Below are 135,917 nucleotides of genomic sequence, written 5' to 3' on the forward strand. Positions count from 1 at the left end.
AAAAACACCATATTTCTCAGTAACTTCCAAAGAATAAAAGAATACGTCCTAACTTGTGCTATGAGGGCAGCAGAACTCTGATACCAAAGCCCAAGACCTTACAAGAAAACAATAGATCAATATCCCTTAAATTCTCAATAAAATACTAGTGAATAGATTGTAGTGGCAAATTTTTCTTGGAGTGCAAGATGATTCAACATAAGAACACCAATCAGTTTAATACACCACACTAACCCGATGAAGGGGGGAAACATTATCCATTGTCTTCTAAATTAATGACAAATTTTGCATTCACAAAACGAAAAAAAAAGGAATAAAATGCTTGTTAACAAACATAGCCAGGGAGGCATTAGATTTGTATGCTGAAAACCACAAAGGAGTGCTGCAATGAAGGAGAAGCAAATGAACGGATGTCGTGCGCACAAGGAGTGGAAGAGTTAACGCTGTTAAAATGTCAGTGCTACCTTATGGGACCAGTGGACTCAGCACGGACCCTGATAAAATCCCACCAGTGTTTGTTGTTGCTGTTTGCGGAAATAGGGATCTCCATCTTTTTTTTTTTTAAGATTTATTTATTTTTGTTGGAAAGGCAGATACACACAGAGGAGGAGAGACAGAGGAAGATCTTCCGTCCGATAATTCACTCCCCAAGTGACTGCAGTGGCTGGTGCTGAGCTGATCCGAAGCCAGGAGCCAGGAACTTCCTCCAGGTCTCCCACGCAGGTGCAGGGTCCCAAGGCTTTGGGCCATCCTCGACTGCTTTCCCAGGCCACAAGCAGGGAGCTGGATGGGAAGTGGAGCTGCCAGGATTAGAACTGGTGCCCATATGGGATCCCAGTGCGTTCAAGGAAAGGACTTTGGTTACTAGGCCACCACGCCAGGACCAAGACCTCCATCTTAAAATTCAAATGGAATTTCAGAGGACCTCAAACAGCAAAGAAGCAAAAAACGAAAACCTGAAAAAGGAGAACAGAGTTGGCCACTCACATTTCCTGATTTCAAAACTTACTGTAAAAGTGTGGTTGGTTATCAAAATAATGTGATCAGGACCAATATAGCGGAACAGAGGGCCCAGGAACAAGGAGACAGTTGTAGAATATGGTGAGCAAACACCTGCTTAAATTCCTGCTATTGATGCCTTTTTGTGAATATCTGAACATTATTATATATATGCATATGATATGGCAGTTACATATACTATATCACATACATGCCCTGTGGTAATTCTGCCTAACCTTTTGAGGAGCTGCCATTTTACTCAGTGACCATCAGTTTTTACTTCCACCAGCAATGTACACGGTCACCATTTCTCCAAGTCATCACTCACACATGTGATTTTGTGATTTTTCCTTGTTTGCTTCTTTTTTATATAATTTAATTTTTTTTATTAATTACATTGCAATATGTGGCACATTTTTATATGCACTGGGATTCCCCCCGCCCCTCCCCAAACCCTCCCCCCACGGTGGATTGCTCCACCTTGTTGCATTTCCATAGTTCAAATTCAGTTGAGATTCTTTCATTGGAGGTATTTACCAAGCATATAGTCCAGCATCTTATTGTTCTGGTAAGTTCAATAGTTTCTTGGTGAGTCCATCTCTGGTCTGAAGGTAGAGCCAGCAGAGTATCATCCCAATCAATTAAAAGCCCCAACTTAATATTTACAACCAATTACAACATTATGGCATTAATTGACATGGTATTGATTAACCAATACGTTAATAGGAAAATGCAAGTTCTCAACCACAACCTGTGACTTCTTCATAGACATTTCCATTTTGGTTTATATTCAACCGTGTTCTATACACCCTAATAGGTTGTGGTACCTCGGTGTGGTTTTGAGTTGTGTTTCCTTAATGACCAGGGATGTCAAACATCTTTCCATTTGCTGATGGGTCATCTGTACGTCTTGCTTGGATAAATGTCTATGCAAATCCTCCAGCCATTTAAACAAATTGTTGTTTAGATATAGATGTTATCTTTGAATATTGTGGCTATCGGTCTCTTACCAGATATATGAAAATATATTCTCCCATTCTGTGTGTTGCCTTTCACTCTGCTAACAGTGTCTTTTGATATACAAAAGTTTTTAAATTGTTATGAAGTTTAATTTGCCTATGTCTCTCTTATCGTTTATCATATAAGCCATTACATGCAAGGAATCATTGCCAAAACCAATGTCATGAAGTTTTTCCTCTGTGTTTTCTTCGAAGGGTTATGTAGTTTTAGCTCTTATGTCCAGGCATTTGACCCATTTCTATTTCTGATGTAACGTAAGACTTCAGTCTCGTTTTTCTGCATGTGGACATCTTATTTCCCAGACCGCATTTGTTGAAAGCTGTCCCTTCACTGTTGTGTGACCTGGACACTCTGGTGGAAAACTATTTAACCATATTTATGGTCAACAGATAAACTGATGAACAAAGTGTGATATTCCATGCAGTGGAATAGTATTCAGCCTTTAAAAGGAAGAAAATTCTTACATATGCTTTAACATGTCAGAAGACATTATGCAAAGTAAAATAAACCAAACACAAAAGGAAAAATCTTATATAATGCCACTTATATAAGACACCTGTCATCATGAAATTCATAGGGACAGAAAGTAGACTGATGGTCTGATTAACTGATTAACATAGAGACCAGGCCTAAAGAGCAGCACACATAACCAGGGAGGCCTCGTGCGTAACCCTGATCTTGTTTGATTTACAAACATAAGTGAACTCAACTAGAGCTGTTTCTTGTAAACGCTGACATGAAAGAAAAACAACTTAAGCTCAACCAATCAGAAGCAGTCAGCTGACTTCTGCAGTAAAGAACTTTCCAGTGGGTTAGGACAAATAAGGCAACAGTGTAACTGCAACCAGTGAAACGTTCACTTTGCCTTACTTCTGTGTCTCCACTATAAAAGCCTTCCCCAGGGGCAGGATTGTTTGGACACCATACACTATCTCCCATCTCAGAGTGGCTGGGTTCAAGTCCTGGCTCTACTTCAGAATCCAGACAGCTGCCAGTGGGTAGCCTGGGAGCCAGCAGGTGATGGTGGCTGCAGTCGCTGGGTCTCTGCCAACACATGGGAGACCAGGGTTGAGTTCCCAGCTTCTGGCCTTGGCCTGCTCTTGCTTCAGCTGCTGTGGGCATTTGGGGAAAGGAACAACAAAGGGGAGTTCTGACTCTCCCCCTTTCAAATGAATACAGCAGCAACTAAAAATTTTTTTTAAAAAGATTTATTTATTTTTATTGGAAAGTCAGATACACAGTAAAGGAGAGAAAGATCTTCCACCCGCTGGTTCACTCTCAAGTAGCCACAACAGCCAGAGCTGACCTGATCCAAAGCTAGGAGCCAGGAGCTTTTTCTAGATCTTCCACATGGATGCAGGGTCCTAAGGTTTTGGACCAACCACTGTTGTTTTCCCAGGCCACAGGCAGGGAGCTGGATGGGAAGTGGAGAAGCCGGAACATGAGCTGGTTGCCCATATGGAATGCTGGTGATTGCAAAGTGGAGGATTAGCCAATCAAGCCATGGTACCGAGACTGGGAAGTTGTTTTTATTGCGAACAGAGTTTCATTGTGAGTAAATGAAATGCTCTAGAGAAGAATGGTGAGAATGGTTGCACAAGGTGAAGCTATCTAATGCTGCTATCTGACTCCTTAGAAATGGCTGAAATGGTGGCCAGAGTTGTGTCACAGTTAAACTTCTGCCTGAGATGTTGGCATTCTTTATGGGTGCCAGTTCGGGGGTCCTGGCTGCTCCACTTCTGATACAGCCCCTTGTTAATGCAAATGGGAAAGTGGCCAAAGACGGTCCAAGTGCTTGGGCTCCTGTCACCCACATGGAAGACCCAATGGAGTTCTTGGATTTGACCTGGCCCCAGTCACTGTGGGGAAATGAACCAATGGATGGAAGATCTCTTTTTCTGCCTGCTTCTCTGCAATTTTGTCTTTCAAATAAATAAATCTCTTCAAAAACGGCTAAAATGGAGACTGGCGCTGTGGTGCTGTAATCAGGCTGCCACTTGGGATGCTGGCATCCTACAGCAGAAAGCTGGCTGGAGTCCCAGCTATCCTGCTTCCTATCCAGCTTCCTGTTCATGTGCTGAAAAAAAGTGAAAGACGGCTCAAGGCCTTGTGCCCTAGCCAGCCATGTGGGAGAACAAGACGGAGTTCCTGGCTGCCGGCTTCAGCCTGCCCTGGACCTGGCCGCTGAGGCCATTTGGAGAGTGAGCCAGTTGATGGAAGATCTCTTTATTTCTTACTCTCTGTCTTTCAAACTAACTTACTGAATCTTTTATTTAAAAAAAATAGCTAAAATGGGGCTGGTGTTGAGGCAAACATGTTAAGCTACTGTTTGGGACAGTGGCATCCTGTATTTTGTGGTGGTGGTTTGAGTTTCAGTTATTCTGCTTTCAAACCTACTTCCTGTCAAAGTGCCTGGGAATGTAGAACGGTCCTCTCCTGTCTATGTGGGAGGCCCAGTTGGAGCGCCAAACTCTTAGCTTTGGTCCCGGTCAGCCTTAGCTGTTGTACATCATTTGAAGAGTGAAGCAGCAGATTCTCTCTCTCTCTCTTTTAATATATAAGAAAATCCTTTTTTAAAGCAGTGTCTAAATTAGTGAATTTTATGTTACGTATGTTTTGTCCATTGGTTCACTCCTCAAATAACCACAGTGACTGGGGCCAGGTCAAATCCAAGAACTCCATTGGGTCTTCCATGTGGGTGACAGGAGCCCAAGCACTTGGACCGTCTTTGGCCACTTTCCCATTTGCATTAACAAGGGGCTGTATCAGAAGTGGAGCAGCCAGGACCCCTGAACCGGCACCCATAAAGAATGCCAACATCTCAGGCAGAAGCTTAACTGGCCGCAGCATAAACACTGGCCTCCATTTCAGCCATTTCTTTCTCTTTTTTTTTAAGATTTATTTATTTTTATTGGAAAGGCAGATACACACAGAGGAGGAGAGACAGAGAGGAATATCTTCTGTCCGATGAGTCGCTCCCCAAGCAGCTGCAATGGCTGGAGCAGAGCCAATCCAGAGCCAGGAGCCAGGAGCTTCCTCTGGGTCTTCCACGCAGGTGCAGGGTTCTAAAGCTTCGGGCCGTCCTCAACTGCAATCCCAGGCCTCAGGCAGGGAGCTGGATGGGAAATGGGGCTGCCAGGATTAGAACCAGTGCCCATATGGGATTCCAGCACATTCAAGGCGAGGACTTTAGCCACTATGCTATCACCCTGGGCCCATTTCAGCCATTTCTAATAGAAACATATAAACAGCAAGTGACTTAGTTAGCCATGCCTTGAAAAAAGCTCGATTCAGAACTCTAGGCAAAGTGCTCGAAAAGGGGAGGGTTCCGTGTATGAGCATGCCTGTGTGCTTGGCATATTTCTGCAAGGAGACCACAGACACAGCAGCCCAACACTGATGTCACTGAAGTGGATATGGGGGCCTGTGGGTCTCCAAGTGGGAGGGAGACAGCCTTGCCGCTGCCTCCCTTCTTGCTGCTCCCCTTTCAGGCACCAATCCCATTGCTATCCTGCTGCGTCCCCTTCCCTTCATGGCCGCTCTCGGGGTTCCTGTGTCCCTGATACACTGCCAGGGCCCTGCTTGCTGGGAGTGTGCTTTGGAGCTCCTCTTTCACCTGTCTGCCGAACCACAGGCTGTTGTTTTGCCACCCTCCATGGCAGCAAATCCTTCGGGGTGGAACTGAATTTTGGAAGCAAGCCCAAGCCGTTTGGAGCCAAGTCTAGTACTGGCTGGTTCTGACTATAGAATTGGTGGTGTGACCTACGTATTTGTTTGCTGTCTCATATCCCCCAAGGAATGGAGGCCCAGGGCTGGTCTCTGAGTCCATTTCCTAGGGTGGCATGCAAGAGGAGCCTCTGCCATGTAGCCTAAGTAGCATCATAGCAACGGGTCTCCATGGGGCTAGAGTTATGGCACAGCAATTAAGCTGCCACCTATGAAGTCAGCATCCCACATCTAGTGCCAGTTCAAGTCCTTGCTCTTCCCTTTCTGATTCAGCTTGCGATTGGTGCACCTAGGAAGGCAGTGGGTGATGGCCTCAACACATGGGTCCACGGGAGATCAGGATGCAGCTCCTGGATTGGCCCAGACCTGGATGTGCAATCAACTGGAGAAGTGAACCAAAAGATGGAAGTTCTATCTCTATCTGTATTATTTCCCTCCTAGAAATTTAAATAATTCAAAAGAAAGAGGCAGAGAGAGAAAAAGAGGAGAGAAAAAAAGAGACAGAGAGAAAGAGAAAGAATGAAAGAAAGAAAAGATGAAAGAAACAAAGAGGGAAAGAAAGAAAGAAAGAAAGAAAGAAAGAAAGAAAGAAAGAAAGAAAGAAAGAAAGAAAGAAAGAAAGAAAGAAAAGAAAAGAAAAGAAAAGAGGAAGAAAAGGTTTCAAGTTTCTTGTGGTAGATCAGTCAGGTTGTTTGAGCTGTAAGTGACCAGAGCCAACACCAAATGGCTTCAGTGACAACTGACACCAAAGCTTATTGGCTCAAAACCCAGAAGGCCAGTGGGGAGTTCACAAAGCTAGAGCGGCTGGGGACTGGGTCTGGGCTGGGCTGGCTAGGCTGGGCTGGGCTGGGCTGGGCTGGGCTTGGGGCTGCCTGCCCTGGCCCGTATCCCCTCTCCTACCTGCATCTTCAGTGTATTGACCTGAATCTCTTCTATTGGGTCACCAAAGTTCAGTAACCCCAGCTCAGTTTACAAACTCTCAGTGGGTGCATAAATGTCTGTGGCTACCACCAATGCCCATCCTTTAAGCCAATAAATGGAGCCAAGGGGTGCTAGAGTAAGACTGGCTGGGATTGGAATCTCACCTGTAGTCTGGGGGTTTGAGGGCAAGGAGGAGGTGCTGCATCTATCATCAGAAGTCGCTCTTAGGCGGCTTTGAATGACAGCGACCATGCAGCTGCACCAGGGGTGTGTTATGATACCACAGGACCACCCACATCCACCCGGAACTACACAAGGTGCTTCCCAGAGCTCACGGGAGGTGCAATTAAAAGTAAGTTTATTTTGGTGCAAAATAAAATTGAAATGCTTGCATGCTCATATGGTCCAGTTAGGGAGCTGAAACACAAAATCACCATGACACAACAGCTTGCACTGACTCAAAGGCTGGATAAGAATACCTGCAACACTCAATCCGCTGTGAAAGCTTGACTCCTGAGTAAAAATTAGCTTTGATGATACAGCAGTAACGAAGCTCCGTGTAGTTTACCTGGCACATTCACACCTTCCTGACCTGGGCCAAAGCCTGGCCCTACAATTGGACGACCTCAGTTTGCTGAGCTGTAAAATGGGAATAATGGTAAACCCTGCTGCTAGGACAGTTAGAGAATTGGGGGTCCTATGAGGTAAGTGTTCAGCAGATGGACACTAGGTGGCCGATGCCCAGAAGACATTGTTATTGCTATTGTTACTACCATGGCCGCTGAGGCTGCCTCAGCCCTGGCAGAGGTACCCATGCAAGGCTGAGCAACTCCATGGGCTAGCTGAGGCCTTTGGAACTAAGAGGTGATGGATACCTATGCTAGCAAATGCTACTGTTGCTGATGGCAGGACCTAGCAGGGCCAGTGCTTTATTTCCAGGGTTCAAATTCTGAAAGGGGGGTTGCTAAGACAAGCTTGTGGCATGATGGGTAGAGGTGTCACACTGACATAGTGGACGCTCATGGAGAAGTGTCCTTAAGTGCCTTGGGTTGAGGAGGGAGCTGTGAAGGGTCGGCCCTCTGTGCAGCTCTGGGACAGGCTGTCCTGGCTAGGCCCGGAGCACTGTGGGTCTGGAGAGCAACTGGGGGTATGTGTGTGGCTGTCACCACCATCCGATGCCTGGGACTCCTCAGGTACTCCCTCCCCCCACTCCCCACCCCACACCTCTCCTGGGCCTTGTTTCCCCGGGCCCAACTCTTCTCTATAAATACCAGCTCTGGTATTTTGGGCTGGCAGCTGCTGCCTGGAGATGGCTGGGTTGACACTCGGCTCCTGACAAAACACAAAGCCCGGGTGTGAGTGGGTGTGGGGGGCTGGAGGCAGGTGGGGGTGGGAAGCATGGGTGTTGGGAGCCAGAAGAGTGGGTGGGTGTGTGGGTGTGACCACACAGAGCCACTGGACCCAGGGTACATCAATCTCAGAAATCAGCTTACAGTTTATAAACTAAAGGACTGCCTTCACTGCTAGTGGGGGTGGGAGGGAGAATACCAACATGACCCAGAGGGAAACTGAGGCTGAGAGTAAGACCCTTATGCCAGAGGACATACGTGGGCAGGTGGGCTCCAGCCCACACCACTGCCCACCAGCTGTCTCCCCCTTCCCCCATCTACCTGGCGATCCCACCCAAATCAACCAATGCACTTGCCAGACAATCTTAGAAGTGAGGTGTCTTAGGACCTTCTTGGGACCAGGTCTTGGTCGCTTTCAAAGAAGCCCAGATGTCTTCTTGGGCCAAAAAAAAAAAGGCACCCTCACACTTGCCATCGCAAAATCCCCTAGCCGCTCCCTTCTCTGATTGCTGCCCCCATCCCCACCCTCTGAAAGTCAGGCAGGCATCCAAAGTTAAAAGGGACCCCCACATCTACCACCCGAGGGGGCTCCCACCACAGTGCTGACTGGCTCTGCGATGGCAGTTGGCAGACCGGCCTGTGTTTGGCCTTCCCGAGGCCGTCAGCCCCCTCGCAGGCCCCCTGTCCGCCCACCCACCTGCCCCGCCCCCGCGGCCCGGCAGTCCTTTCCTGGCAGGACAGCAGGATCCTGCAGCTGTCGGAGGAGGGGCCGCGGGGGCTGATGTCAGGAGCCCTACAAATAGTGCCGCCGGCCGGGGGCCCGGGCAGTCTCCTTCGTCGTCTCCACCACTCCAGCCGGCCGCCCGCGCGCCCGCCGCCTCCTCCGTGCGCCCACCCAGCCTCGCCCGTGTCGCCGTCGCCGCCGCCACCATGAGCCAGGCCTACTCGTCCAGCCAGCGCGTGTCCTCCTACCGCCGCACCTTCGGCGGGGCTCCGGGCTTCTCGCTGGGCTCCCCGCTCAGCTCACCCGTGTTCCCGCGCGCGGGCTTCGGTTCCAAGGGCTCTTCGAGCTCGGTGACGTCGCGTGTGTACCAAGTGTCGCGCACGTCGGGCGGGGCTGGGGGCCTGGGGTCGCTGCGGGCCAGCCGGCTGGGAACCACGAGGGCGCCCTCGTACGGCGCAGGCGAGCTGCTGGACTTCTCGCTGGCCGACGCCGTGAACCAGGAGTTCCTGGCCACCCGTACCAACGAGAAGGTAGAACTACAGGAGCTCAATGACCGCTTTGCCAACTACATCGAGAAGGTGCGCTTCCTGGAGCAGCAGAACGCGGCGCTCGCTGCCGAGGTGAACCGGCTCAAGGGCCGGGAGCCCACGCGTGTCGCCGAGCTGTACGAGGAGGAGCTGCGTGAGTTGCGGCGCCAGGTGGAGGTGCTCACCAACCAGCGGGCACGCGTCGACGTGGAGCGTGACAACCTCCTCGACGACCTGCAACGGCTCAAGGCCAAGTGAGGCGTGCGGGGCCGGATCCCCTCCTTACCAGTCCCCCTTCTATTAACACCCTCCTTCTGCTCCAGGCCCAGGGCCCCTCTAGGCCCTGAGAGGCTCGTTCACTGGGCTCTCCCGCCACAGGGAGATCCGCGTAGGTCTCTCCCTTGTGTCCCCAGCCTACACGGGAGTTTGGGGGCCCTACATTGGGAATGGAAATGGGAAACCCCCTTGCTAAGATGCTGGGGTGATCGTAAGGTAGATCAGAGAAGCAGGTACACGCAGGCCAGGCCAGGAGGGACAGGGCCAGCAGGCTAAGCCACAGTTGGCTGGTGAGGCTCTAGAAAGAGGGGTACACAGGGGGACTATGGCCCATGGACAGAGCCCAGGCTGCTGTTTCACAAGGCAGATCTGGCAGCTGGAGGAAAGGGGACAATGTTGGGAAGGGCTGTGACCTCAGGAAGCTGGAGAGCCCCGCGGCAGCCTGAGAGGGCAGGCAGGCTCTGCTTCAGATGGCCCAAGCGACTAGGGTCACCCTTCTGCCACCAAAAGTCACAAACATGAACCAAGCAACCCTGTGGGCCAGGCTAGGGCTGAGGTCTGGGAGCACAGAGTGGACTAAATAGACACGAGTCCTGACCCTGTGGAGGTCACAGGCTCGTGGGCACAGAGATTTGGGAGAGGGTAGCTTCAGAGTAGTGATTGGGCCACTTCCTGTCCCCTCCCTGCCTGGGCGGGGCCTCTGCCACTCCCTCTCTGGGCCTCCTGACTCCACACAGGAAGCCAGGCCTCCTCCCCCTGCTGCCCACTTTATCCCTCCCGCCCACAAGGCTCTGTCCATCTCTCTGTCCCAACCAGGCTGCAGGAGGAGATCCAGCTGAAAGAAGAGGCTGAGAACAACCTGGCTGCCTTCCGAGCGGTGAGCCCTCTTCCATAGCTGTATTAGCTGCCTTCCTTCCCCCTGGTTTCCCATGCCCCTGCATGGCCCCTGGGCCCCCAGTCCTTCGCCTGGACGGCCAGTGATGCCCTACTTCTCGCTTGTCCTCGGCCAGGATGTAGACGCAGCCACACTAGCTCGCATTGACCTGGAGCGCAGAATCGAATCCCTCAACGAGGAGATCGCGTTCCTTAAGAAAGTACACGAGGAGGTACGCCTGGGTCCCTGAGCCTCAGGGCGGTGAAAAGCAGCTGGAAAGTAGGGGGAGGTGTGGGACCCAGGGATGGGCGTGGGAGGGTGCTGTGGTGGGCAGGGACTGGGTTTGGGCGGGAACTGAAGCCCAGCCACACCACACAGGAGATCCGCGAGTTGCAGGCCCAGCTTCAGGAACAGCAGGTGCAGGTGGAGATGGACATGTCCAAGCCGGACCTCACAGCTGCCCTCAGAGATATCCGGGCTCAGTACGAGAGCATCGCGGCTAAGAACATTTCTGAAGCCGAGGAGTGGTACAAGTCCAAGGTGAGTGATCCGGCCCAGGGACTGCGGCCCCTCTATCCTCATTAGCCCCGATCTGCAGGTACTGCCTTTGGGGGTAGGGAGAAAGGGGAAGCCTGACGCCTCCCTGCTCCTCTGCCTGCCTGTACTCTGCTCTTCCCTTTGCCCAGGGTATATCCCCCCTTCGCTCTCTGCTCTTAGGTGTCCGACCTGACCCAGGCTGCCAACAAGAACAACGACGCCCTGCGCCAGGCCAAGCAGGAGATGATGGAGTACCGGCACCAGATCCAGTCCTACACCTGCGAGATCGATGCCCTTAAGGGCACTGTGAGTCTCCACTCCAGCCACTTCTGCCTGCAGCCCATGCCCTCACCCTGTGACCTTGGGCCCATCACAGTCCCTGCGCCTCCAGTAGGGGGTCTCACTAGGGAATCAAAGGTCTCCCCAGATGGGTGTGGGGAGGCTGACTATAGGGGCTGTCTATATCTGTCCACAGAAGGCTTCCTTTTTGTTCAGTTTTCCCTAGCTAAGAGGTCTTAGGCAGCCCCTTGGACCACCTTCCCCACCTGAGGCTGTGTGTGTCTCTCTGTTTCCCAGTGCCCCCAGTGGCCTCCTGTCGGCACACTGGTCTTTATTTCTGGGCTCCTCCACCCTGTTTTTTGCAGAACGACTCCCTGATGCGGCAGATGCGGGAGATGGAGGACCGCTTTGCCAGCGAGGCCAGCGGCTACCAGGACAACATCGCTCGCCTGGAGGAGGAGATCCGGCACCTCAAGGATGAGATGGCTCGCCACCTGCGCGAGTACCAGGACCTGCTCAATGTCAAGATGGCCCTGGATGTGGAGATTGCAACCTACAGGAAGCTGCTGGAGGGCGAGGAGAGCCGGTGAGGGGCAGGGCAGAGCTGGGGCGGGGAGAGGAGGATGTTGAGCAGCCCAGTTCTGCTCTGGCAGGGGTGGGGGCAGAGAGAGGGCAGCAGGCTCAAGACCAACTCAACCAAACCTGGAAAACAGAAGCCACCTCTGTTCTCTTTGCAAACAATGAACCAAGGCCACCTGGCTTAAAAAAAAAATGACTTAATGAGCAGCTTTTATAACATGAGAAAATTAAGTATTCTCCTATTCACTTTTAGAATGAAATATGCAACAAGCAGCCATAAAAGAAAGCTGCCAGTTAGGGGAGGCATGGGAGCAGAGTGGGCAATGATGAGGAAGGAAAGGGAAGGACAGAGACGGGGAGTGACAGGGAGCCCCACCTGTGGAAGGGCTTAGAGTAGGTGAACAGAAACCTGCACACACACACACGCACACACACACAACCACACACCTAAAGAGAGAAACTCAGAAAGGCCAAGCTACCCACCTGCAAACACAGAAAACCACCCGCAACTGGAGTGGACAAGAGAGCACCTGCTGGGATGATGATGGTGTGCTGTTTCCTAGTTTGTTACCTGGAAGTAGACATTGACCAAAGACCCAAACTGCACTCTGAAGATGTGTGCATTGCACCAAATGTAAATTTAACCTCAATTTAAAACGGGTCAATTTCTGCCCCTGCCAGTAGTATCTATGGCATGCAAATGTGAATATCTGAGGTTTCAGGAAAGCAGCAGACGTGTTTAGATGTGGACTTAGGCATGCACAGTTCAAGTTGTACAGAAGGCTACCTGACAGCTTTATAAAGGCACTGCAGTCACATTGCATTTCATCCACACTACACGGTACTGGCCTGGCTGGAAGACGGGCATGCAGACCATGGGTGGCACTGTGGCTGCCAGTGTTCCTGACCTCTGGCAGTGTCAGGAACACAGGGGACGTCCTGGTGAAAGGGAGAATTTGTGGGGTTGGGCATCTTAGTACCACCCAACGGGGTCAGGGATCCTTCCAGAAGGGACAATGCCTGGGATAGTTAAGTTGCCCTTGAACCGCATTCCCTGGGCAGTCGAGGGCAGCGGGAGTTTTGGGGTGAGCAGATCAGGACAGCTCAGGATGGTGTTTGAGGAGGACCAGGGCACGCCTTGATGATGCTGAGGGAGTCACAGGGAGAGATGGGAGGGTCCTTAACCTTCTGGGGCTTACACTGTCCCCTTTCAGGATCAACCTTCCCATTCAGACGTACTCTGCTCTCAACTTCCGAGGTGAGTGTGTTCTGGGGGTAGAGATGGGGGGAAGGCAGGGATCCCCTCGAGTAGGGGATGGAACAGGGGAGCAGGGACAGGCCTGAGGGCTGCAGGCTGCTGAGAGTGTGAGGGCCTGTTTAGGTAGAAGCAGGTGAGTCCAGTTCTAAAGGCTGGAATTTCAGATTTGCATTTCATATTTCCCATATCTCCTGTACTGTCTGGACGAGCCAGACACTCAGGAAATAGCCTCTGGCCTGCACTCCCAATGCTGAAAGCACCAGGGATGTCGTGGGGGGCCTGGCAGCAGGGGCATCTTCTCTCTGAGCTGGACGGCAGCCCCCACCCCCACCCCTGTTAACAATCCGTTCAGCCAAGCACCCCAGCCCCACGGCTGCTTTTCCAGCACCTCCAATAGCTGGGACAAGTTGCTGGCTGGGAAGTTGAAAAAAAAAAATCCAGATCTCAGCAAAGCCAAGCAATGGAAAGGAGCTCTTAGGGCATTGTGCCATTAATAATATGCAGATCAAGTGGCTTTCCAACCCAGGATTGCAGCAAAACACGCTCTAATGATGCATTAGGAAGGCGAGTCCGAGTTCTTGGCAGCCTCACCTTTCCTAGATCAAACCTTTTACGTCGTTGATGTGCGTTTCCATCAGGAGAAAATACACGCTGTGCTGCGCCAAGCCACGGCGTTCATCACACACTAGCTGCTTGCTAAGGAGATTCAGGAATGCCACACTCATAACGCCAGGGACCTTGACTTGACCCTCCCTCTAAAACCAAAGCGCTCTTTTCCATTAGTTGTTTAGAAGGACACCCCATGTGAACCTTGCGTTGAAAACTGCTTAATGTGTTTGCAGATCAATAGTCCTGTGGCCATAATAGGGCCAGCATTGCTGTGACCTGTTCACAGTGAGGGAATTGAGGAATGGCAGGGCAGGTGAATCAGGGCCTGACGCCGGCTCCGTCTCACCCCCATGAAGATATCAGGTGGTTCATCCAAGCCTCAAAGACGGCCAGGTTCTATGAGATCCTTCAGCACATGTGTAGCACTTAACTTTGTGATTCTCATGATCTGGGAGGAGGGGAGTCCCAGAAACACACGCACACAGGGCTCTCCCAGGGTCCAGGGGTGGAAAGCAAGTATGGGGGTGTAATAGTGAATGCTGGGAAGCCTGGGTGTGCTGCACAGCCCATTTGAGGGGCAGATATGTAGGCTCCCTGAGTCCATTTCAGGCCCAAGGCTGCCCCCCACAACAAGCCTGCAGAGCCACTTGCTGGGCACTGGGCTCAGGGATGAGCTGCAGAAGGCTTGAAGAAGTTAACAAGTCTGCCTCAGGGGGGCGCGCACGTGCCAAAGCTCAGGCCTGAGGTGCTCGCTGTGGAGTCCCAGTCCCCAGTGCAGCCCCGGCCTGCCTAGGCTGGATACGCTGAACATGCCACACATCTGTCACAGAAACTAGCCCGGAGCAAAGAGGCTCTGAGATCCATACCAAGAAGACTGTGATGATCAAGACCATTGAGACCCGGGATGGAGAGGTGAGCCCTCTGATGTCCTTCCCTGGCATGGGGCTGTGGGCGTGTCTGCAGTTGCCTCTCCCCAGGTGGGCTGGTTCAGGCCTTTGGTTGGGCGCGGGGCAGGAGGAGGCCTGCTGTCCCCAGGGGTAGGGGGTGTCACAGGGCTGAGGCCCCCTTCTCAGGTGAGCACTCATTGGACTGGGCTTCTCTTACTCCCCAGGTTGTTAGCGAGGCCACACAGCAGCAGCACGAGGTGCTGTAAAGCCAGAGAGCCCCGGAGACCGTCCTCGCCCCTGTCCTCACTGCCTCCCGAAGCCTGCCTCCTTCTATCCAGGACACCGCACCCGAGCCACCTGTCCCCATCACAGCCCCTGACCCTGCCTCACCAACCCTCCCTCGTGATTCCCCAACAGGGAACATGGCATGGCTCTGTCCAGCCTACAGGGGGCATCCCAGACACCTGCCTCGAGTCCTGGCTGTTAAAAGTGGATGAACGTGACCTGGGGCCGTGACCCTGCCTCTCTCGCCTCCTAAAGTGCAGGCTCCAGTCTGTGGCTTTGGAGAGAAGCCCCAGAGTGCAGTATTGAGACCCAGCAGGGTCAGGGTGGAGCCCTGGGGCTCTCACCATCCTTGAGCCTGGGCTGGAGAGCATGAGGACAGCCTTGGGCAGGTGGCAAGGGGACTGGCCCCCTGTTGGAGACAAGGGGGGACTGTCAAACACAGTCCCCTTCCCTTCCTCTCCCCAGCTCAGGGAGGACATAGAAAGCAGGGGCTGCAAGAGGGAACCCCCGCAGGTGCCGCATGTGGGAGCAGGAGATTCCGAAGGAGAGAGGGTGGGTGAGATGCTGCAGAGGAGAGAGGCAGAGAGTGGTCTCAGGCCGGCGCCCGGGGTGCCCACCTCCCCCCATGCCCGCCCCTCTCGCTGCAGGGCGACGGACAGAAACAATAAAGACATAAGCACAAACTGCACCTGTTTGGACTGCTGGCTCTCCGAGGGGTGGGGACCCCTGGGCCCTGTCACCTCACCATGACCCCGAGATGCACTGTGTCCTGCTCCTACCCAGCCACATGGGCAAGGAGGGCTGGCCAAGGGGAGCCACAAATGCTTCCCGCTAGACTCCAATCCCCTGGACAGCCGCTTTTGGCCCCCTCTTCACTCTGGGGTCCATGCAGAGACACTTGGCACTTCCCCCAGATACCTCGGAAGAAGACCCATCTCTATCCCTCCCCCAAAGAAGCCTGGGTTCCTTTCATGAACCCTGCTAGACATGTCTTCTGCACAGGAGCCCAGCCCACCAAAATGCCAGAGTTCAGAAAAGAAGCCTAAGATTGCTCCTGTATTTGGCTCCAGACACTCAACCATCCCCACCATTACTGACCCCAAAACAATTACAGAGTGTCGTTACCTGAGGGGAAGCTGGGGAAGAGGGGAGTGGCAGGGAGGTGAGGGAGGACATGAAAAAGGGACTGGGGTGTCATAGAACCCAACAGGAGAATACATGGGGAGGTTCTGGCAAGTATGGCAGATTTGGATACGAACAAGAAGTGCGCAAATATTAACAAAATAAGGCAAAGCGCTTAGGAAATGATCCCAAGTACGCACAGTATTCTAGCGAGAGTTTGGTGGGCATTTTTCCCATCTGGGGACGCCTTGATTAATTCAACACAGGGCCGGGGGGAAGCTGGGAGCCCCAAGTGGAAGAGGGGTGTTGAAGAAGTGTGGAAATGAAAGCTGCTTTTCTTTTTATTTTATTTTTTTCCCATTTTTTGTTACAGTTTTGATAATCGTTACATAGTTATAAAGGTTCAAGAGCTACAGGAAAAGGGGTAAGACTATTATTTCTACATTGCTTCCTTCATGTGTCTGGGGCAAAGGGGGCTAATTAAGGAAGAAGCCCCACCCAGTCTCCCACCCACCCCAGGTCCCTAATGTGAGGCATGCTCCAAGGGCCCTGCTCAAGTGACTTTGATAGATCAACAGTCATGAATTGCTGCCAATCTCGCCACTCCAAGTACGATGAGGTCATTGAAGAACCCACTGATTGACACAGTCCATCATAGAGTCTCCATTTGCCCAGTTTTTCACTGCCAACATATGGCTGAGGTGATTGATTGACTTGTTCTGTCCTCCGTCTTTTCATGGTTAGGGTTCTGAGTCCAGCAGTTTGATTGGGGACATCTCAAAAGAAATTTTGTCTGAGGTGTTCCCAGTCCAGATTCTTGTCTGTACTAGCAAGTACAGGGCCCGGCACAGTCCATTGCCCTGATCAGCTGGTGGTTGCAATTGCTGGGTTGGTTCTGTTTTCAGCCCTGTCTTCCACTGAAACCAATGGGTGTTGCAGTCCAGCCTGGTTCTACCCAGCACATACTCGGCCCTCACATAAACCAGTGGGAGTTGCAGCCTAGTTGGAGCGACCCACAATAACCCCCACCAGGCCCGCCCCCTATCCTGTTTCCCATGCTTGCCATTATGTGCAGCAGACTAGTCCAGTCTGTCCCACCTCCCATTCAGTGCTCATAAACCCCAGCCCCTGTCCGAATTTTTGTGCTCTCCCATGGTAGTGGTAACCCAAGAGGGAGGAGCCCACTATTTCCCTCCCAGGTCTCTCTCACTCCCAAATTATGCACTCTCCAGGTGGTTCTGTGGTTTAACTTGACAGAATTAGACCCCAGTGCCAGCTTCTGCCAGCTGACGCTGCAGCCAAGCCCAAACAATCCTCACCCATTCTAATTTTTGTTTGCACCAGTAGGAACAATCAGCCCAGCCTGGCTTTTCCCTGATCTAGGCCACATGAGGCGCACAGGTGTTGTAGCCCTGCTTAATCTGGTCTGCCCCCCTCCCAGCTCACGCTCTCCAGTGGGAGTAGCTGTCTAGCAGGGGAGCACCCCCATATTCTCCCTGCCAGCTCCACCCACTCCGTTCCTGGTTCTCACATGTGCTGCTTGGGCGCAGCGGTCACATCCGGTACAGGTAATCTCACCTTGGCATTCCATAATGTGCACTGGTTTTTGTCGCGACTGAATCTGGCTCGACCCACACTCTGTTCTGGTGCTCAGATTCACCAGTGGGTGATGTGACCTGGTTCAGCCTGGTCTGCCCCCGACCCATGCCAAATGTATGCCAGTGAGAAACTTTCCATGGCCTATTCTGGGCTGTTTCCCATGATGCTTCTTGCGCTTACCTGCCGGGTCTGTGTCCTGCCAGAGGAGTTGTCCAGACTTCTCCATCAGAACCTCTCCCAATGCAAAAATTCACGCATACCAGGGGTCCATGAGCCAGCCCTACTCAGTTCACCTCCTGTCCTAGCAGAAACAGTGGCTTTTCCTGATTGGCCTTCAACCCAATCTGGTTCTCACTGTTGAATGTTTCAGTCCAGCCACAGCTTGTCCTTACCCACATACAGCTCACACATGGCTCAGTAGGGGCAGAGACCTAGCCTAGTCCGTCCCACATTTACCCTCGAGAACACCAGATGATGTTGGAGTCTAGCCCGGCTTGGTGCATCCAATCCCAGTCCACACTTGTGCTAAGTGAGACTACAACTGTATCCTGATCAGAACGCAGCCCCCATTCCAGCCCCGTGCTCCTTGGTGGGAACCTCAACCCAGCTAGGGTGTCTCCTTAGCTCCCCAACCGGGCCTGTTCCCAGAGCCATAGATCGCACACATGCCAGTGGTTGCTCTGACTAAGCTTGGCATAGCCCCTTACCTGTCCTGGCCTCTGCCTTAGACACTGTGGCTTAGTGTCCCTGGCCACACAGACCAGTAGATGCAAGAGCCTAGCTCGGCATGACCTGTGCTCCATCCTGGTTTCTAATTTTGCTTGTGGGCTAAGGTTTGCTCAGTCCTGCTCCATCCACCCTGTTCCATTACCAAGTCACACATTAGCCAGCCATTGGAGCTACTTTGCCCAGTTTGTCTGACCCCTAGGTCTGGACCATGTGTTCACCAGCGGAAGCTAAGATTCTCCAGAGGAGTTTCCAAAGTTCCTCCACTTGACCCACTCCAAGACCCAGTTCTTATACATGCTATTGGGTTTTAGGCCAGTGCCCAGCATAGTCTGGCCTTCCATTTGACTTTGTATGAGCTGGTGAACGTTGCAGCCCAGCCCACCCCACACATTATTCAGGATGCACATTCGGGTGCTGCTGCCTTTACCAGTCCAGACTGTTAGTCCCTTTACCTGTGAGTGATGGCAGGCTCCTTGGTCACACCTAGCTTAGTCCATCACCACCTCAACTCTGGAGCTAACCAGTGGAACTAGTATTTCCACGGGGCTTGGCCCATCCATCCCCCACAGAATCTAGCCCCCAGAAAGCTGTTTTTCTTTGAATGCTTCTGAAAAATAGATTCCAGGTGGGTCCAAGACTTGGGAGATCTGAGGAGTCTGTGTGTGCCCCAGTCTTCATGCTAATCACAAGAACAGTAACACAGTGGGCCCAGTGTGATAGCCTAGTGGCTAACTTTTTGCCTTGTATCCATCAGGATCCCATATGGGCGCCAGTTCATGTCCTAACTTCTCCTCTTCCCATCCATTTCCTTGCTTGTAGCCTGGGAAAGCAGTAGAGAATGGCCCAGAGCCTTGGGACCCTGTACCTGCATGGGAGACCCAGAACCTCCTGGCTCCTGGCTTCAGCTCAGCTCAGCTCTGGGCCTTGTAGCTATTGGGGAGTGGGCCAGCAGATGGAAGATTTTTATCTCTCCTTCTCTCTGTAAATCTGCCTTTCCAATAAAAATAATTTAAAAATCATTAAAAATACAGTGGAAGGCAAAATCTAATAAGGTTTAGTCTTAAGGCTCTTAACTGGCTTTTCCAGAAACTTCCAGAAGTCTTTCCAGCTCTTCTTTCTCCATCTCCTTAGTGTAGCCCTGGCTCACAGGTCTCCCCTTCTCCTGAGAAGGCTGCTGTTCCACGGCGCTCTTTTAATGTTTGTTTATTTTTATTTGAAAGGCAGTTATTGAGAAAAAGAGAGAGCTTACATTCACTGATTCCCTTGCCATACAGTCACAATGGCTGGAGTTGGGCCAATCCAAAGCTGGGAGCCAGGAGCTTCTTCCTGTGTCTCCCCATGGCTGGGTACCCCTGTAGCTGGGTCCCAAAGATTTGGGCCATCCTCCATATTAATGTGGAGCTATATGGAAAGTGGAGCAGCTAGGAACTGAACCAGCACCCACATAGGATTCCAGCGTTTTCCATTGAGCCGTTGCACTGGGCTCCCCATGGTACTGTTCTTGACACTTGCCGTAGGAGGGTCCCACATACCCTCCTTCTGTCCCCACCCCCGCCATGGCCTATGGTCATTTCCTTTCCCCTGGTGTGCTAACAGACCTCTGAACCACATCAGTGAACCTGCAGTATAGAGAAGCCCCCACGACTCTCACAGCAGTGAAACCAGGAGTAACTTCTAGAATCTTCTCAACAAAGGGCGTCTTCTCCCTAAGCCTGCTGTGGACCTGAAAAGTAGAGTTACAGAACAGGGGAGGCAGAGAGAGAGAGAGAGAGAGAGAGATCTATTTGCTGGTTCACTCTCCAAATGACTGAAACAGCCAGAGCTAGACTGAAGCTGGGAGCCAGAGGGCTCCGTCCAGATTTCCCATGTGGCTGAAGGGGCCCAAGCATGTGGGTCACCTTCCACTGCTTTCCCAGGCACATTAGTAAGGAGTTGGATCAGAAGCGAAGCAGCTACTCTCTGTGTATCTGCCTTTCCAATAAAAAATAAATAAATCTTAACAAAAATAATAATTAAAAAATAAAGAAGTGAAGTAGCTGGGACTCAAACCAGTGCCCAAATGATACGATGGTGCCACAGACAGCAGTTTAACCCTTAGTCCACAGCACTGGTCCCAATGGGCCCTTTCTTGTCTGATGTATCCACTGTGGCTACACTCCCACCTGGGATCCCTGAGATCCTTCAGGTTCTAAATGATCACCCCCTCCCTCTCAACATGAACATGCCCAGGATATACACACATGCACCAAGATCTTGGATTTAATACCCAAAATGTCAGCTACCCAAGGGGAGATGCTTCTTTCATTTATTCACTGCACACTTGGAAGCATGCTTAGTGCATAGTAGGCACTCACTTGATACTTACATGTTTGTTGAATAAGCACCTACTGAGCACGACCACTTAATTTTTTCTGAATTAACTATTCACCAGGAAAGGCTGATACCCCTTTGCTCAAATTCATTCACTTATCCAACGGACATTCACAAAGATTTTTTCCCAGGTCAGGTCCATGGTTCCTCCTTCTGATACAGAGAAAATGCAGAGAAGTGGGGTGACCTAGTAGGTCACATACTGATAGATAGCAAAGGACAATCAAGCCGCCAGCTCCTTGGCCTCTGGAGCCAGGATCCCTTTCCATGACATCACAGGCTTGTGATGGAATTGCAGGGTAGACTGGCAGTGTGGCGCCAGGCTGCAGGGCACTATGGGGCCGCCAGTCCAGTACCCTAGGGGGAAACGGACCTGGTGCGGAAGCCTGACAGCTCCTAGCTGCCACAGCTAGCGCCCGCTCCTCCACTAGAGGGCCCCAGCAACGCGCGCCCTTCCCACCGCAGACCCCTGAATGGAAATCAATGGGTGACAAAGGCAGGCAAGAGGCAAGCTGGGCTCCAGGCTCCGTGCCAGGCCCTTCTAAATAGTTCATGTTCACTTTAATATTTAATGTCATAATTTAATGCCACCACAACAACCAAAGTCAGATGGAATAATTATTCCTCTCAGAATCAAGAGAAGGCTTGCTGTTCTACCCAGAAGTGCTGGGGCCTGCGCCATGCCAGACCATCTGCCAGCCCCTGCCCCACAAAGCTGTCAGATCTGTTTCCCTCCACTCTCTCTCTCATTCTTCCCATCTTGCTGGGCTTCTGGCTCTTCTCCAAGCCCACTAGGAGCGCATTTCCACCTCTACCTTGAGCACGCTTCCTTCAACATTGGCAAAACCCCTTCGAGAGACTGAGACCACTGCCAATGCTCCCACCAAGGCCACCTTCAATCTCTCAGTGAGAAAGTCCAGTTCTGGGGGCCGGCGCTGTAGTGTGGCTGGCAAAGCTGCCACATCCCATATGGACACCTGCTTGAGTCCCAGCTGCTCTGCTCCCCGTCCAGCTCCCTGCTAATATGCCTGGGAAAACAGCAGAAGACGGCTCAAGTGCTTGGGCGCCTACATCCATGTGGGAGATCCAGAGGAAGGTCCAGACTCCAGGCTTCATATCGGTCCAACTCTGGCTGTTGTGTTCATTCAGGAAGTGAACCAGCACATGGAAGATCTTTCTCTGTGACTCAGTCTTTCAAGTTGTCAAATAAACAACTCAATATTTGTTTTTTATTCTTTTTCTTCTTTTTTTTAGTCCATTCCCCACCACACTCACACCACCCCCTGTGAAGCTTTCCTGCAGTATCCATCTCCCCTAATAAACTTTGTCTTTTCTTTAGGCTCATGTAAAAATCACACAGAGGCAGGAATCCTTGTTTCTTTTCTTCACTGTCATAGCCTTGTGCTCCAAAAGAGGGCACGACCCATAGAAGAAACTTAAACTTGCTTTTGAGTGAATGAATACATGGAACTGAGTTGGGCTACCCCCATTTGATTAAAAAAAAAAAAGATTTACTTTAATTGAAAGCTACAGTAAGAAAGTGAAAGAGATTTTGCATTTTGGATTCATTCCCCCAGATGACTACAAAGGTTGTGACTGGTCCAAACCAGGAATGTGGAGTTCCACCCATGGCTTGCATTTAGGTGGCAGGGGCCCTGGGGACCATCCTTCACTGCTTTTTCCCAGCTGCATTAGCAGTTAGCTGATGCAGCCCACTTCTTGCTCCTATGCTTGTGGGCAGGTACTGCAGCCTAGCCCAGCCAAGCATGCTCCTAGTCCCAGCTTTCACATGTCTGCAGGCAGCAGGTGATCCTACTCAGCCTAATTCAGGTCTTCCATGTGAGTAATGCTTTAGCCTCACCTAGGCATGTGCTCTGGTTTCCCCCCTCTAAGCCATCCCATCTCAGCTCCCTTGCCTAGCTGCAAGTGCAGTGGTTCGTGGAAACCTCCAGAAGTCACTCCTCACCTGTCAAACATTTCCTTAGCAAACCCCAGCCTAACATGTCCACAGACCCCCTTCCCTGAGCAATCTGCAGCTCCCTGCCCTCAACAGTTGTGCAGTCATTCTGGGGACCCAAGCAGTGTGTCTTGGCTCAGCGTTTCTGCATTCCCCACATGCCTTAAAAAAAAAAAAAAAAAAAAAAAAAAAAGATAAAACAGAATAGGCAAGTTTGCTGGCACACTGGTATAGTTAACACAAATTTGACACTAACCAGACCCGGAATACCCACCAGGTATTAGCTAGTTTTCTCCCAGCAGTGTAACATTTGCCTAGGTACAAGGCAACTTAGGCAGTTGCCTACAGCTGGGGTAAATTGCTTCTTTGGGGCTGATGCTGTGGTATAGCCAAATAAGCCTCTGCCTGTGGTGCCTATAGCCCATATGGGCACCAGTTCAGGTCCCTGAAGTTCCACTTCCAATCCAGCCCCTGCTAATGACCTGGAAAAGTGGCAGAAGCTGGCTCAGATGCCAGACCATGAAACGAAACTTTTAAAAGCCAGATCCATCTTAGTAAATAACTAACTAGGGCCCGGAGTGATAGCTTAATGGCTGAATTCTCACTTTGCAAACACCACAATCCCAAATGGAGGGCCGGTTCATGTCCAAGCTGCTCCACTTCCCTTTCAGCTCCCTGTTTATCACCTGAGAAGACAGCAGAGGCTGGCGCAAAGCCTTGCTTCTCTGCACCCATGTGGGAGATCTAGAAGAAGCTCCTGGTTTCTGGCTTCAGATCGGCTCATCTCTGATTGTTGTGGCCATTTGGGGAGTGAGCCAGTGGATCTTTCTCTTTGTCTCTGTAAATCTTATCTGCCTTTCCACTAAAAATAAATTAAAATCTTTTCCTTTTTACACATTTTCTTTTTCTTCCTGTATATGGGGGAGAGGGGGATACAAGAGGAGAAGCTATATCCAGCCTCCCAATCTCTGCATTACCTGGGGGATGGGGAACTGCCACCCAATACCATCCCAAGTTCCCCATGATGGAGCATTTTCTGAGGGTTCTGCTCATGTGTTTTTGATAGTTCTGAGATGCTACCAATAGCGCTGCTCCACAGATGAGGAAATCCTTGCAAGGCGATTGGCTGTCATAGTCCACATTTGAGTTTCATTGGCCCAGAAATTTGCCATCAAGCTTCACTGGGGGTTGACCAATTTGTTCTACCCTCCATCTTCAGCAAACCAATGGGTGCTGTGGCCCAGCCCAGCCCTGCCTAACACACACTTGACCCCCACGTACCACAGGGGGAAATGCAGCCCAGTCAGAGAGACCTCCAATAACCCCCACTGAACTGATTCCGCAGCTCTGGTTCCTGTTCCTGTCAGCATGTGCAGTGGACTGGTTTGGTCTGCCCCATATCCCATTGAAATCTTATACACATCATTGGGCACTGAAGGCTAACTCCACCCAATTGACTCTACCTTCCAGCACACACTCATGCCAGCCGATGCCAGTGCCTGTCCATCCAGGCCCATCCTCAGTCCTGGTTCTTATGCTCACCAGTGGGAGTTCAGCCCATCAGAGAGGAACCCACAACTTCTCCATTGGACCCACTTCCTACCCCAGATCTCACACTCTCCAGGTGGTTCTTCAGCCTAGTTTGGCAGGACTTGCCCCCAGCAAAGCCCCACCTACCTACCGTTATTCTGGTTCATGCCTATACCAGTAGATACAATCCCCAGTTTGGCTCTCCCTCTAACGTAGTTCACATGTAGGCCAACAGGTGTTATAGCCCTGCCAACCCTGGTCTGCTCTCAGTTCCAGCTCTCATGTACACCAGCATGAGTTGTAGCCTAGCAGTGGAGTTCCCCCTACTGGCCTAGTAGGCTCACCCCCTGTCCTGGTATTATGCATGCTGGTGGCATGCTGTGGCCCAGTCTGGTATGACCCATCTTACCTTGACATTTGCTGGCAGGTGCTCTAGCCTGTCTGGGCCCAGTCTGCCCTGGTTACAGCTCACATTGGCTGGAGCTGCCACCCAACCCAGCACAGTTAGCCCCTAGTCCTGGCTTTAACGTGAACTGGCTGGTGATGTGGCCAGACCCAACCTGTCTTGTAGCCAATTCTGATTCTCAGATCTGCCAGTGGGTGCTATGAACTGGTGCAGCCTGATTCGCGTCCATACCTGAGCCACATGTGTGCTGGCAGGTACTGTAACCTGGTCTGCTCTGGGTTGCTCCTTCTTTGGTTCTTGTGCTTACCTGCAGGAACTGTACCCTGACAAAGAACTTCCCCAAGCTTCTCTATGGGGTCTCCTTTCAGTGGCAGATCTTGCACACACCAGTGGGTCCTTGGTCCGGACTGACTTGGTCCACTTCCTGTCCTGGTAGGAACAGTAGCCTTGCCCAACTGGCCCATACCTAATCCAGTTCTTACTGTTGAGGGTTACAGCCCAGCCACATCTAGTCCACTCCCTGATATAGCTCTTATGTGGCCCAATGGGAGCCAAAACATAGCCCAGCCCATTCTACACTCAGTCTGTCTCTCATGAGCACCAGTGAGTGGTATGTATGTAGGTATGCACTTTTAGTCCTGTGCAATTTTACTATTTGGGTCTGTGCCTGTGATCACCACCATACTCAAGACATAGAACTGGTTTATCACTAAGTCCTCATTTGCACTTTAAAAACTGGTCCTGGCACCATTCCCACTGGAAAGCGTGAGCTGGGATGGGGACAGACCAGACCGGGCAAGGCTACAACACCTGTAGGCCTCATGTAAGCTGGACCAGGGAAAATCCAGGCTGGGTTGACTGTTCCTACTGGTGCAATCTTAGGTCAGATTGGGTGTGGGTTGGTTGGGCTCTGCCGCAGTATCAGCTAGCAGATGCTGGTATGGGGGTTAATTCTGTCAAGTTAAACTGCAGAACCATCTGGAGAGTGCATGATCAGGGAATGGGAGTGAGCCCAGGAAGGAAACAGTGGGCACCTCCCTCCTGGGATCCCACTCTGTCTGGTGAGCATGAGAACCAGGACTCAGGCAGGCATGGCTAGACAGAGAGTAGCACCCATTGGCAGGTGAGTGGGCAGGATAGTGGGGCTGGTTGGGATGAACTAGGCTTCAATGCCCATCGACAAGTGTGAGAGTTGAATGGGATGTGGGACAGACTGGACCAATCTACTGTACATACTGGCAAGCATGGGAACCAGGGTGGGGGCGGGTCTGGTGAGGACTATTGGGAGTCACCCCATCTAGGCTGCAGTTCCCACTGGTTTACATGATCAAGTGTATGGCGGGCAGGATTGGGATGGACTCCAACACCCATTGGTTTGTGTAGAAGATGGGGCTGAAGGCAGAACTGACCCAGCAATTGCAACAACCAGAATATGTATAGGCTGATAGAGACTGTATGGGACACTGTACTGGCAAGCACACCCAAGAATCTGGTCTGAGATCACTTCAGATGAAGTTTCTTTGGGGATCTCCCCCAATCGAACGGCCGGAATCAGGTCCCCAACCATAAAGTGAAGTGCAGGTTCCATGGTCTGACCGTGGAGTGCTTGTGTCAGAGCTGAGCCTCCTCTGTGACTCAGACAGAGGGCAATGGACAGCATATCCAGGTGCACATGGAGGATATGGCAGTACATCGGAGCCTGCATAGGACACCTGGTACCACAACAGGAGACAGAACAAATTGATCAAGTAGCCCAGCCAAGGGTTGGCAGTGAAAACCTGGGCAAGTGGAGATGCTAAGGTGGACTATGTCAGCCAGTAGATTCTGAAGAGATTTCATCATGCTTGGAATGGCGAGATCAGCCTCAATTTAGAACAACTGAACTATCGAAAACACTTGAGCAATGCCCTCGGAGTATGCCCCACATTGGGGACCCTGGGATGGTTGGGAGGGTGGGTGTGGTTTCTCCCTTTGTCTCTCCCCATCCCCCAGATACAGGAAGAAAAAAAAGAGAATGTGAAAACAATGGTTTGATCCACTTTCCTGTAGCCTTTGACCCTTCTCACCCTAATAAACTATATAAAGATCATATATATAAACAGGTCCTGGGCCTAGTGCAGTAGCCTAATGGCTAAAGTCCTTGCTTTGCCTGCACTGGGATCCCATCCAGGCTCTGGTTCATATCCCAGCATCTTTATTTCCCTTTCAGCTCCCTGCTTGTGGCCTGGGAAAGCAGTAAAGGACGGCCCCAAAGCCTTGTGACACTGCACCTGCGTGGGTGACCTGGAAAAGCTCCTATCTCCTGGCTTCAGATTGGCTCAGCCCTGGCCATTGCAGCCATTTAGGGAGTAAACCAGTGGATGGAAGCTCTTTCTCTGTGTTTCTCCTTCTCTTTGTAAATCTGACTTTCAAATAAAAATAAATAAATCTGGTCCTGGGGACCAGGGATAGTGTAACAACAGTGAGTTAAGCCAGCAACACAGCATTCCCTATTGGAGAAACAGTTGAAATCTCAGCTGCTCAGCTTCTGACCCACATCCCTGCTGATGTGCCTGGGAAGACAGCAGAAAATGGCCCATGTCCTTGAACCCCTGCTATCAAGGTGGGAGACTCAAGTGAAATTCCTGGTTCCTGGCTTTGGCCTGGCCCAGCCCTCATCATTATGGCCATGCAAGAGGAATGAATTAGGGTATGCAAGGTCTCTACCTCCGTCTCTCCCTTTCTCTTTGCCACTCTGCCTCTTAAGTAAAATAAATGAAATAAAACAAATCTTTCTTAAGAAATAGCTAAAACACAGTAGGCACAAGTGCTTGATACAGCAGTGAGCCACTCCTTGGAATGCCCACATCTCATTCATAGGACCTGGGTTTGAGTCCCAGCTCTGCTCTTCATCCCAGCTTCCTGTGAATACACACCCTAGCAGTCAGCAAGGGATGGCTCCAGGAGCTGTGTCCTTGCCATCCACGTGAGAGATGCAGAGTTCCAGCCTTCTGGTTTTGGTCCATTCCAGCCTTTACTGGTGTGGGTGTCTGAACTGAGCTAGTAGATGGGAGGTTCTCCCCATATTTCAGGTAGTGATATAGATATAGACATAGACATAGACATAGTGATAGTGATATAGTGACAGTGATATATAGATACAGATATCCAATGTCATTGCTTCTCAAAGTGCCACCTTGGACACCTGGGTCACTTATTAAATAAGCAGATTCCTGGCTCCTCCCCAGTCATTTCCTTCAAGCATCTCTGGGGGTGGGGCTTGCAAATCTGTACTTCAAGAGGCAGGCCCTGTGCTTTGAGAAGCACCCCTCTGGCCCACCTCCCACCTCTGGTCCACCCCTCACACAGGTGATGAAGGGAAATAGAACCCCTCTCCATTACCGCTTAAAGCACCCCCTGCCCACAGGATAGAGATTTCAGCACCAGCGCTTCCTCCTTCAGCCCCACTTCTCTTTCCTTCCTCATCCACCCACCTGCCTTCATCCCCTGCGCACCTCTTCTGGCTCCCAGCACTTTCTCCACTTGCGTCAGGTTCTTGTTTTGTCCTGCTGGTAATATCCTCCCCTTTCTTTTCTTGCCTAATGCTATCGTTGGAGGTTGAGAGAGCAAGTGGGGGTGGACCAACTGGAAGCTTGAATCCACCTGCCAAGCTCCTGGTCTTACTACTCACGCGCTGTCATGGAGGTGCCAGGCCAGTCCCGGGCCTCTCTTGCCGGTTCTCTGATCTCCACATGGGCCAGCTCACACCTCGCTCCTCTTCCTCTACCCCAGTCCACGGAGACTGGGGACCCGGGCCCAAGGGGAGGGGGCAAAGGAGGCACTTGGGATTGAGCCAGGGTAACCCGACTCCCTCCTATGCAATGCAAATGGGGGCGGAGTGGGCTGGGGGTACAGGCACACCATCGGGGAGGGGGACCTGGAATCAGGCCTCAGGGACTTCTGTAGTCGGGCTGACGATGGGGGCGAAAGAAGGAGCCGAGTGAAGGCTAAGTCCCCTCCTCGGCTGCCCCCTCCCTGCACAGCTCCCTCGCAACCTGAGCCGGGGGGCCTAAAAATAGCCCCCGAGGCGCAACGGGCAGCCGCCCCGGTGACCTTCTGGTCTCACAGGCCGAAGGCGGGCGGGCAGCAGGAAGGCCAGCCGCCGGCCCCCCACCACGGTCTCCCTGGGCACCAGCCCCTGCGTGCCCGTGGCCGCCCCCTTCCAGCGTCCCCATCCCCCACCACCACCAACAGCAGCAGAGGCCATGCAAAGAGCCCGGGGCGCGCGAAGCGAGGACGCGGGTACGAGGGCACCCCCCAGCCCCGGGGTGCCCCCGAAGAGGGCCAAGGTGGGAGCTGGCGGAGGGGCCGGGGCGCCGGTCTTCCTGCGGCCCCTTCGGAACGCGGCCGTGTGTGCGGGAAGCGACGTGCGGCTGCGGGTGGTGGTGAGCGGGACGCCCCAGCCCAGCCTCAGCTGGTTCCGGGACGGGCAGCTCCTGCCGGTGCCGGCCCCGGAGCCCAGCTGCCTGTGGCTGCGGAGCTGCGGGGTGCAGGACGCTGGCGTGTACAGTTGCAGGGCCCAGAACGAGCGCGGCCGGGCCTCCTGCGAAGCTGTGCTCACCGTACTGGAGGTAGCAGGTAATTCCGGACTGGGGAGGGGCCACCACTGGCCAGGGTGGTCAAAGGTTGCCAGAATCAGGCTGGGAAGCACCCTTTTCCTCTTCCCTCTTTCCAGCTTCCCTTGCGGGCCAGCATCTCAGGCCTCCAATTGCACATCAGAAAAGTGCAGGGAACTGGGTACTGGGAGGAGAGAGGCTCCCTAGGGCCAGAACAGAGGTCAAGGGTCGGCAGGTGAACAGCCAAGCCTGAGACACTCCTGAGTCTCTTGGGGAACTCTTGCCCCTCTCCTGCCCGGGTGGGAGGGCAGTCAATGGAGTTTGTCAGTGATCCCATAATCAGCCTGGGCCCCCTGTGTGGTACAAATCTAAAGTAGGGGGAAGCTACGTTGGTCCAAGCTGCACAGCTGACAGGATGGCTGGACCCCTGGCAGGCCATTGTAGCAGCACAGTGGGCGTGGGCTAAGCACTGGGCAGGATAAAAGAGGCCAGTGGGTGAACATATAGGAAGAGGGCCCAGAATGACAGGAGCTGGAGTGACGGCTAGGGCCCTGTGGACATGACATAGGTGTGTACATGAGAATTCACATACATGTGTGATTGTGTGTACATGTGCTTGTGTACACACATGTGTGTATATGTGTGCCTGTGCATGCATGTATATGTCCGTACATGTGTGTATGCAGGCAAACTGTGGGGTCTCTGGACTCCCGGTGTATGTGTGTGTGTGTGGGCAAACACAAGCAGGATACTGAGCAGTGTGTACCTGAGGATCCAGGTGTGGTCAGAAGTTGTGGAAAGGGGGACCCTCCAAGCCAAAGCTTGGGCCCTGCCCCAGACCTGGAGTCTGGGGGGATGGAGTGAAGCAGAAGGAAGGTTCTAGAACCCAGGCTGTATGCTCATGGTCCGGTAGGACTGCGGGGTGGTGGTTCAGCCAGGCCAGGCAAGGCCAGGTTCTCCTGGGTTCAATTCTGGGGCTTCCTTTTTGGTTTCCCTAGTCCTTGACTTGGTCAAATGGTTCTCATCTTGGCCAAGGTGTGCCTGTTCGGCAGACATGCCTCGGAATGAGTAGGCTCTGGCTGGCATGCTGGCAGGGAGGTAGGGTGGAGGGAGGAGTAGTCCCGGGCATCTGCCAAAGGCACCTGTCCTCCAGGGACGTGTGGTGGGCAGAAGTGAACCTTTAGGACCTAGGGAGCAGACATGAGCATGCTGGTCCTCAACAGCAAAAAGGCTGGCAACAGAGCAGGGCTGGCCCCTCCGCCCAGCCCCACCATGTCCACCCTGCTCCACTCTCCAGCCACTGGCTCTCTACTGGCTGTGGAGTCATAGCAAACCCACTGAAGGTCAAGGTTGGTTTCCGCCGGTTCCCCCAGCACCTGGCCAGGGGCAGCCTGAGGTGCTGGTGGAACGCCGAGATGGAAAATGGACAGACTCCTTGTTTATCTTAGACCACCAGGACATAAGACTCAGCATGAGAAAGCACCAGGGGTGAGATGTTAGGGAAGAAAAGGGAAGCCCTGAGAAGGAGTGTGGTGGATGTACCTGTTCACAGTTGGGAAGGAGCACAGTGGGTCAGAAGGAGGGGAAGAGGGGACCCTGTGACTCAGAAGGGAGGCAGCGAGTGCTGCCTTGGACATGCAGCCAGTCATGGTTATCTGAGAACATACCCTGGTCTTCCTGATTTGGGCTCCTGGGGGGCTTGTTACTACTTAAGAGTTTCTAGAGAAGAGAGAGAGCGAGTGAGGCACTGCCCAGTGTTTGGGGAGGGGCTGCTGCAGGGTGAGTCCAAGCCTGGCATCTCTAAAGCTGGGAGCTACCTGGACTGACCCGGGCCCTCATGCCTGTCGGAAGAGTGCACTCCATGGGGGCTGTCTCCTTCACCCTTCTGCAGTCTGGGTCTGTTCTGGTGGGTAAAGCTGAGTGTACCCAGGACAAGAGCAACAAGGGCCAGTGTCTAGCCTGGGCTGCTCTTGGCTGGCACGCTTGAGGGGCATAGGATTAGGTTGTGGTGGAAGGGCTTTTGCCATGTGTCTTAGAGCAGGAAAACAGGAAAGTGATTGGGCTGCAGTGAGTCTTTTTCTTTTTCTTTTTCTTTTTTCTTTCTTTCTTTCTTTTTTAATTGGAAAGGCAGATTTACAGAGAAAGAGAGACTCTCCAATTGGATGTAATGGCCAGAGCTGAGCTGATCTGAAGCCAGGAGCTTCTTCCAAGTCTCCCACACAGGTGCAGGATCCCAAAGCTTTTGGTGATCCTCTACTGCCTCCCCAGGCCATAAGCAGAGAGCTGGATGGGAAATGGAGTAGCTGAGACATGAACTGGTGCCCATTTGGGATGCTGGTGCTTAAAGGTAGAGGATTAATCAATTGAGGCATCGCATTGGGTCCTACAGCCAGCCCTGTTTGCCAGTTCGTCCTGCCTGCACAGATAGGATGTGGCGGGACAGGCTTCCCACAGACAACTTGCCCCAGTACAAAACCTTCTCCCAGAATTGTGAGGTCCTTCCCATGTGATCTGGGACAAGGGCACAGCTTTGGTAGCATTAGGGATAGACTATGTGGGTCTGTCTTCCTCTCTTTTCTTTCACCCCCTGCCCAGGGGCAGCTCCTGGCCCAGAGCAGCTCAGTATGGTACACACTCACTCATGGTACATGTGCTTGGTTGGAAGAGGCAGCAGCAGGACTTTAGGGCACTCGAGGAAGCCAAACAAGGACCTGGCTCCAGAGGGGAAACAAGCCATTTCCTGGCTGGAATGGCTCCCTGGCTCAGTGAGACAGAGCAATGCTGAGGTTCCTGGCACACCTACAGCCCGAGATGCCAGCTCAAGGATGGAGGGCTGTTGGCCTGGCCCAGAAGGGCTGGGCCTCGAGCACATAGGCAGGAGGATGGGTGACTGGAGTAGGGGAGCTTGGGGATATAGAGGAAAGACTAGGGCATGAAAGAGATGAAGATGACAGGTACAGGGTACCTATAGAAGCCTTAACATGTGTTAGGTTACTACTAGGACTGTGTTTGAGCATCCTGGGGTCCAGAGCAGGAACTCTGCCCAAGGCCATGTGACTGGTGAGGTGACAGGACTGGGTCTGCAGTCTGGGTCTCCGGGCTTAGGTCTACATTACCTTTCCTAGGAGAATATGAAGGATTTCTCATCACCAGCCATCTTTCTCCCATCCATGGCCACAAATCCACCTGTGGCTTAGTCTCTGTGAGAGGATGGGCAGGTGTTTTCCTCTTTCCAAACTTCAGGTTCCCCTACCTGCACAGTCAAGGAGCCATGTGCAAATCAGCTGAGCAGAGCCAAGCACTTCACTCTTAGCTTGGGTCACATGAGGCGGGAAAAGGAGGCCTGCACTGGTGCACAGGGAATAAGAAGCAGAGGGCGCAGCCAGCGGGAGGGGCAGGCGAGCTGAAGATGCTCCCAGGGGATGTGAGATGGGACTTGATGGCCAGGGTTTGGTGTCAGTCAGAGGGGCCAAAGACCAACAGACAACAGTGAACCATCCTGGGGATTTGAAAGCATGGAAAGGAACAGTTAGAGATACTGGAAGAGAAGGTAAATGCGGATGAGGGAGGGAAAGGTGGCAGAGGTACCAGTTCTCACCTGGATCCTGGCATGTTTGGATGAAGGATCTCTACAGCAAGGGTGAGGTCTTGAGAGTGTAGCTGTCCCTTCATGTGTAGTGCCAATCATGGGGAGAAGAGGAAGCACCCAAGTGGGAGCAGAAAAGCCAGAGGAATCTGCCCATGTTCTGCAGGAGACTTTGCAGACACAGGGCAGGGCCTCCCGGGCAGATCCTGGGCAGAACGGGACATGCTTGTTCCACCAGCTGCCTCTTGGGGAAGGGTGTGGGTCAGGGCAGAAAAGAGGGGAGGACAGGGTGAAGGGAACTATCCCAGGAAGATTTAGTGCTTGCATGTCCACTATTCTGGCTTTCTGGGGCAGGGGAGACAAGCATAGAAAAGAAGCCAGTACTACAGGATGTCAGATATGCAGAAGAAAACAAGAGAGAAACTGAGGCAGGAAAGAGAGGTGACTAAGGGAAGAGGAAGAGATAGGGTATGGCATGGGGATTGGAGCACATCTGGCTGAGGGGAAATGTCAGCAGGGCAAGCAGGAAATTGGGGTTTGGGAAAGTGATGGGGGAACACAACAATGACCAGGGGATGGGAGGGTGCAGGCAGCTGCAAAGGCCCACCCTGAGAGTGTGTGCCAGTCAGGCCAGACCAGTCCTCTAGGGCTAAGCAACACAGGCCCAGGGCAGGAACACAGAATCCTGCTGGCCCCTCCTGGGCCCAGCTGTCCCGTCACTCACGCCTGCTGCCCATTGGTTATTTTTGCTACGGAATGTGCCAGTCCCTCGGATTCTCCTGGAGAAGAGAGGCTCAAGTTACTCCCTCCTCCTCTTCACACATGGCTCCCCTCTCTGTGAGTGGGTGTCTTTGAGGGTGGACAGGGAGAGTGCCTGCAGGTAGCTGGTTCCCTCTGGCTGGAATGGGGTGGGCACACACATGTACTCAATGCACATGCCTTTGGATGTGTTAACTTGGCCTCTGGCATCTGGAAAACAAGAACATCCATGTGTGTCCAGAAAGTGCAAAACACAACTTTAAACTCTGCAACAAAGGGATCACAGAGTCGTATCACTTTTGGAGTTGAGCAGAAACCCAATGAGAGAGAGAGAGGCAGAAGCTGTTGTGGGTGACTGAACTTGAGCTTGCTGGCCCCACCCCAAACATGATACAGCTGAACACAACACATTGGTCTGTCCCTGTATTTTTTTTTTTTTTTTTTTTTTTTTTTTTAGACACAGGCTTTAAAGAAACAAGGTTAAGGGACTCATTACCAATCAGCACTTGAAGCTTTATGATGGAGTGATCAATAATCCAATCATAGAATCTGGATCCCTCAATTTACTGGCTGTGTGACCTTGGGCAAATTATACTCTGTGCCTGTCTCCCACCTTGCTGTGAGGTTTAGAAGAGTTTATGCTTACAAAGTGCTTAGCACCCCCCCCCCAAAAAAAAAACCTTAGCCCAATGGTACATCCCAAGTATGACAAGTGTTCATCATAGCTCCGGACTGTGGTCACAGCTCAGAGGGCAGTGCCTGTGTGTGCAGGGATGGGCATTCTGGTCTCGGATCCAGGTGAAATCTTGGAACTTGTGGGACTCTGGCTCCAGGAAAGTACTCCTCTGGCCTCGGCTGTTTGTCATGTTCAATGGGCATGGGCGTGCTGCCATGCATTTCAAGCATTCAGGGTTGTTGCAAATGAGGTTCTATTTGTAAGGTACCTGGCACTCAGTAAATGTTAAAGAAACCTAGAAATAATGATGACTAGTGGGGGAAGGGGGCTTGCATATGCAAGGCACGCATGACGCTGCAAGAGGCGCAGGCGGAGTGGTGTGGGGAGGAACACAAATCTGATGACAGTGGCCATCTGTGTGCGAGGACGTGGCTCACTAGGGGCACCTGGGGGCACTTGACCTGGGGGCACTTTAGCTTGTGCACCTGTGTGTGCTCATGGAGGCTGGAAACTGGCTAACAGGTAAAAGCCCTCTTCTGGCCTTCCTGGGGATCATGGGAGGGCTTTTGTAGGCTGCTTCCACGTCAGTACTCAGCCCCAACCCTTAGGGGTCCTGCTTACCCTTGCGCATATGACCTAGGCGTCTCCATCCGGCGCGGTTCCCGCAGCCGGCTCAGTCCTGCCTGGCACACAGGCCCTGTGCGCATGTTTGTGGAGTGAGCAAGTGGAGATGCTGTGCGCTGACCTTCCAGAGAGGCCTCGCGGAAGGAGAAAAGGGGGGTAGGGTGAGGAGACATGGCGAAGAGGCCGCATGGCATTGGGCTGCCAAGGAGAGCGGCCTGGGGGAGAGACCACTGCACCCCTTTATGTGCCTCAGTTTCCCCGCGTGCCCATGGCTCGGGAGGCAAATGCAGAGTGGGAGTGCTCCGGAAGGGACCGGGTGCTTGGGGTGGGAGGCAGGTGAAGGACACCAGGACTGTGGGCAAGAGAGGGAAGGGGTGCCGGCGGGGGTGCAGGCTGGCGGGGGAGGGGCTCTGCTGCCGCCGCCGTCTTTGCCGCCGCCTCCTTTACCCCCACCCGGGCTGCCGAGGCCCCGCGCGTCCTCCCGCCACCAGCGCCGCTCCCGCCCGCTCCCCGCCTCGCCCCCGGCCCCGCCTCCGACTCCGCCCCGCCCCCGGCCGTCCCCTCCTCGCCCGGCCGCCGGCCCGGCCCCCTCCCCCGCCATGAAGAAGCTGTGGGTGAAGAAGCGTTTCCAGGTGAGGGCTCCGGGGGCGGGCGGCGCCGGGAGGGGCCGGGAGGGCAGGGCGCCCCGGAGGGAGGGCGGCTCGCCGCGGCTGGCCCCGGGGAAGGGGCGCGAGCGCTGCACCTGCCCCACCCCGGCTCCGCGATCCCCGGGAGGCGGGAGGACGCCCCGGCCTGCGGGCGGGGTGCGCGGGCCCCTCCCTGCGCTGAAGGACAGACCTCCCTCCAAGAACCACCCCCCACACCGCACACACACAGCCCCATATGCCCGCGACCACCGGGGCAGGCCCCCCGCCCCGCTGCAGCGTGCGGTGCGGGGCGCCCTCTTGCTGCTTCGCCAGCCTCTGTCCCACCCTTTGGATCCCCGCCTGGCTTTCCTCGGCGTCCCCACCACCATCACCACCCAGCCCGGAGCCTTCCATCTTCCGGAGCTCCTGAGAGCTCCACTGAATAAATCTCCACACCCTGTCCCTGTCCCTGTCGCCTGCGTACTGGGGCCTCCTGCCTGCGTCCCTGGAGCCCTGGCCCTTGGGAGACCTATGTCCTCCATCAGCTTCTCCACCCCTCTCCCCGCCTGCTTGACACCTAGCCCAGGTGTCTGTCCTCTCCCCAGTGGCCAGGATCTCCATCCTCCCGGTTACCACAGCGCCCCTCCCCCACCAGCCTCCCTCCGGGTCATCCCGACTACTGGCCCCCGGGCCTCCTGTTTTGGAGTCCTTGCTGGGTCCTGGTCCAGCAAGAAGGTACCCAAGTCCAGCCTTGCTGCCTTCCCTCTCCTTCCTCCACTTCCAGCACCTCCCCCTCCTCCCAACCCCAACCGCCCCTCCCCAAACACAAGACACACTGGCTGGGCCCTGGAATCAGCTGGGCCTGGGCAAGCAGGTATAACTGAGAGGTGCAGGGGGACTTCAGGAGCCAGCTGTGCCCCCCTCAGCAACTCATTCTGGCTTTTGTCTTTCAGAAAACCGGCCATTCCCGCCGGGCCTTTGGCCGCCTCACCCATGGTGCGTGGACTAGGGCGTGCTGACTTTAGCTGCATGTCTGTGCTCTCACTGGGCTGTGTCCCCTCGGGAGGCATCAAGGCCTGGAAGACAGCCAAGTGATTTGCCCCTCTCCACCCCCACACTCACTTCTGTCCATGCAAGAAGGTTCCCTCCTCCTCACTGTGCTTTGCAGCTCAGAGAGGGACCTGGCCAGCAGGGAGGTGATTCCTAGCGTACCCCACTGCCACCACCCCCTGGGACTCTGTTCACCTATGGAGCCAAGCGAATGTCATAGATCCATAGCTTCTGCCTGTCGTGGTACCCAGAGGAAAACTGAGGCACAGAACCTGCTGGAGTCTGGGGATATAGAAAATAAGCCCAGGAACCCCCTTTGTTTTCTCATCTCCCCCCTCATTTAACTGCTGGGTGTTAGACCAAGAGAAGACCATTTGAGGAAGGTGTCTGTCACATCAGGGTGTAGACAAGTGAAGAGGGTTGGTGTGGGAGCCAGGAGGGGGCAAATGCATTGCAAATATTGTCACAGAGGGCTGGCAAGACCCATAATGAGAGGCCAGGCGTGTGGCTGAGTTGAGCACTAGCAGGGATATGTGTGTGTGTGTGTGTGTGTGTGTGGTCCGTGGGCGCACCAAGCAATGCCAAGGGGACCAGAATCTTGGAGGAACGTGGGATTACCAATCAACAGAGCTGGCAGAGATGTGCCCAGAGCTGGGCACATCTGAGCTGTCTCTCCCAGGCCATCCCCACAGGGCATCGCTGGGCACCGGGCACCCTCACGCCCCTCCGTGCCCCCTGCCCTCTACGCCCTGTCCCACAAACGCTCTGATAACAGTCTGTCCATGTCTCTCTCCTGCTGCTCCTATGGAAGCGAAGTTTTCCGCTCCTGCAGAAAGCAAAGTTACGGTAGGAAACTGGCTCCTGCCCTAGCCCCACAACCCCGGCTTCCCCTTGATTTGGTCCTGGCCTCTCCTCACCTTGCCTCAGCTGACCCTCGAGGCCTTCCGGCTGGTTTGGGGTGGAGGACAGGCTGGCCCTGCGGTGGGCTGAGTGCCCTGCAATGCAGCTCAGAGGTGACGCCCCTTTGTTCCTGGGGGCCTCTAGAATCCTGACTTGAGAGCCTCAGAAGCTAGGGTCTATTGGCTTTAGGGGGAGGCACACTGCACGGGACTGAACTCTCACTGGTAAGGGAAGGGGAGGGATGAGAGCCTCTGAGAGGGAGGGGGAGGAAAGTTTTGAGGGCCCCATGGAGCAGAGGGTGAGTAACCAGGGGTCCGGAGGTGGCATGGGAGGGGTTACCCTGAGAGGCATGGGCTAGGCAAGGAAGGAGACATGGGGTGCAGAAGAGGGAAGAAGGCTAGGTGCTAGGAGCCCGTGGAGCCTGCTCTGGGGGAGGCAGAGGGAGGCGGGCCCCACCCACACAGACCCCTTCTGCAGACTCGGAGACGGCTGACGATGACATCAGTGATACACAAGGGACCCAGCGCCTGGAGTTGCAGGATGACGGGGCCCTCAGCACACCCACGGGTGAGACCCCTGGGTGCTCCCAGAGCTGGCAGGGGGTGGGAGAGGCGGGCTTCCCATCACAATGTGGGTATTGGAGGAGTGGGTTCCATCTCATTGCGTTCCTTTCTCTAGGGGGCTCTGACACCCTGGTGGGCACCTCCTTGGACACACCCCCGACCTCCGTGACAGGCACCTCAGAGGAGCAAGTGAGCTGGTGGGGCAGCGGGCAGACGGTCGTGGAGCAGGAAGCGGGCAGCGGGGGTGGCATCTGCCATCTCCCAGGCAGCCCAAGGCAAGCACAGGCAACCGGGGCCGGGCCACGGCACCTGGGGGTGGAGCCGCTGGTGCGGGCGTCTCGAGCTAATCTGGTGGGCGCAAGCTGGGGGTCAGAGGATAGCCTTTCGGTGGCCAGTGACCTGTACGGCAGCGCGTTCAGCCTGTACAGAGGACGAGCGCTCTCAATCCACGTGTAAGTAATGGCCTCGCCTGGGCCTGTCCTGCCCCATCTCACCATGGCTGTTTCATGCTGCTCCCTCACTGCTCCATCCACCCCTATGCCACCTCCCCGGGTCCCATCCATCTCAGTTTTTTGCACTTCATTCCCAGCACTGCTTCCAACGTTGGCCCGGCTCCCCATTCTCTCTCCTCCCACCTGCTCCAGCACCATCACCGCCCACATCCTCTTGCGCCCACCTGGCCTGGCTCAGCGTGCCATCTCCATGGTCTTGTGGACCCCTCTGTCCCTTCCTCTTCTTCTCCAGCAGCTCCAGCTCCTCCTCCGGGGCCCTCTCCTGCCTCGCCCATTCCAGTCCCAGTTGTCCCCAGGATTCTCCTCCCTCCCTCTCCCCCAACCCGGGCCCCCTCCGTGCCTGCTGTCTCAGCAGCTGCTGCCTTTTCGTCTCCCTGCACATTCCTGATCCCATGTGGGCCTTTTTCTGGGAGGAACAGAACCTTTCCACACGGCAGCTCCCTGGAGAGTGGGAGAGAGAGACCAGGGGAGCGAGCAAGCGAGCAAGCAACCCGGAGAGAGAAGAAAGTGAGGTGGTCAGGGGCAGATGGGCGCGTGGCCTGGGAAGCAGGATGTGGGCTGTGCGGGGAGGCTGGGGCTGGGAGAGGGAGGGGCTGAGGTGGAGAGCTGAGAGTGACAGCCACAGGGGGCTCCTGATGATGTTGCGGGGAACGCCCTGAGGGTGGGGCTCAGGGGTGTCCTGGGAGGGGGTGGCCCAGAGTGGAGGAGGTGTTCGATTGAGATGCATGGGAGCCATGTTTGGAAATTTGGGGGCTAGCAGATACAGAGAGCAGAAGAGGGGAGTGGCTGCTGATGGAGGTATGGGGGCATTTGGGGAGTAGAGAGGGGCCTGGCTGGTGATAGATAAGGCTGGGGTGGCAGCATCATGAAGAACAGAGAAGGGGCTCTGATGCGGGGATGGGATGCTTATTTTGAGCATGCTTTGTAGTGACCAGAGGTGGGCATGGGGAGAGGGCTAGGTCCCAGACAGGAGCAGGCAAAGGCTCCCAGACTGATCTTGTTGGCATCACTGGGCACTCCTGTGCCCTGGACTCGCCTCTCCTTCCCCGCCTGTTTCTCACCAGGCCCCAGCAGCCAGAGCCTGGGGTTGCTATGGTAACTTCGGAGGAACCTATTTCCTTAGTGATGGCTACGGTACAGAGTCTGGCCTGGAGCTGAGGCTGGCAGCATGGGCAGCAGGAGGCCTCCAGGGCTGTCCCCAGGTTCTTGGCAGGCCTCAGGCCATTTCTCTGTGTCACCTGCCCTACCCAAGTAGGAGGTGGGTGGAGCTAAGGCTCTTTACCACCCTGAGGCAACTCTGGATGCCCATGGAGGTCCCATTCTCCCTGCCAGAGGTGATTGGGGTAGGTTAGGACATCTTCACTCAGACACCCCTGGAACTTAAGTTCCTGGCTAGTACCTCATCTTTCTCCTCCCTTCGGTGTCCATTGGGCACTCTGGGGAACAAGGGCTTGGCTTGCACTACCTGGCATCAGCTATTTCCTAGCTGTAGGACGCTGAAGCTCCTTAAAACCTGTTTTCTCTGCCTGTAAATGGGGGTGCTTCAGCCCCCATCTGGAGGGACTGCATCGAGAATTGAGTGACTTAGTGCCTTTTAAGTGCTGGGTACACGCCCGGCACACAGCCTCTAATGAGCCCTTTCATACATTTTTATTAAATTCCTTTTGACAGATTTCCCCCTTCCTACTGATTTTTATATTTGGTATCCACCCCCACAAGGGTCCAGAAGGGGTAAACTGAGGCCCACTTCTTGGGACTCACAGCTTTGCTACTGACAGGGGTACTGGGGTACTGGCTGACTCCATCCTCCTTCCTCTTCTTCCACACCCCCTTGTTCAGGCCCACTTGCGAGTTATTTCGGAGCAGAGTTATTTCTGAACAGATCCTTCGGGTGGCGTGTGCGGGGGTGGCTGGGGTTCTGTGCGTTTCCTAAGGGTTCTCAAGGACTTCAGATCCCATTTCCCAGGGGGCAGAACAAAGCCTAAGGTGGAGCCAGGGAGTGCGAACCTCCTCAGTGTCCGTTATCTAGGACCCCTTAGCTGTCACCTTCAGTGCCAACAGTGGGGACTTTGTGCCTGGCAAGGAGGCACTGGAAAGGGGGTGTGTCCTGTCGAGGATGAACAGGAGCCTGCTGGGGCAGGAATGAGTGGCAGGTCACTGTCCCAAGAGGGCCCCCTTCCCATCCTACCCTCCTGCCTGCCCACACCATTCCATCCTTTGAGTTCTCTAAGCTTTATTCTTTTTCTCTCCCTCATGCTCAGTTTTGCTGTTTCCCAGCTTCTGGAGGGCTGGGGGGAGGGGGCTGGCCAGAGCCCCTTGGGCTGAGTCTGCACTTGGACCCCAGCCACCGGCCCCAGTCTCCTGGTGCCTGAGCCGCTGGCCTCTCCCCAGCACCTGTTCTGGCTGTGCCCTCCTCTTGGGGGGATGTGGGCGGGGCCAGGAGGGTCTGACCCATGTCACTCCCAAGCCTGCACAGCATGATCCACCGCCCAATTGTTGTCCTAAGCTGAGACCTTGGAAGGGAGGCTCCCTGAACCTTCTGCCCCTCTTGGTCCCCCAGCAGCGTTCCTCAGAGCGGATTACACAGGGACGAACCTGACCTTCAGCCGCAGCCGGCCAGCGAAGTCCCACGTCCTCGCCCGACCCCTCCGCCCCCATCCAAATCAGCGCTGCTCCCCCCGCCGTCCCCGCGGGTGGGTAAGCGGTCTCCAACGGGACCCAGCGCCCAACCCCCGGCCACTCCTACATCTCCCCACCGGCGCACCCAGGAGCCCGCACCACCGGAGGAAGCCTCCGCCTCCGAAGAGAAGCGAGGGAAAAAATATAAATCGTCAGGATCCTCCCTTGCGGGGACGGCAGAATCAAGGCCTCAGACGCCCCTGAGCGAGACCTCGGGCCGCCTGTCGGCGCTGGGCCGCTCGCCCAGGCTGGTGCGCGCTGGCTCCCGCATCCTGGACAAGCTGCAGTTCTTTGAGGAGCGACGGCGCAGCCTGGAGCGCAGCGATTCGCCGCCGGCGCCCCTGCGGCCCTGGGTGCCTCTACGCAAGGCCCGCTCGCTGGATCAACCCAAGTCCGAGGGCGACGCACAGTGGGGCACGCCCGGGGCCTCGCAGGAGGAGTTGCGTGGGCCCCGGGGCAGCGTGGCGGAGCGGCGCCGCTTGTTCCAGCAAAAGGCCGCCTCATTGGACGAGCGCACGCGGCAGCGCAGCCCGGCCACTGACCTCGAGCTGCGCTTCGCCCAGGAGCTGGGCCGCATCCGTCGCTCCACGTCGCGTGAGGAGCTGGTGCGCTCGCATGAGTCTTTGCGCGCCACGTTGCAACGCGCGCCATCCCCTAGAGAACCCGGCGAGCCCCCACTCTTCTCCCGGCCCTCCACCCCCAAGACCCCACGGGCCGTGAGCCCAGTAGCTGCACAGTCGCCCCCTCCTCCGAGCGCCACGGCAAAGCCCGGGGATGAGCCAGAGAAGACACGGAGCCGAGGGCCGGTGGGCAGGACGGAGCCGGGGGAAGGCCGGCAACAGGAAGTGAGACGGCGGGACCAGTTCCCGCTGACCCGAAGCAGAGCCATCCAGGAGTGCAGGAGCCCCGTGCCTCCCCCTACCATCGACACGCCGGAAATCAGGACGAAAGTGTCTGGGGGTCGGAAGCGAGAACCCCCGGCGCAGGCTGTGCGCTTCCTGCCCTGGGCCACGCCAGGCCAGGAGGGCGCTGCGGTGCCCCAGACTCTAGAGAAGAACAGGGTAGGGCCCGAGGCTGAGAAGAGACTGCGCCGAGGGCCGGAGGAGGACGGGCCATGGGGACCCTGGGACCGCAGAGGGGTCCGCAGCCAAGGCAAAGGCCGCCGTGCCCGGCCTATGTCCCCTGAACTCGGTAAGACTTAATGGGTGGGTGCCCGGGCCCCAGGGGGTGGGGTTTGGGGAGAACAAAATGCCAGCAGCTTGGGGCTGCTAGATGGCTCTAACGCTGCAATCTACTAAAGGAGACAGCTCCAGGCAGGTGCAGGACCCATGGGGGTCCTTGTCTAGAACTGCTGAAGGTGAGGCAGAGTGTTTTCATGAGGATGGTTGGATGGAAGGTATGAGCAGAGACTGGTACCCAGATGCCTTAGGTCCCCTGGACTTTGGTCACCCCTAAGCTGGTGGCCCACTACATAACAAGGTCAAAGAGCGATTGTGAGACTGGGCTGCAGGGGGCAGGGGCGGGTGGGTAGACAGGTGGGAGCCCAGGGAGCCCTTTGGCCTCTCCATCCCTCTGGGAGGGACCGGCAATAGCTAGTCCTGTCGCTGTCACAGGCAAACTTTGGCCAACTCTTCTTGCACTTTACATGCCAGCAGGGAATCCTGACCCCTCTGTGGCCAGAATGCTCTGCCTCAGCCTCCTCTCTCCATCCTCGGATTCTGGCACAGCAAAGGGCCCATGGGGCTACACATGCCAGCCTGTGTCATCTCCTGACCTAACAGGAGAATGCCCCATCCCTGGCAAGTTCACTTCTAGGAAGGTGGAGGAATCCACGCCCATGGGCTGGATGTCTCTCTAAGCCAGGACTGCTGATAGGCCCTGTCATTGCCCTTACCACACTATGATGTTCTTCTCACAGTCAGTTTGTGTCTCAGTCTTGCTCCCTCAAGGTCTTAAGCATAGATCAGATCCCCCTCCTAACCACCGTTACTGCATCCCCCCAACCGTGTACCGATACCCTCTCATTTCTGTCTGCATGCTGCTCTGCCAGGTGCTGGCTGTTCTCTCCTTCATCTTACAGGCAGCACATGGGAGGCTAAGTGTTTGCCAGGGTTATGTAGCTAGAAAACAACAGAATTGGGACTCCTGTGGTTTCTTTGGATGTTGCCCTGTGCTTAGCTCATGTGAGGATATTAGAAAAGAAAGAGAGAAAGAAAAGAAAAGAAAAAACAAAAGAAAAGAAAGGTTGGTTCCTGGATACAACATTCTGAAATAGTTTATTAGGTACAAAATTTTTGAAAACCAGGAGTGTGAGGGGTCTTCAAAAAGCTCATGCAGCAGCAGGTGTTGTGGCATAGCAAGTCATAGCAGGGTAAGCTGCCACGTGCAATGCTGGGAGCCCTGATAGGAATGCTGGATTGAGTCTCATTTGCTTTCAGTCCAGCTCCCTGCTAATGTGCCTGGGACAGCAGAGGACGATGACCCAAGTACTAGGCCACTGCCACCCAAGTGGGAGTGCCCTCCATGTAGTTTCTGGCTCCTGGTTTTGTCCTGGAAGTCCTGGCCATTATGGGGAGTGGATGAAGATCTCTTTTCTCATTCTCTCTCTTTGTTCCTCCCTATCTCTTTTTCATGCTGCCTTTTTAAATAAGTAAATAAGCTCATGAGGGATATATATTATGAAAGAATCTCCTGATTTAAAAAAAAATGATACCAAAGTAAGCTTTTCAAATAAACCCTTTGTTCAGGATGTTGGGGGAGAATTCTCCCATCTTCTGGTTCACTCTCCAAATGCCCTCAGCGACCAGAGCTGGGCAGGGGCTGAAGGCAGGAGTTGGGGACTCATCCCAGGTTTCCCATGGGAGTGGCAGGCACCCAGTCACTTGAACAATGCCTACCACCTCCCAGGTTATGAATTAGTTGGGAGTTGTAATCAGGAATTAGAATCCAAACCCAACGTAAGATACAAATGTCCTAAGCAGTATCTTAACCACCAAACCAAATTCCTGCCCCAGAAGTTATCTGTATAGGAAAAAAGGGCAGAGTTACAGAGAGTGAGAGAGAGAGAGAGAGATCAGTCTCCCATCAGCTGGTTCACTCCCCAAGTGGCTGCAGTGGTGGGGACTGGGCCAGGCCAAAGCAAGAGCCTGGAACTCCCTTTGGGTCTCTCTTGTGGGTGGCAGGAGCTCAAGCACTTGGGCTGTCTTCTGCTGCTTTCCCAGACCATGAAACGGTGGTTGGACAGAAGTGAAGTAGCTAGAACTTGAACCATCATTATGCTACAACACTGGCCCCTCAAATTAGAACATACCCAGAGAGATCCACAATGGAATCATGTTAGCCCTTTATGTAGAGGAGCTTCCTGTGTGTGTGGCCCATGTCCAATTTCCTGTGTGTTCCTGATGTCCATAGAAGTGTCCAGGGGGTAGAAAGCACAGTGTGACTGTTTAGTGAATGGACAGAATCGATACTGGTCTTCCTAGGCCCTGCAGACCCCCCGTGCTGCTCTCTATTTTGAGTCAGACAGTAACAAGTTGCCACAGGTTACTGTGACACCATTGTTAATTGCTCTGGGTTTGGGTTACCATTCACTTGTTCTGTGTCCATTTGGAGACTTGTGCAGTCATCCAAGGTCTTCCAAGAGCTGTGCATAGCGATGCTGCTGCTGTGTGAGAAGACACACATACACAGTCCCTGCTTCTCTGGCCGCTAACCATGGCCGTGGCTGGAGCAGACTAGCTACGGGGTTGCCCTGGTTGTCCTGTCCTGTTGAAGCACCCCATCCCTGCCTTCCAGGAGTACCTTCCTAGGCTGCAGTGTTAGCAATGTCCTCATACCTGTCCCCCAAACCAAGTTGCCCCCATGGGAGTCCCCCACTATTCACCATGTTGTGTAAGCAGAGTCTTCAGATGATTCCTATGTGTCTGCCGGAGAAGAGCCGCTGGAGGCCCCGCTGTTTGAGATCCCCCTGCAGGACGCGGTGGTGGCCCCGGGGGTGGACGTGCTGCTCAAGTGCATTGTCACAGCCAACCCCCCACCCCAAGGTAAGCTGTGGCAGTTTGATTGGGGTGGGGGCGCAGAGAACTTGAGCCTGCAGTCCAGGTGTGGAAAACCAGCTGGAAGGGGTCCCCCAGAGTCACTCACTGCATGGCCGGGGTAGGGGGCACCTTGACTCTTGTGAGAGATTTCCTGGGACACCCTGGGGCCAAGAGGGATGGGTAGAGCGTGGGGTACGGTTTCCCAGATGGCCAGTTTTTTGCTGTCTCCCACAACGCAACAGTGTCCTGGCACAAGGATGGGTTGGCACTGCGCAGCGAGGGCCGCTTTCTCATCCGGGCCGAAGGCGAGCGGCACACGCTCCTGCTCAGGGAAGCCCGAGCTGCTGACGCCGGGAGCTACACAGCCACCGCCACCAACGAGCTGGGCCAGGCCACCTGTGCAGCCGCACTGGCCGTGAGACCTGGTAGGGAGCCTGCTGGGGCTGGGGCTGGGCAGAGGAGAGGAGAGCAGCAGTGCAAGCTGTGACCTCCCCCTCCCACCGGGAGCTCTGAGACCGAGGGCCAAGGTTTCTGCTGCAGCTCAGAAAGCATGTGAAATGCCCTTAGCCGCCGAGAAGGGGCCTGGTTCCCAGAACCCAGAGCAGGCTGACCGGTCGGTCCACACCGTTGGTGGAATCTGTGTTTAGACATCATGTGGATGCCACCCGCCACGGTGTGTCTGTGAAAGCTCCCATGTGAAAAAGCAAATTGTCCCTGAGTCTCTGGAGAATCAGAATCTACCAGCTCCAGGGGGCTCAGAGCTGCCAGGAGCCCATCGCCCCTCCCTGCTTCCTCCAGAGGCCAACCCCAGCCCCCACGGTCCTGGCCTGCACTCCAGGCCTCCATAGGCTCCCGTCTGAGAGCACTGATGGGGTCGATGGGATTGGGAGCAGGCAGCGCCCCAGCCGCCCTGCCTTGTGTTTCTGCGCATGCCCTTACTTGGTGTCGCGCTCCTTCCCTTGGGTTGGTGCCCAGCTGCCTTCTGGTCAGTGTGCCCAGCCAGCTCAGCTCATTCAGGAAAGCTAGACCCTGATGCTGTGCTGCTGCCAGCCACTGGGGCAGGGTGGTTGCTGGGTTTGGGGGCTGGGACATCTTACAGAAGGCAAAGACACAGCCTCAGCCCTTCAGGGGGTTTACCACTGGGTGGCCACAGCAGCACAGAGCCTGGAAGAGTTGGAAGCAGCTGCTCAGTGCTCTGGGATGCACATGCTGTGGGGGTAGGGGTGGGAGCTGAAAGAGCCTGGGGCTGAGACAGGCTGAGGAGGGGGCGGGCCAGGCCAGATCTGGGAGGGGCATCTGCTCTCGTGCCCCCTTTCTTCCCCTGGCCCTGAGAGAGATCTTGTTAGTGTCTGTCCTGGGTTTCGCATCTACCCTCCCCATACTCGAGAGCCCACATTTGGGGCCTTCTCCCTTTCCTACCCATCTGTCCCCACTGGGTCCTACCCCTCCCCTCTGCTGCATGTTTGCCCTCTTCCATCACCCTCTGGGGTCTGACTCAGCTCCCAGTTCCCTTTCCAGGGGCCCAAGCCTGCCTCCAGGACTTTGGTCAATACCTGGCTGGTACCGAGATTTGGCAAGGGCCTGAGTGGGGTTGCTGTGGTCACTCCTGGCTCACAGAGCCTTTGGGTAGACTACGAGGGTGGCTGGGGGCAAAGCCACTGCTCATCCTGGACTGGGAGGCCTGCCTGCCATGGGGAACACCTGTAGGTGCCTCAGCTTCCTCATTTGTAAAGCAGAGATGATGATACCACAAGCTTTCTCTCGCACGCTCAGAATGGGAACGGACAGACGTGTGAACGAGCTTTATGGGCTGTGAAGCTGTAGACAAATGTTAGTTGTTAGCGGGTGGGGGCAGTGTATGCGTGCACAGGAGCTCAGCTTGGCAAGGGCTGCCTTTCCCCTCTTTTGCCCTCCCTCCAGACTGTGCCTGGTAGGGGGCTAAGGAAGGGCCCCCCACCCGGCTCCTGCACTTATGAGGCCACAGCCCCCCAAGGCCCTCCTTGTTTCCCAGCTCCCCCATCCACAGCCCTTCTGAGAGCTGCCATCTGTAGTTGCAGGCATTACAGCAAGAGAGTCAGACAGGCTCCAGCACCCCAGGGCCCCAAGGGGGCAGGCCCAGGCCCGGCACTGGCTGTCTGGCTGTTGGGAAGTAAGCTGACTTTCTTACCCTACAAGGCACTGTTTGGTCCAGAATGGCTGGACAGGGGCCAGTGGACCCAGAGAGCAGCCTGAGTAGGCGGAACAGGAACAAGAGCGTGACACAGACCTTTGGCAAGGGTGGGGTTCCAGTAAAGACCTGGTGACATACCTGCGTCGGGTTGTGCGCAGCAGGTGGAGGGAGGGAGTGGGTAGTGGCTTACGGGAAGAGACCTGCATGGCACCCTCACCCCATTTCTGGTTCCTCCTCCCGTGTCCGATGCCATGGGAACCACCCATGTTTTCTTGGGTGCCCACCCCAGCAAGACTAGCTTTTGAGAACTGTGGATCTTGCTTCCTAGTTGGGAACTGTTATTGCCAAGGAATGGTGGCAGAACCAGGTTCCTATAGTCCCATCTAGGTCCAGGTCCCTCCCACCCTGCTGAGTAACTGCTGAACCCACAGCCCTGTTCCCAGGGGTTGGTCAGACAGTGAGAGAAGCAAGCCTTCTCCAGGGAAGCTCTCCGGCTGCTGCCTGCCTCCACCCCACAGATGTGTACCAAGCTCACACCTGCTGCCAAGTGCCGCATCTCAAGCACTTTCTTCTGCTTGCAGCTGCCATGTACTTTCCTACACCCTTACACAGCTCTGCCCTTGAACTAAGTTAGTTACATTATGTTTAGCCCTCCAGGGGACTAATGACAGGGAGTGATATACCTATCTGTCTTTTTATTATTTTTTTTGAAAGAGCTACAGAGGGAGATATGTAGAGGCAAACAGAGAGAGAGAGAGAGAGAGAGAGAGAGAGAGAAAGAGAGATGGCTACAATGGCCAGGACTGTGCCAGGCTGAAAGCAGGAGCCCACAACTTCATTCTGGTCTCTACATGAGTATAAGACTTGGGCTATCTTCTATTTTCCCAGGCACATTAGCAGGGAGCTGGGTCAAAAGTGGACTCAAACCAATGCCCATGAGGGATGTCAGCATTGCAGGTGACAGCCTTACCCGCTACACCACAGTACTAGCTCCAAGATTTTCATTTGTTTTTATTTTATATATATATCTTTTTAATTTTTTTATTGGAAAGTCAGATATACAGAGAGGAGGAGAGACAGGTTCACTTCCCAAGTGACTGCAGCGGCCAGAGCTGTGCTGATCTGAAGCCAGGAGCCCAGAACCTCTTCTGGATCTCCCATGCGGGTACAGGGTCCCAAGGCATTGGGCTGTCCTCAGCTGCTTTCCCAGGCCACAAGCAGGGAACTGGATGGGAAGCGGGGCCACCGGGATTAGAACTGGCACCCAGGATACCTGCACGTGTGAGGCCAGGAGTTTAACCACTAGGCTACTGTCCCAGGCCTAATTTTTATTTCTTTCTAAAGGCAGAGCAATAGTGAGGGAGAAAAACACAGAGGAAGAGATCTACCCTCTCTGGTTTACTCCCTAAAGGGCCACAATGATGATGGCTCAGGTCAGATCCAGGAGCTGAGAACTCCATCTGCTGTCTTACATCAGGGTCACAGGCTGTCTTTCTCTGCTTTCCTAGGTTTATCAGCAGGAAGCTGGATGAGAGCAGAGCAACCAGGACTCGATCTGGTGCTCCAACATGAGAGCCCAGTGCTATATCATAACACTGCTCCACAAAAATGGGAAAGGGCCAAGCATGATGGCTCAATTGGCTAATCCTCCCCTTGCAAGCACCAGGTTCCCATATGGGTGCCAGTTTGCATCCTGGCTACTCCACTTCCCTTGCTGCTTTTGGCCTGGGAAAGCCTTGGAACCCTCCACCCCTGTGGGAGACCTAGAAGAAGCTCCTGGCTCCTGGGTTCAGATTGGCTCGGCTCATCTCCGGCCTTTGTAGCCATTTGAGGAGTGAACCAGCAGCTGGAAGATTTTTCTATCTCTCCTTCTGTCTATAAATCTTCCTTTCCATAAGTAAATAAATAAAGTGCAAGAAAATAGTGACATTGAGCTGGCATCAGGCCAGCAGCCTTACTACCCACCTGTGTGGTCTGCCTAGGAATGTTATCTACAAAGATCACAACTTACCCTTGAAGCATGGGTAACAGATAAAGACAGTGCTACTAATTTAGTCTTTACCAAGTGCTTTGCCTGCACTCAGCCTGGTGTGGAGGATCACATTGCCCCTGGCCATATGAGGTTGGTCCGTTTCACAGATGAGCAAACTGAGCCTGGGAAAGCCCCCACCAGGTTCTGTAGAGCAGCATTGTTCTCTAGAAGTTTCTACAATTAGTGGAAATATCCTAGAAGACCCCACCTGAAATGTGGCCACAGTAACTTTGAGGAACTGAATTTTGCATCCTGTGCCATTCTGGTTCCTGTGCCTGTCTGTTGCCTCAGACAGCTGAGGAGGGGAGAGGGGCTCCCCTGGAAGGGATGCTCCACTCTTGGAGGTTAGGCAAACCTGGTTGAGGCTGGCTGGAGGCAGGATCTGAAGTCCTGGGTCAGGCCTCCCTGACCTGGGCTCTAACCACTGCACTGCCTGGCTTGTTTCCAGCTATTCTGAAAAGGTGCAAGTCTCAGGCGTGGCTGTGATCAGGAGCATATGGGAAAGGCTGTGCAGATGCCCTTGGGGCAGGTTTATAGGGGCAGGGTCTCCCCTTCCTCTGTGATCCTATCTGCATCCTTGACTGGCTGTTGTGCACACACTTGGTTCCCCCACTGCTGCAGGTTCTGCTGGAGTCCCTCTGAATGTTGGTCATGAGACGGTGATGGGTGTGGGAAAGTGTGGGGAGGTTCCAGCCTTAGGCCTCCCCCACTAAACACAAGTGTCATATCCTGAAGTCTAAGATTCTAGCACTTTCCAGCCACTTTATTGAACCTTAGCTGTCTATAATTTTCTTGTCTGTAGGATGATGGTTGTCATTACTTCTGGACTACTGACCCTGTAGGACTTGTGCAACTCTGTAGAATATGAGCTGGTGGAAGATATTTGAGCCCAAGGTCGTGGCTCATGTGAGCTTGTTCTGGTCCCACTCACTTGATCAGCAGTGTCATAACAGAACAGAGATTGCTATTGGGTGGTTCTGTGTTTGAAAGGGGTGTGAGAAAATTGTGGCTACCACAGACAGCCACGTGGGCCCTCTCTTGGCTTGCCCCTGGTGTCCAGCCCACTGGTGTAGTTACAGGAACAACCGCCAGAGGGCACCTGGGAATGCCACCATCAGGCCCTTGGAGGCCATCTATGCAACATCAGCCCTCCCAGGGGCTGCCTGCAGTTAGCAGCTCTGTCCCATGGGTCATCTCCCCCAGGTGGTTCCCTAGAATGGTTGTGATGGGGTTGCTGTAATGGGAGGACGGAGATCACTAGCAGCTAGCAGAAGAATGGAAACCTAACTTACTTTTGGTGCAAGCAGCTTTATTTAACCTGGAGCGCTGCAATGTAATCCTACCGTAAGAGATTGAGCACTTGAGTGGCTAGGTCAAGCTGACCCTGTTTGTGAGTATCTCTCTGACGCCTCATGCATTTTCAATCAAATCAAAAACATTCCCAGCACAGGACTTCTCCTTGTCCGAGGGCAGCAATTTGCGTCAGCATGTTGTGGAAATTCCAGCTCTGGGGGGTGGGGCAGGGTATCCTCTCTCCCACTAAGGTAGGATTGTTGTGGGGGGCATCCTTGCTGAGGTGCTGTGTAGCTGTCAGCATGTGCCTCCCCTCCTCAGTAGTCAGGAATCCCCGCACACACATACACACACTGACCCCATGCCTTTACAGTAAAGGCCACATGCCTTCACTGGCCTCTGTGGACGCACATCTTCACCCAGCACTGCACCCAGAGGGTTGACCTGTGCACCTGCTTTTTTGCCCCTGAACTTCAGCCACGCCTGGAACGCTTCCCCCCTTTATCCTGCTTAGGCATGATTCTAATTGCAACACCTCCTCTGGTTCCCCAAACCGAAAGTCATCTGCTTTCAGTACGCTGCTGGCCCTCATCGCTCATGGTTTTATTTTGTTTGTTTGCTACCTGAACACTCCGGCTGGCTCTTACAGACATCTGCATCCAGTGTTAATGGACAGGGCCATTAACACTCTCAACCCTCACCTCTGTCAGTGGAGACTCTCCTGGACATGCAGAGGGCTGTGTGGACCACAGGATAGTGTGTGGACCACAGGATAGTGTGTGGACCACAGGATAGTGTGAGTATGTGGGCGGTGGAGGCAAACCGTTCCAGATCATTAGCCCTCTCACAGTGCCCTTCGTCACAGTGCCACCTCTTAAAGTGGTTCTCCTCCCACAGGGATGTCCACTGGTTGCATCAAACTACCATATGCTCAAGAATCACTGTTTATGATGGGGGCTTCTGGAAACGGTTGTTTCCTAACCTCCTGTTTCAGGAACTCTGGTTTCACAGGCCAGGGTCAGGGTTCAGAAGCTGTCTTGGAAGTAAGTGCCCTTGAAGTCCCGGGGCAGATGCCTCAGGGCTGGCCGTGATACCTCCTGTGTAGTGGACACTTATGGTGCTGGCTGTAGGTGCACCTGCCTTGTCAAACATTTGGAGGCATTAAAACCTCTTGGGCCTTGGGCCAGTCTGGATGGGGGGAAGTGTAGCTTCCTTAAAGCCAGTCCTTATGAAGTGCCTTGGACCTGAGTGGGTGCACACAGACAGACGTAAGGACAGGGCTTGTTCAGGGCTGGGGAGGGTCTCTCTTGCTGATGGGTTGCCTTCTGTCTTGCTGGTGGATGTGAGTGCAACAGGACTGGTTGCAAAGGTGTTGAAGGCCAGGGGCCAGTGAAATGCAGTAAATGTAAAGGTAGCCCCAGGCCCTGGTGTGGAGTGCTGACAATCCCTGACACGCTTCCTTGGCCTTGAGATTATGGGGGCGACAGGAGGGAGACGTTGTCTCGACTGCAAGATGCCAGATTCCACCCTTCTGAAGCCTGAAACCACCCCCTACCCCCCACCCCCGCCCCTTTTCTCCAGGGCTTGAGACCCTGGGCTTGGTGAATGCCTGGATGCCCTAGGGTGCTATCCCGGAAGCCACCACTTGGGGTCTCTGAGCTTGCCTGTGTGCCCACATGAATCATAGCTGAACACTGAACCTGGAGGTGAACCTGGAGGTGAACCTGGAGCCAGGACAGGCTAGCTAGGCTCCAGGGATGTGGGTGGGGGTTGAGCACAGACCAGGCCTTTGATCCCAGCATTTGCTGGGGCCAGGTTTCCAGCCCGAAATGTCCATTTGCCTCCCTGTCCGCCCTCTAACCTCCAGACAGCTGGCCTGAATGGGGGAGGGGGACCCTCATCATTGGCAATGCTGGGAAACACAGGTCATAGCTTGGGAATGTGGCCTTGGGCAGAGGTGAAGGGACCCAGAGCCGAGAGAAAGACATGTGACCCTACTCAGCACCCCCTCCCCTCTCACCGTATTTCCAAGCCCCTGCCCTAACTCGGGTACAGATGGATGTGATGTGGGGAGTGGCCCAGGGAAAGCAGCTTCAGTTGGACTCAGTGCTGACCCTGGTAAGAGCAATGGGTAGGTTAGAGGCCAGCTGCTGGTGGATGCCTTGGCAGGGCCCCTGAGAGGGTGGGGAGCAGGCCTCAGGCCCTGCCTGGCCTGGCCGCTAGGACTGCTAGGGGGAGGCAAAAGTGGACCTTGGGGCTCCTCTGCTTCTGGGCATTAGGCGAGGCAGGGGTGGCCTTGGTTGGCACGTTCCCTGCACTGGGGATGATGGTGACTGGGTCGGGGCCACAAATAGCACAGGAGTTGTGGTCCACCGACTGCGAGGAATGGGGCCGGGGAGAGTGTCACACGGTGTAGTATCCTTCCACCCCAGATTCCTCTGGGGACTGAAGCTCTTGCAGCCAGAGAGCAGGCGCCACAGAGGGGCCTGTGTGCCTTTGAGGGCCCTGAAGCTGTGAGGAGAGGAGAAGCAGATCTGGCTGCCTGGGAATGGGCAGGGTGGCTAAATTCAGCCAGTCTCTGCCCCTCCCCTCTCCTCCCCCTCCACTCCAGGCCTGGCTTCCCGTGGTTTCACAGCCACCTCCTTCCCAGCCAGCTGCCCGCCTGCCTCCCTGCCCTCCTGCCTGCTACCCAGCCCCTGGCTGCCTCCCCCTCCCTCTCTCCTTCCCCCCTTAATTCCCAGCCTCCCCACCCCACCTTACCCTCCCCCTGCTGCTGGGTTGCCAGTGCGGGGCCTCCACTGGGTCAGCTCAGTGAGTGGGGCTGGGCTAGCTGGGTTCTCATTCCCTGGGGAACCAAGGTGGGTGGGCAGTGGGGACAAGTGACAGGCGAGCCTGGGCCAGGGCAGAGCAAGGTGCAGGCTTGGGTCCGTGTGCAGAGAGCCTTGGGGTGAGTTGGGGTGCATCCCTGTGCCTGGGGGGCGGGGGCTTGGGGTGCGGGAACCAGGAAACCAGGAGGAGGGGCCGGGGGCTGTGGCAGATTCGTGTCTGTATTTGGCAGTCGGATAGGAGCCAGCTCAGCAAGGCTGGGCCCCTAGCCAGTGGCGAGGGAGGGTGACGGGGCCCTGGGGATGCCCCAAGTCCCGAGGCTGACTCTGGCACCCCTCCCCTTCTTCCCCAGGGTGAGGTGCCCTTTACTTTGCAGTTCAACACTGTCTTCTGGGCCCCAGAGAGTTTAGGGGTCCCTGCCCTAGGGCTGGAGCCAACAGGTGTCCCTCGGGCTTCTGGGCCAGGAAGCTGAGAAGAGGGAGGGCAGGCTGGACACGCTGCCTCATTGGCTTTGGATTGAGGTCAGGACAGGACTTGTCTGTGGTGCCTATTTGTTTTTGGCTATACCAGGCCCTGCTCGTTCAAGAAACAGGTGTCTTGGCTCTGCTATTCTGGAGTCCCCGAAATGTATAACCCCCCACTTTGGGAGCCTGTGGCTGGCAGTTCAGGTTCCCACTTCAGTAGGAATGTGGGAGCAGCCACCTGCTGCCTGTGTGCTTAGCCCCGGGATGTTCCTTAGGGAGTTCGCCTACCTCTACCCGCCTCCATTCCTAGGCCAGCCAGCAGGGTCAGTGTTGACAGGGGCTGTGTCAGAGGGGGCTCCACCCAGGCATTCTGGGACCTCAGGTACCTGGGCAAGGACACAACATGCCAGTCCCAGAAGTGTAGTCAGGGAGGCCTGCCTGCAGGAGGATCCTCTCTTGCTGCCCCGTCTCCCCAGTGTATCTCTGTCTCTCCTCCAGGTGGGTCCTCCTCCCCTTTCAGCAGCCCCATCACTTCCGATGAGGAGTACCTGAGTCCCCCTGAGGAGTTCCCAGAGCCTGGGGAGACCTGGCCACGTACCCCCACCATGAAGCTCAGCCCCAGTCAGAACCGCAGATCTTCGGACGCCTGCTCCAAGGCACCGCCCACCTTCAAGGTCAGACCCTCCCTGCTCTGTTCCCCACGTGTGTGCCCACCCTCCTCACCTTGTACAGGAACCGATGTGCTGCTCTGACACTTTGGGGTGTCCCCCCTACTTCAGGTCTCGCTCATGGACCAGTCAGTGAGAGAAGGCCAGGACGTCATCATGAGCATCCGTGTGCAGGGTGAACCCAAGCCCGTGGTGTCCTGGTGAGTAGCAGCCACTTAGCCATTCACCACCCTGCACATGCACGTGCCGAATGGGGGGGGCACCAAGGAGGAAAGCAGTGGACCTGGCCTGGAGGCTGTATCCTGCAGAACACTCCCTCTGCCCCTTGCCCTGTGCCCACTCTGGGTATACGGGTAATAAACAACTTGGTGCCGGTCCCCTTGGGGTGACTGGCCAGGGAGACTGTCACCCTGGGAGGACCCCCAATTGTTGATGGGGAGACTTGGAAGGTCCACTGTGTATCCAACAGTGAAGAGTAATTTGTCTGTCTTGCTCAGTCCCAGATGCCCGGATATGCTCAGCTTGCAATGCTTTTGTTGGTTTCAGTTCTGTTTTTCATGTTTAATGATTCGTCTGGTCCCCGCTGAGATTTTTGTCAGCTTTGTGAGCTCTCATGTCCCTTTGGGGAAGAGGCAAAACTATGTGTCTGTGAGAAATAAAACCAGCACACGGGGACATTTCAGAATGGTTAGCAGCCTGAGAAGGCGCAGTCCAGGTGTGCAGGGGTGAGGCAGGAGCAGGCCTTGGGTCCCAGGCTTGCCTCCACCTGGGCGGGGTGGGGGTGCAGATTTGGGGGCAAGAGAGGCCTGACTGATCCTGCAGCCCTACCCTGGGCCCTGGTGACTGAATCCTTGGCCGTCCCTCACAGGCTGAGAAACCGCCAGCCCGTGCGCCCAGACCAGCGGCGCTTTGCTGAGGAGGCCGAAGGTGGGCTGTGTCGGCTGCGGATCCTGGCCGCTGAGCGCGGCGACGCCGGCTTCTATACCTGCAAAGCCGTCAATGAGTATGGCGCCCGGCAGTGTGAAGCCCGCCTGGAGGTTCGAGGTGAGTTACTCTACGTTCTCTTCCTGTAGCCTCCTTCACTCCGGCCGCCCCTCCCTGCCCTGCCCTGCTGACAGTTCTCACACACCTCACAGACAGGCTGTCACGGCTAGAGGGGCTGCTTTTGTCATTGAATAAACCAGAGAGGGCAAGCGACTTACCTCAGGCCACACAGCAGGTGGTTCTGTGCTCAGAACACATTCCCCTCTCCCCTGTGTTTAATCGCCAAGCTTCAGGTAACATCGGCCAGAAATCCTGCTTCCTGCCACCCAGCCATCTTGCCCCCACACTTTTCCAAGCCTTTGTCACCCTGACCTGCCCAGACCCCTCCCTCACACCCATTTCTTCCTTCCCTCTTATCCACACACACACACACCCAACCCATCGCATCCTATAGTTGGGCAAGAATTGCTGTGGGGGGAGTCTGGTGCCTGGACCCGTTCGGAGGGACCCACGGGGTGACTTGGGCATGGAGCATGACAGATATTCCAGGCATGGAAAGAGACCTGACGTGTAGAGGGGGTGGATGCCTGGAGTACGGGACAGAAGGGCAGTGCGGTTGACAGGACCTGGGGGACTACCCCTGGGAGGGCTGGTGGGCTTTTCCAGGAGACCTGGCCTCCCAGGGTTGGCAAGGACTCTGCTGCCCACTCAGCCATCAACATGAGCCTCAGCACAGAGGCCAGCTATGGGGACTTCCTAAGGCCCCGCCAGGGGTACCTGCTGGTACCTGGACCCCTAGCAGTTATGGTTGCCCTTGTGAGCCCCACGGGCCTCTATCTCCCTTCCCTGAAGTTGTCCCTGGGTCTCTGAACTTGAAAACCCATCTCTGGCCTGCTCTTTCTCCTCCAGGGTCTGGCTAGGCTTTGCTTCTCTGTATTAACCCATGTCTTAGTGCTTCTTTTTTTGGGATTTCGCCCAGCAAACCCCCGCCTGGGAGTGTTTCTAATGCCTGTGAAGGCCTCTCCCCTGACTGCTGGGCAACCTGGGGGAGCTGGAATGGGCAGTGCAGCCCTGCTGGATAGCTAGCCCTCCAAGTAGAAAGGGCCCTAGCCAGGTCTGGGTGATGCCTGTGTGTGCGTGTGCACATGTGTGTGCGTGCGTGCGGGCGTGTGCTGCACTAACCTGCCGCTTGCTGACTGCGGTTTTTGTCTGTACACAGGCGAGTGAGCTCAGGGGGCCACCCGTGCTCCCCCTGCTGCCCTCCGAGCCACGCCCCTGTCTCAGGCACTTCTCGGACCTCGCTGTGTTTCACTGCCTCGTGCCCACAGACCCAGCCGGCCTGCCGGCCCGGACCCATCCCAGCCTCCCCACCCCTGCCAGGCAGCACCCTGGGATAGCCCCCTGGGGCTCCTGTGGACCCTGCTCCCCAAGTGGACATGTGACTGTGCAGGCCGGAAACCTGCCCAGATGAACTGGGTGCTTGGAAGGGGTGGCCATGAGAGGTCCCATACCTATCAGTTTCTCCTTGCACCGGGTGGGGGCAGAGGGTGGGGCAGGTGCCATGCACACACATGGGCTGCTGCTGTTGCTTCTGCTGCTGATCACTGTCTGTCCATCTGTTTGTCTGTCTGTGTGTCTGCGACAGTCAGGGAACTCAGCTGGGGCAGTGAAAGACAGAGTGGGAGAGGGTCTTGGCATCAGTAGGATGGGGCCACCGTGAGTGGTGCAGGCCTGGGGCTGGTAGGGTGGGGCAGGGCACATGGACCAGTCTGGAAATGAACTTCAAATGACACAATACTTCCTATTCCACAGAGACTAAGAGCCAGAGGCCTTGGCATGAGCCGTGGCAGGGTTTAGGGTCCAGTTTTGGGGCTCCTGTCCTCCCAGGTCAGGGATGAGGGTACCTTGGATAGGATGAGGGAGTCGGCCAGACTTGGCACAGGAGCAGAAGTGGGGGCCTTTGGAAGCACCTGTTTTCCTAGCACAAATAAAGTCCAATTTGTACCCAGCTGGTGTGCTGCGTTTTCTTTTCTGCCGCGGTCAAGGCCTCTGCAGGGTCCACGCCATTCCTGTTCTCTTAGTTCCCTCTTCATCTCGCGTGGGTTCCCCCTCCCTGGGCCGGCATGGCCAGGGTCAGGAGCTCCTTGCCATCCTGGCCGGGTGGGTGGGCTTTCCCTGCATCCAGAGGAACCAAATGCATCTCTCTCTCTGTGTCTGTCTCTCTGTGTGTGCGTGTGTGTATGTGTGTCTCCCTTGCCCTGTGTGTCTCTGCTCCTTGCGTGCTCCCCACCCCCCCCGTGGCTGCCTCCCCCCACACCCCATCCCCAGCACACCCTGAAAGCCGGTCCCTGGCCGTGCTGGCACCCCTGCAGGACGTGGACGTGGGGGCTGGCGAGATGGCGCTGTTTGAGTGCCTGGTGGCGGGTCCCACCGACGTCGAGGTAGACTGGCTGTGCCGGGGCCGCCTGCTGCAGCCCGCACTCCTCAAATGCAAGATGCACTTCGACGGCCGCAAGTGCAAGCTGCTGCTCACCTCCGTGCATGAGGATGACAGCGGTGTGTATACCTGCAAACTCAGCACAGCCAAAGGTGAGTCCAGGGGCTGTAGGAGGCGGGGGCTAGAGAGAGAAGAACTGAACAGCCATCCACAAGAGGGGACTCCATCTGCTGGGGAGACCGCACCGTACAGGACCCCTGCCTCAATATGGTGGGTGTTTAGCAAGCAGTGCCTGGCTCAAGGGCACTGTAGTTATGGGTTAGCTGGTCTTTGAAGGGATCGAGCGTGCCCAGGGCAGCCAGCAAAGTTGGTTGGACTTCCCACTACCGCATGACTTTGGACAAGTCACAGAGCGGCAGACTGTCCACAGGGCATTAGGTTGGAGATGGGGTGGTGCCTAGTAGGATGAAGGAATCAGTGAAGCACCATACCTGCTGAGGAGTGGTCCATGCCAGCCGTTCTCCTCATGAATGACACCTCCAACCTCATGTGACAAACAAGAGAGGGTAGCATCTGCCTGGCCAGGTGGTGTGGGTTTTGAGCCTGGACTTAGCGGCAAGAAGGTTCAAGTAAGCGTGTGTATCAGCAGGCTTCTCTGGAAGAGTCTTCCGTGGTGGATGACGGGGTTCAAGGGGGCATCCACTCGGGTCAGGGACAGAGTAGGTAGGGTGAGGAAGGGGGTCTTGATCACCACTTGACCTTTTGTTTAAGATCAGGTGTGGAAAGGGGTCTTCTTGGCTTTACTGTCTTGCAGAGATGAGGAGGAGAGAGCTGGGCTATGGCCCTGGGCTTTATCAGAGCCTGCCTCAACCCTGCCCATGTCCACCCTCCTAAGAAGGTCCCATCCTTGGGGCTTTGCCCATTGCCTGGCAAGGCTGTGCCCAGACTCCTGCTCTCTGCCGTGGGGTAGGGATGCCAGGGCCTCCACAGCTTTCTCTGCCCCAAAACTGTGCCCTCCCCACAGATGAGCTGACCTGCAGTGCCCGGCTGACTGTGCAGCCCTCCCTTGCGCCCCTGTTCACACGGCTGTTGGAAGACATGGAGGTGCTGGAGGGCCGTGCTGCCCGCTTCGACTGCAAGGTTAGCGGCACCCCGCCACCTGCCGTGACCTGGACTCACTTCGGTAAGGCTGCTCAGTAGAGCCAAGACTGGGGCCAGGCGAGCAGGGGTGCAGCACCCACCCACCCACCCTGTATTCCTGATTGCAGGCCGCCCTGTGGAGGAGAGTGAGAACCTACGACTCCACCAAGACGGGGGCCTGCACTCACTGCACATTGCCCACGTGGGCACCGAGGACGAGGGATTGTATGCAGTCAGTGCTACCAATACCCACGGCCAGGCCCACTGCTCGGCCCAGCTCTATGTGGAGGAGCCTCGGACCCCTGCCTCAGGCCCCAGGTAGGCTCAGAACCTCCCTGCTCTGACCCTGAGGTGGTGGGGTGGGGGTGTCGGATGCAGTGCAGGTGCAGGGGTGCGATGGAGCTACCTCTGAGCTGCTGTGGGCTTCTTGCAGTTCAAAGCTGGAAAAGATGCCTTCCATCCCAGAGGAGCCAGAGCAGGGCGAGCTGGAGCGGCTGTCCATTCCCGACTTCCTGCGGCCACTGCAGGACCTGGAGGTGGGGCTGGCCAAGGAGGCCGTCTTGGAGTGCCAAGTGACGGGCCTGCCCTACCCCACCATCAGCTGGTTCCACAATGGCCACCGCATCCAGAGCTGTGACGACCGGCGCATGACACAGTGTATGCGTCCCGGAGGGTCCCCAGCGACATCCCCTGCAGCCCCTCTTGCTCACTCTGCCCTCCTGACTCCCCGGCCTCCCTTCCCTTCTCTGGTCTGGTCAGGGCTGTGTTGCCCCATCCCCCATCTCCAGGGTAAAAGAAGGGTGGCCTAGCTTCTCAGCCTATATAGTATTGGTCATCTGGGTCCCTCCATCATGGCTGTTAGCACTTGGGCAGCACGCTGCTTTCTGAGCAGCATCAGGGGTGGGAGCAGGTTCTAGAAGCACCCCCCTCCCTGGGCCTCTGTGTCTGCTTCTAGAATTGGGTTGTTGTGAAGTTGGCATCCCATGTGACGTGCTTAGAGCAGGGCCCCCCAACAAACAGCAAGTGGTTGGGTTATATATGCTCTATGTTACTGTTGCTGTTGCCTTGGCATGCTGATGAAATAATGAGGAGGCCAGGGTGGCAGTGTCCCACAGAGAAAAGCTGCCCAGCCCAGGGCTGTGTCAGGAGGGGCCAGCCATAGAAGGGACTGTGTTTGGGTTGACGTTCTCGTGGGAGCATTTCTGAGCTGTGCTGAAGGAGTCCGGTCTGATGTGATAGGACAGGGCACCTCCCAGGAGAACTTTTTTTTTTTGAAAAGGCGGAGTTGCAGAGAGAGAAAAAGCGACAGAGAAGGATTTTCTTTCTTTTTTAAGATTTATTTATTTTATTACAAAGTCAGATACACAGAGTGGAGGAGAGACAGAGAGGAAGATCTTCCGTCCTGTTTCACTCCCCAAGTGAGTGCAACAGCCGGTGCTGTGCTGATCCGAAGCTGGGAACCAGAAACCTCTTCCAGGTCTGCCACATGGGTGCAGGGTCCCAAGGCTTTGGGCCATCCTCAACTGCTTTCCTAGGCCACAAGCAGGGAGCTGGATGGGAAGTGGAGCTGCTGGGATCAGAACCGGCGCCCATATGGGATCCCGGGGCGTTCAAGGCAAGAATTTTAGCCGCTAGGCCATGCTGCTGGGCCCAGAGAAGGATTTTCTATCTGCCGGTTTGCTCCCTAGATGGCTACAGTGGCTAGAGCTGAACCCATGCAATTTGAAGCCAGAAGCCAGGAGATTTTTCCAGGTCTTCCAGATAGGTGCAGGGTCCAAGGCTTTGGGCCATCCTCTACTGCTTTCCCAGGCCACAAGTAGGGTGCTGGATCAGAAGTGGAGCATCCAGGACTCAAACCGGTGACCACATGGGAAGCTGGTGCCTCAGGCAGAGGCTTAGCATACTATGCCACAGTGCCAACCCCACAAAGTCATCTTTAATAAGTGTCCTCAGAGTACTGAAGGCCAGATGTGCACACTCTTACTTTACTGCCAAACCTGAAGTGCAGGCACTGTTAGCGCTGCATACAGACAGGCATACTGAGGCTCAGACAGATAGAGGGACTTCCCCAAAGACGAGTCAGGTCCATCTGATTTTGGTGCCCAGCTCCTGACCTGGGTGCTGCCTGCCACCCATGTCACATTCTTCCTCCCTCTACCCTAGCCTGCTCCAGCACTACCTGCAGGGCTCTGACCCCTGCCCCGTCCAGGGGCCCCAGATGGGCATCTGTCCCTGCTGGTGCCTGTGTTCTGTCCATGGCTGGGGTTGTCAGCCGCTCCTGGCTTCTCTTCCTTATAAAGCGCATTGGCAGAGATAAATGTATGAGTGACTGTCACGCATGCAGATAACCACTGGGAGAAGGCAGAGGTGTTGGGGGACAAGCCCTGATGGGAGAAAGGACAGAGCAGATGCCTTCCACTTCCTGTCCTCTCCAAGGACGGGCTTCCTTGTCTGTAGGGAAGCAGGCTTTTCAAAAAGGGAGCTTTGGAGCAACCTGGAGCTCAGTGCAGCCTGCCTTCTTTATTTAGTAGCTGTGTGATCTTGGACAAGTCCCTAAATGCCTCTGACCTTCCTGGTAATGTAGAAGTAATTGTGTAGGGTGGTTGAAAGGAGCAGGAGGTGGGAACAAGTGGGCCCTGTGCCCGTGCAGGCAGGGCCCAGAGCTGACAGCTCATCATAGACCTTAGGGTACCTGGTACTTCATGCATCCTAGCATCGGGTTCTGGGGCTGCTGGGGACAGACCTGGACAGAGGCAGCTAGGTTTTTGAGGATATCTCAGGCCAGGTCAGGAGCTACAATTTCTACTGATGAAGAGAAAAGACCCTGCCCCACAATACACACACCTGGCCAAGGAGAAGAAGGAGCCTGGTACCCAGGGACTCAGGAAAGGTGGAGTGGGCCCAAGGATGGAAATGGGGAAGTTTCCCAGTGCTGTCCATTCATGAACTGGTGAGCCATGGGAGGAGAACATTCCAGAAAAGAGGGTTTTTAGGATCAGGCCCTGGAGATAGAACCCAAGCAGCTGCTTGGGAGAGCTGGTGATTAGCCTGGTCAGGCTGAAAGGTAGTACAGCAGGTATGACTGGAAGGGTACCTGGGCTGTGGGCTGTGACTGGCTTTATGAAGGGGTTCTGCTGCTGGAGACCAGGGGATGGAGGGCAGGCAGCTGTCTTGGGGATGCAGGGCTGGAGGTGAGGGACCTAGGGACAGGGTTGGAGGTGCCTGAAGAACAAAGACTTACCAGAACGTTCTGTAGAGACCATGAGCCTGTATGGAACTGAGGGGACACTCAACAGGACTGTGGACCTCAGAGGTGATGCAGTATGGATGGAAGCTGCCAAATGGCTGGGCCTGCCATGTGACTCTGGCCCTAGGGTGACTGCAGAGTGGACCCATTCATAGTTTGCTGCCTGTCCCATCCTTTCGTCTTCACCTCCTCCTTGGCTGAGGGAGTGGTGAGGCATCAGGCCTGGGGTGGCAAGGGTCTGCTACCCCTCTCATAGCTTCTTAGCTCAGCCCCACTATCACTGTCACCCCCATTCTACCCCCAGACAGGGATGTGCATCGCTTGGTATTCCCTGCTGTGGGGCCGCAGCACGCTGGTGTCTATAAGAGCGTCATTGCCAACAAGCTGGGCAAAGCTGCTTGCTATGCCCACCTCTATGTCACAGGTGAGCAGGCACCTACCTGGGCAGTCTGTCTCTGCTCCTGCTCAGGGGCTGGGCAAGGGAGGGGCTGCCACACCAACTTCCTTTCCCTCCATCCCCTGGGGACCATGTTGGCCCTTGTCCCTGCATTTGAGCCCGTGGTCCCCAGCCTCTGCTCCCAAGGTAGCTGGCTCCCTGGGGAGCTGGTGGGGCCCTGAAAGACTCATGGACCCCAAACCCACACCTTTCAGATGTGGTTCCAGGCCCTCCAGATGGTGCCCCGCAGGTGGTGGCTGTGACCGGGAGGATGATTACGCTTGCGTGGAACCCGCCCAGGAGTCTGGACCTGGCCATCGGTGGGTCAGGGCCATGCAGGGCTAGGGGTGGGGATAGGATATGACCAGGACAGCTGCAGCCAGGGGTCCCAAAGGAGCATTATCCCAGAATTTGTGGTATGTATGAGGGGAGGGCGGTGGCAATAAGGGTGAATGAAGCAGAGAGGGTGTGGCCAGGAACAGCTGTGGACAAGGCTGTGGAGTTCCTTGTCCAGCATCTATTCCTATGCTAGGCCTTAGCTTCCCCTCCACAAGGAGCAAACAGTTGTAATACACGTGCTCTGGCTCCCTCCAGCCTGTACCTGGGACACGGTTGGGCTCTGAGACTGGCCAATGGTGGCTTGGCCAGAACAGATGCAGGGAGGCAGAGAGCAATGGGAGGGGCAGACCAGCGAGTCCTGGGATCCTGAGCCAACTGGATGTAGTTGGTGGGGGGCCAGAGGGAGGTTACTCCACATATCAGCTTCTAACAGGTGCCTCTCCTCTCTCCTCCCATCTCCTGGCCAGACCCGGACTCCCTGACGTACACGGTGCAGCACCAGGTGCTGGGCTCTGACCAGTGGACAGCACTAGCCATGGGCCTGCGGGAGCCGGGCTGGGCAGCCACAGGGCTGCGGAAAGGACTGCAGCACGTCTTCCGGGTTCTCAGCACTGCTGGCAAGAGCAGTAGCAAACCGTCCCCACCCTCTGAGCCTGTGCAATTACTTGAGCGAGGTGAGCCTGGGCCACCCCCCGCCCCAGGGAGGCGGGGCACTGGGAGCTGCTGCTGGGCCAGGATCAGGCCCAGGCCTTGCAGTGGAGGCTCAGACGCCCAGCTAAAGCTTTGGAGTCAGACAGGCTTGGTTGCAACTCTGGCTGCTGCTTCCTGGCTGTGTTGCCTAGACCAACGGCTAACCCTCTCTGAGCCCCAGCATCCTCACTTATAAAAATGAGCCTCAGGTGGTGGCTGGGTGTGTTGGAGGAGCAGTAGGTGTGCAGCCCAGCACAGAGCCTACAATTTCCTCTTTCCAGGCCCGCCCCTGGAGGAGGCCCCTGCCGTGGTGGACAGACCAGACACTGTGTATGTGGTAGAAGGCCAGCCAGCTAGGGTTACGGTCACTTTCAACCATGTGGAGGCCCAGGTCGTCTGGAGGAGGTAGGGACGCCCTGCCCACCCTGCTCCCTGATGCGGGGTAGCCCAGCCATGCATGACCTATCCTAGCCACACCTCTCTGGAGGGGTGACCTCCCTTTGACATGTCCCCAGCTGCCGAGGGGCCCTCCTGGAAGCAAGGGCCGGTGTGTATGAGCTAAGCCAGCCGGATGACGACCAGTACTGCCTTCGGATCTGCCGTGTGAGCCGCCGGGACCTGGGGCCACTCACCTGCACCGCCCGCAACCGCCATGGCACACAGGCCTGCTCTGTCACCCTAGAGCTGGCAGGTGAGTGACAATGGGTCAGCAGGGGCCTCCATCCCTAACTGCACACAGCCACCTGCCACTGCTGGGAAGGCAGTCCTGTGCTGTCTCTCAGCCGACCCGTGAGATGCAATGGTGATACTAGTGAACATAACCCTGCTAATCAAATACCGCGTACCTAGAGTGGTACAGCTTCAAGGCTAGGCACCTTTTAGGTTTGCATTAACTTTGCAAGATGGGGGTTGATCATTATCTCCATTTTATGAATGGGGAAAGTGAGGCTCCTAGAGCATACCAAGTAACCAGCCCTAGGTCACATAGCAGCAAGTTTCAATTCTGGATGTCTAGCTCCAAAGCCACTGAGTGCTTGCCGCTTCTGTGCCAGACACAACAGGGAGGAGCCTCTGAAATGCAGCCAGCTGAGGAAGGTCAAGTTGATGTAGAAATCTTGAGAGCTCATGAGGGCATCATGTTGCCAGGCTCCAAGATCCTGGCTGCCTTGTTGAACCAGCCACTTTGACACAGGCCCCCTCTTTGGAACCCCTCCTCTGGCACAGGGCTCTCCCTGTAGCAGGCAGTCAGTACTAATTGTTTTGTTTGCCTGCTTGTTAATTAACTCTAGACACGTGTACCTGCCACTCAGAACGAAAGATCCACATGAGCTGAACAGCAGTACCTGCTGAGTCGGTACAAGTCCAATGAAAAGCAGAAAATGTGACATTTTAGTTAGTAAAAGCGAAGGGGCATTTTCTGGGACTTGAAAAAAAAAATCATTGAAGTTCATGCACTTGAAGCCTTCTGGAGCTTGAGTATAGAGACCAGATTCCCAGAGGAGAGGGAAGAGGGGAGGCAGCTGAGAGTGGGAGGAAGGGCCGCTGGAGGGTGGGCCTCTGCTCTGCCTTTTATTGTCTGCCTCTTGCCCCTGGCCCTGTCCCACCCCATCACTTCCTACCTAGTCAGTGCCTAGCTCTGACAGTGCCACTTGCAAGATGGCCATTTTCCCAGGTGTAGGAAGAGCTTGGGGACTTGGGGCAGCCCTGGCCCCAAGAGTCCTGTAACCCAGCCTGGCTGGGTAAGGAAGGCTGTGTCCCAAGCAGTCGGCTTGCCCAAGCTAAAATGAGCTGAGCACTTGCACGGCTGGCCACGGCCTTCTGCCAGACCCTGTTCCCTCACTCCCCAGGCAGGGAAAGCTGGACCATGGTGCCCACGCCTCCATATTGGCCCCATCGAGGTGTCTCCCCCCACTCCAAGGTGGTACTGTGCAGGGTCACAGTCTGGGCAGCCTGCAGGGGCCACTCATTCATGAGCCCCCAGAAGTGCAGGCTGGGACTGTGGGCAGGGTGGCACCGTCGAGTCGCTCTGCATCTGCCAGTTGGTTCAGGCAGGGATAGAAGCGGCACAGAATGGCAGGTCCTGATTTTTCAGAAGCGGCAGGAAATCCAGATTTCTTTTGTGCATAGAAATCTGCTCATTTCAAAGCTGGCAAGCGAACAATGAGGGTCAAACCCAGCAAGCCTGTGCCTTGCAGCAGTTTCTCTGAAATTCACAGAACATCACATTGGGATTACAAGGAGGGCCTTGGTCCAGGCAGGGACTTGCATGTTCTGAAGGGGGCTGGGAGCAGCGGAGTCCAGCTTTCAGATGAGGGATTTGGAGAGGGGCTGGGGAGAGGCGGGCCCTGGGAACTTTGACAAACAGCCATGTTTCCCCATGCCTGTGTGTTGCAGAGGCGCCTCGCTTTGAGTCCATCATGGAGGATGTGGAGGTGGCAGCCGGGGAAACGGCACGCTTCGCAGTGGTGGTTGATGGGAAGCCCCTGCCGGATATCATGTGGTACAAGGTCAGAGGTTGACCTTGTAGGCTGTACCAGGGTGTACCAGGGGGTCTGGGGATGTCTCAGGATGTGGGAACAGGTGCAGAAGGGAGGGGAAAAAAGAAGGCCAGGGTCTAACTGAAGGGTGCAGGGCTACTCGTGGGGAGGCATGGAGGGGCTGCTCTGAGGTCTGGAGTGAGGGTGGGACCTGGCATGGAGTACAGCAGGCCCTTGGTAGAGGCATGGGGCTAGGGCTGGGTTGGAGGTGATGCAACAGCACCACATGTGGCTCTGCAGGATGAGGCTCTGCTGGCCGAGAGCAGCCACGTGAGCTTTGTGTACGAGGAAAATGAGTGCTCCTTGGTGGTGCTCAGCACAGGGGCTCAGGACGGAGGTGTGTACACCTGCACGGCCCGGAATCTGGCCGGGGAAGTATCCTGCAAAGCAGAGCTGGCTGTGCAGTCAGGTGGGCTGGAGTTCCAAGGGTTGGGTGGAAAGGGCCAAGTGGCCTCCCCCATGGATGTGATGGGCCAGCCCTTCCCTCTGACTACTTGTCTTGGGCCCCACTCTATGTTCCTCTTCCCTCCTCTCCCCCACCTGGCCCAACTGCCCTAGGCTCTCTCTTTACCTTCCACCTAACACCAGGCCATCTCTTCCTCAGCTCAGACAGCCATGGAGGTTGAGGGGGTTGGGGAAGACGAGGAGCATCGGGGGCGGAGACTCAGCGACTTCTATGACATCCATCAAGAGATTGGCAGGTGCGGGGTGGGAAGGAGGGGGCACCAGGCAGGGGGCTGCTGCTATTGGAGATCCCCCAGGGTCAGGCAGAAGTGGAAAGGTTCAGTGCTGAGCCCCAAACCCAACCTGTGCCACCAGGGGCGCCTTCTCCTACCTGCGACGCGTGGTGGAACGCAGCTCTGGCCTGGAGTTTGCTGCTAAATTCATCCCCAGCCAGGCCAAACCCAAGGCGTCAGCCCGGCGGGAGGCCCGGCTGCTGGCCCGGCTCCAGCATGACTGCGTCCTGTACTTCCATGAGGCCTTCGAAAGGCGCCGGGGACTGGTCATTGTCACCGAGCTGTATCCTAGGACTGGTTGGGGAGTATGTGTGTGTTGGAGGGACCGGGCAAGGGTCGTGCCTGAATGTCAGCTCCCTTTAACTGCCCATCAGGAACCATATAGCTGTGCAAAGTGGTACCATTGACAGGCAGGATCAGACTGGAAACTCCTGTGAAAACCATCATGTTTTTAGCTTAAGCCTATATAACATTTTTAATTTTTATTTGAAAGGCAGAGTTACAGATAGAGGAGAGACAAAGAGAGACAAAGATCCTCCATCCCCTGTCTTATTCCCCAAAAGGCCACAACAGCTGGAGTTGGGCTGGCCCTAAGCCAGGACCCAAGAACTTTTTCCAGATCTCCCACTTGGGTACAGAGGCCCAAGCACTTGGGCCATCCTCTGCTGCTTTCCCAGGTGCATTAGCAGGAAGCTGGATTGGAAGTGAGACAGCTGGGACTCAAATCAGTATCCATAGGGATGCTAACACCACAATAAGGGGTGCCAACACCCTACTCTGCCAGGGTGCCAGCTCCTAAATTTACATAACATTTAACATGTGCCTGGCAGTCTTCTAAGGGTTTGACAGGAATTTACTTAATCCTTACCCACCTGAGGGGATTGTATTATCCCCATCTGATAGATGATGGGACAGGCATCCAAAGATCAAATGACTTTCTGAGGTCATGGCCCAGTAAGTGGCACAGGCCTTGTCTTATAACATGCAATGCACAGTGTCTGTCCCACCCATTCGTGGGGGAGCAGCAGGCCCTCCCTTCGTTCTGGATGCTGTGCTGAATGAAGGACAGGCCTTACCCTTTTGTAAAAGCTGTGGCTGCACAAAGGCAGGTGGAGGGAAGGATATGGGGTGTTTGGCTGCACGCCCACCGTGTGGCAGGGCGGCCGTGACCTGCATACCAGCCACCCAGGCTGCATTGTTTGAAACCGCCTCTCAGCAAAATGTCCAATTACCCTGTATCATGTGTGACCTTCTGGGTCATTTGCAAGTGGAAGCAGGCAGTTCCGGCCCTAGCCAATGCATTCTGCTATCTCTGCTAGCCCTGTCTGTACTGTGCAGGGACTGGGCAAGGAATGATGAGCTCCAGGGCACAGGTGAGAGTGCCTAGGCTCAGAGAGAGCGAATGTGATTTGCCCAAACTCCACAGCAAGACAGGGCTTGCAGGGTGGTCCATCCCTCAGTGTTGCCACCTGCTGAGGGTGGGCCAAGGCACCCGCCCCTCCCCCCCCTCCGGTGTCAGAACGGTTCTCAGGGTACGGACAGCCCTATGCTCAGTGGCACTAGGGCCAGCCCTGAGCCCTGGTACTGTCCTCATTCTCCTTGACCCTGGATGTAGCTGCACAGAGGAGCTACTGGAGCGAATGGCCAGGAAACCCACCGTCTGTGAGTCAGAGGTGAGGGCCGTGGGTGGCATGAGCTAGGTGGGGCACCAGCTGACCTTCACCTGGCCTCTGAGAACTGGCAGGTGGGTCCTGGGCATGCCATATGTGCCACAAAGGTGTCGGGTTGGTGGGGGAAGAAGGGGATGCACTGTGAGAGTGGCAGCCTGGGGCCAGACCCCTATTTCTTGGGGACTTGTGCCAATCCCCTCCAGATCTCAGCAGACCCCCTCTGAATCCCTCTCCCATAACTTGTATCAGCACTCCCTTTGGGAAGGCATCCCACCCAGACCCCATTGATCTCACTGCAGTCGTACCATGGAGGGTTGTATGAGTTGTGTACTGCACAATTGTATTGTAATAGAAATGGCTCCATTTGTGAAGTTTTGTGAAGAAGCTTCCATCTATGAAGTTGCTAGGCCCAGCCTATGCAGCTGCATTTGTACAAGGTACCCTGGCTTCTGGCAGTTCCAAATCTGTGCCCCAGCCTCGGCCCCCCACCCCCAGCCACCTGTAGGTCACTCCCAGGCATGGCCTGACCTCTTGAACAAATGTAGTACCATCTTGTATTCCCAAGGACTCTAGGTTCCATGTCTCCACAGATCCGGGCCTACATGCGGCAGGTGCTGGAGGGAATCTGCTACCTGCACCAGAGCCATGTGTTGCACCTTGATGTCAAGGTGAGGTACAGGGGGCAGAGGGCAGGGTCCTGGGGCAGGGTCCTGGGGCAGGACGCAGCCCATCACCTCCCTGTCCCACTTGGGTCTTGCAGCCTGAAAACCTGTTGGTGTGGGATGGGGCTGAGGGAGAAGAGCAGGTGCGCATCTGCGACTTCGGCAACGCCCAGGAGCTGACCCCAGGGGAGCCCCAGTACTGCCATTATGGCACCCCAGAGTTTGTGGCACCTGAGATTGTCAACCAGAGCCCCGTGTCTGGAGTCACGGACATCTGGTAATGCCGGGGGGCTGAGCACTATGGTGTTGGGGACGGAGCCTGGGTTCCCTCCTCACCCAGGCCTGGCCCCATCACTCAAACGCACACCTGCCAGTCCTTGACTCCTTGGCTCCCCAGGGGGTCTGCACTTTCCCCTCTGCAGCAAGGCCAATGTGGTTTCGTTGGTCCCCAGACTCCCGTGCGCCAGTCCTCCCATACCCTCTCACTTTTCCAGGTCTGTCTGGGTTCCCAAGTGCAGGGTCTGCCATGAAGGAGGGAAGGAGGCAGTCTGGGAGGGTCCACTCTCCCCAGGGAGGACACATGGCCCCGGACTAGCACAGCAGGCTGCGAATGGGAGGTGTGCTGTTTTCTCACCCACCCCCTCTCCTCTCCCTGCAGGCCTGTGGGTGTTGTGGCCTTTCTCTGGTAAGGACCCCTGCAGGCCCACCACTGACCTTTGCAGGCTCAGCAGCCACACCCTCTCTGCCACTACCACTCACCCTTGCTCCTTCCTGCCCTGCATGGGGAGAGAGGCCAGGGCTGGCTTGGTCCCTCTGAGGCAGGAAACACTGGGTCCTCAGGGGTGGGACAGGCCCGAGGCAGAAAGCCTTGGCTTCTTGCCCAGGTGTGCCCAGCCTCTGCGGTCTTTGTCCTGGCCCCCACAAGAGCATCCCCCATGGTCTCTGCCTCAGTCCCCCTGGACGCTGCCCATCTCCACTGACTGTCCCATCCACCCCCGCAGTCTGACAGGAATTTCCCCGTTTGTGGGCGAAAATGACCGCACGACCCTGATGAACATCCGGAACTACAATGTGGCCTTCGAGGAGAACACGTTCTTGAGCCTGAGCCGGGAGGCCCGGGCCTTTCTCATCAAAGTGCTGGTGCAGGACCGGCTGTGAGTGCAAGCCTTGCCTCCCCTCCTCTGAGCCAGCCTCTGCCCTCAGACACACAAGCCCCTAACTCCAAAGAGGTCCCATTTCCTGAAGCACTGAATGAATGAATGAATGAATGATAATTGCTTCTTTATCCTTTCCAGGAGACCTACTGCGGAGGAAACCCTGGACCATCCCTGGTTCAAAGTGAGTCCTACCCTCCCTGCACGGCGTAGCTACAGGAACCCCTTAATGAGGACCTACATGCCATGGGAATTGTGTAGATGGAGAGCTGTCAGCTCTGTCCAATGGCTCGGCAGATGAGAGCCCTCTTACTCCCAGAAGACCAAGGCTCAAATCCGTGATCCCACCAAGCATCCTCCCTGGGCTCCTCCCCGTGCTGCAGCCCAGTCCAGTCTGACACACTGGTGTCCTAGGTTGGAGTGGGCTGGTTGGCTTAGGCCCTCACTTAGGCACTCCTTGTGGGCAGGGTGCTAACCTGGGCACCTCAGGAGCACAATGCCAGGCACAGGCTGGAAGTGAGATGGGTAGTCGAGTAAGCCCAGAAAGACAGCCTGCAGATAAAGTACCTGTTGACTACCACACTGGGTTGGCAGAAAGTTGAGCTCCTTCTGGGGTCTGTCCTTGAAGTGCCCTGCTCCCACCTCCCCACCCAGAACAAGGTCAAAGCCAGACAGCCTGGGCAGGTGGCTGAGAGCCACATCTGACTCAGTCCAGACTACCAAAGTGCAAAGGGGTGTTGGTCCTGCAGAGAGGAACCAGGGGATGAGCTGGGGCAGAGGCAGCGGTACCCTTGCAAGCCACCAGCTCTGGTGTCTCTGCAGAGGGTCAATGTGCTGGCCAGGACTGTGTCCAGGGGAAGGAAATGCTACCAGGAACCCAGCTCTGCCTGCTCTGTCCTCTGGGTCCTGTCTCTCCATTGCCAAGCTTTCCTAGGGTGACTATTTCCTTCTTCCCTCCTCCCCCCCCCCACTCCGGGGTGCAGACCCAGGCAAAGGGTGCTGAGGTGAGCACAGACCACCTAAAGCTCTTCCTCTCCCGCCGGAGGTGGCAGGTGAGTAGAGCTCGGCAGTGCCCCGACCTTCCCACCTTCTCCCTCTCTCTAACCTCGCCTGTCCCAGGCTATGCCTTTACCCCATGCTGCTTGTCCATCTTCCTGTGGGGTTTCGCTGAATTCCTAGCTTTCGCCCTGACCCCTGGCCCTCCCCCAGCTGTTCTGCTGTGGGTCTGGGCGCTCCTGGGATCTGACTCTAGTTCCCTGTCTCCAGCGCTCGCAGATCAGCTACAAGTGCCACCTGGTGCTGCGCCCCATCCCGGAGCTGCTGAGGGCACCCCCTGAGCGCGTGTGGGTGGCCATGCCGCGAAGGGCGCCCCCCAGCGGCGGCCTGTCCTCCTCCTCCGACTCGGAAGAGGAGGATCTGGAAGAACTGCCCTCGGTACCCCGCCCCCTGCAGCCCGAGTTCTCGGGCTCGCGGGTGTCCCTCACCGACATTCCTACTGAGGATGAGGTCTTGGGGACCCCGGAGACTGGGGTAACTGCCACCCCCATGGACTGGCAAGAACAGGGAAGGGCTCCCTCTCAGGACCAGGAGGCCTGCAGCTCTGAGGCCCTCCCCTCCCCAGGCCAAGAGCCCCCTGTCGCCGCCACAGCCGCTGCTGCGGGGTCCAGCCCCAGGCGGGGAGAGCTCCGCAGAGGCAGCTCGGCTGAGAGCGCCCTGCCCCGGGCCGGGCCGCGGGAGCCGGGCCGGGGCCTGCACAAGGCGGCGTCTGTGGAATTGCCCCAGCGCCGCAGCCCCAGCCCGGGGGCCACCCGTCTGGCCCGGGTCGGCCTGGGCGAGGGTGAGTACGCCCAGAGGCTGCAGGCTCTGCGCCAGCGGCTGCTGCGCGGAGGCCCCGACGACGGCAAGGTCAGCGGCCTCCGTGGGCCCCTGCTGGAGAGCTTGGGGACCCGTGCCCGGGATCCGCGGATGGCGCGAGCCGCCTCCAGCGAAGCAGCGCCCCACCACCAGCCCCCACCCGAGACCCGGGGCTTGCAAAAGAGTAGCAGCTTCTCGCAGGGAGAGGCAGAGCCCCGAGGTCGGCACCGCCGCGCTGGGGCGCCGCTTGAAATCCCCGTGGCAAGGCTCGGGGCCCGCAAACTGCAAGAGTCCCCCTCCCTGTCTGCCCTCAGCGAGGCTCAGCCGTCCAGCCCTGCACGGCCCAGTACCCCTAAGTCCAGTGTCCCCCAGACTGCAGAACTTCCCGCCTCCTCGCCCAAGGATGCGCCACAGCCCTCAGCACCCCACCGTACACAGAAGGTCCCAGAACCCAAGCCCGAACCAGCCCGGGCCTCCAAGCCAGCACAACCCACGGTGGCCCCGCAAATCCCAGCACCGCCCCTCACGCCCTATGCCCAGATCATGCAGTCGCTCCAGCTGTCCGGCCACGAGAAGGCTCTCCCACAGGACCCGGCCCCACAGCCGTCTTCGGCCTTGGCCGAGTCCAAGCCGCACCCAGCCGTGTTCGCCAGGGTGGCCTCCCCGCCCCCGGGAGCCATCGAGAAGCGTGTGCCTCCTGTCGGGGCTCCCCAGGTGCTTGCCGAGAAAGCGCGGGTCACCAAGGTGCCCCCTAGACCGGGCAGCAGCCTCGGCAGCAGTATCGAGAACCTGGAGTCAGAGGCTGTGTTCGAGGCCAAGTTCAAGCGCAGCCGTGAGTCACCCCTGTCACGGGGGCTGCGGTTGCTGAGCCGCTCGCGCTCCGAGGAGCGCGGCCCCTTCCGCGGGGGCGAGGAGGAAGATGGCATCTACCGGCCCAGTCCGGCGGGCACCCCGCTGGAGCTGGTGCGACGACCCGAGCGCTCGCGCTCCGTGCAGGACCTCAGGGCTGTCGGGGAGCCCGGCCTTGTGCGCCGCCTGTCGCTGTCTCTGTCGCAGCGGCTGCGGCGGACCCCGCCTGCGCAGCGCCACCCGGCCTGGGAGGCCCGCGGCGGGGATGGAGAAAGCTCCGAAGGCGGTAGCTCGGCGCGGGGGTCCCCGGTGCTGGCGATGCGCAGGAGGCTGAGCTCCACGCTGGAGCGGCTATCGAGCCGCCTGCAGCGCAGCGGCAGCAGTGAGGACTCCGGAGGTGCGTCCGGCCGCAGCACGCCGCTCTTCGGACGGCTGCGTAGGGCCACGTCCGAGGGCGAGAGTCTGCGGCGCCTGGGTCTACCGCACAACCAACTGGCCACCCAAACTGGGGCCACCACACCTTCAGCAGAGTCTCTGGGCTCTGAGGCCAGCGCCACGTCAGGCTCCTCAGGTGAGGAGAAATGGCAGGTATAGGGAGGGGGCGCGGGTGTTGGGGTGATGGAGGGAGCTTCCAGGAAGGGGTTGCGGGACGGGAGAGTGGAGGCTGGGGACACCCACCAGAGAGATGCGGCTAGAGGCTCTGAAGGTGCAAGGCTGGGCTGGGAGCAGGACAGTTCCGCTTTGCTGATTTTGGCTGGGCAATGGGTCTTTGCAGCTCCGGGGGAAAGCCGCAGCAGGCGCCGCTGGGGCCTCTCTCGGCTGCGGAAGGACAAAGGTTCCTCCCAGCCCAACCTGTCCGCCAGCATCCAGGAGGACTTGGGCCACCAGTACGTGCGCAGTGAGTCAGGTAAGAGGCCTGCTGCTGGGCAGGCGCCTCCCCCTCCAGTCACCACGGAGCAGTCATGGCTGAGTGGAGATGGGCCGCCTTGAGGCGCCTGGGCTGCCTTGGAAAGGGCCTGGAGTCAGGCAGTCAACACGGTGGCGAATAATAGCAGCCGCCGCCATTCATTAGCAAAGCCAAGGGTCCCATTAAGCACTGTCCAATCACAGCCGCGTACAATTCTGCAGCCTTGTTTAGGGCCCATTATTATCATCATTCCTATTTTCCAGGTGAGGAAACAGGTGAAGTGATAAGATGCTGAGGCGCTTGTCCAAGCCTCCAGAGCTAGGAAGTAGAACAGCCGGGCAGCCTGGGCCCGGGGTGCTTCAGGGCACCGTACCTGAGCCTGGCTTTGTCTGGCCTCCTCTTTGGCGGCATGCCCCAGCTGGTTTGTGCAACTGGGCTGGGTTTTGAAAGGGTTTTGAAAGGGTTTAGGGTGGGGATCCCTGCTGTGTGTGTGTGTGTGTGTGTGTGTGTGTGTATCCCAAGCCCCTCTCCTCCCCACTTTCGCTCCCAGCCTGCAGTAACCAGTGTGGATTGTGGATTCAGTTCTTCATGGCTCTGTAGAGCGGACCACCAGCCACCACTCCCAGGCTCCCTTTCCCCATGGAGGCACATCAGCATGGAAAAAAACAGCCTTCAAGGCTAATTGCTAGGAAGGCTTGGGTGGGGAGAGGAGATTTGCCTTAGTCTGCTTCTTACCCGAATGTCTTGGACCACCCCCCTGCCCCTCCAACCTGGAAAGGACCCCATGCAAAAGCTGTGAATTGGGCCACCCTGCCAGACTATACATGCCATCTTCCTCCTCACTGGCCGGTCTTCTACAGTCTCCTGCTGAAACTCCTCAGAAGGGCTCCAGCTGTGCCCAGCTGGCCTTGAGGGTGTCCCTGGCCAGTCATGGTGGGGGGCCGGCTGATAGGGGGCGGGGAAGAGCAGGCAGCCTGCAGAGAGGCCTGGAACAGCTGATCCTTGCCACCTGGGGCCTCCCGCCCAGGTCCGTTTTGCTTGTGCAGCTGATTCCCTGCCAGAGCAGTGGCTCCTGACTTCCCTCCCCACCCCCACCCCAGGAGGCCACGTGACCAGCTGGGACCAGCCCTGTACAAGCAGGGCTAAGGCTGGTGGAGCTAGCCCTGCCCACCCTTCCCCTCTCCCTCTGGCTTCCCTCCCTGTCCCCCGATCTGGAGTGTCACTCCATCTGGAAGTAGCCATGGTTCACGTTGTCTATGGACAGAGTCTCAGTGGGGAACCCCTCCTTGGGGAGCAATGGACCACAGAGGGCAGCTGGGGGGACATGTTACTACCCTGGTCACTCACTCCTACCAAGTGTTCCTATCCTGGCTGGCTCATCCCACTCTCATTCCATTCTGTAGGGTCTCTCTGGATGAAAATCATTCCCCACCCCAGCTGCCAGCTAAAGTAGCCAGATTCCTGTTGGGCTTTTCCTGAAGCACAGTCTCCAGGGTCACAAGCTCCAAAGTTCATGGCGCTGAGGAGCCCTATGCTGGGCCCTGCCATGTCCCCAGTTCTAGAGACCCCTTCTCTGCCTTCCTGAACAGCATGCGCCTCTGGGGTCTGCGCCTGGCTTTGCCTGCAGACCATGTTAGCAACATCAAGATAAACGATACATGCTTATGTTTATGAGCAGCTAATAGGTGTCAGACATGTGCTAAGCACAACCCTCTGAGCTTGGGATGATTGTTACTGTCCTCAATGAGGACTGTGGATGACTTGCCCAAGGTCACACAGGTACTACCTCCAGCCCCCATGTAGAGAACTTGTGCCACCTAGTGGACCTAAAGGAATATGTGGGAGGTCTGGGAGACCCTGCCTAGACTGGGTAGGGGGTGGGAGCTCAAAGCTACCAGCTCTTCTGTTTCCTTGCCCGATGGTGCGCCAGTGGGAGTAGACACTGCAGGATCCTAACCATTCTTGGCATTGGAGATTAGTATCTAGTTTATGTAGCAAATATTTATAGAGCGCTTACTGAATGCCACACTCTGCCCTAGGTGGTTTATAAACAGGTGAGAGAGTTACCAGGCAACCTTGATGGTGCAAGAAAAAAAAAAACTTCCACCCATGGTGAGGGCTTAGAGGAAGGCTATGCTTGCACGAAAGAAAGTTCTCGAAGACATGCCGTGGGGTTCCATATCCTGCATATGGCTGGGAGGAAACAGCCCCTGCTCCCTACCAGTTGCACCAGTGTGCACCTGCATCCTGCCCCTCTCCCCCGCCGCCAGTGGGTGGGCTTCAGGGAGCCAAGAGTCCCTGCAGGTGAGCCAGGGTCCCTGCAGACACATGACAGTCTTTACTCTCCTTCCAGACTTCCCCCCAGTCTTCCACATCAAACTCAAGGACCAGGTGCTGCTGGAGGGGGAGGCAGCCACCCTGCTCTGCCTACCAGCTGCCTGCCCTGCACCCCGCATCTCCTGGATGAAGGGTAAAGCAATTGGCCAGCAGCCCCAGACCCAGAGCATGTGAAGGGCTGGTGGGATGGAGGGCCAATGGGGGTACTTCATGAGCACCACCTTGCCCAGCAGCCTCTCTGGCACTTTTACCACCCACAGACAAGCAGTCCCTGAAGTCGGAGCCCTCGGTGGTCATCGTGTCCTGCAAAGATGGGCGTCAGCTGCTGAGCATCCCTCGGGCGGGCAAGTGGCATGCGGGGCTCTACGAGTGCTCGGCCACCAACGTCCTCGGCAGCATCACCAGCTCTTGCACCGTCACTGTGGCCCGTGAGTGAGCCTGGAGAAGGGCCCCAGCTAGCAGTGTGGAGGTGGGACAGGGTGTGGTAGACCTTGACTGGAGCTGGGGGTAGGGGGTGCTCACTTGGGATTGTTCTTCTCTTGGCAGGTATCCCAGGGAAGCTAGCCCCTCCAGAGATACCCCAGACCTACGAGGATACGGCACTGGTGCTGTGGAAGCCAGGAGACAGCGGGGCCCCTTGCACATACACATTGGAGCGGCGGGTGGATGGTGAGAGACAGGGCAAGATTGAGGAGGCATGGCTAGCAGGTGGCAGAAGAGGCATGTGGGAAGGCAAGGGCCCCCACCCCAGCTAGCCTCTGAGGGCTTGGGTCACCCGCTTCTTTAGCGTCTGTGGCCTCAGCCTCTCACCCTGTGTTGCCTGCAGGGGAGTCTGTCTGGCACCCCGTGAGTTCAGGCATCCCTGACTGTTACTACAATGTCACCCACCTGCCCATTGGCATGACCGTGAGGTTCCGTGTGGCCTGTGCCAACCGTGCAGGGCAGGGGCCCTTCAGCAACCCTTCTGAGAAGGTCTTCATCAGGGGCACTCAAGGTCAGTGGACTAACAAGACAGCAGGGGAAGGAGGAGGAAGGTGACCCTGACCAAGCCCAGGACCACCCCATACCGGGCACGCTGTGGCTTTGCCCCCAGGCCTTCTCGATGACCATTTCATTTCCTCCTAGATTCTTCAGCTCCGCCGTCTGCCGTCCACCAAGATGCCCCTGTTACCTCAGGGCCAGCCAGGGCCCCACCTCCTGACTCTCCTACCTCACTGGCTCCTACCCCAGCACCCCCATCTGCCCCTCTCAGCCCCTCATTTGTCCCCAACCCTGCCAACCAGGCCTTGTCCTCCCTCAAGGCTGTGGGTCCACTGCCCCAAACCCCTCCACGCAAGCACAGAGGCCTGCAGGCCACACAGCAAGCAGAGCCCACCTCACCCAGCATCCAGGTCACCCCCAGTGAGCCCAAGTCTTTCGTTCCCGCCACTGGGACTCCCACCCCAGTCCCCACCCTTCAAGGGGCTAAGCCGATGTCTTCCCCTACTCCGCTCTATATGGTGACTTCCTTCGTATCTGCACCTCCAGCTCCCCAGCCTCCAGCCCCCGAGCCCCCTCCCGAGTCCACCAAGGTGACCGTGCAAAGCCTCAGCCCAGCCAAGGAGGTGGTGGGCTCCCCAGGGGGAGGTCTGCCCAACTCTCCCAGGCTGGAGACCACCACCCTCCGACAGGGCCTCCCCCAGAAGCCTTACACCTTTCTGGAGGAGAAGGCCAGGCAAGCAGGGACTGGGAACGGGTGGGGACGGGGAGGGGAATGGAGGCACTCAGAGGATGAAAGGGAAGACCCCTCACACACACTGTAAGGGCCAGACTATGGGGAGGGATCTGAGCTGTGGGCCTCAGGAAGAACAAGCTTGGACATGGTCAACACTGCCCTGAACTTGGCAGCCACAGGATCCCAGCTCAATGACCCTGAGAGGGGGACCCTTCATCATCACCACCATTTTGTAAACGGGAAGACAGAAAAAGTAATGGGTTGGCCTAAGGTGCAGAGGGGAGACTTGAACCCTGGTTCCTAGGATTGCATTCTGGAGCCCATACTAGAATTTTAAGATATAAGCAAACTTACAGGAGGGAGGGAGAGAGAAAGGGAGAGAGAATTCCATCCACTATTTCATTTTCCAAATGGCCACAATGGCCAGAACTGAGCCAGTTCAAAACCAGGAACTTCTTCTGGGTCTCTCATGTGGATATAGGGGCCCAAGCACCTGCACTATTGCTGCTGATTTTCCAGACACATTAATAAGGAGCTGGATTGGAAGTGGAGCAGCCAGAAATCAAACCTGTACCTCTATGGGAGGTGTGGCTGGCACCAAAGGCAGTAGCTTTACTCACTACACCACACCACTGCCCCCAGTAAACCACTATGTTTTTGCCCCTAAAGGTCTCTACATCCCCGTTAGCTTTCACAATGGGAGTGTCCCCCTATTTCCTCTGAGTCTGTGCTGTGTTCCTTCCCCGCTACCCCAACCCACACTCAGGGGTCGCTTTGGCGTTGTGCGAGCCTGCCGAGAGAATGCCACAGGTCGGACGTTCGTGGCCAAGATTGTGCCCTACGCAGCTGAGGGCAAGCGGCGGGTCCTGCAGGAGTACGAGGTGCTGCGGACACTGCACCACGAGCGGCTCATGGCCCTGCATGAGGCCTACATCACCCCTCGGTACCTTGTGCTCATTGCCGAAAGCTGTGGCAACCGGGAACTCCTGTGTGGCCTCAGCGACAGGTAGTAGCAGGGAACCCAGGGCAAGCAGAAAGTGAGGGCAGAGAGGGCTGAGCTGGACCTTGGGCTTCACCTACCCTGTTCCCCCACCACATCCCACAACAGGTTCCGGTATTCAGAAGATGATGTGGCCACCTATGTGGTACAGCTGCTTCAAGGCCTGGACTACCTACATGGCCGCCATGTGCTCCATCTGGACATCAAGCCGGACAACCTGCTGCTGGCCCCTGACAATGCTCTCAAGATTGTGGACTTTGGCAGCGCCCAACCCTACAATCCGCAGGCTCTGCGGCCCCTCGGTCACCGCACGGGCACACTGGAATTCATGGGTGAGACAGCCAGCTGCCAACCATAGTGGGGAAAAGAGGAGTGGAGGCGAGGCACAGCCAAAGAATCAGCACCCAGGGTCCACGTCACTTTGAGTGCCTACTGAATACAAGGGCATGGACTAAGTCTGTCTTGGGTGGCTGCAGCTTTTGTGAGTAGGAGCTGGTGCCCCCAGACTCTCAGCCCCTCAGGAGTTCCAGGCACTCCCCACTACATAGTTCATCCCTCTGGTGCCTTGCATGTCTGCTGAGCACTTTCTCCTTCTCTGTCCCGTCTGCTGGCCCCCAGGGCCTGCTGTGTGCTCTATCCTTGGTCTAGTGTCCCCAAGACCTCCTGGGGAATTCCTTGCCTCTCCCCATGCTCTGGTGGATCAACACGACCCTGTCTCTCATCAGCTCCTGAGATGGTGAAGGGAGACCCCATTGGCTCTGCCACAGATATCTGGGGAGCAGGTGTGCTCGCCTACATCATGTGAGTACCCTGTGACCTTGCCTGCCTACATACCTCCACCTCCTCCCTGGGTAGCACTATCCCATGGAGTCCCCCATGCTGATGTCCCCCATGCTTGGAGATGAAGTCTCAGCTGCCTGAACTGTCTTGTGCACCACAGGCTCAGTGGACACTCGCCATTCTATGAGCTAGACCCCCAAGAGACAGAGGCTCGGATTGTAGGGGGGCGTTTTGATGCCTTCCAGTTGTACCCCAATACATCCCAGAGTGCCACTCTCTTCCTGCGAAAGGTCCTCTCAGTACATCCCTGGTGAGTGTCCCCCACCCACACCACACCAGCCAACCTCCCAGCATGACCTTGCCCCTGGCTGACACAGCCTGGATCCAGCCCGTGCCCAGTAGTCCCCAACTCCTCCCCTACCCCTAGTCATAACATTGCTGCCACTTCTGCTTGGTTGGTCCTGCTTCCTGCCACAGAAAGCATGTTGCCAGAGATGACATTGCAGGGGTGGATTGGGCAACAGGAGCCCACCTGCTCCAGGCTCACTGTCCTGCTGTACTCTGGCAGGAGTCGGCCCTCCTTGCAGGACTGCCTGGCCCACCCTTGGCTTCAGGACGCCTACCTGATGAAGCTGCGCCGCCAGACGCTCACCTTCACCACCAACCGGCTCAAGGAGTTCCTGGGCGAGCAGAGACGCCGCCGGGCCGAGGCCGCCACCCGCCACAAGGTGCTGCTCCGCTCCTACCCTGGCAGCCCCTAGAGAGTAATGGGCACGGACCACAGCCCAGCCTGGGGCTTCCTCTCCGGACTTCTCCACCCACGCAGTGGGATGTTCCAGGGCCTACAGCGAGCTGGGTGGGCTGGGGCTCCGGTTACCACCAGCAACAACCTCTGGCTAGGGCCATACCTCACGGGCCTGCGGGGGGAGGGGAGGGAGGGGAGCGGACACAGGCCCCAGGGCTCTGGCCTGATGCTACCACCCCTGGCCAGAACCATCGCAGCCACTCACTGGCCAGGTTGGGCAAGGGCAGAATCGGGAAGAAGAACAAGAAGGAAATGGGCAAGTGAAGAGAAAGACAACTGAGGAAGAGGGAGGGAAGACTCTAGGATAGTTGTTGCAGGTGAAGAGACCGGTGGTGCAGCTCAGGGAGGGTCAAGGAGGGTGGGTGAGGTTGGGGGGGAAGCCGTAAGAGGAAGAAGCTTAGGTAGCAGCACAGCAGACTGGCAGCAAATGTGGGTGAAGTAGGAACAGAACACAAAGATGGCGACAGGACGCCAGAACCAGAACATGAGAGAAGGTGGGGACTCACAGCCAAGTGGGATCTAGATGGGCCTACGGCAGGCATCCCAGAAGTCAAGCCCCGCCCCTCCAGCTGATCCTGCCTTGTGGGCCATTGGATACAGCTCTGGGCCTTCTGCCAGCCCAAGGATGCCCCTGCCATCTGTGTATGGCCTTTGCCCATCTTCCCAATCATATTTATTTATTTATTGACTTTTGTGAAATTTTCCTTTCCATCCAACCCCTGTGGCCCATGTTGTTCTGCCCATCCCCACCACCCTCCTCAACCCCTGCCATCCAGCTGTTTGTGCAGCTCTCTGTCTGTCTGTCACCAGGAATAAAAACGGCAAGCAGCAAGTCCTGAGTGGTCTCTGGTGGCCTGGAGTGGGTGGAGGGACCGTGGCGGGTTGGGGGAATAGTGATTGGGAGTGAGCCCCGGTCTAAGATCATTCAGTCCTCTCTGAGCTGGTAAGAACCTGAGAGCCTGTGAACACACAGTCAGACACAGCAGCCAAAGACCCCTGGTGGGGCAGAGAACTGCAAGAGAAGCCAGGACGGGCTGAGCCTCAACCCCTTGGAGCCCCAGCACAGGTCCAAGCCCACCAGAGAAGGGGCTGTGTGTGCCCAGGCCAGCTGCATCTGGTGTGTTACAGGGCTGAAAGCCATTTTTTTAAAGATTTATTTGCTTTTATTGGAAAGGCAGATGTACAGAGGGGAGAGACAGGGAGGAAGATAGGTCCAATGGTTCACTCCCCAAGTGGCTGCAATGGCTAGAGCTGAGCCATCCGAAGCCAGGCGCCTCACCCGGGTCGCCCACAAGGGTGCAGGGTCCCAAAGCTTTGGGCCATCCTCCCCTGCTTTCCCAGGCCACAAGCAGGGAGCTGGATGGGAAGTGGAGCCGCCAGGATTAGACCAGCGCCCATATGGGATTCTGGAGTGTTCAAGGCGAGGACTTTAACTGCTACATTATCACGCCAGGCCACACTTTTTCTTAAGATTTATTTAATTGCTTATTTATTTGAAAGATTTACAGAGAGAAGGAGAAAGAGAGAGAAAAATCTTCATTCCCCATTGGCTCATAATGGCCAGAGATGAGCTGATCTGAAGCCAGGAGCCAGGAGCTTCTTCTAGCTCCCCCACATGGATACAGGTACCCAAGGCTTTGAGCCATCCTCAACTGCTTTCCCAGGCCATAAGCAGGGAGCTGGATTGGAAGTGAAACAGCCAGGACATGAACAGGTGCCCATATGGGATGTTAGCACTTGCGAGTGGTGGGTTAGGTAATTGAGCCATCACACTGGGCCCTGGACCTTCTTGTCCCCACAGAATGTGTGGTATACTGAGGCATCCTAACTTTGCTCACTCTCCTGTAGTGCCACCAAATGGTCCCTGAGGTCATAGATTTGAACTATTATGCCCTAGGGCAGCTGGGGTAAGGGTGATCCAAGTCTCCAGGGGCACTGGCTGCTCCACACATGACACGCTCCCTGCCAACAAAACCTTTCACCAGAAGCCATAAGGCTGCCAGCTTAAGGTTGTTCAGCTGTCTCCAGCTTGAACAACCCTTAGCCCAGCCCAGCCCAGCCTCTCTGGCTTCTCCAAATGCCAGTGGAGAGGCATTTCCTATCATCATAAAGTTAACAGGAGGATACAGCCAGCTGGGAGGGATGAGGGAGACACCTTGCCCACCTGTCATTTTACTGATGAAGATCTACAGTGTGCCTACATGCATCTCCAAGGCCCTACACCCTGCCAGTGTTTTCGTATAAAAACGAGTTGCCTGAACTCATATCTTGATAAATGGTAAAGTTCCTCTGCTGCTCCCCCTCCACCACCCTGCTCTGTCTTGAGCTCCCTTCCCATCTCCATTGGAAATGGCATGTGAACTGCTTGTTCCAAAGCTGCAGTAGCAAAGGTAATTTATGGCAGCAATGCTGTGTCACAATTGCTCCGATCAAAAGGTGACAGTGCCTCGCACCGGGCGGGTGGGAAGGCACAGTACTGCAGGCACCTCTCCCCTCCCCGTCCCCTCCAGTGTCTGGGCTAGGGAGCCGAGCAGGGACTCCAAGCATGGATCAGAGGGTGCCCTGAATCCCACCTCAACCCCCACCCCAAGCAGTCTGTATCTGCTACATGCCAGTTTATGTCCCCATAAGTGCTCAGAGCAGATCCAGGATTGTCTGGGGAGCCCCTGGTCTGATCACCTATGAGGACAGTGCAGACCAGCCCCACTCCATCGATGGAGAAGACACGAGTCAGGATGGAAGGGCTGCTGCTCTAATGATCCTTTCCTTTTCTTCTTGGTTTATCTCCGTTTGACCACCAGGGGGCACAGTGCAGAACTGGCAATCCTAGGTGGAGTAAAACTGGGAGTGGGGAGGACTTGCCAGGCTGGCGTTAACAGCCACGTGGCACACTGGAGGTATTGGCCTTAAGGATCTTGAAGTCTGGGGCTATGGATACCACCTGACCTGGAAGGGGCCAGGCCTCAGCCACCTGTCCAGGCACTGATGTGAGCTGACCAAGGGCCGTTTGGGTTTTGCTCACTGAGCCAGCCCCTGAGGCTGAGCCAGCATCCCAACCATTCTCAGACTACATAAATCAGGAGTCCACTTGGGTCGGGAGCAAGGAGTGTGGTATGTGGCTGGGTCTCACAGGGCTTGTGGGGAAAGAGATGTATTAAAACCATACACCTAGCCATGCCCCTGCTGTGTTACTGGAAAGGGGCCTGTGCCACCTGCCAGCCAGCTGGTCATCGTCCAGGGTGTGTCCCGTCCTCAAAGAAACTCTGGAATTGTCTGTATCCCCTGGGAGGTCCTGATAGGGAAGAGCAGAAGCTGGGAACCCCCCTGCACAGTCCGGACCCCACCCACCAGACCCCAGTGTGTCCTCCATCCTGTTTGCTGTCCAAAGCAGCCCCTGCCAAAAAATGAAGAAACAAAACCAGCCATCCCACCTCCAGAATGTGTGTTGGGCATCCCCCATCCCCAGGTACTGGGTGTGACCACTTGCATCCAGGCCTCCCAGGGGGCCCCAGTTGGAACTGCCATGCTTGTCTTTCCTGACCATGTCCACATCCAAGATGTGATGGTTGGGCCCAATGCCTCGCTGATCCATGGCAGAACGGCCACACTGGCATGCTGCTGTCTGGGTTTTTCAGCTAGGTTTATTGGCTGAAGTAAAGGCAGTGATGGACCCAGGACCCTGACGTGGAGGCTCAAGTGGCACGAGATGGCGACAGGGCAAACCTAGGCCTGGGCAGCATCGATGTCACCAACCCATTTGGCCAGCCCTCCAACTCAGCGCCCGCCCTTGTAGAGGATATCAGCTCCCCGTGCCAGCGCAGGGCACAAAGCAGCAGCAGAATCCCCCGAGCGTGGATGGCCCTAACCAGCCCGGGGCAATCGCCACTGGGCGCAGCCAGTGGGAACTGGACCCCCGCAATCTCACCCACAGCGCTGCCTGGGACACACAGCCGTGCTGACCCGGTGTGTTCCTCCCTCCCGACCATGTCATCCGGCCCCACTCAGCTGGAGAAATCAGCTGGGGCCTCTGGCCCAGACCGCTGCCCCACCCCTTGGATCCTCCCTCCCCTCCCCGACAGCGCAAAGCCGGAGTAAATGGTAAGATAAAAACAGATTTCTGGGCCCGGCAGCGTGGCCTAGCGGCTAAAGTCTTCGCCTTGAATGCCCCGGGATCCCATATGGGCGCCGGTTCTTATCCAGGCGGCTCCACTTCCCATCCAGCTCCCTGCTTGTGGCCTGGGAAAGCAGTCGAGGACAGCCCAAAGATTTGGGACCCTGCACCCGCGTGGGAGACCTGGAAGAGGTTCCTGGTTCCGGCTTCGGATCGGCGCGCACCGGCCCGTTGCGGCTCACTTGGGGAGTGAAACATCGGATGGAAGATCTTCCTCCCTGTCTTTCCTCCTCTCTGTATATATCCGGCTTTCCAATAATAATAAAATCTTTAAAAAAAAAACAGATTTGAAGGACTCGCCTAGAGCCACACCCTCCGCAGGGTCGAACCTCAGCTGGTAGGGCGAAAGTCCTACCCTCCCTGCGTCGCGTTCCCCTCCTCTTCCTCTAGTCCCAGCAAACAGCCCCGGCAATGTTAGGGCACGCAAAGGCACGGTGGGGACAACTATGCGGAGAATAAGAGACAGCGGGCGCCGGACCCGGCCTGGACCAAGAACAGGGAGGACACGGAGCAGGACCACAGTGGAGCGTTGGGCTCTGCGGCCGGGGCGGGGCTCAGGCCCGGGCCCAGGAACTGCACGAGGGTTGGCTGGGGCGCTGAGGGTCTCGGGGACCCGGCTGACCAGCGAGTGCCCCTGCCCTCCGGGGAGCTCTTCGAGGTCGGCTGCGGCACCAGGACGCTGAGCGTCCGCTGGGTCAAGCCTGCCAGTACGAGGTGCACACGGAGCACAGCTTGGCCACGGATCAGCATTTTGCCTGTGGGGACGAGGCCTGAAAGGAACCCCCTTTGTCCTGACACCCCACACTCAGTGGCGGGTACTACCAGCACTCTTATTGCGGGTCATACAGAAGTCCCTGAATGTTGGATCAGAGGGACGTCTGGAGACCGCCCAGGCCAGGGCGGTGTTTTGCAGACCCTTCTCGTTTGGTGGGACACTTCTTTTCTAAGAGGGCCCGGCCGGGAACCTGTGACTCCGCCTGCGGTCCTCAAGCCCTGCCCGGAGGCCACGCCCCCTGGAGGCCACGCCTCCTGTCGTTTCCGCTCCGACACCTGAAGCCTCTCCCCTGGAGCCCCGCCCCTCTGCGCCTGGCCACACCCACTGTGGTCCCCACTCCTAGGAGACCTGAAAGCACGCCCCTGGAGGTCCCGCTCTCCCTGTCTAGCCACGCCCCCTGTAGTCGGATTTGTCCTGCATCGAGTGTCCCAGTCTGTCGCCATCCCGGGCCCATTCTCGGACCCCTAGGATCCCAGTTTCAGGATTCTAGCCTCCGCTTCTCAGGCTCCGCCCTTCTCATTCAGACCCAACTCCCTCCATCGCTTGGCCCATTGCACAGAGATGCTCCCTTATGAAGTGAGACGGAGCTGGGAAGTAGCTTCAGAACTACAATTCCCGGCAGACCCTGTGGAGGAAGTCTCGCGAGAAGCGAGAAGACACGTGCGCGGAAGGAGCCAGCGGTAGCTGGCGGCAGAGGTGGAATACGGGAGTGCTAGGGGCAAAGGGAGCTGCGGAGGGGCAGCGGGAGGGGAAGGGAGCAGCTGACACCCCCTCAAGAGGAGGACGGGCTCGCTCGGAGGTCCCGCCTGGTTCTCTGCGCGTCCGCTCCTGTGTTCCTCTCCCCAAAACTTCGCTACGACAGACTCAAGTTTACTGTCAGCTGTGGGGTTCAGAGGGGCACAGTCCAGGGATCGCGCATCGGTCGTCAGCGTTGGCACGCGAGGGGTTGGTAGGTCCCGTGTCTGGGATGCCAGGGGCACCTTCTGGATTTTGGGTTCGGCATGGGAGGGTTCACGTTCAGCACACGCGTGAGGAGACGTTTTGCTAGGATAGGGGGGCTCTTCGAGTGCTGATCCGCGTTCCTTAGGACTTAGGGTTCGGTTTGAAGTTAAAGTGTCTGGGACTCCGCAATTGCGGTTCAAAATTCGCAGTTCACTGGGGTTCAGGGGTTCCTACTTAGAAGGAAGGTGGGACATTTGGTCATTTGTGGGTTTAAGGTTTGGAGTCCCAGTTCGGGAAGTCCGCTGAGTCCCTGAATTTGTGGAAGGCTTTTAGAAGTCACTTTGTAGAGTGTGGCTTTCAGGAGGTCTGAAGGGTTAGCCGAAGCTGGTGGGAAGGGTGTAGGGTGTGGGAGGCTATCCGGGATCACATCTTGGGGAAGGGCTAGTCTTAGCATTTGGGGATCAGGGTTTGAGCGGGGTATGCCATCTGAGGCTGAGTTCTCTGTTGGGACTTGAAATTTAGGTAGCAGCAAGCGCCACCATGCTCAAAGCCGTGATCCTGATTGGAGGCCCGCAGAAGGGTGAGAAGCCTGGGGGTGGAGGCTGAGGAGGTGGGCAGGGACTTGTGGGTGGAGGAGGAGGAACCACTTGGAGGAGGTGGGTTGGGGCTTGGTGGAGGAGGAGGTAGGTTGGACCATGGGCCTGGAGGAGGAGGAGGTGGGCTGGGCCCTGGACCTGGAGGAGGAGGTAGGCTAGGGTGGCAGGCTGCTGGAGGCTCAGCTGTGTTCCTCTCTCCTCCCCTAGGGACTCGTTTCCGGCCTTTGTCCTTTGAGGTGCCCAAGCCGCTTTTTCCTGTGGCTGGGGTCCCTATGATTCAGCACCACATTGAGGCCTGTGCCCAGGTAACACTGCCAGCGCCCCTTGCTGACCTGGCTTCCCTCCTTCACAGCTCCTTCTTCTCTGCTGTTTCGCCTTTGGCCAACAGCAGGTGGAACTCCAAGGGCTGCTCCGTGTAGGTGCTTGTGAGTGTCACCCCCTCAAGTTGCGTGGTGCAGTTGTCCTTACCAAGGCACTCTGTTTGGCCCCTTCTTCCTCCAGTTTAAACTCTTAAAGCATGCAATGTGAGATCAGACAGGAATCATAGAGACCATTTTTTACAATTATATTTATTTTCATATTCCTTTAAAAGACAGGAATATAGAGAGCTCTTTCATCTGCTCACTCCCCTCCACCCTACCACCATCACATGTCTACAATAGCCAGGGCTGGCCTAGGATGAAGCCAGAAGTCTAGAACTTAGACCTCCCACATGGGTACCACCAGCACCTACTGCCACCCAGGGTGCGCATGAGCAGGAAGCTGGATCAGAAACAGAGCCAGGACTCAAACCAGGCACTCTGGTACAGGATTCAGGCCTCCCAACTGATGACCTACCTGCTTCCTGTCAGCTCTTAGTGACCTTGTTTAAAGACAGCATGGAAAATAATAAATACTAAGTTAAAAAAATAAATGAAACCCTCCTAAAGGGCATAATTTGTGATAACAAAATGCAGAATTTGCGCTCTTGCTTGTTTCTTTATTGCCGTTGCTGTTGGGACAAGCATGTTTTGCTTTGGAGCCAATCTCCACTGTGAACTCTGGAACTGATTCCACACCCACTTTGAGCCTTGGTTTGCCTATCTGTGAAATGGGTATGTGTGCAGGTTAGGCGATGCTAGAGATGCTGTTGGCAGAGTCCTTCCCGGACCCTAGTCCCTGACCCCTCATGTTCAGTGACCCTGATAAAGGGTGTCCCCTTAGCTCACAGTCTCAAGGTTAGACTGGCAGGTCATGAAAATGGGAGGAAAACAGAAATGGATCATCTTTGAATGCAGTTTAGTAGGCAAGGTCTTTCCTACATTGAACCCCAATGGATTGGGGTAAGTGGTGGGAATAATGAAAGCTTGAATAATCAGGGCCAGAACTTCCTCAGACAGCCACATTGTCCAGAGGAAGAAATGGGCCAGAGGGCCAAAGTGTGTCCAGGGACCCCTCAGCTGGTACTGTGTTCTCCCCAGGGATCGCCCCAGTGATCCCTCCCCTCCGCTTCTTCCCTTGACCCCAGGTACCTGGGATGCAAGAGATCCTGCTCATTGGCTTCTACCAGCCTGATGAGGCCCTGACCCAGTTCCTCGAAGCCGCCCAGCAAGAGTTTCACCTTCCAGTCAGGTGTGCAAATATGCCCTGAGCTCCCAAAAGTGATTGAGCCAACACTGGCCAGAGCTGGACTGGGAGGATTCTTCCATGGACTGATCCCTTGGGCTCCTGGGGGGAAGGGTGGGGCCTGGCTCCTGACTCCTGCAACCTTGTGGGGTCTTTGGGGACAGGTACCTGCAGGAGTTTGCTCCCCTGGGCACCGGGGGTGGTCTCTACCATTTCCGGGACCAGATCCTGGCTGGAGGCCCTGAGGCGTTCTTCGTGCTCAATGCTGATGTCTGCTCCGACTTCCCCCTGAATGCTATGTTGGAAGCCCACAGACGCCAGCGCCCTCCTTTCCTGCTCCTTGGCACCACGGTGAGGGGTCAGGGTGTGGTAGGAGTGAAAGGCGATCCAGAGTGGTTTCTGGGATGCAGGTGCCAGGCAGGGAGGAGTTGTCTTGGCCATGGAGGCGGGAAGAGTGGCACTGGCAGGCAGACACAAAGGTGTCGCTGGTGAGCCCAACGCCTCAGCAGTTCTGGAGCTAAGAGAGGGGAGGGCATCTGTCAGTTCTCAGCCCCACCGAGCGCAGTCAGTGGCTGAGATGCGGAGAGAGACAGAACAGGCAAAATCTGGCTGCCCTGGAGCGGGCGGGTCATAGTCTCACCGTGTCTGTCTTTCAGGCTAACAGGACACAGTCCCTCAACTATGGCTGCATCGTTGAGAACCCACAGACACATGAGGTAGGGGCAGAGAGGGGCTGGGTAGGCCCTCTCTGGGTGTTGTCACTCCCTCACCCCATGCCTCTAGAGCAGACTGCAACTATACATGAGGGATGGGCCCCAGCTGGCCCCCATTTGTCATGTCTCTTTAAGAGATGGGCTAGGGGAAGAGACCATGTATGCAGATGTGAGGCTCTCATACATGGCGGGGAGGGTCTATAGGGACACTAGAGGGGGCCAACCAGCCTTGCCCAGGTGGGGATGAGGAGAGCTTCCTCAGGAAAGCCAGGTCTGAGCTGAGTTAGAAAGAGGAGACAGCACATACCATGGTATAGAGCAGGAAGTGACATAAGGTAGCCTCAGCTATGGAGGTAGACAGGACCAAGGAACAAGTCCTGTCTCCCAGGAACCCTCGGTTGAGTGGGAGAGACCACATCCAAAGTTCAGCCTTACAAGTGACATTGCCACGGGCAAGGTGTGGCCAGAGGCCAAGGGCGCAGGAGAGGACCCATAGGGAAATGACACTGTTAGCTGGGTTTTCCGGGCACAGAAATGGACACAGGCATGCAGCAGGTGAGTCCTGGGCATACCAGGAGGTGGGGAGCAGGGCAAAGCGTGGGGTGCTAGTCTTGAAGGTGAAGGTGAAGGGCAGTCGGCTGAGGCTTCAGAGCCAGGCTGTGGCAGGTTAGGAAGTACACCCTGGCCGGTCGGCCTGTTCTGTCCTCAGGTACTGCACTATGTGGAGAAACCCAGCACATTTATTAGTGACATCATCAACTGCGGCATCTATCTCTTCTCCCCGGAAGCCCTGAAGCCACTTGGGGATGTGTTCCAGCGTAATCAGCAGGATGGGCAACTGTGAGGCAGGCCGCATGGCCCTGTAACCCCAGAAGTCCCAGGCACAAACCATCTCCCCTCCACCTGCCCCATCCCTGCAGACTCCATCCAACCTGCTCCCACCCTGCTGCCTTCCCCCTCTCCTCCTCAGCTTCTCCAGCCCAGCTGCCAATGCCCCTCCCCTTCTAACCTCATTCTGTCCCTCTTCTTTATCCATCCCAGTTCCTTTTCTGCCACCGCCTGCCCACTCCCCTTCTGGTCCATTTCTCTCAAGCCCTGTGCCGCCCAGAGACGTCTTGCAGAGCAGACGGCCGCACACACTTGGGTGCACACACTCCCGAGTGCAGACACACACACATGCACGCTCATACACACACACACACACACACACACACACACACTTGGGCTGAGGCGTCCATGCAAGGCAGAGTCCTAGAACCCTGCTCAGTCCCTTCCCTGGAGCCCCCGCCCTCCCATCTCACGCCTCATTCGCTCATAGACACGTCTCACTCCACCCGTCTCTGCTCTCTCCGTCTCTCCTGGCTTTTCTGTTTCTGCTGAGCTGGCATCTCTACCATCTCTCTCTCTCTCTCTCTCTTCCTTTTCCTCTCTCGCCCTCTCTTTCTGTGACTGTCTCTGCCCTCACCAGCTGCCTTGCTTTGGGGTGAGTCTGTGTGTTTCATTCCATCCAAGCAGGGGCGGGTGGCTGGAGGTGGTGGGAATGTGTGGAATTGGAGGCCAGAATGGGAAGTTGGTCTAACTTGAGATGTCCCTGGGAAAGCCCACCGCTCCAAGCTGGGGATGAGGGGGTAGAATGCTAGGGATGTGAGCAGCCCTCTGGAGTGGCCCCCTTGTACAGGTGGGGGCCACCCTCAGCCTCCTGACCCTGGGAGTTGCGGCTCTGCTGGGTATCTGATGGCAGGCACCCTGATGCTTCACAGGGAGGATTCCCCAGGCTCGTGGCCGGGGGCAGGCACCATCCGCCTGGAGCAGGACGTATTCTCAGCCCTGGCCGGGCAGGGCCAGATCTACGTGCACCTCACAGAGGGCATCTGGAGCCAGATCAAGTCTGCAGGGTGTGTAGGGGAGTGGTGAGGAGAGACAGGCGGCTGGGGATGGGGGACTGAGACCTTGGGGTAAGGACACAGGTCCTCCCTGCTTGACTCTGAGCCCTCTATCCCCCTTGACCCCCAGCTCAGCCCTGTATGCCTCACGCCTCTATCTGGGCCGCTACCAAATCACGCACCCAGAAAGGCTAGCCAAGCACAGCCCAGGGGGACCACGAATCCGAGGTACCCACCTGTCCCCTTTCTTAACCTTGGTCTCCTTGCCAAATGCCCCCACTCCCCACCCTCTGAGCCTTGATTCCCCAGCCCTGAGCTGAGGTCCAAAGGAGGGGTCCATTTCTGTCCCCACCCACCCCACCCCCAATCCAGACAGAGCTTGGGATCCTGGGACTAGGTCCTCTTTTCTGCTTCTAGGAAATGTTTACATCCACCCCACAGCTAAGGTGGCCCCATCAGCTGTGGTAAGCAGTAGGCAAGCCCAGCCTGGGGAGAAAAATGGGGGCTGTCCAGACTGGTGGGTGGCACAGGGCTGGCTGTGCAGCTTGGGCCTCTGTCCTGTCTCTTCCGGGAGGGGGGTTGCACGTGGGCATGTCCCAGGCTCCTGGCTTGCACTCTTCTCCACAGCTGGGCCCCAATGTTTCCATCGGGAAGGGGGTGACCGTGGGCGAGGGCGTGCGGCTCCGGGAGAGCATCGTCTTGCATGGAGCCACGTTGCAGGTGTGCACCCCGGAGCTGGGAGGGAGGGTCCAGCCATCCCCACTCCCGCCTCAGAACAGAGCAGAGTGAAGGCCACCCTGCTCCAGCCATCACCTCCCTCCCTGCCTTTCATCTCACCCCTGTCCGGTTGGCAGGAGCACACGTGTGTGCTGCACAGCATCGTCGGCTGGGGGAGCACCGTGGGGCGTTGGGCCCGTGTGGAGGGAACCCCCAATGACCCCAACCCCAATGACCCCCGAGCCCGCATGGACAGTGAGAGCCTCTTCAAGGATGGCAAGCTGCTGCCCGCCATCACCATACTGGGTACAGCCCCCAGGGGGCATTGGGGGCTGGAGAATCTGCTGCATGTGGGGACCCACAGGCTGCTGGGAGCACAGATCCCTATGGGTGGGTGTGTAGGTGTGTGTTGTCTGGTACATTGACCCTGCTCCTCCTGTGGGTGGGGCCCTGGGGGAGGCCCCCAGGGCAGGAAGCCCCACCCCCCCTGGGCCTCCCCAAGTCCCCTGGTCCCTGTCCACACTGCAGGCTGCCGCGTCCGGATCCCTGCCGAGGTGCTCATCCTGAACTCCATCGTCCTGCCACACAAGGAGCTGAGCCGCAGCTTCACCAACCAGATCATCCTCTGAGTGTGGGGCGGGAGGTGGGGGCAGGCTGCCAGGAGGACCCCTGCTTTGAGGATGCTGCCTGCTTGGCCTGTGTCCTTCTAGAAGGCTGATGTGAGGGAGCTAGGCAGCATCTTCCCAGAAGGGGAGCTGTATGGTTGGCCAGGGCTCCTGGCCTCTGTCCTCACTCCCTAATAAACCCCTGTGAACCTGGAGCCAGTACGGACTCCTGTTTGTTCCTGGGCTGGTGGGGTGGGGGCCTGAGGAGGGTGATGGCTGAGTCAGGCCCCCCCACATTAGCATTTAAATTGGAGTCATTGCTGCAGGCTCATGAATAATGAATCTAGAGTCCTGGTAAACCTCCCCCTCCTGCTGCCTCAGCCTCCCGCACAGCTCTGAGCAACCCCCCCCACCCCACCATCACCCCACCCCCAGGCTGCCTGGCCTACCCTGTGGACCCCCACCTTTGCCCCAGCTTGCTCACCTCCCAGTTGTTCCTTATTGACTCAGGCTCCTAAGCATCAAGGTTCCAAAGGAAGAGTGAAGGATTTAGGGTTTCCATCCTTCTCCCGTGGGCACAGGGACCAACTGGGGGGCCCTGGGCCCGGAGCTGATCACCCACAGCCGTTGGCTGTCAGTTCCTGCCCAGCCCTGACCTGGTCCCTGCTTTGCCAGCTCCATCTGCTCCCAGCCTGGCTTTCAGCTGGCTGGGGGTTTCGCCTGCGCCCAAGGCCTCATGTGTATGTGTGTCTCTCTTCTGCTCCCCTGGCAGGCAGGGTAGGCCTGAACTCTGCATTCTGTCCGGAAGCACAGTGGGGGGTATGCTTGCCCCATCCCATCACTGTGGTGTTGCCCTGTGGCTCAAGCTCCCACCCTCTCCTGTTGCCCTGTGACCCTTGTGTGTCCCTTTTGGTCCCCTCTTTCCCCAGCTGTGGTGCAGAGCTAAGTTGCCAGATGAGCTGGTAATGATCGTAATCTGCTAATTGAGAGGAATCTAATTACCCGAAGAGAATGGGGGGAGCAGGGCGTGGGTGCACAGGAGGAGGGGGTCCTGGCAGCAGGCTAGACTGGCAGGCGGTAGGGGGCCGGGTGCTTGTGCTTGGCACAAGGGCTGGGATGGGCCCCACATCTCATCACTTCACAGGCAGGCAGTTAGAAAGATGTGTTCTCCAGGACCAGGCTGAGGTCTTTGGCTGGCAGATGCCCAGCACTGGGCTGGACGTGACCTCCAGGTCCCTTAGACCCTGCAGGCTCAGCAGAGCCTATGGGAAGTGACCCAGATTTTAACAGTCCTGACCCTGACCCGCCTCTGCTCAACCATCTCCCGTTCCACAGTCCCTGCCTTCAGCCCAGCCCTGCTGCCATCTTGGGGCCAGAAGGAGGCTGCAGGTGCCCACTTGGCCTGGGGTCATCTCCTCCTGGAGGAAGGGGCTGGGGGTGGGTGGGCAGGCAGGGTGCCATCCGTCCCCTCCCCCAGTCCTGACCCTTCTGTTCCAAGTGGTTGGCAGAGGCCATGGCAGCTCCATCATAAATATGATAATTTAATTATTTTCTCAGCAAAACAGCGTGAAATCCAATAAGTCTGTGTCAGGCCCTGGCCCCCGGGACACCCCCTCCTAGACCTAGTGGGGGTGGGGACAGGATGGGGAGAGGCACTGAAGGGGGAAAGGGTCAGTATTTGGAGGGGGTGCACCTGAGATCTTTGTTCACAGCCCCTTTCCTAGGCTGAGGCAGCCGCTGCTGGGTGGGAGTGTCTAAGGATAGAGGACCCAGTGCCTACCCCTCCCCTCACCAGCCCTCTGCTGTGCTGGGAGAAGCTCTGGCCCATCCATCTTTGAGGGGTCACCTCAGGGCCCACGATGCGGGGGAGTCCCCTGCCCAACCACCTCTGGGCTTTGCCCGCGCCCAATCTTCCTCGGCCCTAGGGAGAGGGTAAGAAGGGAGAACCAAGAAGGAACTGGGGTGGGAAGTGGGGGATGCGCAGGGGGAGGAATGCGGGGGAGGGGTGTGCTCCTGCCATTAGCGCTTTTTTCGGTTTCCATAAAAAGATTATTCTGTAAGATCAGTGAGGGGGAGCAAGCTGGGGGCCGGGGCTTTAGGGGGAGTATGGGGGTGGGTCCCTGACACCACGCTGGCTGGGGCGACGGGGAAAGCTGGGGACAGGGACAGGGACTGAGGGTGGAGAGAAATTTGGATGGGCTTCAGGAAAGGAGAAGAGGCTGAGCCAAGAACACAGATTGGGGGTTGGTGGGGAAGGGTGGCCAAGCCAGGGTAGGATGGGGCAAGGTGAGGGTGGTAAGGCCCTCACCTCCCTGATGTCCCTTCCTGGGGGCTGCCACGGGCCCAGGGACCCAGCTCTGCTTTGATTCCCAACCCCCCTGACACTTAGCAGCCATTATGGGGGAGCAGATTGTAGCCCCCTCCCCCTCTCTGGGAAGCAGGCACAGCTGGGGCCCCGCTACATCTGCTGCATCAGCGCGGAGCACAGCTGGGTGTGCCTAGAGCTGCGCTCCCCAAAACATAAAGCGGAGAGGTGGGGGGGACAAGAAGAGCCCAGACCCCTGAGACAGACACACTGACACCTCTGCCAACAGACACACACTCTTCAAGCGAAGTTACACCCACCAACACACGCTCCCTCGCGCGCAAAGACGGGAGAACTGGCAAACACGCAATTACCCAGCCCCGCCTGCCACCCCCGCTCCCCTCCTCCAGCCCCTCCTCCTCGCTCCCCTCCTCCTCTGGCTTTCCCTCCTCCACCCCTAAGCTGCCCTGGGCTGAAATCCGGAACTCTGCCTGTCCCATGCTCACGCTTCTGGGAGAACAGAAAGGTGGTTCAGGGGCATGCAGCCCCTGGAAAAGCCAGCTACCATGCTTCCAAGCTCACACCCCTTCCCACAGACACCCCTGCAGAAAAGCTGGTCCTGCCGCACAGCCTGGTAGGGTCTGCAAGCCTGGGTGGTGGCTCCCAGGGGCCACCTCAGGGAGGCGCTGTGTGGCCCTCTTCTCCGTGGCCCCCAGAGCCAGCCAGTCCTGGCTGCTCCACCCACCAGCCCCTGTGCCCCTCAGGGTGGCCATCCCTTAGCCCTATGACCCGGGACCTGCGCAGAGTGCAGAGGGGCTCTCTGTCAAGGCCAGAGGGGTCCTCTTCCCCAGGACAGAGGATGAAGAGTTCCTTCTCTCCCAGTCCACAGCCACCTGACTAGCTGCCACCCCATCATGGCTCTCATTTTTCCCACTCATCTCCTTGGCCCTGATGTCTTGCCCTCAACCCTGTCCTCCCTGCCCCCCCACCCCATCCCACACAGCCCCCCCCCCATGCCCCTCCGAGCTTTAATCCCTCCGGCTGCTGTGCTGCCTTATCTGCTCCCAGCAGCTTTCGCTGCTGCAGAGCCCTCTCCCCCTCCTCCTCTGAATCTTCTTCCCCCTCCTTCCAGGCTCTCTGCTCTCTGACCAGCCTCTCCCTCCCAGTCTGCCACTGCCACCCAGGTCCCCCCTCCATGGCTCCTGGCTGGCACCAGATCTGGCACCCGCCCTACCTCCACGCCCTGTGCTCAGCCTGAACTCCAAGCTTGTGGGGTGCTCACCTGTTTCCATGCGGGTCTCTCCCCTCCCGGCCCTCCTAGCAGGCCACAGGTCAGTTTCTGGCCAGCCAGGAGGTATCATCTTTCTTCTGCCCTCTTTTTTCTGGTCCCTCCAGATTCCACCCATCTTAGAATAGTCCCTTTCCACACTGGTGACCCATTGCCTCGGCAACACTGGGAGTGAGCTTGCCCTGGGATGACTGGGACTTGGGGGGGTACAAAAAAAAAGTGCCAGTGGACAGTGGGGGCAGGGCCTGGTGATGGGATGCTAACCCTCTTCAATCGCCTCAGATCACGTCCAGGCCTCCCTACCCCCCTTCACCAGGACTCTCATTAACCGCTTCTGCTGCCTCGTCCGCGGCATAAATAACCCAGATAAATCAGCCGCCGTCCGCCCCCCGCCCCTCGGCCCCCGCACAGCCCGTTTGTCACCGCTGCTCGCTCACCAGCCAGTCCCGGCCCGGCCCCAGCCCTCCTCTCCCCCATCCTTGTCCCTTCCCACCCACATCTGTCCCACACTGGCTCTTCTGGTCCACACCAGTGTCAGGTGACTGGTCCTTCAGGGCTGACAAGGGGGTGTCTCCTGGGGTAGGAGCCTGTCTGAGTGGAGAACACTAGAAGTTTGAGGGTCATGAGTGGTACCAGCTGGGCATCAATCCAGACCCCCCACATGATGGAAAGGGGTGCCTGTTGCTCCATGGAGGGTATCTGGGCATCCCCCAACTTGGGGTGCATGGGTGATCTCTGGACCTCCTGTTAGGATACTGTGCCATGTTGCCCTTGCTGGCCCCCACTCCTAGCCCTGCCATGTCAGCTGTGCAGGTGTTACTCTCATCTCCTAACCCTCAGTCCATCTCCCATCCTTTCTCACCATCAAGAAGCCTGCCTCATCCTGAGGGGAGGGATTGGACTAGGGACAAATCTGAGCAATGGGGACAGTTGGAGGACAAGGATGCCTCTGCCGAAGCTCCGCATCCTGACCATACAACAACTCCCCTCCTCTCTGTGCACCAGCTGCTCCCCCCGCCCCTGGGCTCTTGCAGCCCACCTCCCTTTGCTCAAAGCCAGCTCCAATCCTGGCTGCCCATCCTTGGCCCTGATGCTTCACTGCCAGGGCAGCTGGTCCCCAGGGAGTGGGTGGGGGATAGCCAGGGAGGGGCTGGGGGAGTCAGGACGCAGGTCTGTGGGGTGGGGGTGGGGAAGAAGCTGGGCCGGGCCCCAGGGACCAGCTGGGCAATGAGCCGGGGAAGCAGCCGGGAGGCTAAATGAGGGAGATTATCACCCAACTGCAGCCGGGCAGAGAGGGAGGCAGGCAGGGAAGCAGGAGAGGGAGAGGAAAGGGGCCCAGGGCCAGGGGCGAGGGGGGTGTGTAGGGACTTGTAGGGGGGAGCAGCAGGGCACTGGAGAGGACTAGGGAAAGGCCAAGACCAAGAGATGGGCTGGAAGGATGGGACGGAGGCGGTGCTCCCAGGGCTCCTTACTGAATTCCTGGGGCTCTGGGAGTCTGGATGGTGAGGACTCGGGCTGGCGGCAACAGGGCAGTGGAGAAGTACATGTGTGGCTCACTGCTAGCACTGCCAGCCACCCAGCTCACTCCTGCTCTGTGGCCTGGCCTCCCCACAATCCCCTCCCCCACTGCCTGCATCCCCATTGCCACCTCCATTCCCTAGTGGCTAAAGACACCTGCAGGCCAGCAGGAGGACAGAGTGTGTGGTGGGGGAGGGTGTGACCCGGAGATCTCAGTGAGCAGCCAGGGGATTGAGAGACACACCGCACCGATGCCAGGGCAGCAACAAGCATTGGGCAGAGCCTAGGGGGCAGCTCCCACTTTCTTGGCAGAGCCCCAGACTGAAGTAACCTTAAAAAAGCAATTAAATCACTTTTTTTTAAGAAAGAGGAAAAAAAACACACCCAGTAAAGGAAAAATCAATATTGGGATAAAGGGGAAAAGAGCAAGCTGAATGGGAGGAATGCTGGTGGGTGGGGCTTGGGGGGCCGGAGAGGGCCTAGAAGTCTCCCAGGTTCGAAGGACACAGGAGAGGACCATGTGTGGCCACCCGGACCGACTGATGCTAACTCAGCAGCTGTTGCCGGCACCAACCCCATGTCCACCTTCCTGGAGGCCATGCCCCCAGTCAGAGGAGAGGCATCCTTTAGCCCAGGGGTCTGGACTTTCCACCTCAGGGCACCAGCCAACCCAGGTCCGTGACATCCTGGTGGGGAAGCCACTTTGCTGAGGAGGCTAGGGACAAGCTAGGCAGGCAGGGCACTCTGTGTAGCCTGGTGGGCTCCATCCTACAGAGACCCCAAGCTGGCCTCCTGTGCAGCCAGGACAGACACCAGGACAGACATCATGTGTGCGTGCCTGCGTGCGTGGCTCCCTGATCCGTGGGGCAGCTGGCCCGGTCCTTCCCCCGGGGCCAGGCCGGACGCAGGGGAGGGAGGGCCGGCCGCTGGGCAGCGGGTGGACCTCGGGTTGTAATCCCCGGCAGCTGCCGTTTCCCTCAGATCGATTCTCTTCTCACTTTTTTTTTTTCCCTGCTGCTGGTTCCGCGGCTCGGATCGATGGAGCCGACTCCCCCGCCCCTCCAAGTTTCCTCTCTCTTGGCTGCTCATTAGCGCCCCGATTAATCAGCCCCCCACCCTTGCCTCTGCCTCTGGCGGGGCAAATGCTTGCTCCCCCATCAGGGTTCAAGCTTTTACATGGCTCCCCAGAGCACAAGCGGCTCCTTCTTGTCTTTCCCACCTCCCAAGGGCGTCGATGCATCCCCATTTCTGCCTGTGATGCAGCCACATGTCTGCTCCCCCCCGCAGTAGACAGCAGCTGCCAAGGGGCTCCCCCAACCCACTCTCCAGTCCCCTCACCCTCCCAAGTCTCCTTAGGTTAGCACCCTTCCCACCAAAGCCCAGAACTGTCCCTGTACCCTCCCCGCAACTCCTGCCTTGGGGTTCTTCTCCTTCCTCTAGCACACACCCACCTCCCCTTTTCTTTGATGCTTAGCCAGTTCACTCAGCACCCTGCCTCCAAACCAGTGTGACAAGAAATCTGAGGAAGCAAAGTGGCCACAGATGTGCCAGTCAGCCAGCATGCCCTCCATCCCAGCCACAAGTGAGCACGCGGCTGGCAAACAGCACAGCCAGCCTCTGGGAGGGGGGGGCCAAGGTTACAGTGGGTGCTGGAGTAAAGCCCCAGAAGGCCAAAGATCTCAGTGGAGTCCCCGTGGTCCCCGTGGTCCCCTGGTCTCTCTTGCCTGCCCTCCTCTCTCTGTTCCCCTCCTCTCCCTCATTCAAACAAGTGGCTCTCTGTAAAGGAGTTTCTGGAAGCTGCTGCATGAGTGGGGTAGTGGGATCAGGTGGTGGCCAGGGGCTGGAGTCAGGGAGGCCAGGACGTGGGGGACAGAGTTAACTGACCCTGCCCAGCTCTGAGCTAGGAGAGCAGCAGCATAAGCCAGGCACCCTGGGCAGCATGCCCTGCCATGGGTGCCTTGGGTGGCCATATGGGGCACTCCCCCATCCTCCCCGTGAATGGCTAGGGTGTGACAGGCAGTCCCAATCCCAAGATTGCTGTCCTGAGCTGGGGGCCACCCAGGTCCCTGGCCTGGCTCCTGCTGCCAGTGCCGCCGGTGAAACGCTGTTGACATGTCCTGAATTATTAAGCATGGGGTGGGCTCCCGAGCACATGCTGAGCCGAGCGACTGGGGCTGCGCGGCGTGGCGGAGCAGCGCTCGCTCCCTCGCTCACTCGCTCACTCGCTCGCAGGGACACACGCAGGGGCTGACAGCTGTGCTGGTGCTGATAAGGGAAGCCACAAGGAGACGATCGAGAAGAGAGACAAGCAGAGGCAGCAGAGGCGGCCGCGCACCAGGGCTGCAGAGCCGCTGGGAGTGGGAGTGACTCCCCCACCTCGGGCCCTCACCCCGTCCCAGTCCTCCTCCCGCTTTGCCCTGAGTTTAGAAGAGCAGCCGCTGCCGCCGCCGTCACCAACGCCACCACCACCACCACCACTAGCACCACCACCACCACCGCCGCCGCCACTCCGGAGGGCACGGGCTGCCTGCTAGGGAGGGAGGGCAGGAGAGAGGCAGGTCCCAGCAGCCGGGGACAGATGCCGATTGAGATTGTGTGCAAAATCAAATTCGCTGAGGAAGATGCGAAACCCAAGGAGAAAGAGGCAGGGGATGAGCAAAGCCTCCTGGGGGCTGCCCCAGGGGCAGCAGCCCCCCGCGACCTGGCCACCTTTGCCAGCACTAGCACCCTGCATGGGCTGGGCCGGGCCTGTGGCCCAGGCCCCCACGGACCACGGAGAGCCCTGTGGGCACTTGCCCTACTCACCTCACTGGCAGCCTTTCTGTACCAGGCTGCTGGCCTGGCCTGGGGCTACCTGACCCGGCCTCACCTGGTGGCAATGGACCCGGCTGTCCCAGCCCCGGTGGCAGGCTTTCCGGCCGTCACCCTCTGCAATATCAACCGCTTCCGGCACTCAGCCCTCAGCGATGCCGACATCTTTCACCTGGCCAACCTGACAGGGCTGCCCCCCAAAGACCGGGATGGGCACCGTGCTGCTGGCCTGCGGTACCCGGAACCAGACATGGTCGACATCCTTAACCGTACTGGCCACCAGCTAGCCGACATGCTCAAGAGCTGCAACTTCAGTGGGCACCACTGCTCTGCCAGCAACTTCTCTGTGGTGAGTGCTGCCAGCGTGTGTGTGTGTGTGTGTGTGTGTGTGTGTGTGTGTGTGTGTGTTGGAGAGGGGCGGGCATCCTCCACAGGGCTTCCCTGCCTTCCGCCACCGGAGGCTGGCCTCGTGTCTCCCCCACGCCAGGAGTTTCCCTCCAGCTTCCCAGCCGTGTGGAGCAGCGGCCGCTCCTACGCGCTTACCCTGGAGCTGCCGCCGATGCTCTCTTCTTGGTCCTGTGTCTTCGGCAGGGCTGGGGACCAAGAGGGAGGTGGGACATACCCTGGGGATGGGCCCAACAGTCTTGGAGCTGGTGGTCAGCTTGCAGGGTTGGGGATGTGCCATCTCGGGGTTGGGCCCCCTTTCACACCACTTGGCTCTTGTTCCCTCTTTCTTTGTAGTGGTGGAGGGGTGCTCCTTCCCAGAAGATGTAGGTGATGGGGAGGGGGTGTTGGGGGGGGTCTCTGACTATAGCCAGACTGAGGGGCTGCCTCTTGGGGATCTGGCCCTGCAAGCGTGCTAGAGGGAGTGGGGCTCCGGTTACACTGGGAGCCAGTGTCCCTTCTCTGCCTCTGGGTCTTCGCCCCCCTTTGCAGGCTTCCACACACATCCCTCTTTCATGCTGCCCCCTGCAGCCTCTCCCACTGGCCAGTCCCCCCTCCATCTCCCATTCTTGCTATTCCCCTGCCCAATCTGGCTGTTTTGCCGGGACTCACTCATTCCCTTTGATGGGCTTAAGTCACCCTCTCTGTTGGTGTACACACACACACACATGTGTGCTGCTGCTCACAGATATGGGTTCCTGCACACTGCCACTCCGTGTCCCTGTCACTACAGCCACGTGCACAGCTGCACACCCACACCCTCATACACACCCAGAGAGATGCTTGGCTCTAGATCCCAGCCCTTGCTTAGCTGTGGGGCATAGGTCATGCTGTGGATGCCAGCCCTTCTCCTAACATCCTCCCCCTGACCCCCAGGTAGCCCGAGCATCACTTGCCATGCAAGGGGCTGCTGGTGCCATCTCTCACGTGTGCATGGTCACAGACATATGCATCCTGGCCAGGAGTGGAGTCAGCTTGAGCTAGAGCTAGTCTCATGTATCTCCCCCTGCCACCCACCCTGTCCCCTAGGCATGTGTGTGTGTGTCTTGCAGGTTGTCTGTCAGGGCTCTGTCTTCGGACACCCAGCACTGTGGATTCATGTATTCTCATCCTGGCCACCTCCACTGCCCTGTGCATATGCAAATGTATGGCATCGACATGGTGCCCAGCACTGCCCAGCCTCCAGCAGCAAAGTGGACATTCCCTGATCACAGCCCAGCACCTGACCCCCACCAGGTCCTCACTTGCTCACTGCTCCAACCAGATTCCTGGTCCCCAATACATGTACAGGGTCTGAGGCTTCCTGCCATGGGCTGGGGCAGGGAGGGGGCAGAAGCAAGGGATGGGAAGAGAGGATGGCATTGCAAGAAGAGTCAGGGACACTGCCTGTTGCTTAGCTGCACACCTCCTCATCCAGGGCACATCGCTGCTCCACCATACTGGGGCTGGGAGGGCTGCCAAGGAGGTGGCAGGGTGTGCAGTGCATGTGTGGCCTTTAGGATTCATGGTCTCCTCTGAGCCCAGTCTCAGCAGGTGCTCTTGGGGCAGAAATCAATGGGGTCTTTGTGTCCCTGAGTGAGAGTTGGGGAGGGGGTTGTGCACAGGCATGGAAGGGGAATGAAATGTCAGTGGGAGGGCAGGGGAGGAAGGGAAGCAGAGGACTGAGGAAGTGGGGGGAGGGAGGCAGAGGATTCCTGCCCAGCCTCCTGGAAAGGAGGGGGTGCCAGGAGGACACAGGGACAGGGAATCCCCTGAGGAGGATGGTGAGTGCCTCTGGAATCCTGGCCACAGCCAGGAGAGTGGCTTCTCGTGGAACCTCCTGAAGTCCGAGGCCCGGGGCTGGGGTGGAATTGTAGATGGGATGGGAATGCCTGGTATAGGCTGTGGGGAAGAGAAGGGAGTCCAGGTGTTCCTGGGGCAAGGGTGGAGGAGGAGCCTGTGGCCAACGGCCTCAGGTCCACTGGGGACATAGGGTCCACCACGAACTGCCTGGTGAGGCCAGAGAGCCCATGATGGGCACGTGAGCTGGTCGGCAGGGCAGCTGCCAGGCTGTGGGTGGCGAAATGGTGGGTGACAGCCATGGGCTTCGGAAAGGGGCTGGTGTGTGTTTTCTGTTGCCTTCCTTGTTTCCATGTTCCCACTCCCCATTCTGCTGTGACCTTTCGTCCGGAATCCAAGTTAATAAATGTCACATTTTCCAGCCTATTTTTACTCCCGGTAATGCGCCCTCCCCCAGTCCCCTAAGCTGCCACTCCTGCTTCTGTTACCGCGGTCACAGCTCTCACCCCGCTCTCCCCAACATCCCTTTATCTACACCCATTCAGCCAGCCAGTCCATCCATGTATTCCACACAAACCCCTACCTCTTGCCCTGTTTCTGCCTACCTACTGTGTGCTGGGCTCCCTTCTGGGAACTGTGGTAGTGGGAGCAGGTGATAGCAGGCCTGCTGCCTGGAGCAGGGACAGGGACCCTCAGGGTGTAAGCAAGCATGCAGAAATTAATCTCAGGGGGCCAGGACAGATAGGTGAGGCAGGTGCACACAGTGGAGGGTCTGAGTTCAAGCTATTGGTGGGCCTTTCCAGACTGCACGGGCTGGGGAGGCTGAAGAGATGAGGCAGGAGGGCACGATTTAGAGAGGAGGTGAGGGAAGTGAAAGACAGAGCAGAGGCTGTGCCCCCTCCCTCCCATCTCTGCCCACCCCCAGCTGGGCTCCACAGCTCTTGTCTTTCTCTTGCACATTCATGCCAACACACTCGCAGCCATGTCTGCTGCTTCCACCACTACCTATGTGTGCTCTCGCCCAGACCATCTCTGCTCTCCTCCATCTGAGGGCGCTCCCTCCTTGTAGCTGCATGTTTCCCAGAGGGCACAACCCACTCTTTCTCCCTTGGCTTCCTTTCCTTAGCTGTAAAATACAAGGGTGTCCCTCCACGCCCCTGCCGCCGTGCAGTGTCTCCTCCAAGCTGGGGCAGAACACCGCAGAGGTACGGTGGGTAGGGTCTGGAGCCTTCCTTTTCTCTTCTGGAGCTTTCCTTGTCCAACTTCAGCTCTATCCTTTAAGCAGTGAGTCCTGGAGGAAGCCACAAAGCTTTCCATGAGCACGTTTCTGTATTTGTCAGCTGGGAATTGGAGTCTAAACACCTGGGGTTTGTCCTGAAGATTAGGAAAATGCTGGCCAAGAGCTTCACACCCTGCCTGGAGCACACAGTATGCACCCTGTTAGGGTCAGCTGTGCTGCCACCCTTCTGGCACCTGCCGATGCTTAACCTTGCTACTCTCAACCCTGCCCACCGGTTCCTGACCCAAACAGTGGCATTGTGGCTACCTTCCTTTACCACGTCTCCCCCCTCCACGAGCACCCGCCTCTGCTCTGTGGCAGCACCCCCACTGGCCACCATCCTTCCACACACATATGCAACGTGTGTGTGCACCTTCCCAGTCAGCGCCAGCAACAAAACAGCTCTCGCAGATGCAGATGTCCTGGGTCTGGCCATCCCTGGCAGCACTCGGCTGCTGAACATTGGCAATACCATGAGTGTGATGTGGAAGATGAGTTTTCCATTTCAGAGAAGCCGCGTGTGCCCAGTGGCTGCCATCTCGGATAGCGCGGCTCACAGTGGTGCTGGAAGATGGGGTTCTGAGGGCTGGAGTGCAACTCACAAAGGATGTCTGAGGCTGGATTGGGGCTGTGATTGACTCTCTGGGCTGAGGTCCCAGGCTGAGCTGGAGGTAGGGCACGTGGGGTGCTTGCAGACCCTGTGTGGGCAAAGGCAGGTGTAATACCCAACCTTGCTCTTCTCCATTCCTCTGGAAGATTGAGGCATGGGGTGGGGGCGAGGTGGAGAGTCCGAGGGAGTGCAGCAGAGTAGACTTCAGGGGCCCAGGCTGCCCCCAAGAGGGACAGGAGACCAGGGCCTGTGGGTGCCTCGCTGTCTCGGTCCCCTTTAGAGCCCAGGCTGTCCTCCCCCTCCCAACCCTCCTCCCCCACAGGCTGCTGAGTGCCATGACTATTAATCACTCGCCCTGTTCTCTTCCTCTCTACTAATCAGGCACAATTAGACAAGGCCTCTTCCAGCTGGGCAGTCCCCCTCACCGCCCTCCCCCCTCCTCTCCCAGCCCCACCCAGCCGCTACCCGGTATGGCACTGAGGCAAGGGGAACAGCAGGCAGCCCGGCAGTCACTCTCTGGCTATCCCAGCCCTCAGGCTGGGGAACCTGGCAGTAACCCTCTCCTATCCCAGAGCTTGGCTTAGCCCTGGTGTGGCCAGGCCAGTACTGAAGTCTGCCCCTCAACTCCTTTCCTTGGTCATGGAAGGGGCAACCTTAGATTCCATCACCATCCCAAAGTTTGGCTTTCAGGTGAGGACCATGGTATCTAAGGGCTGACCCTTGCCTTGGCTCTGCAAGAGAGAGGACTCTCGACAGTCCATCCAACCACTCATCTATCAGATGAGCCTCACACTGACCCCCGTGCAGCCCTCTGCCCCCACTAGGCCCGTCTATTCCCAAGGCACAAACCCAGAGGACACTGAGTTTAAAACTGATTCCAGGGTTGGCCTGTCCTGGAAGGTGCACAGCAGGGAAGTGTGGGGTCTTCAGATAAATGAGCTGTCCTGGGCTCTGGCTGTCACCCCCTGTACCAAGAAACAGCTTGGCAGCTCTCACGCACTTTTATCAAAAGCAGCTCCAGAGTTTGATGATCTTAATCAAACTCCTTCGGACTGTAAACTGCTGACGGGAGCTGCCTTAGGTTCCCCCTGCCTGCTGTCACCCCAGCTCCTTCAGCTGCGGCCTCTAGGGCTCTCCTGGAGGGGGCGCTCGCCGGCCCGGCTGCTTAGGCTGTGGAGCCGTGTGGTCCAGCAATGGCAGGACAGAGACCGTGACTGCTCAGGTGACCCACTGGGTGCTGCAAAGGAAGTGCCCCACCCTCCCCCCTCTGCAGCCCCGTGGCCTCTTCATTAATCAGGAATCAACCCGAGCTGGGCTCATTACCAGCTCAGCGGCTCCCTGCCCTGCCGGAAGATGCTGATTAGCATTTGGAGAAATGGCCCCCTCAGCCTGGCCTGGCTGGGGCCCCTCCCATCTTCCTTCTTTCTTAACCCTGCCCCAGCACCTTCCTGGGAGCTCTGCCCCACGCTCCCCAACCGGTGTGGTGGGGGTCTTCCTGGGAGGATTTTGCTCCCCCTTGTGGTGGATGGCAGGTCCTGGCCTTTTGGGGAGTGTGGAAGGGATGGGAACAAGTGCCTGCCGGAAGCAGCCGGCACCCTCGACCCTCTCTGCCACTCGAGCGAGGCCGTGGTTACGGCTGGGCTGCGTGGTGGCAAAGGGGGTGGGGTGGGCAGGAGCGATGACAGTCCCCCGGGAGGAGGGGGTGAAGGTGACTCATCCGCAGCCCCTATCCTCCCGGGTCTTGCCGCCCCCACAGCTGGACAGAGAAGATGGGAGGCCCAGAGGGAAGAAGACATGCAGAGGGATTTTTGCTTTGTTTTGTTTTTGGCAGCTCCAGCTGGAGACTTGGGGTCTTTCAGAGCCATCCTAGAGAGGGGGCTGGAGTGGGAGGGGAAGCGACGTCAGGAGGAAGAGGTCAGAGGTCAGAGGGTGGGGAGTGGAAGGTCCAGAATTTAAGGGGGAGGGGACCTTCCAGCTCCCCACACCCCTCCTCCGCCCTCGGAGCGGGGGAAGGTGGCCAGCAGGCTGGGGACTGGCTCTGGAAATCCTTCCCACCCCCCAAATGCTCCTTCTCTGTGCCCTTGGGGACACCAGTTTGGGGCTGGGGTGTGGAGTGGAGTGGGGGGAGCAGTCGCAGAGTGGGGCAGAGGCTGCCGCAGCCAGGCAGCAGCGACAGAGTTCAGAGAGGAGCCACGGGATGATTAAGGGGAAATGGAGGATTGATTTAGGAGGAAAGATTAAAGGAGCTAAATCCGTGGCGCTTGGCTCAGCGGTGACTAAGCGTGGACAGGATAATAGCTTACAAATGTGTGAAAGGTGTAAATACCAAGGAGGGGGAGGGGACGGGAGGCGGCGCGGCGGGGGGCTGTGCTGGGCCCTCCGTGGAGGAGGAGGGGGACCTGCGGGGTCTCGGGGCACCGAGGAGGAGCGTTTGGAGGAGCAGGGTTCAAAGCAAGCAAAGGGTACCGATTCTGGGCACAGCTTGCAGAAAATCCGGAAGCCGAGCTCTAAAGCTCACTCCCTCAGGCTGGGGACCTGGGGTCGCGAGTTCAAATCCCACTGCGTCCTGCAGCGTCCCTGCTGCATCCGGTTTACAGCTTCTTCCGGGCTTCTACCTGCCAACCACCGTCGTGTGCAGCACTCCCAGACCACCACCACCACCACCACCACCACCACCACCATTCCGTTCAAGACCCCTGCCCGATCCTCGGGGCTGTCGTTCCTCTCGGCCCTCTCCCGGGGGCGGCGGGCGGCGGAGTCTCCCTCGGCAGTGGAAGCCTCTGGCGCTGCTGTGTGCGCGGAGGTCACTTTGCCGAGGAGCCTGGGAGCCGAGGGAATGCAAATGAGGCAAACCCGTGGAGGAGAGCCGAGGAGCCTGGAGGAGACTGGAGAGAGGGCGCCCGGGCGCCTTGATGGATGCCTGCCCCGCAGGAGGGAGCGCGGCGCGGCCCGTGGGGGCCGCACTCTGGGTACGGGCCAGGTCTGTGCTGCGGGAGCAGAGGACGGTGCAGGAGTACGCGCGGACTGTGGCCGCTGGGGTCCCTGGCGGGCGCACATCCATACACCCACTCCGCGCACCGCCACCTTCTCAGCTGTAGGAGGGCGCGTTGCTCCAAGATGGAAGCTGAACTAGTAACCAACAACTTTGCAGCAGGGGCTAGGAATGGCTGGGGAGCCCTCGGTTAGCACTTACACATATTGTAACAACAGCCTGCTAAATTGATTTTGTGGGGTTTAAAACGGCAGCCCTTTGGAGAATGGGGTCTGACTGTTGATAGGTCCTGGAGGCCTGCGGTCTCCTCTTCCATGAAATGTGGTGCTTTGCCTGGCTTTTCCTACCTGGGTCACTGACATCTTGATGGGGTGCCTTGGTGGGGTCCAAGGGCTCCCACATTTACATCTGAGCCAGCACTGAGAACTCAGCCTCCTGGTCTCACCTAGGGGAGGATGCTGCCTTCCAAAACCTGTGATCCTGGAGTTTTGCTGATTTGGGGCTGGAGGCCGCCAGGTGCACCTGCAGAAGCAGCTATGCTGGAGAAGGGGCCAGGTTTCTCCCTGTGGCTTGACTGGGGCATGGTCTATCTGCTGCTCTTCCTGAGAAGGGACCTGTTGACTTGCTCAGAGAGACTTTCCCGGAATCCGAGTTGGATTCCTGTTGCTGTTGCAGGCCTTGGGTGAGCATTGTTTCCCAGCTGGGCCATCTCTGGTAGTGTGTGACCATTCACCTGGCTGTTGGGCTCATCTGTTTTTGCTCTCTGCAGTCGGCTCAGCATTTCGGACCTGCCTGCCAAGAGGCGGAGATGCACAACAAGCACTGTACACATTGTAAAAATATGCTTTTTATTTAAAAAATAGAAAAAGATTGACTTCCCAAATGCTTGCAACAGGTGAGGCTAGGCCAGGAAGAAATCAGAAGCCAGGCACTCCTTCCTGGTCTCCCACGTGGTGGCAAAGGATCCAGCTCCCTGAGTCGTCATTTGCTATCTGCCAGGGTATGCATTAGCAGGTGCTGTGGGAGCTGGGACTTTAACACAAGCATTCTAAAATAAAGGCATACTGAGCAGTATCTTAACCACCACACCGCATACCTGCCCCAACAAACACCTGCTGAATGAATAAACATCTTGGCAGCCAAGCAGCCGACTCCTCAAGCCCAGGCTCTTGTTCTCTGAGGCTTTTTGAGCACCCAGCACAGTGCCTGGCATATGGCACAGGCTCAGTGGCTGGTGTCGCACATGTTAGGGTTGTCTGACATCTACACCATTTCCAGGCACCTGCCATTGCAGGTGTGTGCTGGGTGGGCAGTGGATATGAGTAGGGACTTGAGGCCAAAAACACTGGTGGGCATGATGTGGATGGGTCAGGCTCCTTACCCTCCCTGTGTTTCCATTGTCTTGACTGTCAAATGGGGACTGGAGATGGCAAGTGTCTCTCTAAGGGTTTTTGTGAGGCTCCAGGAGTTCATCTCTATTGTACCCTTGGAACTGATACTGGCACCAATGGCTGGGAATGCCAGCCATTGCGATTACAGATGGACGTTCTTTCCCCAGAGCACCCCGAGGAGTGCCTGTGGTTAGGACCAGAGAGCTTCCGTGACAAAATGTGAATGCTACAGACTAGCCCTCCCATCCCCGTGAACAAGGTCAAGCTTCCCACCTGGCAGGACAGCACATCTTAGAGTGATGGGGGAGCTTCTGCCCTGAGCGGGCTCCATCACCTCAGCAGCTCCAAAAACAGAATGGAGAATCTTGACCCTGGCTGTGATGCACTAAGAGAATGGGTGAGCAAGCATCCAAAGCCAAAGAGGCAGGAAACTCTGCTATCAAGTGGACTCTGAGCTCTAGAGCACCTGCTGTGTGTCCTTCTGACTATCCCTGCCCCCCTCATGCTTCCCCTTCCAAGAGGGAATCACTGGTTCTCTATTGCAGACAAGCAAGCCCAGCAGTGGGGTTGAATCACACACCTGAAGTGGCAGGAAGAGATGGATTTTGGACTTTGTTCTGCTAGGTTTAGAATCCTATGCCCCATGGGACTGGCGCTGTGGTATAGCACATTCATCTGTCTCTCGGAGCTTCCACACCCCCTATCAGAGTACCCACCAACCCAGCTCCCTACTAAGGCCCCTGGGAGGTAAGGATGTGGGTTTAAGCCATCATCCAGCTGAGACATGGGGATGAAACTCCTGGCTCCTGGCTTCAGCCTGGCCCAGCCTTGGATGCTACAGGCATTTAGGGACTGAACCAGGATAGAAGACCTCTCTTTCTAATTCTGCTTTTCAATGGAAACATCAATCTTATGTCTCTGCCCCCACTTGGCAGGTGAGGAAACTGGGGTGCAGCGAGGTTGTTAAGCCTGGCAGGCCATCGGTGGCCCAGGACCCGTGATTCCCTCGGAGGAACATTAGTGACAAGTGCTGCCACTAGCTGGGGAGGGGGACCAGGTTCCGCTTCTGAATTTGTCCCCAGCCCTGAGGGCCCTTGGACATGCATCTGGCTGTGGTTGTCCTTGTTTCCACCCTGTACAGTGTGGGGTGGGGCTGAGTGACCGACTTCTGGGTGGTACAGACACCTAGGTGCTGGGCCTTGGCTTCTAATGCCTCCCCACCCACCCAGCACAGGGGAGGCTGTGTGTCCGAGTGGAGGTCAAGGACTGTGAGCTGTCTGACCCTGGGGAGCTAGTCACAGTACCAGGCTGACGAAGATGTACCGCTTCCACTGCCCCCTTGATGCGCGAACACTGCTGCAGGAAGGCAGTTATTCCAGGGGGTGAAGGGAGGGGCATGCAGGTGGATCTCATCGGGGAGGGCTGAGGACATTTAAAGGAGGGGAGCAGAAGCTACCATGGAAATGTGGGGTGCACAGGAGATGCCAGGGCCTTGGCAGAGGCAGCGTGCCCAGAAGGAGGTGGAGATAAAGGCCAGGCTGCAGATTAGCTCTGGGATTAGAGCAGCCTGGCCTGGGGTTGCTCCTGGCTGCTTCTTATCTCTTGGCGGCCCAGGGCCCTCGGCTCACGGGTGCTGAGCTCTGGCCTTGCTAATTGCCTGTTAACCCTGTGGGCTGGGGTGGGATGGGGGTGGCGGGGGCAGGGGACAGGGGCGGGCCAGGAAGAGGGCCAGTCGGCTGGGGGAGTACTGTCTGGAGAAGAGGGAGCTGTGGGTGGCTGGAGCTCGCCAGGCTGAGGGAGGGGGAACAGACTCTGTACTGTTCTGTCCTGAGCTCTGATCTCAGGCAGACCCCAGGCTGAGAGGAGGGCAGACTGGATGGGGAGGGATTACTGGAGAACCTCAGTCCCAGGGGTCAAGTCTTGGAGGAAACCCAGAGACACAGACTGGGGATGGATGAAGCACAAGGAAGGCCAACATGAGAGCGTCACAGAGGGCCGGGGCAGAGAGCACCCAGATGGACAGTGCATCAGGTGCTAGGAGACATGGGCCAAGGGGATAAAAGAAGCTCTTGAGAAACAGATTGAGGCCCGTAAACAGAAGCTAGGGAAGACAGCTCCAGGCTGAGGTTCAGGCCAGTCCTGGCGGGGAGGTGGTCAGAGCAGGCCAGAGGAGGATGGGGATATAGGAGTACCTGTATCCTGTGTCACGTGGTCCTGCCTCCAGTCTGCTCTGGGGAGCCATGTGCCCTGGCTGGGGCTGGGCAGGTGGGCCCGGGAGTAAAGGCAACAAGTAAGGAAGCAGGAGGTGAGGGGACAGAGCCCCTGGGTGCTAAGAGCCCCGAGGTGGTGGTCTGCACCTGGGTGGACATTCCTAGGTCTAGAACCTTGCCCTTTCTGGGCCTGAGCCCCAGGCTCCCCACTCTCTCATACACCCAGGTCACTCGAGCCAGCGCAGGCAGGCGGCCGCGACCCGCCACTGGGACCTTGTGGCCGAGTGGCCGTGCCGTCTCCATGGCAGAAGCTGGGGGCTGTGCTGCCACCAGAGTTCTGCCACTTAGGAGCTGGCGGCTCCAACGCCACTGCTGCTGCCAGCGCCTGGCCCGGGGACTGTCTCCGCGGCAACGCAGTGCTCTGCCCAGCAGTGGGCTCGACCTGGACTGTGCAGGGGGTCTCCATCCTGCCTGTCAGCCCGGGCCATTCCCTCCAGGGAAGCCCCTGCAGGTCTGGGCTGCTCCCCCTACCTCCTAACCTCATGTGCCAGGAACCCAGCTCGTGCAGCCCCTAACAGGGCTCAGCATCTTGTGGGTACGGCAGGTGTAAGGGCTAGGGAGGCTGCCCCAAGACCCAGCCAAGTTCACCGCGGTCCTCCAGGAAGCCCCTTCCCTGCACACTGCACTTTGCCGCACTCAGGTCAGCTTGTGACTGGGCCATCACCCCATGCTGTGTATGCCCCCCCCCCCCGCCTCCCTCACCCCCCTGCCATCCCTGACAAAGCCACTTTTCTTCTCCTAACCAGGGAGGAACTTACTCCATGTGGCTTCCTTAGCGGCTCAAAGGAGAAAGCGGATCAAAGGAGCCTTTCCCTGGGCCTGGACCACCGTGGAGCTACTGGAGGGAGGAGGCCTCATTCCCACTACTTCTGATGGCATCCCTGGGCTCTCAAGCGGGAGGCCAAGATGTGGCAGAACCATGACATTGCATGGCATCAGGGCTGTGTCGAGGTGGTGCCAGCTGCTGGGGGACACCAGCAAGCAGCTTCTTCTCTTTAGGGTCCCCCACATGACTCATGCTTTGGCCTCTACCCTGCCACATGTGTGCAGAGCTGGCTATGTCAGCACCAGCTGAACCCAGCATTTCCTTAGGCCCAGATATGAAGAAGTGGGATTCTTTGAGATTTGAGTCAGTTCCTTTTTTCCCCCTTGTGTTATTTTTTAAAAGATGTATTTATTTTTATTTGAAAGGTAGATTCACAGAGAGTAGAGAGAGAAAGAGGTGTCCCATCTGGTTCATTCCCCAAATGATCACAGTGGCCAGAGCTGAGCTGATCCGAAGGCAGGAGTCTCCTCCAGGCCTACCATGCAGGTACAGGGTCCCAAGGCTTTGGGACCCTCTACTGTCCCAAAGAGGATCTACTGTCTTCCCAGGTGGATCCTCTACTGTCTTCCCAGGTGCTAAGCAGGGAGCTGGATGGGAAATGGAACAGCCGGGACTTGAATCAGTGTCTATATCGGATTCCAGTGCCGTAGGTAGAGGCTTAACCTGCTTATTAAGCCAATTCTTTTTTTTTTTAAAGATTTATTTATTTTTCATTACAAAGTCAGATATACAGAGAGGAAGAGAGACAGAGGGGAAGATCTTCTGTCCGATGATTCACTCCCCAAGTGAGCCGCAACAGCCGGTGCTTGCCTATCTGAAGCCGGGAACCAGGAAATTCCTCCAGGTCTCCCACGCGGGTGCAGGGTCCCAAAGCTTTGGGCCGTCCTCAACTGCTTTCCCAGGCCACAAGCAGGGAACTGGATGGGAAGTGGAGCTGCTGGGATTAGAACCGGAGTCCATATGGGATCCTGGGGCATTCAAGGCAAGGACTTTAGCCGCTAGGCCACGCCGCTGGGCCGTAAGCCAATTCTTTAAACAATAACAAAAAAGATTTACTTATTTATTTTTTGTTGGAAAGGCATATCTACAGAGAGAACAAAACAGAGAGAAAGATCTTTCATTCTGTGGTTCACTCCCCAAGTGACTACAACAGCTGCTTTGCCAACCCAAAGCCAGGAGTGAGGAGTTCCTTCCAGGTCTCTGACATGGATGCAGGGTCCCAAGGCTTTGGGCCATCTTCTACTGCTTTCCCAGGCCACAAGCAGGGAACTGGAAGGGAAATGGAGCAGCTGGGATACCAACTGATGTCCATATGAGATCCAGGCACATGCAAAGCAAGGACTTTAGCCCTTAGGCTATCGTGTTGAGTCTCCATTAAGCCAATTTTTAACATAGTCACTACATCTGCCCATGCTGACACAGCCCCGGGGACCTGGCACCCAGCCCCATGTCCAGCAGCAGGCTGTCCTGCTGGATCCTTGCCCCATTAAGATAACACCTTTCTGTTTAGGGCTGTGGGCCAGCAGGTTGTGACAACACAGAATCAAGGCAGAGTCTCAGCTCTGTCCCATCTGCCTGCTCCTAGTCCGTGACATCATAATCTGTACTTTAAAGATGCCCTAGTCTTGGGAAACTGGCAGATCAGCCTAATTCTCCAAGTCTCAGTTTCCTCACCCGTAGAATGGGGAGATAATAACATCAAAGTCAGAAGGTAGTTGTGAGGATTTGATCAGAGGATTGAGAGCAGGGCCTGGAGTACTTGGCTACTCCCACTGTCCCTGCCACTCCCCAGCCCCACTCTCCCTGGACATGACGGAGTAGGGGCAGTGTGGAAGCAGCTGGAAAATGGGCAGCAGAAGATATGGAGGCAGCAGATATGGAGAGGGAATGAGCAAGTAGGTGCACTGAGGAGGTGCAGAAGGAAGGAGTAGGAGAGAGGATGAAAACGCAGGTGTCAGGTGGAGCCATCCTTCCCCATCTCACCTGGATGGGCTGGGATGGATACCAGCCCTAGGGTGTGAGAGGAAGCCTTCAGGTAGGCCAAGTTCTTGGTGTCTGTTCCCTAGCTGGTGCTCTTGGACCGCCGTTTGCACCCCAGAAATGATCAGACCCACCCATAGCTGTGTGCAGAGTGGAGGAAGCAGTCAGTGTTGACTGCACCCAGTCTCAGTTATCCAAGCTGGGGTAGCAGAGGGACAGAAGGCCTGCAGGGAATGGGGATCTCAGGTGCTTTAGTAGGACCGGGGACGGGCAGGGCGGGATCCTGATGCTGCCCTGCAAGTGCCTAGACCACCCCCACGACGTCTCCCTGCCCCCTTGGAAGCGCACCTTCCTCTCCTAGCCAGCTGGTGCCACTGCTCCAACTTCTTGGAGTGTGTGAAGCCGTTCCCAAGGAGAGGGGAGGGGGAGCGCGCGAGTGATTGAGGGCGCCGACCCCTGGCCCCAGGGAAGGTGCTGCCTGTGATGGGTTTGACCCAGGGGCTCGTCTCTGTGGGGTGAACCTGGCAGGCGGAAACTACAATCGGCTTTTCTCCCGCAACCTCTTTCCCATTCCTGCGGCTCCAGCCTCATCAAACATCTCCTGGGTGCCGGCGCCACCTGGCGTCCACACGGGAGAACAACCGGCGGAGGACAAGGGAGCTGAGTCCTCACGCCCCGTGAATGCGTTCTGTGGGCCCCGTCCTGGAGGGGGCAATGCCGGGCAGAATCAGGGTTGCGGTGCAGCACGATTCTGATGGGGAGAGAGGCATACACCGTGCGCAAGGAGACAAGTAGATGAGCCAGCCCATCTCAGGTCAGGCAACGAACAATGAGCCACAAACTTGGGGGTATGGCAGGTGCTGCTACATATAATCGCAGGTGGATATGAGCGTGACATCAAGCTTGGCTAGGGAACAACACGGGGGCCAAATGAGGCAAGGGCACCATGTGTAGACTTTTGTCACAGGGGTGGAGTGGCAGGGGAGACAGGCAGGAGACTGTAGATGGGAGAGGGGGAATTTGATTTCATTCTCCACGAAGAGAGAAGCCATTCTGGTTGGTTTTCTTCCTTCCTTTTTAAAGATTTATTTATTTTGTATTTGAAAGGCAGCGTTACGGAGAGAAAGAGAGAGAGAGGAGAGAGAAAGAGATCTTCCATCCACTGGTTCACTCCCCCAATGACTGCACTGGCTAGAGCTGGACCATTCTTTTTTTTTTTTTTTTTTTAAGATTTATTTATTTTTATTACAAAGTCAGCTATACAGAGAGGAAGAGAGACAGAGAGGAAGATCTTCCGTCCAATGATTCACTCCCCAAGTGAGCGCAACGGCCAGTGCTACGCCGATCCGAAGCTGGGAACCAGGAACCTCTTTCAGGTCTCCCACGCGGGTGCAGGGTCCCAAACCCTTGCGCCGTCCTCCACTGCCTTCCCAGGCCACAAGCAGGGAGCTGGGTGGGAAGAGGAGCAGCCAGAACTCAAACCAGCACCTATATGGAATGCCAGCAGAGGCTGGTATTGGCTGTCTTTCTTTATATAAGTTGTGTTGTGTTATTTCAGCAGCTTCAGGCGCTGGCGGGTGATGTGATTGGCTGTGAGAACTTTGGAAAGAGCATTCCAAAGTGGAGGAGGGGGAGGGGCGGGTGTGGATAAATGGAGGCTGTTAGGGGGAGATTTGATTGTGAAAATGGGTGGGCTTCAGATTAGAATTTTCCAGGACCCGCTGCAGAACTGAATTGAGGCCAGAGGGGTGGTTTGGAGGATTCTGACTTGGGAATTGGAGTAAAGGTGGTGGCTGGTGGAAGTTGGGGAGCCAGTGACAGTTCTTACTGCCTTCTCATCTTGCATGGAGAAGGTGGAGCTCAGGGGAGAGGCTGGGCTGTAATGCCATGCTGGGAGACAGCCATATCTTGTGGTCCACAGCAGAGGCTGGCAACCTTGGCGTGTGGTGTCAGCTCTATCTCCACTCTCCTTCCCCGACCCCCAGGTCTATACCCGCTATGGAAAATGTTATACCTTCAACGCAGATCCGCAGAGCTCGCTGCCCAGCCGGGCAGGAGGCATGGGCAGTGGCCTGGAGATCATGCTGGACATCCAGCAGGAGGAGTACCTGCCCATCTGGCGGGAGACAAGTACGCAGGGCAGGGGCAGGGGGCGCAGACCTGGGCATGCGAGCTGGGTAGGGGGTGGGGCCCTGCTCATGGCGCTGAAATGCAGAAGTGTCCATCTCTGCCGGCAGACGAGACATCGTTTGAGGCCGGCATCCGGGTGCAGATCCATAGCCAGGAGGAGCCGCCCTACATCCACGAGCTGGGATTCGGCGTGTCTCCCGGCTTCCAGACTTTTGTGTCCTGCCAGGAACAGCGGGTGAGTGCTGCTAGCTGGGCCAGGGGTGGGACAGGAGACCTATAGGCCTTCGAGCCTAGATCTGCCCTCCAGAAGTTCCCGGTTCACCCGTTGGGACGCCCCCAACTCCAGGGCACCTCACTGTCCTCCACCTCTTGCAGCTGACCTACCTGCCACAGCCCTGGGGCAACTGCCGGGCTGAGAGTGACCTCAGGGACCCGGAGCTTCAGGGCTACTCTGCCTACAGCGTGTCTGCCTGCCGCCTGCGCTGTGAGAAGGAAGCTGTGCTCCAGCGCTGCCACTGCCGGATGGTGCACATGCCAGGTGTGTGCCACCCTGCAGGGCTCCGGAGTCTCAGGGCAGAACACCCTCATGTGCACAGACAAGGGCATGTGTACAACATATGTGCACATCCACACCTGTGGGAGGGAGCGTGGGCTTTTTCCAGTGTTGGCATGTCTCCATGCATGCTTGTGAGCATGATCATGTGTGCACATGTGTGTCAGTGGGAGTTGTGTGCGCAGATCCATGTATGCAAGTGTTAGTATGTGTGTGTGTGCCAGTGTGCGCCTGCTTGTGTTTACACATGCATTCATGCTTACAACTTGAGCAGGTGTTCTGTGTGCCTCTCTGGGTGTACTTGCATCCACGAACATTTGTGTACACACACGTGTGTGTGTGTGTTCCCATCTAGACGTGTGCTTGGTGTGGAGAAGGGACCACAGGCTCCAGCACTGATTGTCTTTCTTCTTTTAGGCAACGAGACCATCTGTCCGCCAAATATCTACATCGAGTGTGCCGACCACACCCTGGGTCCGTGCTGCCCGCCCCTGCCCCCCACCCCGTGTCTATCTTCCTCCCAATGTCTTGCTTCTCTCCTCCTGATCCCTTCCTGGGGGGAGGGTTCTTTCTGGAGGGTTGGGCCTTATCCCAGACTCCAGACACTTGGGTAAGTGGAGTCAGGAGAGTAGGGGGTAGCAGAATCCAGGACTGCATCCAAAAACCTGGGCTTCTTGCCCCAGTTCAACCAAGTGAAACGCCCAACTCCTTGGTCTCAGGGAGAACGCCCAAGTGGCTGGCAGTGTGGGTGAGGCAGCCCCTCTGTCCACAGGTCCTCCTCATCTACAGCTCATCCACCCTCCATCTATCCACCCACCCATCCCTTCATTTATAGATGCATTCATTCTCCAAACCGCTACAGCCTGTGCCAGCTGCTGGAGGTGAGAGTGAGGGCGAGAGCCCTGCCTTGTGGAGCTTACTGCACGGCCAGGTTGCAGTCAGGGCTTGCCACACCATGTGGCCGTAACAGGGTGGCCTCAGGGGTGCTACAAGGCGCATCCCAAGGAAGGATGTGCAAGGGAGACAGGGAGAACTTCTGGAGGAAGTCTTCTAGGACTGAGGCTCCTGGGGCAACTTGGAGCCAGCCAGGCACAGTGGAGGACACGTTCTAGGTGGTGCAGACAGCGTGTGTGGCAGATTTTGTAGCCAAAGCTTGTGCCTGTGTCTGCGGTGCTGGACAGACAGTGTAGCTGAGCATCAAGGCAGAGAACAGGGAGGGGTGAGAGCCATGGAGCAGGCTCTGAGTCACCCACAGGGGCGTCAGGCAGTGCGAGAAGGCCAAGGGATATTCTGGTGAGCCATAGGGGACTAGCACTTGAAGTGGGGTGCATGCCAGGTCTCAGGGTAGTTCTCCAGATGTGACAGGGCCTTAGGGACGATCTGTGATTCTGGGGCAGCAGCATGGCACCTTGGAGAAGCCATACCCCCAGGTCACCTACCAAGGGACAGGTGAAGAGTGCTGGGTGAAGGAACAACTGGGTGAACAGGAGGAGTGGGGACAGCCCAAGGCAGCAACCACACAGGGAGCCTTCCTGCTCCAGGCCTGAGGTGGTGGGCAGGCAGGGAACACTGGGGGGCCCACCCAGAGGCCTGTGGTGTGCCCTGAGGGCTGGCAGGGAGGGTGCTGGGGAAAGAAGTACGCTGACACTTGCTAGGCATTCCTGCCCTCTGATGCTGTTGGGGCCTCCCATTGACCCAATCTAGCCCAAGGCCAGAGGTCAGCCCTGGGACACACAGGAGGATGAGGAGGAGCGAGCAGAGGCAACGCAGTGTACTAGGCATGCGCGTCCTATCTGCCCTTCTGTCTGTCAGCATATCCATCTGTCCACCCCTCCTAGTGTCTTCACGTGTCTGAGGTTCTGTGGAGTTGATGTGCTTTAGCAACTCCCTCCGGGCTGCAAGACCCTCTCTTTCTTCTGGAGGGGGCAAAGAGCTACTCCTGTGGAAGAGGGCCTGCCAATCCCCTACTTTCCTGGGGAGTCTGATGCGGGGGAGCGGTTCTCCACCTGCTGTCCTCCAGGAATGTCTGGTTGGGGGAGAGCTGGTTTGGACCTGCCTTGCGGACCTGCCTGCCTCGGAGCAGGCTCCTCCCCCCACTGCAGTGGGTGCGTCTGTGTTGCAGACTCGCTGGGTGGGGGATCCGGGGGCCCGTGTTTCTGCCCTACTCCCTGCAACCTGACCCGCTACGGGAAGGAGATCTCCATGGTGAGGATCCCTAACAGGGGCTCAGCCCGCTACCTGGCAAGGAAATACAACCGCAACGAGACCTACATACGGTAGGTGCTTGTGCCTGTATGTGTGCATGCATGTAGCTGCATGGAGCATGTGTGTGTGTGTGTGTGTGTGACTGGGCTGCATGCTTGTGCATGGTGAGTCTCCTGCCAGGTGTACAACTCCCAATCCTTTTATTTCTTTATTAATTTTATTTATTTGAGAGCAGAAACAAAAACAGAGAGAGGGAGTTCTTCCATTTGCTGGTTCACTCCCTAAATGCCCATAACAGCCAGAGTTGGGCCAGGCTGAAGCCAAGAGCCAGGAACTCCATCTGGGTTTCCCACATGGGTGGCACTTGGGCCACCTGCTGCTGTCTTCTCAAGGTTGCATTAGCAGGAAGCTGACAGAAGCAGAAGGAAAACTTGAACCCACACCCTCTGATAAGAGATGCAGGCTTACCAAGCAGCGTCTTCACTGTAGGGCCAAATGCCCACCCCACAGCTGCCAACCAGCTGCCCATTCTTCAGGTGCTGTGTATGTCCCTGCCTCCAGGATGGGCCTCCGACACCTCATGTCTGAGTTCCATGGCCCTGTCATCACGGACACCCTTGGTTTCAGAGTTTCTCATCTCTCAGCAACCTGCGGACTATGAAATGCATGTCACATGAATACAGTGCTGAGGGAACAAGGCCAGGCAGGAAGGGACAGGGACGAAAGGGCCTGCAGGAGGGGCTACCCTGAACTTTGGGCCAGGCAACAGCAGCTGAGGAAGTGCAGGGCCTGATCCAGGTGCCAGGCTCAAGGCTGGGTCCCACAGGGACAGATTATGATGACACAAATCCCTGGGGCAGTTTGTGAGTGAGCCTGGGTCTGCTGGCATAGTGCTGAGTCCCAGGCCCTGGGACGGACAACAGCCAGGCCTCTTAGGACCTGGGCTTGGGGCTGGAGGAGAAGGAGGGGTGTGAGAAGCAGCTGGGTAGAGAGCTGTGAGATGTGATGTCGAGGTGAGCCTGCATGGAGAAGAGCAGAGCAGACAGTGGTGTGGATCGGAAGGCACGGCGGTGGAGACGTGGACCACTTCTCTACGCTGAGTGTGGACAGATGTGTAGCAGGGAGCCACTGAAGGTTCTAGAGTGGCCCAAGGCTGATGCAGAGTGAACACTATTTCCAGGAGGCAGGAGGGCTGCCTTCAGGCCCAGAGGCTGCTCCCCAGCTCCTCAGTTCAGGGGGTCTGCATCAGGATCTGCTGGGCTGTTAAGACCCTCCTGGTACCCCCTTGAGGAGGGGGTCCCCAAGGGTGCCTTGCTTCCTCTCCCCACAGGGAGAACTTCCTGGTGCTGGATGTCTTTTTTGAGGCTCTCACCTCTGAAGCTGTGGAGCAGCGAGCAGCCTACGGGCTGTCAGCCCTGCTGGGTGAGGCTGGCCCCTGCCCCTGCCCCAGTGGTGGGGGAGGCTGGGTCCAGCCCAGCCCTTTCTGATCCTGCCACTATGATCCCCAGGAGATCTTGGGGGCCAGATGAGCCTGTTCATTGGTGCCAGCATCCTCACCCTGCTGGAGATTCTCGACTACATCTATGAAGTAAGGGCCCTGAGAGTTGGGGTGGGGTCGGGAAAGGCCCTGACGGAGCTAGACTTGGACTGGCTGGAGCCCTCCCTGGCCAGGCTGCCGGAGGGCACTGAAGAGTCAGGAGGGCTAGGGGCTTAGAGCCCTCTGCTGCATCCTGCCTCAAGGTGTCCTGGGACCGACTGAAACGGGCATGGCGGCGGCCCAAGACCCCGCTGCGAACCTCTGCTGGGGGCATCTCCACCTTGGGGCTGCAGGAGCTGAAGGAGCAGGTAAGACCACAGAGCCTTGTGCTGGGGGAGGGGGTCCCTGGGCTGGCCGTGCAAGGCCACACAGACATACACACACACTTACTTTCCTCTTGCAGAGCCCCTGCCAGAGCCGAGGCTGTACTGAGGGCGGGGGTGCCAGCAGCCTGCTTCCCAACCACCACCACCCCCACAGCACTCCAGGCAGCCTCTTTGAAGACTTTGCCTGCTAGGCTGGTGCTGTGCAAAGAACCTGGGCATCTGGGACCTCCCCCTCCTCTGATCCCAGCCTGGTCTCCTCCTCCAGCTCCTAGCAGGGAAAGGGGAGGTGCGGAGCTTGTCCAGGGGACCAGGACTCTGAGCCTGCTCTCACCCAGCCCCCAGGCTTGCGTCAACAGCTCTGTCCCTCTGGTGCACAGCCCCCACCCTCAGGCTGGTGCCCAGGGAGGGCTGGAAGAAGACCGGGGCCCCTGTGGGGGGGAAGGAGAAATGAAGAGGTAGAGGACTCAGCCTGCCCTACCAGGCGTTAAGCCCTCTGTACATTTGTATATACTTAGGGGAGCCCGGGGCTGGGGTGGGGCTACCCATTAGAAGGTGGTGGGTGGGGCTATGGGGTGGGCCATTCCCAGAAAGTCAGGGTCCCCAGCCGAGGCATTAACAGAAGATGGTGAGCCCCCAGGACCCAGGAGTGCTGGGCTGCTCTTCCCCTGGGGTTGGGCGGGGGCGGCTTCTCCAAGACCAGCTCCTCTCTGGGCAGGGAGACTGGGGGACCCAGCAGGCCTGGCTCAGCTCCCAACTGCCCCTGCACTGGGAGGGGGCAGGAGCTCCTGCCTGCCTTGGCTGAGCTTGTTGGGGGTGGGGGGAGCCTTCTCAGCCCTTCCCCCTTCTGGGCTGTTTTTATAAAGTGTTGACGAAAGTGGGAATAAAGAAGCATACAGTAGGCTCTGTGTGTGTGTAACCAAGCGCCGGCTGGGATGGGGAGGGCTGCTGGGCATATGCATGACTTATTCTGGGGTTAGAAAGAAAAGCAGGGCACCAGCAAGGGGGGCAAGCTGTGGGGGAGGGGGACTTCATCCTCACACCCTCCCCTCCCCCACCAACACCTACCTTTCAACAATTCAGAATTCCTAGTCCACACTGAGCCAATTTATTAAAGAGGAGTGGAGGGGAGCTTCATTGGGATCCAGAAGCAAGTAATTGCGGGATTCCCCCCTCCTGTGTCAGCTCCCCTGCTCCTCGCTGCAGCCCAGTCCCCAGGGCTTGCCCCCGAGGCAGCAGGGCTGGAGTCAACTAGACAGTACTGCATAAATACACCGAGGCCACAGGCCGAATCAGCAGCGTCACAACGGGTGGTTGGGGGATGGGGAGGGTGGACTTGGGGCAGAAAGGGGAGGGGGTGCTCTGGGCGTAGCTCCTCTCCAGGCCTTGTCCAGAGCCTCCCCCTACCACCTGCAAAGTCACAGGGCCCAGTGATTTCCAGGCCCCTGGAAAATCACTGTCGGGGAGGCTAGCAGGCGGCCCCTGGTGGGGAGAGGGGGTGGGCAGGGTGTGGCTAGGCCTAGGGCTCAGGGGGCCCAGGGCGGATCAGGTGCTGTTGCCTTGCTCTTGCTCGAAGAGCAGCATGGCAAGCTGGGTTCGGGAGCCGAGGCCCTCGAGCACGCTCTGGCGGCAGCGGTGGTACAGGCCCTCGCTGAGCCGGGCACTGCACATCTGGGCCCGGTAGTGCTGCAGCAGGGCCGGCTCCACGGCGCGCAGCACGTGCAGGCTGGAGTAGCGCAGGAACAACTCGTACACGTCCAGGCTCTCCAGCAGCTCCTCTTCTTGTTCGGAGGCGGCTGCCAGGCGCCCGCGGGCCGCCACATAGTCGGAGTTGTAGAAGCAGGCCTCACTGGCCGCCTGGCGGTCGAAGCGCCCCGAGTCGCGGCCCAGCTCAGGTGGCCCGGGCCCCTGGGGTGGCGCCACAGCCGGGTGGAAGGCCTGGAAGTGCATGGGGAAGAAGGCCTGCCAGCCAGAGATGGCGTGCATGCGGCAGCGGTTCATGAAGTCAGGGGTGAGCACTGTGTCTGGCCCGGCCAGGAGAAACAGCGTGTCCAGAGGGTGCTTCTTAGAGAGCAGATCCATGAGGCGCAGCGGGGCGGGCGCGGCTGTCTGCACACTGAGCCAGGGCACGCGGGCGCCTGGGAAGCGGCGCTCCAGCTCCGCCACGTGGGCCTTGACTGGGGCGAAGACGTCGGCGTGCGCGGCCCGCTGTGCCTGGCGCGGCTCGTACAGCAGCAGCAGGGTCAGGGCCGCTGCGTCCCCGGGCTCCAGGGCCGCGGCGGCGAACGCCTCCAGGAAGCCTGGCGCCAGGTCGCGCTCGGCCGCTGCCAGAGGCAGCAGGACCGTGAGCCGGGAGGCCTCGGTGACATAGGGCACCGGCAGGATCTCCACGCGGCTCAGCGGCCGCAGCAGCTGCACCCGGTGGGTGAGGGGCCGGCGGCCGCCCTGCGGGGTCAGCGCCTCGAGGCGCAGGTCCAGCGTATACTCCATCCCGCGTGCCGGGTCGAAGCGCCGGTAGCCGTTCAGCAGCTGTTGCTTCTGCAGCCGCAGCGCCGGGTGGTAGCGCCGGTTGAGTTCCTCCAGGGCGGCACCCAGGACGTCCGCCACATCCGCCTGATCGGCCCCGCGAAGTGGACAGCGGGGCGAGCCGTCGGCGCAGGAGAAGGCGTGCTGCTCCGTGAAGTAGTCCCAGCGCAGCACCTCAAAGCGGGAAGCTGGGCGCGAGGGCGCAGGGATGCCCACGGGCCAGGAAGCCGCCCGCTCACCGTCAGCTGCCAGGCGGCTGGTGTTCAGGATTTCCCACTAGATGCAGAAAACGGGTGGTGTGAGCAAGGCAGGGCCCACAGGGGTCAGCACACAGGCGGGCGGGGTGCAGTGAGTGGCTGAGGCAAGGCAACAGGGGCCATTTGGCCCACCCAGCCCGTCACTGGCCTTCCCATAAGCCCAAAAGATCAGTTGGGAGGCGGGTTTGTTTCTTGGACTCCAGCAGCACTATGTCCCCAGGGGTCTCTAAGACCCCTCCCAGCCCCCCCACGTCCCTCCCGAGGCCCACAACATACCTGCAGCTCACGGATCTCTTGGTATGTGCGTTCCAGCTCAGCCCTGGCAAAGGCCTTGTGCAGCTGGTACATGTGTATGGGGTCCCGCACAGGATGGGCTGTCAGGGCACTGCGGAAGCGGGGATCCCCTTCCTGGACTGGCTCCCCAGGGCTCAGCTCTAGGTAGCTGTAGCGTGACCCCTGGGGAGAGAAGAATTGGGTCTGTGACAGGTTCCTGCCTCTCCCCCCAGGCCCTCCCCTCAGTTACCCTAGGGATGCAGGGTCAGACTCTGTCTGCATGAGACTACCTTGTCTAGCGCTGAGTCTGTGTGAGCCCTGGGCAGGCTTCTGCTAACTCAGCTGTGAGCTGCCCAGTACCCGACACTGACTGCCTGCTTGTTCTCCAATCCCTACAACCACCCTGAGCATCATGATTTCCACCAGGCCGGATGAAGACAGAAGTCTCTGGAGATTCAGCAAGTGATCCAAGATCATGGGGAGGGGGAGGCTGGACCACAACAGGACTGGCAAGCCCCACTACCCCTTGGCCTCCTTCTAGAGTGCAGCGCCAAGGCCCAAACAGGAGACGCCCCGGGGCGGCTCACGTTCCCACCTCCTGGTCGCTGGAGCAGCCCACCCCAGTGGCATCCAGGATACAGCGTCCCAGCCACTCATCCGGGCGGGCGCTGACGATGTCGTTGCGACAGCCTTCCAGGTGAGGGCGCAACTGCTGCAGCAGCGTGCGCGACAGCATCACTCCGAAGCCGCCGTGGCAGTAGCGGCCCGGCGTGGGCTCTCCGCCGATGAACTCCTGGGGCCGGCCCAGGTAGAGGTGGGCGGCGGCGGCCAGGCTGAGGCGGCCGGCGAGGCGTGCCAGGCCGTGCGCCTCGGTGTAAGTGGAGTCAGGTACCAGGAAGAACCAGTCAAAGTCGTCGCCGTGCTGCTCCAGCAGGTGGCGCAGTGCCAGGTGCAGGTGCCCGATGGGCCGCTCCTCACCCAGGGTCACCACGGCCATGCCCGGCGGGGTCCGGCGGCCCCGTGCGCCCGTCAGGAACACCACACGCTCCAGCCGGTGCCCTAGGGTGCGGTTCACAGCCACGCCCAGTGTGGGCAACGTGGCCTGTGAGGTCAGCACTGCCACCAGCAGCCTCTGCCTGATGCCCAGCTCCGTGCTGATGTAGCGGGTCCTGCGGGAGGACATGGTACAAGGTTACCAAACGGACCCCTGCGGCATGTGGAAGGCAGCTCACATGCAGGCCGCAGCAGGTCCCATCTCCCCCGCCCCCCCGGGCTTGTTCCTGGCCTGGAAGCAGAGCAAGAAGGGCCTCTTTCTCCCAGGGAGTCATGCAGCAGTGGAGAGATGGGTTGTGGGCCAGATTCCTGGTTTTACTGCTTAGTAGGAATGTGCCCTTGAGGGCATTATGTTGCCATCTGTAAAATGGGACTGTTCGCATCTATTTAAAGCACAGAGCGGCTATGTTTCCTACGCCTATGCGCCTTTGTGCTACAGATACATCCCACAGGAGGTAGAGCAGTAGATGGCCTAGAGTGTGTCCAGTGTATCTGGAGGAGGGGCAGGCTGGGACTAGGGGGGATGGGGCCAGAACTGGAACTGAGTGCTACTTAGGAGCCACTAACCCCGCCCCTTGCATCTCACTCCGAGGCAGTCCTGGTCACCCACCCGGGTGCGGAGATCCAGGGACGGGCAGATTTTCATTCTCTCCCTGCTCTGTCCCTCTCTCTAGGTACTGCCATTTCCGCGGCCTCCCAAACACCCAGCTGAGGGGCTAAGAGGATCTCTGGGGTCCCTTGGAGCGGAAGGGTTTGGGGGCAAGTTCAGTCCAGGCTGCCCTGGGGCCTCGGAGTGGCCCCACCGCTCCCGGGAAAGTCGGGCCATAGGAAGTTATCAGGGCCCAAAGACTTCCTGGCCGGCCAGCCCCTTCCTTCCGGAGCCTAACCCGGCCCCGGGGCCTCTCCCGTGCGCGCCGCGGCTGCTGCCCAGGGGCCTGAGGCTGGCGGAGCCCATCTCTAACCTGACGGCCTTTTTGGCGGCCTGGCCGGGCTGTGCGGGGCGGTAAGGCAGGACTCGCGGTTCCCAGTTCTCCCCCGCGCCGCCGGCGGCCCCGGGCCTGTCGCGCTCCGCTCCGGGCTGCACCGAGTTGGGCCGGCGAGCCGCGTTGGTGTTGCCGCGCGGCGGCAGCTCCGAGTCTCCGGGTTGGGGCGGCCCGGGGCCGCACGGCTCCTCCACCCAGGTGACGCTGAGCAGGCTCAGGGTGAAGCCCAGCGAGATGCCCACGGCCACGGGCCCCGCGGGCCGCAGCACCGACAGCAGCAGCGATGCCCGCATGGCGCCCGGACCGCGGGCCCCTGGCCACCCGCGCAGCCCCACAGCAGCCCGAGGAGGCTCCGAGGGGGCGGGCCCGCGGAGGGGGCGGATCCGGAGGGCCCGGGCCCCAGCGGGCGGGCCCGCTCCCGCCCCGCCGAGCGGAGCCCGCGGCCGGAGCCGTATCCCGCGCGCCGAGTCCCGGCTTCCCACCCTCCGGCTGCGTTCGGCGCCGGAGCTCGGCCGCCGCTGTCCGACGTGTCACTGCGAGGGCCCCGCCCCCGGGGGCGGGGTCTCGGGCTCCAGTCACCCGAGAGGCGGAGGGAGGTTAAAGGGGAAGGACCTCCGGAAGTGCCCCCTCCTCAGCGCGCGCGAGCGAGACGCCGGGGGCGGAGTCTCCCGCCTCCCCCCGGCCGGTTGGTGCGTCCCGGATGACGTCAGAGGCAGCCCTCCCCTGCCGATGGTGCGCCCTGAGTGACGTCAGGAGCCGCGGCCGGAGCTGTCCATCAGCACCAAAGGCCTCGGGCGGGCTCAGGGCATGGGGCCGCAGCTCCGGGGCGGCCCGAGCCCCTGCTCCTGCTCCTCTTCCTTCTCCAGGCCCGGGCCCGGTCTCCAGACGCCGCGGGCCTGGAGTGCCAGGCGCTGCTGGAGGTGGAGCGGTGACGGCGCCGCGCAGAGACCGTTCTCTGCGGCCCAGCAGACCCCTTCCCCGCAGCACGACGGACTTTGCCCGGACTCCAGTCACTTGGAGCCCCTAGCTCCCCGCCACCCCGGCCCCTCCGGCGCCGGCTCAGCCTCCTGGGCTCCGAAGCTCAGATCACCTCCAGCGCAGGTACATCTTGGACAATGCCAGACCCAGCCTCCCACTGCCCGGTCCCCTGGCTGCCTCCTGCCCACCACAGCGCCCGCCCCCCCAGGTCCCCCTTTTTAACTTCGTGCCAGCCCCTCCAGCCCGGCGCCCTGTTTCTCTTTGTCTTTACCCCACCACCACCAACCCCCTCTAGGGAGCTCCCAGAGCTGCGTGGTGTGGGCACCAGCACTCCTTTGTCCACAGCATCCTTGCTGAGTTCTCCCACTCCCATCCTGGGGGGACTCCTGCTTGACCCTGGCTCCCTTGTCGGGCAGGTGGACCTGGAAGGCTGACCTCCTCACATTCCCGGCGCTATGCCGGGCACAGTGGCAACACTGCGGTTCCAGCTGCTGCCCCCTGAGCCGGATGATGCTTTCTGGGGTGCACCTTGTGAACAGCCCCTGGAGCGCAGGTACCAGGCGCTGCCTGCCCTTGTGTGCATCATGAGCTGCTTATTCGGAGTCGTCTACTGCTTCTTCGGTGAGATCCCCTGACCTCTGTCCCTCACCTGTTTCACTGTTTTTTTTTTTTTTTTCTGCCCTCGCTTTACAATTTTCTTCAGAGCCCACCAGCACTGCCATGGAAAACTTGCTTCTCTGTCTTTCATCCCACAATGTTTGTAGACCTCCCAGAGTCCATATTTGAAAGCTGATGGTGATGCCTGGGTATATTAACCTCACTGAGCTAAAGCTTATCTGAGCAGTGGAACCCTGGCTTTGGTCTTAGGAGGGGTTGTTACAAGAATGAGTAGGCGCTGTGTAAGTAGTAGCTATTATGGTGAATGTGCCTTTGGGTCTCTCCTGTCAGAAGGCACTGGGATCTCTCGGGAGGGTGACTGAGCCTGGGTCCTTCCCACTGGATGTCAGAGCGACTCCTGAAAGTAACACCTGTCCGAGTGAGGGGCTGCCATCCAGCATGCTCTGCCACAGCCACCTTCCCTTTTCTAACTTGCACAGAGGTGTCATAGCGACTAGTGGGAGCCTGAGTACGTGTTCAGTGACTCTGGAGAAAAGAGTTGACAGAACTTCAAAAGTGGGTACTGTGAACTGCGTGGTAGGAGAATTGTTGATGGCAGCCAGTGCAGGCTCAGGAGGCTGCAGGTGTGGGGTTTTAGGCTGGGCAGGATTGGGGCAGGACTGGTGTGCTTCCACCTCCACACCTCCTCCTAGAATGGGTGAGTAGACAGGGTTAGGAGCAGCCGGTCTCTCCACCCCCAGCCTCCGGGCTGACGAGCTGCAGAGTGGGCAGGAGGCCATGCCCACACACAGCTTCGGGACAAGTTTGGACCTTCAGGGAGTCTGTCTCGTCTGCCAGCCATGGGCAGCCGCTCTGCACAGCGTTTGGGTTAGTCTTCCCTCCCTGTTCCGGGCCTCCCTGGCACCGGCCCCTCGGGGATGCCTCCACTGCCAAGCTCTTGGACTCAGAGTTCTTGACCTCCTCCTCCTCTCTGCTGCCCCAGCACCTCCTGGATTTGTTCTCTCCTTCATTCCAGGAACCAAATCTCTTCATTATCTTATCCTTTGGTTCTTTCTGACCCCTCGGCCCCCATGCCTGGCTTCCATCTTCCCAATTTTGCGGGGACACACCTCCCTTACTCTTGCAGGCCCTGTGAGTGGGGCCTGAAGGTCTTATAATCTCTGCTGTTTTCCCTGTAATCCTGGTTTCTCACAATAGTTTATAAACCCTTGTGACTTCCAGCTGTCTCATTCTTTTCCATCACTACCCCCACCCACCATGGCCCAAGCCCCTCTGTGATCCCAGCTCTGGTCCCCGTTACCTGCTTGCTGCCATCCTGATGATCCCATTTATCTGGCCTCAGTGAGACTGTTCCTCAGAGCCCCTTGAACACTCCCAACGACCTCCATCCTTCCCCTGGGACCTAAAGGGCCTTTATCCCCCCATCCTAGAACTATTCCCTGACAAGCTACCTTCCCTGGGCCCTTCCAGCAATGCCTGATTTCTGAAACCCTGCCACCCCAGGAAGGTCCGCTCTCCATGAGTCTGTGTCCGCTCTGCTCTCAGCAGTGCTCGCCCTACCGCCCCAGGGACCCCAGTGCCCTGCTCCCCTGACTCCTAGGATCTCACAGATGCCCAGTGTCCCATTACTGGTTCCCTTCTTACATCCCTGAGCCATCTCAGATCACAGGAAGCCCCAAATCATTCTCTCAGTGATTCCTCCTGTTTGGCCTGGGGAGCTTCCTGCTTCCCTGACCTTGGCATCTTGATCTCCAGTCCCCAAGCCCTCACGTCCCCCTGCTGCCCCTGTCACAAGCCTCTGTTCCCCTGCAGGTTACCGCTGCTTCAAGGCAGTGCTCTTCCTCACGGGGCTGCTGTTCGGCTCGGTCATCATCTTCCTGCTGTGCTACCGAGAGCGTGTGCTGGAGACGCAGCTGAGTGCTGGGGCGAGTGCAGGCATCGCTCTGGGCATCGGGCTGCTCTGCGGGCTGGTGGCCATGCTGGTGCGCAGCGTGGGCCTCTTCTTGGTGGGTCTGCTGCTGGGCCTGCTGCTCGCCGCTGCCGCCCTGCTGGGCTCTGCACACTACTACCAGCCGGGCTCTGTGTGGGGGCCCCTGGGGCTGCTGCTGGGAGGCGGCCTGCTCTGCGCCCTGCTCACACTGCGCTGGCCACGGCCACTCACCACCCTGGCCACTGCCGTGACCGGGGCGGCACTCATCGCCACTGCCGCTGACTACTTTGCCGAGCTGCTGCTGTTGGGGCGCTACGTGGTGGAGCGGCTGCGGGCCGCCCCTGTACCCCCACTCTGCTGGCGCAGCTGGGCCCTGCTAGCCCTGTGGCCCTTGCTCAGCTTCATGGGTGTGGTGGTACAGTGGCGGGTAACGGCTGAGAGGGACTCGCACACTGAAGGTGAGAGGGTACGGGCCAACGTGGGCATGAGAGAAAGAGATGGTGGGGTGGATGGGGTTGACGAATGGTGGGGAGCGGGTGCTGGGAGGGGATGCTGAATGACTGAGCAGTAAGGGGTAAAAGCTGTACATGCCAGCAGCAGAAGGTCTGTGAAGACAAGCCCTGTGTGCCAGCTTTCACCCCACAACAATGCGTGTGCCATCAGCTCTGGGCCAACCCTGTTGCAGGCCCTGGGGACACAGCCAAGACCCCGTCCTAAGGCTGTCCTTCTGGGGTAGGTGAGATCAGAGAACAGGCAGGCAAGCAGGTCAGATGGTTTCAGTTATGCAGAGTGCCATGAGAGAGGTGCACAGGAGTCTAGGAATTAGTGACCTTATAGTTAGGGTGACCAAGGAGGGCTGCCAGGAGGAGGAGGCAACATGTTCAACAAAGACCTGAAGGATAGGAGCCCAGCCGTGCCAAGAACTAGCGAGGAGGGAACAGCAGGGGAAAAGGTCCTGGGAAGAAATGAGGTTGGCTAGTTCAAAGGGGAGAAGGTGAGATCCAGGCATCAGACTATTCGGGTCTTAGAGGGCTGATGCGATGCCATTGGAGGGTTTGCAGGAAGGGAGGCCATGATCTGAGCCACTGTTTTGGGGCACTCCTTCTGCTCAAGAGTGTAGAAAGCACCCAAGGGAGGCAGGTATAGCAGGGAGCCAGGGAAGAAGCAGCTGGGGCTGTCCCACGGGATAGGATAGCAGCTGGCCTAGGTGAGTCATGCATGTGTCAGGATTGGGAGCCGGCTGACAGCTGAGACCATCTGGGAATCCCTGGCAAAGATGGGAGTCCCATCTGGGGGATGAAGGACTGGGAAAGAACGTGCCCGGTGGAAATGGGATATGGACAAGGGGATGGTGGGAGGGCGGAGGAAGGGCCCTGAGACCCTCTGCCCATCCTACTGCAGTGGTCATCAGCCGGCAGCGACGGCGTGTGCAGCTCATGAGGATTCGGCAGCAAGAGGAACGCAAGGAGAAGCGGCGGAAGAAGCGACCCCCGCGGGCTCCGCCCAGAGGCACCCGTGCCCCTGCGAGGCCTGGTCCACTGGATCCTGCCTACCGGCGCAGGCCAGTGCCCATCAAGCGCTTCAACGGAGATGTCCTCTCACCAGTGAGTACTCTGAGCCCCCCGAAACCCAAAGGGAGCAAGGGAAAGTGTGGCAGCTGTGGTGGCAGGATGGGGCTTTCCCTAGGGGCAGGTGGTCATCCAGAAGGCATAGGGCGTGTCCATGCATCCATCAGAGCTTTTATGCCTTGGCATGCCGGACACAGCTCTAGAGCGCTCCCTATGGATAGCCACTGCGGGGCAGGAAGGGGAGGGCCTGAGGAGTGCCAGGCTTGATGGTTGCAAGGAAAGGGGACTTTCAGGGCAGGCGTCTGCAGTGGGGCTCTTATGCCTGTATTGCCTCCTCCACAGAGCTACATCCAGAGCTTCCGGGACCGGCAGACTGGCAGCTCCCTGAGCTCTTTCCTGGCCTCACCTACAGACACGGACAATGAGTTCGGCTCCCGGGGGCCGCTGACAGCCTGCTCAGGGCCTCCAGTGCGGGTATAGCCACATCCTGCCCATCAAGACTCTGCAGTCACCAGCTCAGCCGGCCTGGGAGAGCCCTGAGGCCAGCACCCGACCTGCCTGGCCCTGCGGGCTCTCGGGAGAGGGCCGCCCACCCAGCCTGTAGAAGAAGGCTCTATTGGGGGCTCAGTCAGGCATGACAGAAGGCCTCTCCCAGGCTCCCAGAGGGGCTCCTGGGGACCCCCGGGTATGAGTCCCGCAGGGGGTGTGCTCAGGGTTGTGTGTGTCGCCTGTGTGTGTGTGTGGGTGCAGGGGTGGGCTTGGAGGGGTTGCTGGGAGCCTTGCCTCAGGTTTTGGATAGGTAAGGCTTCGTCAGGGCTGGCCCTGCGGGCCATTCTCCTGCATGTCCACGGTGAGGTGGCCCATGGCCTCCTCACTGCTCAGCCTTCCGGCCAGCCACATCTGAGGGTTTTGCAAATAGTTGCAGGCCTCTCTGGTCCCCTGACCTCTGTAAAGCCACCAGCCCTGGGGCAGTGGCAAGGGACAGGGAGGGGTGGGCGGGGGTGGGGGGTAGTGCTACTGCCTTGGGCTTGGTGGGGGAAGGGTGGAGGGCCAGGGGTGGGCTCTGAATGCATGATGCATGTCTGGTGTCCATCATGCCACCTGAGACACCTCATGCTTCTGACCCCTCCCCATGCCCTCTCTGACATCTTTTATAAATGTGCCAAACTACATGGCCTCTGCCAGGAGTGATGGTCTCCAGTGACTGGCACTTGTGTGGAGTGCAGCCCTCCAACCCCCGGGTCACTCAGCACCCAACCAGTGGTGCTCGGCAAAGTCTGATTTTGCATACTACACAGAGATGCAGGGCAAGCAACTATAGCACTTTATTGTTTACTGCATACCTCTGTTTTCCCTGTGTAGCCCCTCCACCCCACTGCCCCTGAGGGTCCCCGAGGGAGAGCACACGGCTTGCAAGTTGTCCAAGGGCACCTGCCCGGCCTTGGTGTCCGTCCTCCTAATTACCTGCAGAGGAATGGCGCCGCGTGGGGCTGGGGAGAGAGCGAGCACCACCTGTCTCCCTTCCTCCACCTCCCTCCGCCCCCCCACACCCCCGCAGAGCTCAGGTAGACATACAGAAAGAGCTGGGCCCCAGGTATTTGCCCACGTTGCCTGGGCCACCCCTGATTCAAATGAAAATGTTTGTAGCAGAAGAGGTGGGGGGTAGGTAATAGCGAACTGGACTGGCCCAGCAGCGTCTGCCTAGGCTGATGTTGAACTTGCTGAGAGGGGCAGAAGGTAACTGGGCATGACGCTGAGGGGAAAAGGGGCAGGTGCTAATGGTGGTGGGTAGGTGGGAAGAAGAACTGGCAGGAACAGGATGTTCATCCAGGATGAAAAAGGCGAGGACTGCTGATCTGAAGCAATCTCAGGGCACCCTCCACGTCATACCCCATCCTTCACCTCCAACACATCAAAGAACCACCTGCCACCCCAAGTCCTACACAACCTTCTGTACAGGTGTGTGTAGGTCGGGCAGCCCCTCTGACCTCCGGGCCCAGAGTGTCACTCACCCTTCCACCAGCAGTCGCGTGTGCGCGCTTTCCTGGCCAGCCTGGCAGCAATAGGTGCCCTGGTCCTCGGGTTGTACGTTGTGGATGACCAGGCCGTGGATGGAACCGTGGCTGCGCATCTCATACTTGTCCCCCGGGCACAGCTCAGCTCCCTCCCGCAACCAGCACACGTGGGCTCCGCTGCGAGACACAGTCACCTCCAGCACCGCCCGGCGGCCCACCAGAACCGTCTTCTCGCGCGGCGGCCGGCGGCACATCTGAAGAGGCAAAGCTGGGGGCGGGGCGGAAGTTCAGAGACACACGCCCACCCCTCAGCAAGAGATGTCCCTTCCCTGCCTGACCCCAGCCCTCTGTGCCCCACACTCCAAAAGCTCCTCCTCCCGGGGTACGTGCCGCTCGCTCTGACTCGCCCCAGGACAGTGCCGGGAGGAGAGCTAGGCAGCTGTCGGTCTCAGAACAGCGGACAGCATCCCTTCCCGGTCGCTCCCACTCCAGCTGCTCACCCTCCACCTCCAGCTGAGTCAAGGACTGGGCGGGTCCCGCCTGGAAACGGACTTCGCCTGCATCCTCCGTGCGCAGTTGGCTCAGAACCAGAATGTGTTTCTTGCCTGCCGGCGAAGGGGGGCGTTCAAAAGGCGGAATTACCTGCTGGGGCAGGCTCCAGGCTCCACGGGTGAGGGTGGGTGACTGTGGCCGCCCGCGGCCAGTGCGCACTGGAGCAGGGAGACTGGGGATGCAGAAGGCAGGGACGCGCGGTCCGGGACCCGGTGCGGGGGGCGGGACCCCTTGGAGCTAGGAGGCGGGGCTTATCCGAATGGGGCGGGACCTGTGTGAGTTTGGCACGGGGGGCTAAGCGCCGGAGACTAGCTGAGGAGCCAGACCTTCCTGTCGGATGCGGACGCGGTCTCCGGGCTTCAGCGGACGGCCACCCAGCTCCCAGCTCCCCGCAGTCTCGGTCTCCGATACTGTGCACTCAAATGTGGCGCCATCACCTTCGCGGGCACGCACCGCCTGGAGCTCGGAAAGCACCGACACCTGACGCTCTGGGGGTGGAGCCCGGGTCGTGAAGCAAGCGGGGCAAGAGGGACCAAGTCATACCCTTCCTCCCTGCCCGGACACCCGGCGCCCGAAGCAAGTGCACAGTCCTCGCCTGCCCCATACCCACCGCGCACGGTCAGGTGTGCGGGCCCGGTGCGAGCCGTCCCCACCACGCAGCTGTAGGTGCCAGCGTCCGAGGGGCTGCAGTGCCGCAGCTGTAGAAGGCGGCGCGGGCCCAGAGCCTGGAACCGGAGTCTCGGGCTGGCGGAGAGCACGCGCCCGTCCTAGGGGCGGGAGGTGCGGAGTGACGGTCGGGGCGAGGCTTAGCAGGGCGATGGGGCCTCCACCCTGAAAATGGACGCCAAGCACTCTCGAGGCACGGTTAGGGGTGCCCTATGTTTAATGGCGTGAGTCTGGCTGTCCCCATGCAGGGCGAGGGCGCACGCCGGGGCTCCTTTGGAGGGGTCACCCTTTGGAGATGTTGGGGTCGGGGAAGAGCGCGGGGTGGGGAGGGAAGGCACTGGAAGCACAGAAGGGGGCGCTGATTTGATCACAGGGCAGGTGAGCCCAGATTCTGGGAGGTAGCAATACTGGATTTAAACATGGGCAGTACCCGCTTTTGTCTGCCCTTGGGCAAGCAGCTGCGACCCTCAGGGCCTGCTGGTCAGTCCCACCATTGCAGTGCTAACGGTTAGATGAGCGCAGCGCTAGGCACAGGAGCTGTACTGGCTGTTTCTGTTAGGGTCCTTGTGAGGGTGGTGGGTATTAGGTCGGAGTGGTCTGGGCTGAGGCAGAGCTGGGACTGGGCACTGACCTTCTCCCAAGTCACATCAGCCAAGGCCTGGGAGAGCTCACACTCCAACGTAGCTGTGTCACCGTCCGTTACCTCTAGGTCCTGTGGCCCCCGCACAAAGGTCACTGGGATCTCTGGGGGGTGGGAGAGGGAGGGCCATGCCAAGGAAACAGGGGTAAGCTTGGAATGGAGACCCAGCTTGCAGGGACAAACAAGGCACTTTGGCATAATGGCTAAGTGGTGGACATATTGAGTCAAGGTGATTAGTGGCTACCAGAGTATGGGCAGTATGCAAGATCTGTAGGGCACGCAACAGGATTACAGGGTAGCACTTGAAGAGTCAGTAGGGGACATGGTGTGGCCTGGAAGAGTGGAGGGAACCGAGGTAGGAACACTGAAGGAGCTGCTTGTAGGTAGGCATGGCCAGTGGAGGAGGGCAAGGCTCAGCTGCAGAGGGCAGTGGGAGGTGCTGACTTGGGGGGGACACAGTGGGATCAGAGGGGCAGTGGGGTCTCATAAAGCAGGAACAAGCAGTGTAGAACACACTGGGCTTGGCAGCCAAACTGGGGGCCACTCCAGCAGAACTGCTAATGAGGTCACCCCAAGAGAGGCAGTGTCAGTGGACAGCTGGGGGGAGGATGCGGAATGGCCAGAGGGGCATGTGCAAGTCAGCAGATAACAGGGACCTCACACTGGCAGACATGCTCATGGTGGGGCAGAGCCTGGGGCTGGTGGGGT

The 135,917-nt window shown here is 57.5% G+C and overlaps 7 protein-coding genes across 20 annotated transcripts in view; 5 read left to right on the plus strand and 2 right to left on the minus strand.

The window, feature by feature from the left end:
* The first annotated feature begins 8,831 nt into the window (after positions 1–8,831).
* DES (desmin) lies at positions 8,832–15,538 on the plus strand. Its single transcript, XM_004576801.3, has 9 exons — positions 8,832–9,520; positions 10,359–10,419; positions 10,553–10,648; positions 10,795–10,956; positions 11,134–11,259; positions 11,598–11,818; positions 13,026–13,069; positions 14,508–14,590; positions 14,790–15,538. The coding sequence occupies exons 1-9, from the start codon at positions 8,946–8,948 to the stop codon at positions 14,829–14,831; spliced, it is 1,410 nt and encodes a 469-aa protein (XP_004576858.1). The 5' UTR covers positions 8,832–8,945; the 3' UTR covers positions 14,832–15,538.
* Positions 15,539–28,500: 12,962 nt separating this feature from the next.
* Positions 28,501–81,715, plus strand: SPEG (striated muscle enriched protein kinase). 10 transcript variants are annotated; one of them, XM_058665045.1, is made up of 42 exons: positions 35,388–35,435; positions 36,383–36,425; positions 37,857–37,946; positions 38,058–38,394; positions 41,015–42,324; positions 45,033–45,176; positions 45,413–45,595; positions 54,454–54,629; positions 54,735–54,823; positions 55,492–55,667; positions 57,936–58,196; positions 59,069–59,227; positions 59,313–59,502; positions 59,618–59,841; positions 62,736–62,855; positions 63,083–63,187; positions 63,674–63,880; positions 64,178–64,301; positions 64,412–64,587; positions 66,291–66,403; positions 66,674–66,842; positions 67,038–67,134; positions 67,253–67,453; positions 68,786–68,843; positions 69,431–69,508; positions 69,601–69,779; positions 70,161–70,187; positions 70,504–70,656; positions 70,798–70,840; positions 71,640–71,708; positions 71,923–73,930; positions 74,135–74,266; positions 76,620–76,736; positions 76,864–77,031; positions 77,150–77,272; positions 77,430–77,597; positions 77,729–78,317; positions 79,084–79,323; positions 79,426–79,649; positions 80,043–80,118; positions 80,258–80,407; positions 80,666–81,715. In XM_058665045.1, the coding sequence occupies exons 1-42, from the start codon at positions 35,403–35,405 to the stop codon at positions 80,856–80,858; spliced, it is 9,522 nt and encodes a 3,173-aa protein (XP_058521028.1). In that variant the 5' UTR covers positions 35,388–35,402; the 3' UTR covers positions 80,859–81,715. The 10 variants fall into 10 exon arrangements, 9 of the variants coding, with proteins under 9 accessions (XP_004576855.2, XP_058521030.1, XP_058521028.1 ...); XM_058665049.1 differs by lacking the exon at positions 35,388–35,435 and adding an exon at positions 37,291–37,325; XM_058665050.1 differs by lacking the exon at positions 35,388–35,435 and adding an exon at positions 37,296–37,325 and having other exon boundaries at positions 36,402–36,425.
* A 4,832-nt stretch (positions 81,716–86,547) lies between these two features.
* Positions 86,548–93,124, plus strand: GMPPA (GDP-mannose pyrophosphorylase A). Of its 3 annotated transcripts, XM_036493070.2 has the most exons (14): positions 86,548–86,797; positions 87,313–87,370; positions 87,594–87,691; positions 88,894–88,997; positions 89,156–89,342; positions 89,648–89,707; positions 90,414–90,544; positions 91,173–91,187; positions 91,465–91,599; positions 91,718–91,815; positions 92,005–92,051; positions 92,215–92,307; positions 92,442–92,610; positions 92,833–93,124. In XM_036493070.2, the coding sequence occupies exons 2-14, from the start codon at positions 87,331–87,333 to the stop codon at positions 92,931–92,933; spliced, it is 1,278 nt and encodes a 425-aa protein (XP_036348963.1). In that variant the 5' UTR covers positions 86,548–86,797; positions 87,313–87,330; the 3' UTR covers positions 92,934–93,124. The 3 variants fall into 3 exon arrangements, with proteins under 3 accessions (XP_036348963.1, XP_004576854.1, XP_058521042.1); XM_004576797.2 differs by lacking the exon at positions 91,173–91,187 and having other exon boundaries at positions 86,549–86,797; XM_058665059.1 differs by lacking the exon at positions 87,313–87,370 and having other exon boundaries at positions 86,549–86,797.
* A 7,171-nt stretch (positions 93,125–100,295) lies between these two features.
* Positions 100,296–121,521, plus strand: ASIC4 (acid sensing ion channel subunit family member 4). The gene is made up of 10 exons (XM_004576796.2): positions 100,296–101,180; positions 116,388–116,532; positions 116,640–116,767; positions 116,908–117,070; positions 117,503–117,559; positions 119,208–119,361; positions 120,621–120,712; positions 120,799–120,878; positions 121,031–121,135; positions 121,231–121,521. The coding sequence occupies exons 1-10, from the start codon at positions 100,599–100,601 to the stop codon at positions 121,342–121,344; spliced, it is 1,620 nt and encodes a 539-aa protein (XP_004576853.2). The 5' UTR covers positions 100,296–100,598; the 3' UTR covers positions 121,345–121,521.
* Positions 121,522–122,616: 1,095 nt separating this feature from the next.
* On the minus strand, positions 122,617–126,718 carry CHPF (chondroitin polymerizing factor). Its single transcript, XM_004576795.2, has 4 exons — positions 126,222–126,718; positions 124,802–125,375; positions 124,210–124,389; positions 122,617–123,952 (listed from the first exon to the last, which is right to left on the minus strand). The coding sequence occupies exons 1-4, from the start codon at positions 126,533–126,535 to the stop codon at positions 122,696–122,698; spliced, it is 2,325 nt and encodes a 774-aa protein (XP_004576852.2). The 5' UTR covers positions 126,536–126,718; the 3' UTR covers positions 122,617–122,695.
* Positions 126,719–126,904: 186 nt separating this feature from the next.
* Positions 126,905–132,313, plus strand: TMEM198 (transmembrane protein 198). Its single transcript, XM_004576794.4, has 5 exons — positions 126,905–127,343; positions 127,637–127,841; positions 129,651–130,226; positions 131,170–131,372; positions 131,679–132,313. Exons 2-5 carry the CDS (start codon positions 127,676–127,678, stop codon positions 131,814–131,816), a joined length of 1,083 nt encoding a protein of 360 aa, XP_004576851.2. The 5' UTR covers positions 126,905–127,343; positions 127,637–127,675; the 3' UTR covers positions 131,817–132,313.
* A 331-nt stretch (positions 132,314–132,644) lies between these two features.
* The window catches only part of OBSL1 (obscurin like cytoskeletal adaptor 1), a 19,066-nt gene continuing 15,793 nt past the window's right edge, over positions 132,645–135,917 (minus strand). For all 3 annotated transcript variants that reach the window (XM_058665060.1, XM_004576790.2, XM_058665061.1), the window contains 6 exons: positions 135,201–135,313; positions 134,514–134,670; positions 134,230–134,391; positions 133,852–133,956; positions 133,349–133,619; positions 132,645–132,800 (listed from right to left, as the gene is read on the minus strand). In XM_058665060.1, coding sequence (XP_058521043.1) covers positions 132,797–132,800; positions 133,349–133,619; positions 133,852–133,956; positions 134,230–134,391; positions 134,514–134,670; positions 135,201–135,313 — 812 coding nt within the window. In that variant the 3' untranslated portion in view covers positions 132,645–132,796. The remainder of the gene's footprint in view (positions 132,801–133,348; positions 133,620–133,851; positions 133,957–134,229; positions 134,392–134,513; positions 134,671–135,200; positions 135,314–135,917) is intronic.

Source organism: Ochotona princeps, chromosome 5 (genome assembly GCF_030435755.1).
Source record: "Ochotona princeps isolate mOchPri1 chromosome 5, mOchPri1.hap1, whole genome shotgun sequence".
NCBI classification, from domain to species: domain Eukaryota; kingdom Metazoa; phylum Chordata; class Mammalia; order Lagomorpha; family Ochotonidae; genus Ochotona; species Ochotona princeps.

Excerpts from the sequence above, each read along its gene's own strand:
- DES (XM_004576801.3), top strand. The coding sequence starts at position 8,946 with ATGAGCCAGGCCTACTCGTCCAGCCAGCGCGTGTCCTCCTACCGCCGC. Across the intron at positions 10,420-10,552 it reads ACCTGGCTGCCTTCCGAGCG|GATGTAGACGCAGCCACACT; the intron begins GTGAGCCCTCTT and ends GTCCTCGGCCAG. Across the intron at positions 14,591-14,789 it reads TTGAGACCCGGGATGGAGAG|GTTGTTAGCGAGGCCACACA; the intron begins GTGAGCCCTCTG and ends CTTACTCCCCAG.
- TMEM198 (XM_004576794.4), top strand. The coding sequence starts at position 127,676 with ATGCCGGGCACAGTGGCAACACTGCGGTTCCAGCTGCTGCCCCCTGAG. Across the intron at positions 130,227-131,169 it reads GAGGGACTCGCACACTGAAG|TGGTCATCAGCCGGCAGCGA; the intron begins GTGAGAGGGTAC and ends ATCCTACTGCAG. Across the intron at positions 131,373-131,678 it reads ACGGAGATGTCCTCTCACCA|AGCTACATCCAGAGCTTCCG; the intron begins GTGAGTACTCTG and ends CCTCCTCCACAG.
- ASIC4 (XM_004576796.2), top strand. The coding sequence starts at position 100,599 with ATGCCGATTGAGATTGTGTGCAAAATCAAATTCGCTGAGGAAGATGCG. Across the intron at positions 117,071-117,502 it reads CCGGATGGTGCACATGCCAG|GCAACGAGACCATCTGTCCG; the intron begins GTGTGTGCCACC and ends TTCTTCTTTTAG. Across the intron at positions 121,136-121,230 it reads TGCAGGAGCTGAAGGAGCAG|AGCCCCTGCCAGAGCCGAGG; the intron begins GTAAGACCACAG and ends TTCCTCTTGCAG.
- CHPF (XM_004576795.2), bottom strand. The coding sequence starts at position 126,535 with ATGCGGGCATCGCTGCTGCTGTCGGTGCTGCGGCCCGCGGGGCCCGTG. Across the intron at positions 124,390-124,801 it reads GCTGCTCCAGCGACCAGGAG|GGGTCACGCTACAGCTACCT; the intron begins GTGGGAACGTGA and ends TTCTCTCCCCAG. Across the intron at positions 123,953-124,209 it reads AAGAGATCCGTGAGCTGCAG|TGGGAAATCCTGAACACCAG; the intron begins GTATGTTGTGGG and ends TTCTGCATCTAG.
- GMPPA (XM_036493070.2), top strand. The coding sequence starts at position 87,331 with ATGCTCAAAGCCGTGATCCTGATTGGAGGCCCGCAGAAGG. Across the intron at positions 87,692-88,893 it reads ACATTGAGGCCTGTGCCCAG|GTACCTGGGATGCAAGAGAT; the intron begins GTAACACTGCCA and ends CCTTGACCCCAG. Across the intron at positions 91,600-91,717 it reads AGCCAGATCAAGTCTGCAGG|CTCAGCCCTGTATGCCTCAC; the intron begins GTGTGTAGGGGA and ends CTTGACCCCCAG.
- SPEG (XM_004576798.3), top strand. The coding sequence starts at position 28,808 with ATGCAAAGAGCCCGGGGCGCGCGAAGCGAGGACGCGGGTACGAGGGCA. Across the intron at positions 59,228-59,312 it reads CGTGACCTGGACTCACTTCG|GCCGCCCTGTGGAGGAGAGT; the intron begins GTAAGGCTGCTC and ends TCCTGATTGCAG. Across the intron at positions 80,408-80,665 it reads GTCCTCTCAGTACATCCCTG|GAGTCGGCCCTCCTTGCAGG; the intron begins GTGAGTGTCCCC and ends GTACTCTGGCAG.